Below are 137714 nucleotides of genomic sequence, written 5' to 3'. Positions count from 1 at the left end.
TGCCCTGCATAGATATGCTTGTTTTTTGTTAATATCCAGGAGCTGAAAGAACGGCACCAATCAGGATTTTGTTTTTTTTGACTCTATATGATGTCAAACTTGCCTAACAAAATCATGTCTGCAATACTGACTGGAAACTGTGTCTGTCAGATTTAACTAGATGATGTGATTTGCCTGGAGCAGCTTAACGTCCCAACAGGTTTGGTGTTTGAGGAAGGTGGTGAGGCTTCATGAGGGCTGACACTTATTTGCTGAAGTAAATCCAACAGAACAGATGGGTGTGGTGATGGCAGTTTGACTAAATAATCAATCCCTTTTCCCGACCTCACATTGCTTATAGTTAATCCCGCTGCCCTGTTGGAGACAGGGCACTGTAGGAGCCAAGCAGCACTACGGGATGTAACCAAGGGGTGTGTGGCTAAAATTCATCATAGCCTGCCTGACAGTTGGAGGAGGGCTTATGCAGTTTGTGCAATTCTGATTTTACTGAGATTATAGAGTTTCTATTTTGCTTTTATCTTAAGAATGACCAAACTGTAACATAAGACACTAAAAGGTCTAAATTATCAGTGGGAGCGATAAAACAAGTTGTAAATGAATCATCTCTAAATGTCTTCCTGTAACTTTCCTTGACAAACCATTTATCTGGTTTAGAAGTGACTCTCAGATATGAATAGGTCTTTGGCCCTGTATTTGCATGGTGTTCCAGGTATATATTTGAATGCAGGATTACTCCAGTGCACACTATCTCTGGTCCTACAAGAGATTTCAACCTGAGGCTACAGAGTCAGTTAGTTATGCTACATCCTGCTCTGTCAGGAAACCGGCACAGAAAAACACACAGAAAGAAGTGAACGGCAGCTCATCTCACTAAACAAACACCGTGCGTGACATTTTACCTCATACTTAAGACACTGAGGGCTGCACTGTAACTATAGGCTCCTGTATCACTGATACCTCTGTGTCTTTACTGGGACTTTTAGATTAGGGAGGGGAAAACAACAAAAAAAAAAACCAATAACATTTCCTTCTCCTCATTTTGAACTTTATTTAGGAAGCATTTATTAACTCACACATAATCCAGGCAAATACATTTACACCTCTGAACCATAAAAGGTTTTAAATAAATTATACAAAACAAACAAACAAAAAAAGTTTTCTTGTGTTTAATATCATTCCTTCTTTCGCTTTATAGATCACATGATGCCAGCGCACAACAACTCATGTAAAAACATTTCATAAGGAACTGACTTCCAGAACATCAACTTAATACGCTGGTGGAAGTAACTACATTTAAACTAGGGCTGCCACAAACAATTATTCTGATAATCGACACGACACCGATTATTTTTGCGATTCCTCAATTAATCGGATCATACGTAAATTGCAGATTATTGCGTCAGCATGCAGCTTCTATTGTTTTACCATGATTCGCTTCCTTCCATCTTGAAGTGTTTAAGTTATGTCCTAACTAAAAATAAAGGCAATTAAGATGGTAATTCAATTGAACTTTTAATGAACTTTGCAATAATAACATTAAATAAAAAAAAATTGGGGCTTGACTCCAATAATTTAACAATATGTTAAGTTATTAATTTAATATAACAATAATTTAACAATTATTAATTTAACAATATGTTAAATTATTATTATTTTAAAAATGTAAATTACTTCTCAAACAGACCTAACAATTCAGCTACCAATGAATGAGCAGTAGTATGCATGCGATAACAAAGATTGCAAAATAAGCCAAAGTGATACCTCTTCTCTGAATAGACAAGCTAAGCCAGTGTGCTGCTGGTAGCCAGTGACAATAGAGCGGAGTGGCAACTCTTCGCTTTGTTACACAATCCATGTCAGTGTGCTGCCGTAGTCTGGAAATCTTTGCCTTTGCCAGACATACGTTCATATTCCACACAAAACAGCATTTTATTCAAATTATGTAAAATTCCGCGATATTCCACATTAAAAACAGATTCCGTTTTATCTGGCTAACTCCGCGATTCCGTCCGCAGTTCCATGATCGTGGAAATTATCGGTCCCTACCACTGTCATGAAAAATAGCGGCGCAACTTGGTGGGCGTTATCCTGGTAATTTCTCTGTGTTAGAAATACAAAGTGTAGCGTGTGAACGGGTTGAAATGCGTGTGTCTCACGCCCAATGTGTGAGACCTGAGAGCCCTGAAAATGCTCCCAAACTGTGGAGCGCCGCTGACTCCGATGAGCTGTGCTGCGCATGTGCGTCAAGGACAGAAGGCAAACATGACAGCAGAAGGTTCAGCGGCAGATTCGAGCGAAAAACAAATCTTAAAAAAAAAAAAAAAAAGATTAAGTCGATTACTAAATTAGTCGCCGACTATTTTGATTGTTGACGTCGTCGCGATTAATCGATTAATCGTGGCAGCCCTAATTTAAACCAACTTTAAAAAAAAAAAAAAAAAAAAAAATTAATTGCTTTGAATTAGCTTTTTGCTGGGGTTAAATTGCCTTCTCTCAAAATTTCACAGTTTATTTTATTCATTACAATCACCTCAAAAGATCCTGTACAGCCAATAACAATATCAATATCAGTGAATCACTTTGGCACAGTTTCGGCTCTTGTAATAAATATCCTCTTTTAAGGTTGTTTTTGGTTTCTGCTGCTGGTGTCACGCTGTCATCTTCACTTCAGTCCATGCTGGCTCTCATGGTGCCTGCGGAGATCCACCTTGCGTTGGAAGCCCTTGGAACAAATCTCACAGCCAAAGGGTTTGAAACCTGTGTGTTTCCTGCTGTGGGTAATGAGGTTGGAGCTCTGACTGAAGGCTTTACCACACACTTGGCATTTGTGGGGCTTTTCACCTACAAAATAAAACACACACACACACACACACACACACAAAAAACACAATGAAGTTATTTTACACCATGATTTAACTTTTTGATGCCTTTGCTTGCTCCTATAAAATCTGCCTATGCCTCAGCTGTACCAAATATGGTGCATGGAGCGTCTTCACCATAAAGATAAAGATAGAATTGATGTCCAGGGGCAAAGAATCAAGCCATTGTTCAGATTCATTGACAACAAACGCAGACTGCATAGAGTTCCTATTACAGAGGGCTCCGCAAAGCAGGAAAACCAGGTATGCAAATCCACAGAACATTTGTTTAAGTTTCTTTTTCTGATTTATCAGCAGTTATATTACTCTTCGAAACCTGGCACACCTGGAAAGCCGGTGAGCACAGCAAGAGACGCTGAACGACACAGACATCTTTAGGTATCTTGCGCCCTGATCTTTAGGTTAGTTGGTTACTTTTAACACGTATTTGCTCGCTATAGTTCCTTCAGTGTCGTGAAATATGCCAGCCCACTGGGTCTGTGTGTGCTGTGACTCACCGGTGTGAATGTATGTGTGTTTCTTCATGTCAGATTTCTGGTGGAACCTCTTGCCGCAGTACTGGCAGGGGTAAGGCCTCGTGTCTGAGTGGATGAGCAGGTGGGTGGAGAGAGTGGAGGAGCGCTTGAATGTTTTCCCGCACATCTTGCACTCGAAACTTTTTTCCTGATCAGAGACAAAGTGCAAAATCAGTATCACTTACTGTTCATGAAAAAGTTACAGTTCATTCATTTATTGAGTTATTATGTATTCAGTTATTAATAGATTAGTTGCCGTACCTGAGAGTGGACGTTCATGTGTTGTTCCAGACTGACTGCGTGGCCGAATGTTTTCCGACAGATGCTGCACCCAAAGGGTCTAGTCCCGCTGTGGGACCTCCTGACGTGCACCTCAAGTCCATGAGGGGTGGAGAACACCTACAGTAGAATCACAGTCAATCGATGGAGTCCACACAATAAGCAACAGCTGAAGGCCTACCATTTCAGAGCTGGGAAAACCTCACACCTCCAAAATGTCTCTGTAACTTTTTGACCACTGTGCATTTTCTGATTTTGTCCAAAGAGGTTTTGAAAGGGTTTAAAAAAAAACCCTGAGGAATGTAAAATCCCTTTAACCCATCGAGGAACGTCTTATCCTTCAACTAGACTACAGTTACAAAATGAAAATCAACAAAATCGGAGTTATGAAGTCTATAACAGCAGCACGACGCAATTTGTTGGATGCTCTTGGTATCATCAGTGGCCTGAGAAAGCCCTATTAAAATCAGAATCCAAACACCCGCCAGGCAAGGTGGTATAAGACTAGGAATCTGGTTTAATGAGTTGCAAAAGAGAGAGGAAGAGAAAGAGGAGAGCACACAGACGTGCAGACATTATGTACAAACAGCTGGAGGAAACAACCTGCACAACATGCAATATACAAAACACAAGGTTCAGACATTTTCCCAGTAGGTGGGGAGGATTGATGTGGTTCAGTCAAAAACCAACATGACGCCCACCTTATCGCAGGTGATGCAGTGGTAGGTGTTGGACGAGGGCGAGTAGTGCGTGCTGCAGTCCAGAGGCTGCTGGGTTTGCGGGCCGCGACTGATGCGAGCTCCGTACAGATTGCTGGCGTGCTGCAGGACAGTCGGGCTGAAACTCATCTGGCGGAGCTCGTAGGAGGAAGGCACGGGCTCCCAGGCGTACGTGGGCTTGTAGTAGGGGGGGAATTCTCCAACGTGAGGATCTGATGGTTCACACAAACACACAGGATTTTAAATTAACCTCAGCTACTACGAGTTAAATGCCCAGTGGAGAAAGGTGAAGATTGTAGGGCCTGAAGACTGTGATATATATTCAAGTGGGCGCTCACCAGATAAGTAATATGGCTGTGTTGGGGCCACCGGGGGTCTGGTCGGCTCTGGGTGGACAGGTAAGGGGCATTTGAGCTCCTCCTCCTCCTTGTCAAAGGTGAAGGAGTCCGGGTTGGAGGGCTGCCCCACAGACTCAGGACTCTGTGGAGAGTCTGCACTCTGAACCTCTGATGGGACTTCTGCAAAAAAAAAAAAAAAAAAAAAAAAAAAGGTTTGATTAGCAGTATAACAACACAAAGTATCTAAAAAAAAACAAAAACAAAAGAAAACAAAAGAAATAATTTTCCTTGGAAACCATGCTTTACAAATAAGAAATAAACATTAAAGTACCAGATTAGGGCTGAATTAGCTGGTTTTGAGCCTAAAATCAATTAGGTAGGCCATCAAGTATGTAATATTATAAAACATTAAACATTTCAGTCTGTCAGATTAGTTAATGCGCTACAAATAATGCTCGCTGACAGGCCTAATTTAACTGTCCCAGCCGGCGCTGTAACTTCTCCTCACACAGCTGAGGTCATTTTTAAAGATTTTTTTTTGTGGTTGTTTTTAGGTTTTTTAGTTTAGTTTAGTTTTGCTTTTTGTTTTGTCTTACCTGCATGTATCGGGGCCTTCGGTTCGTCGTCATATGCTCGGTGCACGTTATAAGATGCGCACCGTTTGTTTTTCACCAGAAATGACCGTGGCATGGCAGGCCTACAGACAAAAAAATAAATAAATAATAATAATAATAATAATAATAAATAATAATAATAAGTTAAATTAGTAACTGTAACTAACATTCAGAGGTAATTACAAAATCTGTCAGCGACCTAAAACTGGTAAATTTAGTTTTAGTGAGAAGTCAGGTATGATACTAGACTAATTAAAACTTTTTCATTTCATATTCATAACTCCTTAAGATTTGCGAAAAGCACCTTGGGTTTTTAAGCGCTATAGGCTACTGGTAACGCAGTTTATTTAGCTGACAGGCCACTTCTATCCAAAAGTTTCACCCCGGTTAAAAGTGACAGGCAACAGCAGGACGCACGATGTGACACTCACCGGTAATTTGACGAGCTGTAGTCTTAATTAAAACGCGTGACAAACTCCAAAATCTGCCCGAGAGGTGACTGAGCCCACTCGATGGAAATGTGTGACAAAATCCTTTCCCACAAGTCAAAAAACCAAACCACTGTAAACCATCACACTTGTTGCTCTGTCTTTTTTTCTCCCCTCCCTGATTTTCAATCAGATAATTTCGCGTTGGAATCTGACTGTGGTTTCAGCCAATGAGAAGGCCAACTAGCAGGTGGAAATTTGCATAGAAAAACACACGGCTTTTGCTGCCTGCGGAGCAGTTAGAGAAGATGTAGCCTAATCTTCTGGTGGAAAAAAAGTAAAGAAAAAAGTTTAAAGTCATAGGCTACGTCAGCATTTAAGTTGAGGCAGAAGCCAGGCCTGCTTATTTTTGACAATATGTTGGCCATTTTATTTGAGCGTTTAATCTTTCCATTAACTTTGCTGTCGATAAACTGTGGGGAAAATATTGATTTAAAAAAATAATAAGCAAGCAAGCGACCAAAAAATAAATAAATAAATAAAAAAGTCAGAGACAGTTTGAATTAGTTTTCCAACTTGCAATGTTTGATTTACAGGATTGACTGTAGTCCAGACGCTGCGTAAGACTGTGATGTGTGGGGGAATTAAATAACTATAGGAGCATATAGACTTCACCACCTCCATAGATACACACACCGAACCAGTCTTGGAGATTAACAGTGTTGACTCACTGCGTCTGCAGGCCTTATTTAACACAGACTATTAATATTCATTAGTTCAAGACAGATTTCCTCCGAGGCTGTTCACGGTGAAAAACTGTGTTCCTGCTGCGGACGGAGACAGTCGTGATGTGAAAGTGACTCTTCAGCTCTAACATCTGATTTCACTGAGCTCTTTAAAAAGTTTAACATAAAAAAAAAAAAACATCCCTGACATGCAGCATCAGAAGTATCTGTCGTCTTGTCAAACTCTGCAGAGCAAACCGAGCCACAGCGCTGCAGCCAGAGGAGATCCAACAGCGACACCTTGTGGCCGCTGGCAGATCCTGCAGGGGCGAAATTCTTCGGCCACTATCAATCCTCAAAGAAAAGATTAAATCCTAATCCTAATCCCGGTTCCCAATCAAGATTGAGTTGTCAGTAAGGGAAACTTTTGCTGGATATTGACAATGAATAGGACACTAACTTCGTGCCTTGATGATGATGATGATGATGATGATGATGATGATACTACTAAGCCTACTACTATACTACTAGCCTATTACTACTACTAATAATAATAATAATAACAATAATAATACTAACAACAACAACAACAACAACAACAACAACAATAATGATAATAATAATAATAATATTGTTGCATCTGTGGAGCCAAAGACACGACTAGTGTCTGCATTATGGGGAACATAAGTTTGGATTTCATCCCCAGATGAATGAATGAATGAATGAATGAATGAATCAACTTTATGTTAGGTGGAACTTCAGGGCGACCTTTATTGACATAAAAAGGAATTATTTTTTATCCACTGACCCTTGTTCATTCATTCATTCGTTCATTCATTCATTCAGAAATGTCGGCCTTGAGCGTCTAAATGACAGCTGTACTCCACCAATTGTTTGATGAGTGACGATTTGCATAACCTAAAATAAAAAAGTATTCATTCGTCTGATACAGTCAAAGAAGAATTTGTCTTAGGCTATATCGGCTTTCAGGCGCACAATCAAACTATTAAAGTTGATTTTACAAACCACAGTCCTCTTTAATCCATTACACAGGGTGAAGATGTGAGTTTTGACCCAGCAGTTCAAACAAGAACAGATGATTTACCTTAACAAATGGACACCAAAAGACCAAAAGAAGGTCCGGCGACAGAAATGTGGTTGTGGATTATGAACCATGTCTGCAGCATAGCCTATATGAAACAAAAACTCTGACATCCAGGAATAGAATAGAATAGAATAGAATAGAGTAGAATGGCGGTTGAGTTTGTCCAACTAACTGAGAAAATCAGAGCCATATATAAGGGTTAATATCAGCCGCAATCAGTTTAGACTTATGATAATGGGAGTCAAAATGAATAAAATAAATAAAACCTAATATTTCAGCAGGCTAATTGTATTTCTAATGAGACTTTCCTCATTAAGCAAAAATGGTTAGTATAGCCTATAATTTCACCTGGACTATGAGATAAAATGATTTGGCTATGTTATGTTTAATGTTTAAAAAAGCAACTCACTGTAAATAATATATAGACCTACATAATCTATCTGCAGTATATCACTGCATGATAAATAAACCTGGAAGCAGCGCTGTTATAAATGGTCAGTGTTTTGATGAGCTTTTTTCCTCCAAGTATGCTATGGGATAAACTTTGATTTTTATGAATATGCATTTTTTTTTTCCTCATGGACTGTTGGCTTATTTTAGGCTATTTTACTCCTCAGTGTTTTTATATTTTTAAATGTTTATTGATGTTTTACAGCTTTGGTAATAGGCTATATTCTGTTAGGGATGGGGTTCTCAGCATTAAAATCTAAATAACTATAGAAAAAAAAAACATGCAAATCTGTGTCAGTCAGACTTGATAATCAGTCAACTTTGCTAAACGATGCGGTGGAAATACTCATTATTCTCCGCTAATGTTATATTAACTCATTATCTCCAAAACGAGGCGGGACCTCTGACCGGTTGGTTGAGTTTTGGCCGCTAGAGGGCGACACGATCCGCTCCCTGCGTGTCTCCATCAGTTTACAGCGGCTCCTGTTCAGCATGGGTTTGCACAGTTTCAGTGAAAATACGTAAAAATATGTAAAATATGAGTTAATTGTTAAAGCACTCTCACAGACATTAGTCCTTACTGTAATGTTGTAGCCTACTTCGATATATCTGGATGCCCCCCCCCCCCCCCCCCCCCCCCTTTCTTTCTTTCTTTCTTTTTCTTTTCTTTTTTTTAAAACAAAACAAAACAAAACAAAACAAAACAAAAACAAAACAAAAACAAATAGATATCATTTATTCCTTGTACTTATTTTTTTACTCTTTACTTGACATAGCATCATATCTGTTTACTTAGCCTACCTGCTTACTACTACTACAACTACTACTACTAATAATAATAATATTAATAATAATATTGAGGACGATTTAAACTGAAGATGACACACACTATATATCAGTATTTTAATTGTATAATATATTATATGTGTACATCTTCCTCTCTCTGCTCTCTCTATATATGTATTGGATAGACAGATAGACAGACAGACAAATTCATAGATATGTACATGTATATAAAATATTATTATATTATTATTATAAAATGTGAAAAAAAAACACAAGGATCATCAGATATTTTCAGAACATCATAGACTCGAAGAAGATACCCTGCTTGTTATCCTTTCACAACAACAACAACAACAACAACAACAATAATAATAATAATAATAATAATAATGTCGCCATTGTAGTCATTGTAGCCAATTATTATTATTATTATTATTATTATTATTATTATTATTATTATTATTATATCCGTAGTAGGAGTAGTACATGGATGTATAAAGATAGGGATAGTAATTGTTTATTTCAGGATATTGACGCATGACTGTCGGTCGCCTGATGATGACGACTAGCTGAGGGCGGAAGTTGTGAGTGTGGCGGAAGGCGGGTCAGTTCAGTTGTCTCGGAGACTCATCATGTCGGCGGACTGTTGAAGCTCTTTACTGTCAGGAAGGATCGAGCTGTGTGTGTGTGTTTGTGTGTGTGTTGGCTCCGCAGCGGTAACACGGTGTCAGTGGGTCAGTGTGTGTGTGTGTGAGGCTGAGTGTGTGAACGAGTCGAGAGCACAGGCAGTCCGGACGGTGTGTGTGTATGTTTGTGTGTGAGTGTGTGTGTGTGAGGCGGCGACATGACACAACAAGGAGCAGCGCTGCAGACCTACAACAACGAGCTGGTCAAATGTGAGCCTCTCTTTGATTATCACACATTCATGCCTCTTGTGTGCGCGTGTGTGCGTGCGCGTGCTTTATTCAGCTTTTAACCTCTTAGCTCCTGTGGTGCCTGGGCAGCATGACACTGCACAATCTGATTAACACAGAGATTATGTCTATTCCCTGCCTGGAAATCAGTCTGTCATCCCTCCTCACACAGCAGCAGAGAGCGAGATTTTTCCCCCTAGGATGACAGAGGATAGATAGATGGGGAATTATGGAAATATTCCAAGTTGGAAACCATCCCTGGGAATTAACAGGAATATATGGTAATCAGCAGGAATTAACTGGAGTTTTGGGGTCATTTATACAAACTACAAACATAAGTGTAAACATTTTGTTTAGATAAAAATATCTGTACCCCAGTAATATCATAAACACTTAGTTGCAGGGGGCGCGGTGTCAGTAGCCCTGCAGTAACTAGTGTGCTGTGTGCATGGGATTAAGGAATGCACAGTGCAGATTAAAAAATCAACTGAATTGGCATTCAGTCTGTTGTTTTAACCAAGATCATGCTGCAAGATGTTTTTTTTTTTCCAACTACGTTTAAGTTCCCTGTTACAGGCTATCCTGCAATCTTGCAAATTTCAAGTTTAATCCCATATATTCCTGGTAATTCCAATGGAAAGTTTTCAACTTTGAAAATTCGTGAAATTTTGCAACCCGACTTGATAGCGATACGATATATGATGTGATAGTGGGTTCACACTTATTTGAAGTTTTGACAGTGAAAATTGAGCATTCTTCAAAAAACAGCATATCAGTACCAACTGGATGTAAAAAAATGTAGTTACTTCACCAAGTATTGTACTGATCAGAACAGACCAATCACTTTTCTGAGGCTAACCCTAACCTTAAATTTGATATCGCCCTTATGATTTCCTTCTGAGATATCAGTATCATGCATTTTCATATCTTGATCACGATATGATAATGATATAATGTTCAGCCCTAATAGGTTGATAAATGTTTTCTTGTGTTGCAGCAGGAAGTTTTCCAGATGTTGCACAGAAACAATAGTACACTACACCAAATCAACACTAGGAGAGAGAAATATATATTTTTAGAAAAATTGTTTAACACAAGTAGCAAAATAAATTAAAGTGCATCAAGGAGGGCACCGTTTAGAAGTGCAGCACACGTTTTGCAGGTACACAGTGTGATGCTGCACAGTCTTATCAAGTCTGGATTGGGATATAAATGTTGTCATTTTAATCTCCCTGTTCTCATAAAGCAGTGCAGGTGGATCATGGATGTGTGTGTGTGTCTGCAGATGTAAAATATCCCATTTCAAAATATCTCATTTTTGGGCAGCCGTAGTAAACTCAGAGCTTATCAGATCAATAAATTACCGCTGTAGTTTTGGTTGTATCTCCTTTCGTATCTCCTCTGGCTTTTATCTTTCATCTCTTGTTTGTAAATTTCTCTTCATCCCACCGGCTTAACAAACCCTGACTTCAGATTTGACCGCCTCATCTCAAGAGCAATGGAAGAGGATCTTTGAAACATGATAGTTTAAGTTATTATTAGCACAGATTAAGCTAAAACATAAAAACGAAAAAACATACAATATTAACGAATATCTGTGCAGGAGAGGTTGAAGAAACCCAGCCGGGCTTATTATAGTCATGAGGAGTACTAAGACTATTTTTGACCGAGCGCAGTGATTAAGTGTTTAAGAAGGCTGTCTGATCAGTGAGGTGACAGAAGAAGGTGGTAATGCTCATGAAAGGAAAAAAAATGCATAAAAGTAGAATATACAAATGATATACAGTGTGTTTAAAACATACAGGCTATTAATAAGTGAGCTTTAAAGGTCCACACCAGTGATTTTGCATGTTTAGCCTAATATCTACTAAATGTATGTACTTGTTGTTTTTCTGCTTTTCTCAAAGCAAGCAGTCATATCTTATCTTTTTCTTGTCTTATCTTATCTCTTATCAATGTCAAAATTAGCCTTCAAACGTTCTTCACACCAGTATTTCATCACCGTAATAAAGTCCTCTGCATCAGTTTTCCTAAAAGCACTGTTGTGTTTTGATGGCTTGATTTTGGGTGGAGTGATACGCTCCCTCCGCCAGGGAAAATAGTCCCCAGAGAAACGTTTGCTTTCCACAGCCGGGCATCGGTTCTGTGGCTTATGCCTGTTGAGGACTTTGTTAGTCTCAGAGGCAGAACATTATAAAGTGGGTGTTTCAACCTAAAATTCAAATTTGAAAATGGAGGGATTTTAATTATTATCTGTGTAAAATCATCATGTTGCCCTGCTCTAGTTCAGACGGTGTGTAGTCCCCGGGTGTGGGAGTTAATCAGTGTCTCTCTCTCTTACACACACACACACACACACACTCCTCCATTTCTGTGCAAAATGATCTGATTCAGCAAATTCTGAGGGAGGAGACCTCCGTGTAAGAACAAACACACGCAAACACACACTTATGCAAAATGAGTGCAGCAGTAGAATAAATTGAAATTCCTCAGTAATCAGTAGTGAGCAGAGCCTGAGTGTGTACAGAAGCAATAAAAATTCCAGTGATGCTGCAGTATAAAAAAGCACTTGATGGAGTAATAAACAGAAAAAACAACAATGTGAGCATATACTGTCTTTATTTACATAGATTTGACTGCTGTCGGCTGTCAGTCTAAATCAGTTTTACCAGTGAAACAAGCAGCAGCGTCTGAGATGTAGTGGCTGTGCTCTGTCTGCCAGGCATTGAGGAGCTGTGCTCGAAGCGTGAGGAGCTGAACCGTCAGATCCAGCAGGAGGAGCAGGAGAAGGCTCGCCTGCAGCACGACATCGCCGTCCTGACGGAGAAACTGAGCCGGGTCAACGAGAGCCTGGCTCAGAGGCTCACGGCACGCGACACGTTCGACCGCACCATCGCCGAGACAGAGGCTGCCTACATGAAGGTTTTTACTCTCACTTTCTTGAGTCATGTTTTTATAGACAACAGCGATTCTGTAAAAAAAAACAAAAACAAACAAACCTAACTTTTCTTGGGTTTTCTCACCTCAAATTTCACTGGTTTTCTCACTGGGTGACAGCTCCCAACTTGGATGAATGATGGCCTAGAAATTTATAATGTTTGACACTTGACGACTCAATTTATAACAACTAAATGTATAAACATGGGACCTTTTACACAGAGGTGTCGCAGGAGGATAAATGCCAGTTTACGTCATAAAATTATCATCGTTATTCCCCCACCTGCTATGACTCCGTGGAATAATTAATTGCTGTAATTAATTGCTGTAAATGCAGTTAAAATGGGGTTTGTTGCAGTGCAGTGTTAACATTTTTGGGACAGAAGTGAATGAAATGATGCCTTTTTGTGGCCCTCGGGCTGCAGATGCAGAGTGGTGAGCAGTTCAATTAAAGAATGATTTTTTTAAAAAAAAAAAATCGAACTAATTATAAGTGGAGGCCTAGAAAGGCCCTGGAAGCTTTGCAGTGTTTCACAGAAGAAGAGAGGTTGTTCACCATGTACTCATAACAGAGACGTTTTGTTTCATCAGTGGTTTGTACTCAAGTAGATGACGTGCCGCCGCCATGTCCATCAGGTTCATCCTGTGTGTTGACACTGAACTCCGACTCATCGCCTAATTATTGTCAACAACCACCCCAAAGCTTAATTTATTAAAAACAACAAAGAAGTGCTCAGACCCTCTTTTTTTTTTTTTTTTTTTTTTTTTTTAAATCCTCCTCTCCATATGATCAAGTAGAGGTGTATATAGTCTGGTATTGTTCTTCATGTCCTTGTTTGTTATCTTTTCTGCTGCCTTTCGGGATTCACCCTCTTCCTTTGCATTTTTGAAACTTTTTTTTTTTTTTTTTGAGTCCGTGACTGATGGGACCCTATTCCACATGCACACACAGCAAATTTTCTGTCCATAGACCCATGAGTTGACATGTCTCTCAGGCCGTTTGATGTATTGACACTGAACTTTTCCAGAGGATGCATCGCATTGAGATGGGCGATTTTGCCTCTTGGACCAACAGCGTGAGCGTCAGGGTCCAGCTGCAGGATAAGCCTCTGACATGCTTGACGTTAATGCTTTAAACCCTAACCCTTCTGGATTTAGATGTTTTCTTATGTTACTGTTTTAACGTTTAGAGGTTAAGTGTCTTCGATTTGTTTCCTTCTCTCACAGATTCTGGAGAGTTCACAGACCCTTTTGAGTGTCCTGAAGAAGGAGGCAGGGAACCTCAGCAAAGCCACAGAGCCCAGAGCAAAGGACCACAGACCTTGAAGAAATGTTGAGCTCCATCTGAACCATTTGACCACCAAACACACCAGCGTTGACTCTGCACTTTTAATGCTGTTTATACCCCACTCTGGATTATCTGTAAGGTGTCCAATTTTGCATTTTACTGTCACATAGTTTCTCTTTTGTCTAAAGTTTGTTATTTCAATAAAGGTGTCTCTAAAGATTTCCTTGGCTCTTCACTCATTTGAATGACAATAGAGGCAGAATGCCAGATTAAATTACAATGCAGGCTATAATACATTTACCAGGCTGCAGCAATGCGTATTTCTCTGCTGATTTATCACTGGGTCTCTTGGAGCTATCCGTTTTAATGCTGTCATCTTTGATATGCAAATTGTGGGGAAAATGTAGGACAGTTCAGGTTTAGGTGGAAGCACACCGGTTAGAGGCAAATCCTCTGTACAAACACAAGCTTTTGTCTATTAGATAGCAGATTTCTGAGGGTTTTTAGTCACCATTTTCAACTGCGGGGCATTTTATTTATTGCTCATGCAGTGAGTTAACCCTATAAAGCCATTTGTATCATATATGATACACATTTTCAATTCTGTTTTTCGTTTTCAGTTTAATCAATACTTGACTAAAATACTGTTTTATACCTTTGAACACTTCCCCTGGTCACCCTGGACCATACCATTGGCACTTCAAGTACATATCATATATCATACACCAGAAAGGTCGTGTAATAACATATTTTTTGAATTTTTTTATATATATTTTGTTATAGGACTAAATAAAGGGTTCAATTTCAAAAAATTGGAATTTTCTGCCAATTATTTCATAGTTCAGGCTTTATAGGGTTAAGACTCATTTATCACCAAATCCCAAACACTGTTAGATGTCAACATTGGCCAAATAGTCCAGTAATTTTAGGCCAAAATTGGGGTCAACCTAGGACAAATTGCAAGAGAAGCAAACTCAACTGATTTTGTATCCTCAGTTTGTCCTGAGTGAGGGAAAAAAAAGTCCCAAGGAATCCCATTGGTGGAAAGTTTTGAAAATCACCTATATATGACCATATAATACCAAAAAACACCCTTTTTAACACACAGGGAAAGGGGTTAAAAAATAGACTTTCAGATATCTCTATAAAAATTCACAAGTTGATTACACACACAAAGACAAGAAAAAAAGTCTATTACAAGTTCTTTGAATTATTCTGTTTACACATGCATATCAAACATCTGATTTGATATGCGCTAATAAGGAATATAAGGAATAAATGACAGAAGAGACATTTAAACAGTGAATTAAAAGGTTACTATATATATAGTAACCTTGAATTAAAAGGTTACTATATAACAGTGAATTAAAAGGTTATTATGTATATAGTAACCTTGAATTACAAGGTTACTATATAACAGTGAATTAAAAGGTTACTGTATATATAGTAACCTTTTAATTCATTGTTTAAATGTCTCTTCTGGCATTTATTCCTTATATTCCTTATTAGCGCATATCAAATCAGATAATGTGTGATATGCATGTGTAAACAGAATAATTCCAAGAACTTGTAATTGACTTTTTTTCTTGTCTTTGTGTGTGTAATCAACTTGTGAATTTTTATAGTGATATCTGAAAGTAAAATTTTGAACCCCTTTCCCCTGTGTGTTAAAAACAGTGTTTTCTGGTAATATGTGGTCATAAATAGGTGATTTTCAAAACTTTCCACCAATGGGATTTCTTGGGACTTTTTTGCCTCACTCAGGACAAACTGAGGATACAAAATCAGTTGAGTTTTTTTCTCTTGCAATTTGTCCTAGGTTTTTTCATAAAATGACTGGACTAAAAGCCTTTGCCTGGATGGACATTACAGATGCATAGTATTCACGCATATTCAAGTCTTTATTTACTTATTGAACCTTTATTTGTACAAGTGTGACATCACTTTTTTTGCCCAAATCATTGACAATAACTTTACAGTAAGCACATCTCTTGTGATGTAGATTTACAGACGAGGAAGAAAAAAAGAGTACAAGATGGAGCCTCTACCACAGTTGCTACAGTATGACATACACAGACTGCTCACTTTTCAACAGGAATAGACAGGAAAATACTGCGATCCAAGGCAGAGAGTGAGGGCGGCCGCTTCTGACCTCCCTGTGTACACTTCAGAAGCAATCATTCAAGTGTGTCTCTACTCCCAAAAAGTAATGGCCGTCGTTAAAAGTTCTTGCTGGTACAAAGTAAAAACGATCGCTGGCACGTCCCAACCGCCGAACTCTGGCCCTTTTTGATCCCTCGGGAAAGACAGACGGCGATTTTCCCGCTGACATCTGCCCCCTTCAAAGGTCGTTTGGCTGGTTCACTTACAGCGGCTGCCACGAAAAAGTTTGAAAACGCCCAACAGGAGTCAATTTGGGCACACGCGAGTCAACACGTGACAGCTGATGTGTTACCGTGGCGACCGCATCACTAAGAGGAGCATCCCAGTCCCCATTGCAATGGATGTTCTAACATTGTGAGTCTGGTTCTGTTCATTTACAGCGTTATTCAAACTTGTGGCAGCCGTCTGGGCGAACCATGACACAGTAGGGAGTTTTCCTTTAAATCCATTCAACTGATTTTGCTGAGACCATCGGAAGCCAAAGAGTTGGGTTAGGGGGTTACGAATCACCTCAAAAGGCAAAAAGAACTTGGAGAAATCATCTTCCGTGACAAAGAAGATGCTCGGGGCTAAACCCAGCTTGGATCTGTGTTGAAAACTACAGGAGGCTACAGTTATGGTCACAGCAACAAGGCCAACAATCGCTGAGATTTTCAAAGCAAGGCTGTGGCAAAAAAAAAAAAAAAAAAACTTAAAAAGTGGACATGGCATTCATCAGCAGTGCATTCGTGATCTACAGTTGAAGAATTATATTCCAAAATGCTATTCCTTCATTGATAAAAATTAAAAAATAAAAACAATGACATTTCAATATTCAATGTCTCTCCAGTCTCCAGAGAGTCAAGTCCAGTTTGAAAGATGTTACTTTGTCAACCAAAGATTTGAATCCCAATTTACCTGGTAGCTACCTGATTTTGTACAATCAGTCGTATCACAACGCCGGCTGTCGTGCGTTTGTAACAGTGGATATCTGACTTTGGAACAAAATTCTTCAACCGGACATCTCGCTCTTTCAAGTGCACATTTTCGTCTATCGCCGACTCTCTTCCTCCTCATGAGGTGCAAAACAAAGCTAAAACAATGACAGTGCAAGTGAAATCAAAAGAACCTCGACACAGAAGACTCCCAAGGAAACGTGTATTTCTAATTCCTTCTGATATAGACAAAGTGTATCATTTCCTAATAGCATCCTTCATGACTCAACCCAAACCAATTTCATTTGATTGGAGAAAAATAAAAAATGAATGATAGACATAAGCAATAAATAATTTTTTATGAAAATATCATGGTTGGATATTGAAACTGTACATCAATACTGGCCAAAGAGTAAATCTGGGAGTGATAAGAATGAATATGAGCAGTGGCCGTGACAACAACACTTTATTCAATTGGCATTATGAGTAAAAAAAAAAAAAAAAAAAAAAAAAAAAAAAAAGCTTTTCTTGGAAACTTGGTGCAATCCGGTATACAAAAAAGTCTTACAAATTAAAAAAAAAAAAACAAACAATGTTTTTTTTTTTTTTTTTTTTTGATTACATAATCTTAAATCTTTCAAAACACACACAATCTTGCATTCGCGCACACAAACATGCCATATGATGAATGATCATGATCGACGTTGCCTTCATTACTCGATGGACCAGGTTTACTCTGTGGAATGTGAAAGTACATGAGGTCCGACTGGAAAAAAAACCGCCCTTCCGGTTCCTTCCATACAAGCAATTTATCCGTACAAAAAAGTTTTTACATTAGCTGATCTCGGACATGCAAACTTCAACTTTTTACGCAGAAATAAATACAATAACCTTTAATGAGAGGCCAGAGAAAGGCGTCGGGAGGCCCAATACCTTTCGTGAAACAGCCCAATAATGCGATATGGATACCTTGATTGTTTCAAGAGGAATAACAAGGATATACAGAAACATTCTACAGTGTACATTTGATATTTTGCTGTACGTACATATGTATATTTTTATTTTTTTTTTACCAGTAATATTGACATACAGACATTATTGGCCAAGGTCACTTTTCAAGCATTTAATCAGAAATAATCCTTTGCTGATGACTCGTGTAAATCTATCCCGTGCCCCTGGTTTTATTCACCCCGATCGCACGGTAAACGGTGTTGAAGTTTGCTTGTCATTAGACTAAATTTTGCTAGCTTCTAACAAAGTCCAGCAGCTTGAATACAGCATAGATCGCCAGAAAACATACAAAAACTAAAAGGCATAGAAGCATTACAGTAAAAGAACCAACTGAGTTGCTGGTTGAAATCAGAACATGCAGGTACAAAAACAAGACAAAGAACTACAATTGTGGCACCCTTTCACCATTAAGTCTTTTGTGTGTGTGTGTGTGTGTGTGTGTGTGTGTGTGTGTGTCTGCTATCTTCTTGAGCAGACGCGTCCTCCAGGGCCGACGTTTGGACGACGTCCGAATGACATGTTTCCATGCTAACACTGAGCTCCGTCACCATGGCGTTACCTACTGATGGGCACTGGTGGCTTCCTGTTCTTTAAGGAATTTGGTCACTCACTTTCACGAGTCGGTCTCCGCCAACTCTGCATCTCCTGAACCTGAATGAAACACGGAGACACAAACTGGCGGAGGGAGATGCAAAAAAAAAGACATCAAGACAGTCGAGGCTCTCCGCAGCCAGAGTCCGTCAAGCCTCGAGAAGGACACGATTTCGGACGCGGGAGTCTCCACTCCGGATTTTGACAATCAATTTGATCCTGACAGGTATCTTGTTCAGACTCCACTAACAATGAGCGAGTCAGTGAAGGGGTTGAGCTGAATTAGTAGGGAGATTGACAGATCAACTGTCCAGGGTGGCGGGAAAAAAAGACAGTCCTGCTGCTTTCGGAGTCACAATAGCTGGATTTGTAATCGCTGACTGATGTCTTGGTGTCGACCAAAAAGGAGCGTGTCAAGAGCAGAGTGGGAAATTAGCACTAGCCATCAGCCACATGCCGAGATATTTTCCCTCGTGACTGGCAAGTGGCATGTGGTGACATGGTGGCAGGTCGTCAGCCATCATTCAGAGGTCCCTCCTATTTTAAAAATGCATAAGACTGGTGAAACAACAAAAAAACGCCTGGCGGATTTTGGAATCCGTCAGCCACCGTGTCCGACGGATGAATAAAAACCTGTTTGTTTCCCGCCCGATTTGAGGAAAGTGAGCCGGTCGGAGTGTTGAGGTGAAGCACTGTAGGCTCAAGTCTGGCAGCAGTCTGGTCCCGTCGCTGTGCTACTGGCTGGTTGTACGGAGCAGCTGTTTGGTCCCGACGAATCAGAAGTAAAGAGCAGGCTCGCTGCTGAAGTCAGAGAGAGAGGAGCTGTCTGCTGGTGTGAGCTGTGGAGGAGAGACACAAGCTTTAAAAACTGAGGCAAATCATCAGATTCACTTAAAGTTAAGTGTTTTTGATGCTCCATTATGCTGCATGATCACTTATGTATGTATTTCTACTTATCGGTTAATGTTAGGGTTCACTGCAAAAACTCAAAATCTTACCAAGATTATTTGTCTTATTCCAAGTCAAAATATCTCATTACACTTAAAATAAGACATGATCACCTCAGAAGTAACTGGTCTCTGGTAATTGTCTCTTGTTTCAAGTGAAAATTTGCTTGAAACAAGTGAAAATTTGCTTGTTTCATTGGCAAAATTTATTTCTTGTTTCTAGCTAATTTTCACTTATTTCAAGTGAATTTTCACTTTTTTCACTGGCAAATTTTGCCAATGAAACAAGCAAATTTTCACTTGTTTCAAGTGGATTTTCACTTGAAACAAGTGAAAATTGTCTAAAAACAATTTACTTCTGAGGTGATCATGTCTTACTTTAAGTGTAATGAGATATTTTGACTAGTAATAAGACATTTTTGACTTGAAATAAGACAAATAATCTTGGTAAGATTTTGCGTTTTTGCAGTGTTAAAGTTAGGGTTAAGTTACAGTTAGGGGCATAAGTTGGTTATGGCCAAGATTAGGGAAAGCAGAAAATGAAGTCAGTTAAGGTCACGACTTCGGGCGCCCCGGTGGCTCGCCGCGCAGAGCCCGTGCCACATGGTGTTGATGCTGGGCCTCGGCGGCGTGGGTTTGGGTCCGGCCCAGACCCTTTGCTCTCTGGCTTTTCTTTCCTGGCTCTCTCAACTGTGACTGTCAAGTAGAGGCGCAAATGGCCCAAAAATAAAGTCCTGGTGAAGTCCTGACCTTAGAAAAAAAAATAGGTCAGGACTTCACCATCCTAGAGAAAAAAAAATATCCAACACTGCATTAACCAATACGTTGTCAAAATCATCACGTTAAGCCATGAAATGAGTGATTAAAGACTAATGTGTATTTTCTGCTGATTCCAATGTTGTAATCAGATTTCTGATATGTTGCTGAGAAAGAAAAACATGTTAACCCTTTATAGGGAACTCGTTGAAATACTTTGAAATTAAAAAAAAAAACAACCCTAGACTGTTATTAGTGAACATGACAGGACTTTATTACTTTTATAAAATTTTTCTAAAATTTTCATTTTCCCATAGAAAATCAAAGCCAATGAGATTGGTCAAATGCCACAATCATGTGACCTGGGATGTAGAGCGATCTTTGCTGATTGGCTGGGTGAAGACCAAATGATTATTGAACTAACTGAGACAGGGGATGGGCCTGATATGTAAAATTTCTGAAATTACCAAAAATAGTCACTTGCCTGATAAAGGGTTAATTGTGCGACATTAGCAAGCTATTAAGATTTGACTTGCTAATGCAAAATGTAACCAACATGTTGCACTGTAACTGCAAGCGTGTGAACGTGGGGAGAAGGTGCAAACTCTACCACATAAAAACGCCGGGGAACAAAACCAGGACCCTTCCAAATGTGCTTACCACTCTGCCACCCTTATGGAAAATGTCAGCTTTCCGATTAGAAGACATTGAGGCAAATTTACGATGTTTGTCAGATTCTTCTTAATTCTGCTGAAGGAGGGAACAATCTCTCACCATAACTTCCTCCGACATCTGTGTGTGCTGGGAATTGGCTTCGCTCTGGTAAACTGGGTCATCAAGTTTGTGTTCCTGCCAGGCGTTGAAATCCACCGAGTGCTTGGGAATGTAGCTTGATAGATCTAAGAGGAAGCAAAAATAATGTGTCACATGCATGCTAATGGGACAAAGCATTCATGTCTCTCGCATTAATATGCAAGAGCGTGTACATGTAGGTAATGTGTGTTAGATACTGGATTTAATGTGCCACTAATATTGACCATTAAGAAAAAAAAAAAAAAAACCTATGCAGCTTCTCATCCCAGCTGGCACAGAGCCTTTCATTCCCCCAGAGAGTCTCACATGTAGTTCACAATTTGACCTGTAGAGGTCTCCCAAGATTACCAAAAGGTCAAACTGGGCCTGTTTACACACCTTTCCTGGTTTGACTGTCAGCTGCACATCAGAGATGCTGGACTGGGCATGTCAGAGCATAAAATCTCAAAACCCATTTGTTTATGAAGTTTTACTGAGAAGGCACCGGGCAAATTCAATGTTTACCTCCCCTCCTCATCATGAGAAAACCTCTTTTGGCCTGTTGAGTTCACTTCCCTCCGAGCCCTTCATGCACATTTTCTCTCCTTCTAAAACAATCCCGTCTCTCTTCCTCGCATTTTGCCCATTTTCTGCAAACCTTGTGTTCTTTAGACCAGGCGCGACGCCTTTAAGTCTGGAATTGTTCACAGACTCAGTGGATCAGCGCGGTGTTTGTCTGTATTTCCCTCCACAGCTGCAACCACACTGTTTCAACATGCACATATAAAACGACTTTAGCCACAAAATAACCAAATCACAATCACAAATGCAGCTACAGATGTGAACCATGTTAATATGAATGCCAATTAGCAGTAGGTCATCCTTAAAAAGCAAGAGACCTGAAAATCCTTTGCGTTCGCGTGTGCATTTTCAAAGCAATATGAGAAAAATCAACTGGTCGCTCCCATTGCGAGTGGATGAGTCACAAAAACTGCAAAATTAATGAAGTAAAGGGAACCGTGATGAAAATTATATGCAGTTCGTCCATGCTTGGCATATGACAACATATGCCCAACATGTGCCACGGCAAACAGGAACGGTTCCAGCTGGTTGATAAACATCCAAAACTGATGGCCTCCAAAACTGTCGCAGGATTGAATCGACGCCTCTGTGACAGTCTGAGCAGAAACTGTATGTTCTCAGCCTCAGAAAGCTGGTTTTTCTGGCAGGGCTGTCAACTGGAAAATGCTCGTATGCAAGCTGATAATTTTGCAGATTTTATTCACGCTTTACAAGCTGGTATTTGCAGCTGATCATCAGTTATCAACAGTTACTTTAATAGTGTTCACCTCCTGATCTTGTCCTTGTCTCTTTTTACAATTTATTCCATCAAATGTATCTGTATTCTCTTCTATGTTTTATGTATTTTACAAGTTGCTGTGCAACAAGTTTCCCTTCAAGGGATAGTAAAATAAAGTGAAGCTCAATGCTTGCAGAGACACACGTCATGTTAAAGAGCGTGAAACCTGGACTCCTGAGCAAAAATAAAGGCAAATAAATAATATGGTCTTATGAGTCGTCCACTAAACATTTTTCTCCTAATTCCAGAGAGGTTTATGTTTGGAGAAAACCAAAGCATGCCTTCAATTAAAATGTCTCTTTGAATTGAACTGAACTGTTAAAATACAGATCTGAAATGGTTTTGGCAGCCGGCTAATGGGAGTCATTAGGTCTGATCATTGCTCCATTGATCGTATCAGATAAATGATAAGACATATCCGTTTCACAGACTAATTGTTCACTAGGCGCCACACAAACACTGTGGCCTCATTATGTCCAGATATTCCAGGATGATTATGCATCCATTCACACCGGAACGGTTTCACCGCACACCGTGATGGAGTCAAACGCCCTCCACCGCCGCCTCACCACATCTGAACATCACTGAACCTTCATAGGAAGTTATGGAGCGCAGAGCACAAAACGCCAACTCCTTCTTCCTCCCTCTAAGAACCTGATGCTTTCCTCCAGGATTTGTCCGACGTCACCACACACAGTTCAAGACGTGCACGACGACAGGAACACGGATGAAAGCAAAGGGTGGCTCAGCTTGTTCATATACTGTTGGGTGTTTGCATTATCGTCTTCACTGCTGTATAACTGAAGAGTTGTATATACACATACTACACACACTAGGGCTGGGCAATAGAACCAAAAAAAAAAAAAAAAAATCTCAATTTCCACATATAATCTTTATTTGGGCATTTCTGCTTTATGTGACAGTGACAGTGATTTTTTTCAAACTTTTCACGACTCATGATTTTAATCTAGATTTTTCCTGATGGGAACCTTTACGGGTGTGATCATGTGACTTCTGTCTGGCGAATGCAGGTTCTATGTGGATGAGTGAATTGGTGCTTTTTTGACAGAGTGCTCAGTCAGTTTAAAACATGAATTTCCATTAAACGACTTAATCAATTTATCGCCCAGCCCTAGTATACACACACAGTGTCACACTGTCCATGTGAAAATGCTAAAATGTCACCAAGTAAAATTCCTGTTTGTTTATTGTGTCAGGTGATTAAAGTGGTGCTGATTCTGAACTGGAGTAAGCTTACCTGATAGTACCACAGATTGTAACATCCAAATTCATTAGCACATGATTACTTAACACCACTGATCGAGTGTGTGAATATAAAGAGAATAACGGTTTCAGTTAAAAATAACACACACCTACCCTGCACCAGTGTCACCACAACAAATTCCAGTAAATTTTATTTTCTCACAAGTAAACACTGCAAAAACTCAAAATCTTACCAAGAATATTTGTCTTCTTTCTAGTCAAAATATCTCATTACACTTAAACTAAGACATGATCACCTAAGAAATAACTTGTTTTTAGACAATTTTCACTTGTTACAAGCAAAATTTCACTTGTTTCTAGTGAATTTTCACTTTTTCCACTGGCAAATTTTGCCAATGAAACAAGCAAATTTTCAAGTGAAAATTCACTTGTAATTCACTCACATATTTTGACTAGAAATAAGACAAATATTCTCGGTAAGATTTTGAGTTTTTGCAGTGAAGTAATAGGATTTTGACCCCCCCCCCCCCTCCTCCACCATCGCTTCACCCTTTGTGCAATCTCACCAGTGCTGTTGGTCGTGTGAGTGGGTGAACTGGTGAAACTGGGATGAGGGATGTGGATGCGCCCCACCATACTGGGCTGTTCGTCGGCCGCCGTCTCCTCTCGCTTGCCGCTCTCCTCTTCGTCCTCCTCCCCGCTGTCCCACACGCTGCTCTCCGACGGGTACTCATAGGTGCTTTGGAGGCTCGACTCATTAAACGAGATCTTGAGCTGAAAAAGAGAGAAAAACACCTGATTATTCTATCCATTTTGCTTTAATATATCATTCAACAGCTTTCCCTAAACAGTTTTGTCAATTATTTTCGAATACACACAGTGTCACAGATACAAAGGACGACTCTTAATTCGCATTTATGTTCTGCCAGAGTTAATACTTCGATTTTTTTTAATTAAATTTGCATTTATTTACATTTGTTACATTTACCACTCTCCCAAATTTACTTTACACACACACACAAAGGTCATATGCAGCCTCCAATACACCAACATTCATTTACAACACACCCTCCCACCTCCTTTTCCCTCTTATTTTATCTCAGTAAAAATTGCATCTCCGAAATAATGAAACAGAGAGGAAAAAAAAAAAAAAAGAATCGATGAACAAGACAAATACTACCAGAGCGTAAAATGACAACCTCTCCCGTTCATGTAAACGCACGCCGAAGCCAAGTCACGGCTTGGGATTTCCCCAGGCTCACCATTTTATTTTTAATGTGTTCGGTCTACATTCACTGCGCTGGCACCAGGGAGGGGAAAATAACACCAGCGCTCAGCCAAACGCTGGTTTAAGTTTGGCTGTGGCTGGTAAAAAATGGCGGGTAGCCACCGAGATCTGTGTTTATTTGATTCTAAAAATGAGTTTCTGGGGAAAAAATATTTAAAGTCGCTGAATTCTGAGAGAGAGAGAAAGAGAGAGAGAGAGAGAGAGAGAGAGAGAGAGAGAGAGAGAGAGACTCCAGCCTCTGTGGACACTTTCCTACCCTAAGAGACATTACATTTTCACAAAATCAACTTTTCTACAACAATCGCCATTTACACCTTAAAATTTCACCAGCCATTTTGCAAGCATTATATATATATATTTTTTAATTAAAGCCAATAAAGAAGCCAAACATACCAGCCACAGCCAACATTTTTATTTAACAGTCTTTCGTCTTCAGCTTATATGTTTTTGACAGAGGAATGATGCCCAGCACATCACTGCCCTTCATGACCATTTTATGACCGTAGCAAACATTAACACTGATTATAGCTTCCTTATTGCTCTGAATTCCAACAGTGCACCTGCATGACCCGAGTTTCAAATTTCAGTTTATTTAAAGCCCCAAGAATCACTGTTTACAGTCTTTAAAGGGCTTTACAGGCCCACAAGTGTACAACAAATAAAACAGGACGGCATCTTCATAACGGGCGAGAAAATACTCCCCAAAAACCTGACATGGACGAGGGAGAAAAATGGAAGAAATCTTGAGAACGACCAGAGAGAGAGGAGGAGACCCCTCCACAGACACACAGGTGTGTAGGCTAATCGGTGTTATATCACAAAAGGAAACTCACCAGCAGACCAAAAAAAAAAAAAAAAAGAAAGACAGCAACCCTGTAGCTGTTATGCCGATCTAGCCCCAAATGAACTCACTGCTTCATAACTTATTTATCTTAGCATTTAATTGAATTTTTCTGAGAGCCAGCTGCACTTTCTTCAGGCGTGTGGACTGCATGCGGTCTGTATGTATTTTTTTTTTTTTTGTGAACAGAGCGGGACAGGTGGCAGCCTCGCAGGAGCTGCTGGCATTGTGATTGATCGTCTCAGACCTCGCTGTAAGACACGTCCATTTGGCAACGCTTCAGTGGCCTACAAACACGGATCCACGGGGCGAGACAAGCCCCGGCCCTCTGCCGCACCGTGTAATCCAACATGACTGGCAACTCTGCAGCCACAGCCCTCAGCGGTTCTGATCAGCGAGGACGTTAACGGAGAACAGACGAGTTTTCCTCAAAGGGAGGAGACACTGATCTTTCGGAAAACGTCATGGAAACTTATTGCTGGAACAAAATTCATAGGTTATCATTTAAGTTATTAAGATTATTTGCTGACAAAATAGTGACATTTAAGAGAATGCAATCACATGCATATTTGAAATACTTAAAAAATACTAATTTATCAAACTTCATATCATATTTTGAGCTGAGGGACCATAAAACATGTTGAGGAGCCCAAGCAAGACCACTGTCAAAATTTAAAACAAACAAACAAACAAAACAAAGCCTTTATCTGATGGCTATTTGCAACATGAGATATGTGTAGGCGGGTAAAAAGGTACAATGTTTGAAGAGCCAAGAAACGAGAAAGAAAGAAAGCAACCGAGAAAAAAATATCATGGAACTGTAATGCCACTCTGACATCGCTCACGAGATTCCTGCGAATTGTAAAATACTAAAAGCTTCAGAGTGTTGCGGCCTTGTACAGACCTTTGAAACAATAAAATCAGACATATGCAATCTTTAGACTCCTCACCTGATTCAACATTGTATAAGGAGAGTGGCTGCACTCACGAATGGTATGCTTTTAATCACTTTATGGCTTTTAAACTGCACAAAAGCCCAAAATATGGAGCATATAAAGTATATATATATATAATGCTGCAAACAATGTCACTCATCAACAACACTGAACTAGTTTTTCAGCTTCCTGTTGAGTGGCAATGCGGCCAGCAGGAGTTCACCGACATAAGTTAACACTCAGCACATGCCTATGTCTTCCCAGAGGAGGTCAGCTGACTGCAGGATCGGGGCTCTGGTGTACCTGCCTCCATCTCTGCACTATAGGCTGTGCTCTTAATCTGCCCCTAATCTCCATCACAAGGCCACAAGCCACTGCAGCGCCGTCTCGGGGTCCGACATTCAGGGCTCGCGCCTCATTTGCATTTCACAAATTCCAGTTTTACCCGACTTTAATGACTGGAATATTGACCTTAATGATGCGTGTTGATAGCAGGAAGTCATAAGCCTTTATAGCTGCAGCTGTACACTCAGTAGCCACTTTATTATTTATTAGGTGCACCCATATAATCTAATACTTTCCTTTTCTGCTTCCTATCATGCTCAGGTTTTCTAATAGAGGTGTTCATTCACTTCTGTGTTTGGCATTGAGCTCATAGTTCATGCTGCTGTTGGACTGGACTGCATTTTACTGAGGTGTTTCCACTATTTTGTCCCCCCTCATGTATTTAAATAGGAAGGACAATAAATTAGAAACACCTCAATATATGAACTGCATTGTGATAAAGTCTATCTCTGCCTTAGTAGATCTGCACTCTGTCTGCAGTGGAATTATTTTAAATGTATAAAAATGTCTCAGTTAAATATATTTACAGGTAATCGGAGGTATGAGGACAGGATGTTTGGAACGGCTGTTCGATTTTAAGAGTCTCGATCTGTTGTGCGACTCATTCAAGACCGCTGCCACATCCTTCATGCTGTATTCTACCTCGACACATCTGGTGTGACGGAGCAGAGCTTTCGAAACTGCTCAGGACGAGGGTCTACAGGCCGCCGCCCCCAGAGGAACAGGCATTAACACACACACACACACACACACACAGAGCACCACGTCAGCTCGGTCACACATTTCTCTTCTTCAGTCGGCTGGAACAGGCCGACGATTGAGGCTGTTTCCATTTGGTTTGACAGACCAGGTTTGAAGTTTGACAGCATCTCGGGGAAGAAAAAGTTTTCCCCCACGACTCCACTTGATGCTTTCAGCCGTTCTGATGACATTTAACGAACGCCGGTTAGGGCTCTCATGCATTCATAAGATATTTCCATCCAAAAACTTCGGCTAAACAATCATTGGTGATGCAGATATGACAGCCGAGCAGAAAGAAGGAAAACACAGGAGAGCTTCAATAGTCAAATAAGCTCATAAACCGCTTCTCCTCACTGTGATGCAACCTTTAAAACCAGGAAAAGACAACACTTAACCATATCACCATAATAATAAAGACATCCAAAATTGATATGATATCTAGTCTGATGTCATGGTTTCAGTATAATTATCAATATATTCCCAGCCCTAATGCCACTCTATCTGATTTGTGCTGATAAAAGTCAATAAAAGAATTGCACTTATTGAGGTCATCGCAGTATTTAGCTGCCAAGCACATTAGCATTCAGGACGCGCGCCGGTGTGAAGGAGAAGTAAGGCGCACAGACTGATAAAGCAGCTGAAACACTGGATTCACAGAGACGCCCTACAACTCCAGCATTTCATCCACTTACAATGATAGGAATGAATAATAAAGCGGTTCTGTGTTTGCTTTAATGTCCAGCTGCATATGATTTTATTGTCTGTTTAATTTTCTCAATAATTGATCGTGCAATGTGAGCTGCAAAATAAGATGATTGAGGAAAGGTATGCTTCTTTTATGCAACCTCGCTGTAGCTTTTGCTTTTGAGACAAGATATATATAGGCGTCATGTTAAAAAAAAAAAAAGAGCAAAACACAGAGCAAGCAGCTGTTTTTTTTTTTTTTTTTTTTTTTTTGCATAGCACCTTTAATGTTCAAAGAAAATACCTGCCACCTTCCAATATCCAAACCTGAGCATGCAACAACGCTGCTACTTCATGCCAGAAATATCAAATAAAGTTTCAGCAAAAACATCTGCATCTCACTCATTCTCCTTTTTCTCTGATGGCTAATGATAGCACATCAAATCCTCTGTACTGCGAGCGGGTTGCAACGCTATTTTGCAAACTCCACAAAGGCCCTCAGTTTCAGCCATCGTCTATTTTTAGACCTGAAACCTCCTTTTTTTAGTTCCTGTGCTAAACTTTACACCCACAAAGCATTTCCCCGCTAAGTCGGCATCCTGTCTTAGAGGAAGCCACTCCATGCCAAATGAGAGTTTATCAATAAATCAGACTAGCTGCTGGGCTCGCTTCCTCTTTGGCCGTCTTTCGCTTTTCCTTTTTGTCTGGTTGAGGCTTCCAATGGACTTCTCTGTTTCTCGGATGAGACTCCAGGGCAGCATCAGCCTTTCGTTTCTCTCTCTCTCTCTCTCTCTCTCTCTCTCTCTCTCTCTCTCTCTCTCTCTCTCTCTCTCTCTCTCTCTCTCTCTCTCTCTCTCTCTCTCTCTCTCTCTCTCTCTCTCTCTCTCTCTTCTCTCTCTCTCTCTCTCTCTCTCTCTCTCTCTCTCTCTCTCCCTTTTACATTTTAGGTATTCAGCTGATGTGCTTCTCCCACTTACAATGAGTGCATGAATGAGTAGGTAAGGGCACATTGTCTTGCTCAAGGGGCAGGAGTATTGATGGATGCCCATCATTTGCTGCTGGGCGGACCAGACTGTGATCTTCATATGGGCTGAAACTAACCATTATTTTCATGGTTGATTTTTTTTTTTTAAACCACTGTAACGATCAAATGTTAAAAATAATGACAAATGCCCATCAGAGCTCAAAAAACATATTAAAAATGCTTACTGTAACAAAAGAAAACAAGGGTTTCATTTTATTTCATCACCAAAATTGTAGCCAATTTGATTTCTGTCGGTCGACCAGGCGATTAACCGGCTAATCGTTTCAGCACTAATTTCTTCTTAGTGCAGGATGGCTGGTATTTAGGCTGCAGGGCGTCCCCCTCTCAGCCCCTGTTCCCCTGCAGGCGGTGGAGGCGACAGAGGCCGGAGTTACTGAGGCGAAAGTGATTCCTCTGCTGTCCTCGGGCTGTGGGACGGATTCAGGCCTGAGCTTCTGCCCATTCAGGACGCGGCTGCACCACGGGGCTACACATGATCGATGAGAGACTGATTTGGTTTTTTACTTTTTTAACTAATGGCTGCATGCAGGGCTGGGCGATTGATGGAATTTTATTTTCAATAACGATTTTGGCTTCCCACGATTATGAAAACAAGCTAATGGAGATAAAATGACCATTGTGCCACATTCCATTTTGCAATGGTGCTCCTGTTTTGTCTTGTGTTGTAAATCCAGCGCACCCCTTTCCTTTGGCCCCTCTCTAAAAGCCCAAACTCACTCTCAGCCAAAGTTCAAGGAAATCCACTGTAAAAAGCCAAGTTTTTTTTTTAAGTTCAATAAGTGCATGTTTCAAAGTGATGAATGAGTAATCCTCACTATAAAATATCTGTGAATATGATTTCTGCCGTAACATAGCAGTGGAGCTCCATGCACGAGGTGATGCTGATGCTTCACGTGAGCTCACTCCGAAATAAAACGTGAAAATGTTTTCTCTGATGTGGCAAGAAAATGGCTAATCTCTTGGCTGTTTGTGCTTCAGTAAAAACAAATCTGTCAGAGCTATATTTTACTGCTGTTCCCAAAAAATATTCATCAAAATCTTTCATTTCATTCATCTTAAGCCATTTAAATGTTGTATTCATTCTAAGGTCAAAAGTGGATCCCACGGGTTTAGATAGTTTAGTTTCAATTGAATCGTTTCAGTGCAGTTTCACATTTTGTTTGGTAGCCACATGACAATAACTTGAAATAAGACAGTTAACATGTTTGATATTTAGTTTTTATCTACCACATCCATTAAGTCCTTGAAAGAAGTTGATTTGTTCTTGAACCTGAGATATATAGTGTATATATTGGTATTAAAAAGGTTTTTGAGGCTGAACACAAAATGAAAGGAGATGTCAGTAGCAGCTACAGCTGGATTGAAACATCAGCGCGAGGAAAAGACAGAGATGACAAGGGGATGAGGATATAATAATAATATTTCTGCAAGTTTCTTTCACCAAGTTTCACCAGATCTTTTTCTTTTTCTTTCTTTTTTTTTTTTTACAAGCATGACACGAGACAGACACAAAAGGAGATGGCGAGGACAGTGAAAAGGAGAAGGAGAGAGAGAGAGAGAGAGAGAGAGAGAGAGAGAGAGAGAGAGAGAAGGAGAGGGTTAGAAAAAGAGATTATGTCTTCATGAATGTGCCTTGGCCAATAGGCGACATGGGAGCTGTGCCGGGAATTTTTTCCAGGCCACCCAGCATGGTGTGTCCTCATTTGGTGAGAAATGATTCCTATTGAAAAGACATGCACGTACACACACACACACACACACACACACACACACACACACACACACTGGGTGCGTCTCCTGGCAGAGTCCATCACGTTGAACTCGCCGCTCCGCTCTAACTTTGGAGTTACAGCGGAGCTACAATACAGTTTTGCGCCGCCTGGGTGTGTCCGGCTGTGCATCTATTCAAACGCGCTTCTATATTGGTTCCAGCAGTGGCAGGTGGCGTGGGGCGTGGTGTGTGCACACGCGTCTGGTCCAGGTGTACATCAACACACGTGTGTGTGCTAGTGCTTGTGTTAGTGTGTCAGTGATTGGCCTGTGACCCATCCTGTGATTTTTTTTAATGAACCTTGACTGAACCAGGAAATCCCCGTTGAGATTAAATCTCTTTTACAAGGGAGACACAAGCCAAGACGGATGGTATCAGAAATAAAAGCAGTTACACCATAAGGAAAAACAAATTCTAACATATTTTTGATCATAATAATACAGCATGAACTACATAGATAATGGTAATAAAATGAATTCTCTCTCTCACTAAGGAGCGTAGCTGCTTGGAGCAGACCGCCCAGGTGCCTGATTAGAGATAATCTGCAGCCAGGTAGATAATATTAGAACACAGCCGCACTGAACTGCCAAGGAGTTTAGCTCCAGCTGCATTAGCACCTGGGGAGCAGGGATAACAGAGTGTACCGGCCTCTTGTTTACCCATACACGTTATATGATGTAGCTCTCCGTTGTGCAATTAAAGCAGGATAACTAGAGTCAACCAGAGCGCCTGTGGAGGCGCCGCGGATCAAGCAGCCACTTTCCATCATTTGCATTTTAGGAATTTAGCTGACACCAGTAGTTGCACCGGCAAAATGAGTTTCCATTCTTGCATCACCAGCATCGACATTATAAATAAAACAGCATCGATAAAACATCCACCAAAATAAGAGTCGAGTTCTTCTGAGAGGAACGGGAGGCGAGCTTTGATGAGCGTTTGCTGACATTCTTTACGGTGATTATGTGCATCTCAGAGACGCCGGCTGCAGACAGAACGGCCACAAAAAGGACACGCCTCATGAGCGACCGGTTGGAAATGCCACTCTAAGCTTTGAATGAGCACACAAAAGAGCCAGCAAACAAACAAACAAACAAAAAAAATCAGATGACACCTAAAAGGGTTTGGCTGGAGGATTCAGTCCTGCAGCGTGCTGAGATGACAAGGCAGTTGAAACACGCTTTTAACTGGAGAGCAACTTTCTTTGAACTGTCTTTTATTGGTTTTCATACTCAAAACTGTTTTTTTTTTAAACATGCTGACTCCATGGTTTGTGTTATGTATTTATTTTTTGCTGCCTGAGCGAGGCACTTGGTGGGTTTTGAAAAGTCCTCTACACATAAAGATTAGTATTAGTAGTAGTGGTAGTAGTAGTGAACCAAAAGACTGGCTCAAACCAAATCATTATGCCGGAGCACACCTGCTGAGACCCCCTGCTGTGTCCTGCCCTGTGGCCTCAGGAGTCAACGCCTCTTAAAATTTATTACCATTAACACCAAGTCCGAACGAGCGAGTCCCTCTGAGAAGCGCAAGTGTTTGGAGCGCTACAAGCCATTAGCAATCAAGTGTCGCCACACTGGGTAACTGTGAAAAAAACAAACACATTCACACATGTAGGTGGGAGGCTTCTGCCTGCAGTTGAGGCTGGAAGTGTGGGCAAGCAAATGCGAAGTGTGGAATCGGTGTGTTTGCACGGCGTGCCTGCAGACTGCGTGAGTCACTGCTCTCGTAGTGTGCCCTTTGTAGCCGCGTGCACATGTGCATGTAAAAGAATAAAGCCTCTCCATGCTATCAGGGTGGGATTATCTGAGAGCTATGAAACTTATGAGAGAGAGAGAGAAGGAGAGAGAGAGTGTATGTGCATTGAGGAAATGCTGCTGTTTGTGCTGCAACTATCTCTCATAGCCAAACAATGAGTAACATCCTATTAGACCTTCAGCCCCGCCCTAATTGACACCTTTCAACAGGCTAATTTAAAAAGAATGCCTATGAACTATCTGGCTGCAGTGCAAAAAAATAATAAAAAAAAATCATTATGTAATACTTAAAAAGTAGTACAGTCCACTGTCTTGGAGGTAATGATTATATTATGATTAAAGCATTTTAGCATGAGAATCTCCCTTAAATAATCACAATTCAAACAGCGACAGATATGGGACAAATGCAGACCTGTCACTCAAAAGCACCACAGCTGGAAAGAAAATAGCAAAATAACAAAAAAAAAAATAAGCCAAGAAGAGACAAGAGGAGTGACACTGGTGTTGCTCTGGAAGGTACAAAAGCCTTGTTTAACACAAACCAGTGCACTCTTAAATCATCGGAGGGCCTGCTGGGAACGGGCCAGGTAGGATCCACACCCAGACAAACACCGATCCAAGGACTGCCAAACAGAGGAACTGCACCACGGGAGCCCCACTGGTGCCTCTTTACTAACAGGGCTGGGCACTGGCGAGCACCTGAGACAATACGTGTCCCAATATCGGAATCACAAAACACTGGATTACCATACAGAGCTGACTGAAAATGTATAAATGGGACTTGAAATGAGATCTGACAATAAATTATAGAACATATTATATGACAAAACTGACTGAAAAACCATTTAATTCAAACTTCCCTCATTTCATAAAGCAGGATAAGCACGATGCACGTATTTGATACAGAACGTCATCATTAGCCTATAACTTCATGAAAAACAGGTGCATAAATAATACATACCTATACATCGTGCTAGAGATATGATGTAGCATTTTTTATTTTATTTTATTTTATTTTTTTACACAGCTCTGATTAATGTTTCGATGACACACATATTATGAATGGAGCTGCTACTCTCACCACGCATTAATCACGTGTATATCTACTACTTATCCATCAATTACAGATACTACAATGTCAACACTGTCGCAGGGGAGTGTGTGTGTGTGTGTGTGTGTGTGTGTGTGTGTGTGTGTGTGTGAGTCCCTCTTCCTTATCCTGGAATCCTAATGACGGGATAGAATGGCCGTGGCTTGTGTTGCCCTGGCGACAGGCACCATGGATATGTGACAGAGAGAAACGGGAGAGTGGAGGTGGAGTGACAGAGAGAGAGTGTGTGTGTGTGTGTGAGAAAGAGAGAGAGAGGGAGAGAGAGAGAGAAGGATGGAGGCAGTGAGACCAAAAGCTCTCTGCGAGGTAAACAGGAAGACAAATTATTATTATTCGAAGATGAATGATTCACATGAGAACCACATGTACACACACACACACACACACACACACACACACACACACACACGCAGCCCACCAAACCAGTACAACAACCTGACAAAAAAAAACAAAAAAAAAAAAACAGTACATACATGTCAGGAAAGAAAAACAACTTGTTAAGCCTGAATTCATTTGTGAACCGTGCATGATTTTAATTGTGTGACTGTTACACTCTGGTTGCTTGAAGGCCATTTGAATGTCATTTGCATTGTGCATGAAAGCACCCAAACAAAAAAGCAAACACTCTGGTTGACGGGTGGGTTTTCCTCTTCTTTTTTTTTTTTTTTTAAACTGCTTGTTGCACAATTTTACACGACAAACTGATTAATACCTCCTCCAGATGATGTTAGTTTCCCGTCAAAGCAGTTGGTAGGAAATGCATGTTTAGCCTAACGCCTTCTGGTTATTTTCCAGCCTCGTTGGAAGTCACAGAGAGAAAATGTCAGAACAGTACGACGGATATCGATAGTTAGTGGTTTTCTACCTGCTAACAGATGCTCCCACCACTCGCCCACCCTTGTTCTTTTTATAAACTTTTCAAAACCCCCCTCACTTAGCGTCCTCTCCTCTCAGATAAGTCTCTTATCTCTTCATCTTCTCGTCTTTTTTTCATGCACTCTAAAGACACACACACACACACACTGAATTAAACATGACTATGATAGTAGGGCTTTGCTGGCTGAATTCTAATTACATGGACTTCGCACGGGTTGTATGTGCTTTGGGCTGTGTGGGAAACACAGGGGTGTGTGTGGAAATTTTACATTTTGTGCATGTGTGTATGTACACATGTTTGTCTATCTCCATCCGCTGGTCAGCAACTGCGGAAGATTTGGTTGAATTGACAAGACCGTGCAAATGAAAGCAGGTTGCTGAAGCTTTAGTCGTCATAAAACAAACATGCACACTGCCAGTAACACCAACAAAGCCACAACACACACATGTCCTGGATAAAAAGAAGAAATCTGTGACAACGAAACGAGGTCGTGCTGAGAGACAAAGTTGCCGGTGAGGCTGTGGTTCAAAGTACACCTTCATCAAAACACCAAACTCCTGCATGCAATCAATGGCAAGTAAGAGACCTTTACTGCTCCTCATAGTCGTGTCATTTTATGAAAAAACCCAGGACAAATTGCAAGAGAAGCAAACTCAACTGATTTTGTGTCCTCAGTTTGTCCTGAGTGAGGGGGAAAAAAGTCCCAAGGAATCCCATTGGTGGAAAGTTTTGAAAATCACCTATATATGACCATATAATACCAAAAAACACCCTTTTTAACACACATGTGAATGGGGTTCCAAATTTTACTTTCAGATATCACTATAAAAATTCATAAGTTGATTACACACACAAAGACAAGAAAAAAAGTCAGTTACAAGTTCTTTGAATTATTCTGTTTACACATGCATATCACACATTATCTGATTTGATATGCGCTAATTGGAATAAATGCCAGAACAGATATTTAAACAGTGAATTAAAAGGTTAATATATATATAGTAACCTTGAATTAAAAAGTTACTATATAACAGTGAATTAAAAGTAAAAATTTGAACCCCTTTCCCCTGTGTGTTAAAAAGGGTGTTTTTTGGTATTATATGGTCATACATAGGTGATTTTCAAAACTTTCCACCAATGGGATTCCTTGGGACTTTTTTTCCCTCACTCAGGACAAACTGAGGATACAAAATCAGATGAGTTTGCTTCTCTTGCAATTTGTCCTAGGTTGACTTCAATTTTGTCCTAAAATTACTGGACTATGATGGGAAACTCTTCTTGCAGGAAGACATCCGACAATAAACGCAATCACAATAAACACAACATGGGGAAACACCGCGCACATTAAAGTCCAACAACGGGAGGAGCTGTAGACCTCCATAAATAAGGTATGTTAAAGGAATTATCCATCATTTTGGGAAAAATACCCTTTCCAATTTTTTTTCCCGGACTGAGACAAGATGTTCAACACCATTTTCACCTCTGTATGTCCAGTGGTTCAGTTCCTATGGGTAGCATTTCGTGTTAGCTTAGCATAAAGACTTGGAGTCTATGAGAGTTGTTAGCCTAGCTCTATCAATGTGGAAAAATACACCTTACAAAGCTGTCTTATTTACATATTGTACCATGTGTATTTCAAATATGCATCTTGGAATTTAAAAAAAAAATAAATAAATAAAAAAAAAAGAAGTTAGTTTGTGCCAGATCTTCCTATACCCTCAGCAGTGTGTGGATCACTGCAAAAAGATGGAAGGATAAACGTGTTCAGTGGTTATATTTCCACCATCAAACTTCTAAAATGACTAATTTTTTTTTAAAAGAAAGAAAAATAGACATGTATTTCAAATAAACATGCTGCATTGTGTAAATAAGACAGCTGCAGAGTTCCTGTGACGTTTATTTTTTCACTTTGACAGAGCTAGGCTAATGACTCCCATAGACCTCAAGTCTTTATGCTAAGCTAACATGAAATGCTACCCATATGAACTGAACCACTGGACGTACAGAGGTGAAAATAGAATCTAACATCTTGTCTCCGTCAATAAGATTTCATTTAAATAACTAATTTTGCTAGTGAATGCCAATTACAATAAAGTCATGTAACTGACTTTCTGACATGCCTAAAACAGTAGAGAGCAGATGTAAACACATGCAACTGGCAGCTTTAATAACTGTATATATGTCAAAGTTTTTGCAGGCCATGCAGCAACTCAGAGGAGGATGAGAGGAAATGATGTAAGGGAAGTAAGTGGTCAGACATGGTGCTGCAATGCCTCATGTCGTGTGAAAGCATGCCAACTCCTGACTGATGCTTGATGATATTCATGTTTTCAGCTCATGTGAAGGATTAACATGCTCCTTTGCTGCAAGAGAAACCTCTGCAACCTCTGAATCCGCAGCTGAATCCACCAAAAAAATGCATCATCAGTCGGCTGAAAACAAGGCTCTCTTAGTTAATTAAGTATCAACATTTGATCCTGATGGCGACGATACGTATGTACACTATCCTCAGGTCACATCCCGACCACTAATCCCACGCCACTCCCTCTCAGCCGCCGCACTGTTTCAATTACGCAGAAATACTTGGAGGACTGGATGCCACTCTACTCTTAAAAGGGAAAAAAAAAAAAAAAAAGAAAAACTCGGGGGAGGGGTGTGGTAGGTTTCAGGAAGTGTAAGGGAGGAGAGATGGCGAATGGCTGCTGGGTGGTAAATAATTAAACACAATGGACTTTCATACCTGTAGCACAAGCTCACAATGTAAATGTAGGAGTGTGCCCTTTCATTGGCCTTCCTGTGTTAGAGAAAGCTTTCAGCCATCCAAGTGGGGGTATTTTTAACCTGCCGTGCGCCGGGCATGACATTTTGCCATCAATAACAGAAAGGGGGGGGGGTTCTCTAAACATCAGTGCAGGGAAACGTCCTTCACTTCCACACACAGAGCTGCAGGAATGTGCCGACGGCTGTAAGACACGACCCTGCTGGGCCTGAATGGGCAAAGTAGCCACAGCAAGTGACCGGGTTTTTGAGATACTATCTACTATCTTACTATCTAACATCTTCCCACACACATGGATCAATATAGATTTGTATTTTTGTAAGAATTGTAGTACAAATGCACACCCACACTGAGACAAGATGCTGGATACCATTTCCACCTCTGTACGTGGGTAGCATTTTGTGTTAGCTTAGCATAAAGACTTGGAGTCTATGGGAGTCGTTAGCCTGGCTCCATCAAAGTGGATAAAAATAAACATTACAGCAGCTCCAGTGTTTTTTTGTTTTTTTTTTGGCCAAAATGTTGGAGTATTCCTTTAGGTACATTTTTCAAGTATCTGTACTTTACTTGAATAATTATTTTTTGGAAAGTTAAGACTTTTTACTCTAATACATTTCAAAGACTAATAAAAAAAGCTTTGATGTCAGCTGTTGATTTTTTTTTTTTTTCTTTCCTAAAATGTGATTGGCCAGACGCTGAGCTCCTCACAGGAGAAAAAACCAAAACACAGTGCTCGCTCTCAGCCGGGTTTGATGTAAAAGCTGCAGTGCATCATCCAGCTCTGTCAAACAAAAAGTGCAAGAAAGACATCCGCTTTCAAAGTAAAAGACATGCGCTCCATTTTGTGAGCAAAGCGCCAACGACTAAACCGGCGGTGGTCAGGTCTGCAAACGAGTCAGGTGTTTTCAGAGTGATACGAGGTTCTGTAAATGCATCATCAAAACATTACAACAAGAAAAAGTACTTTTGAATACTTTTATTTTCAAAGGACGTACTCCAGTGTTTTGACTCAAGTAAGAATTTGACTGAGCAACTATCACTTGTGGTGGAGTAATATTTGACCAGGAGGATCTACACTGTGGTTGTGCATTTTGTCCACGAGTGCAAATGCAGATGCAAAACTTCTTTAATATGTCTATCTTAAAGTCACAAGACATTTTTGGCGTTTTTCCTACGGTGATTCGGATGAAATGATAAGCCACCGCTCTCATTCCAATGAATCCAATGTAACCATAATACTAAAACATCTAGGGCAATGGCTTGCCTTGCTACTGTGCAATGAGCATCCTGCATCTTCAACACCGAGTCCATTAAGTGATATGTCTTGTGTATTTATTTATGAGTAAAAATGAAAATCTAAAAATCTGCACATACACTCTGGACTCTCTTTAGCGACTCCCTGATCCATCTACTGGGCGCTTTGATTTTAACGTGCAGCTTTCCTTCAGACGCAAGTCACGGGTTGCCGGTTTGTTATCAGAAGGCAGTAACACGGCCGTGAGATCTCAGTCAGTCAACAGCCATGGTCAACATGCTGGGCTGTCGATACACGCGGCACTGAGGGTAAACAAACAGCAGAGAGAGGGCAGCCACGGGTTGTAGATGGAAGTACTCGAGACAACAAGAGAAAACAGGGTCTTGTCACAGGTTAATGTTTCATAAACTTCCTCTCTCTGGTCCAGATCCACTGAAAAATTATGGCCGGGTTGTTGTAAACACGTCATCTGTGCACGTAGTCACACAAAATGAGATATATAACTATATAAATAACTTGTAGTGCCGGGCAATATGGCCAAAAATGGTATCAGGATGAAATTAATCATCAGCCGATATCAATAATAATTTCAATATACATCCAATGACTATTATGTCACAATTAAAAGTTAGCCTACTTTTTGCTTCTGAGTGAAATAGGAAGAAACCAGAATGCTAATCAGTATCATTATGTAAAGCTCCTGTAGCAAAATAATATGACATTTGACAATGACATTTTATTGAACAATTTTTAGATTGATATATTGAGGAAAAATATACTGCGGTAATTACTGCTTATAACTGATCTAAAGGAAAGCTGCATATCTAATAGTCAATGCGCCCAGTGTATGGATAAATGGTCATAGATAGTTTAGAGTGAATCTGCTGAAAGAGCAACTCATATCTTAAATAAAAAGTTTCTGGATGAATATTTTACTCGTCATAAATATGTAAGTTGTGCTATTTAAATGACTTTAGTTTTGGAGACTCTGGAAGGTGCATTTCTAACTTTCCACACAGAAAAATCCTGGTACTGTGCTGAGCCTGTTAGCATGAGCTGGAACACTCTCTCAAGTCCATCGCCTCTAAATCACATTAAGAAAACACAAAAAGCTCACTTCCCAAAAAATCAGCAGGTTCCTGTAAAATGAGGAAGTGTTTAGGAAGTTAGTTTGACTCTGTTCCTGATCTGGCAGTTACATTAAGTCACACAATCGTGGAAAAAAAATGAGCGCAAAAGGGGCAAGGGGCAAGTAAAAACATCGGATCAAAACCAATATAGCCTTTTAAAGCTGATATTAGCTGCTGGCTGATATTCATAGCCTGCTGATATATCAGTGCATCCCTGCAAATACATTTATGAAGCTCTTTTAACGACAAATCGTGTTAAGACATTCTTTACAAAGCATCAGGTGATGAATACAGACACAATAAGACCTGACAAACAAATCACCGTCTGCACTCTCGTATGAATGAAGTTTTAAAGAGTGTGCATATCTGTCCTGCTGTATGCATACTGTACTGAACACACACACACACAACATATGTAAGGCGCTCAGCTGATAAACCAAAATACCCACAGCCTGGTCGAGAGTAGAGCTGGGTAACCTAATCAATATCATATCAATATCTTGATGAGATCTGGATGTTGTTACCTTGTGATAACTTTTGCATTTCCTGGTTGTAAAAGGTGAATTACAGTAAAGAGGCGTGATTTGGTGAACTTTATTACACTGCTGTAGCTGTTTTGCTATTTGCCTCTACCTGCCTTGGTCTTCATATCCACATTAGTGTGACTGTTTATCAAAAATCTTGCGTGTAAATATCTTATGATCATTATATCGATATCAAGGTTCAATCAAAGATACCGTCTAACTCCGGAAGAGTGTGCAGTGAACAGACTGTAGATACCGAAGGGAATTCTGGGTAACTGTGGCGTGCACTGGTGACTGACTCTGTGTTTGCACGCCGCTGGAAAGACCCTTCGCCATTTTCCAAGCCTGTGGACAAAGATGATGTCAAAATGTGGTGAAGTTGCGTGATGACTGGGAAACAGAGTGCACCATACGACTGAATCCACCCCTCCTTCTCTCTCTCTCTCTCTCTCTCTTTCTCTTTCACACACACACACTTTAACCTGCGAGGCGACTGATGAGTCAACTTTCTATTAGCGAGAAAGAAAACACCAGGGATAGGAACGAGTGAACCACTAACAGATTAATTACTGGGTGACGTGCGAGTCAACAACATTAATGCTGCTCTATTATACAAAAATGTGTCCCTCTCCAGTCATGTCCTCTACACTAGAAAACAACATGGTTGTGGTGGTGGTGGTACACGTACACGTACCACCAATCAGTACAAATCTCCCCTGCCTTTCCTGTCTGTTTCTACTGTCTCTATCAAATAAACAGCAAAAAAAAAAAGAAAAAAGAAAAAAGATAGAAAACAACATGGTGTGCCCTTCCCTTTTAAATTGCACAATCTGCCTGTAACACGGGGGTAAATAAAGTCATTCAGTGTCCATTCCCACGGGTTGTATGTTTTTGCACATATTCTAAAAAAAAAAAAAGCTGTCAACTGCATCACTTTTTTAGTCATTTTGAGATTTGTAAACCACTTGGTGGCTTACATCTCTGCAGAATAACTGTCAGTGGATTAAAATGAAAAATCCCGCCCCGGGTGATACGCATTAAAACACAAAACGAAGGGGCTCGGTTCACGCATTTAAAGCTGCGTTCAAGCTTGGAAAAGGGCAGACATATGGCGTGGTTACGATTTGAGAAAGCACACACTGTTCGTGGAGGTGCAGCTGACATGAGTGTAATGCGGTTCTGTAAGGGCTCACGAGAACTAAGCAGATTAACATACTCGGCCCGCTCCCACTGGAATAAACAGCCATACTTCTCAATGCTTATCGCCCCCGAGTATGAAGACGTGAGTCCCTCCATCACAGCTAATCATTAACTAACCACAAGAGTCATAATTGAAAAACAATTTGAGGTAGCAATTTGAAAATTAGTCATCTGAGTGGGGACTGGGCTCCCCTGTGTGAACACACAGAAACAACAAATGGGAAAAGGCAGGATGCTTCATAACAGCTCTCTCTCTCTGTGTGTGTGTGTGTGTGTGTGTGTGTCTCACTGTCTCGTTCCCTTTCCGTCTGCGAGGGCTCTGCTCACAAACACATGGGTACGTCTGCCTTTTCCCATAATAACCGGTCACAGAGAGGAGAGACTTCAAAAACAAACCACTCCACCCCCTCCCATGTCTCTTTGCCAGCTGCATCTCGACTCAACAAAGAGCGACATCGTCTACCACAGGAGAAAATACGCCAGTTCTGCCCGCTCCAAAAATCGAGGGAGAGAGAGAGAGAGACCAATCCAATCAAACTACAAATGAAAACTGAGTCAAGCCTAGCCTATATATTTCACTGGAAGCCTGACTAGATTTTATGCAAATGCAAAAAAAGTGATGCAGTACAAGAAGCTGCACTTGACCTACATAGCACTTCAACAATTCCTTCCCCAGTAGAGAGAAGGAGATCACAGGGAGAGGCAAGAAGCAAAAGGGGGGGACAGGCCTTATTAACCACCACAACACAGGGATGGAGGAGAGCGCTTGCAGGAAAGAGAGAGAGAGAGAGAGAAAAAAAAAGAAAAAAGAACGTGTGCTTGTGGAATGATAACGAGAGTACAGGAGAGAGCGGACTGGAAAGGGTCCAGTATTCGACACGACAATCTCCTCCTTGCACGTTCAAGGTTGAAATCTGCAGCTTTCAGAGGGCTCAAAAAAATCAGAGCCGGCCGCGAGGAGAAGAAGAATGAAGGAGAGGGGGGGAAAGTATTTTTGGAAATGTAATGTTCAAGGGGTTGATGATCCGTATATACGGTCAAGTTCTCAAGTTCTGCTCTCCCGATGTGCGTAAGAAACACCACGTCCAGAACATTCTTTTTCAGCCGAGTTCCTCGTAAAAAAGAAAGAAAGAAAAAAGAAAAAAAAAAAAAAAAGGTTTGGGGTGGAAAAAGAGCGCTCACAAACCACCCAAACCAAAACGCTGAGTGAAGGCCATTCTGGGCTCTCGCTCTCACAGAGAAGCGGCACTGAACAAAATTCCACACAAATTATACAGGCCGGGCCCGAGCCGCGATGCTTTTGTAATTGCTTGCACAGCCCTGCCCAGAAAAAAAAAAAATCTTGGCCCGTGTGAAGCCTTGATGATGACCGAGAAGAAAGGCACACACAGACAACAAGCTGAGAGGAAATTTGGTGGAGGCCAAACATATCACAGATGATGAGCTACAGACAATGAGGACCTAAACAGTGACTGTGTTGTTTTAAAAAAAGGCCCCAGCCGTGCTCATGTCTCACGGCCAGTCTCCCTCTGAAGATCTGTGGACACATGTGCACGCCAGGCCTGGACAAATACACCTACATTTGATCGATATCATGATACGAGACTGGATATCATCTGGGGTTTTTAGAGATTGTCGTGATCTGGCATAAATGATGCCTCTTCCTGGTTTTAAACGCTGCATCACAGGAAAGACATGCAATTTTCTCAATTTATTAGAATGTTCTAGTGGTTTTATGATTTGCCTCTCTCTGCTTGGTCAGCATTACTAATGAGTGTAAATACCTTATGACACCAGCTCTCCCTACAATATCGTTACAATATCGATATCGGGGTTGGGGCCGGACTTTATGGACAAAACCAAATGTCATGACTTAATACCCCAATATCGATATTGTGACCGTATTCTAGGGGTGACTATTGGTGCTTTTATAAGATAGCCACACACAGGTCATTAGTAATGAGCATATAATGACCAAGCAGGGAGATGAAAGTAATAGAGGAGCTAGAAAAAGTCAAATAAGTTCAGCAAATGGCAACACTTTGCAAAATCCCAGACGATATCTAGTTTCATATCATGATATCGATGCCTATATCGGCTGGCCATAATTGCAGTATTCAAGTAAACAACAGACACTCAACACATCCAGGTAGTACACAGGGTGGGTATATTCACGAGTCACCCCCCTCATGTATTTAAAATTGGATTTCAGCTGGCTGATCTACCACACTGGGCTTTTTGACAGCTAACCAGCCGTCACATGTGGGCCCGAGGCGACTGTAAAAACCTAAGCGGCTGGAGATTTCAGGGCATTTACTAAGTTGTCACAGTCACCAACAGATAAAATCATTAGCGGGTTTCCTGCCCGGGAAGGAAGCAAGAGACAGTGGCATTATTGCTAATTGGAGCAGCAGCTGAGGATTATGGCACGTCTTGCTGGACAAAGTCTGTGAGACGCCGGAGACGCCGGGGCCAGGCTGCAGGGCCGTGCCAACAGGCTGGGCATTTACAGCGTCAGAAAAAGGTGTGCACCTGTACGGCTTAGTCAGTCGAGAACAGCACTGATACTGACCTGCTTACGGGCGTAATAATGTTTGGACTTTTATGGGACAGCGGAGACAGGAAACGAAAGACTGGGAGGGGAGAGAGGGTGACGGCATGTGACAAAAGGTCCCAGGTTGGATTCAAACTCGGATTGCTGTGGTTACAGGACACATGCCAACTGAGCAACCAGGAAATGTTTTATGTTAAGCAAAGTTCAAGTCATAGGCTGAAATCAATGCCTGTCTCTTGATGATTAATGACTTGCAGTAAAAAAAAAAAGAAAAAAGAAAGTATAAGCGATACCAGAGAAAACAAACATCACAATGCTGAGAGTGATGGTAATAATTTGAGGGCATCCTGCAGCAACACTGAGGCCACTCCTCAAAATTACTGTGGAAGATTTTCTGGTATTTTTTAAGATGGACTTTTATAGCAAGATAAACACTTGTGATACCCAAACACACACTTTAAGAGACCGTATTAGCAGTGAAGCAACGTCTAAATCAACTGATGTCTCCTTCATCGATGATAGCGGAAATGTGTGGGACGGCCCAGACCAGACCGCCCAGTCAAATCCTGAGAACTGAATACAAGCTTGATGAGATTGCTCAGTCAATAGCCTCGGGAGGGCCACCTAACCCAATAAAGCGCTCTGCAACAAATAACATGCTTTTGTAGGACAGAGATGCACACGAAAGCACAGCATGTCATCTAAGTGGCTGCGCAAACACACACTTTAATCCACTTATGCATCATAGCCCGAGAGCAGGTCAAGTGATGGGGCCTGGAAATTTAAAGCAGCAGGCCCACTCACGCTTAGACACACATTAAACTGAAAATGAAGATTAACGGTAAGGTGGAAAAACTGCGTGAGTCACTGAAATGAGAGTATGATGGCTTCGATGTAGTGTAGCGTGCTGTTAATTTACGCACATGAGGACATACAAACAGCATCTTAACTTTTGTGAATCACACTCAACCATCAGATTGAGATTAGAGGACATTTTTAATTATCCCCCAAGGAAATCTGGCACATATTAAGCATTAGATTTCAGGGCCATGGTAATATCACTTAAATCTGCTGTCTGGGTGCTGCAGCTTTGACATGGCTGTGTTCACTGATTATCCAGGAATTGCATTTACAGCACAGTGTCAGTGAAATCCTTGAAACACAAATGCAAAGTGTCATAAACCACTGAGCCGGGTTAACCGTTACATCTCTCACCTTCTTGCCAGTGGAGCCCGTCTTGGTGAGGCATGACTTTCCAAGAGAGAGGTACCCGCCGATGACCTCGATCTCCTCGGCAGCAGGGTAACGTTTCTTCAGCAGGGAGCCCAGCTGAGCGTATGGAGCCTGTGGGGGAGTCGTGCCAGGCTGGGCCTCACCTGAGGCATCCTGGGGCGGCTCGACTGAGTCTGGCTTCGCCTGGTGCTCGGCTGTGCGTTTAGGTACCACGGTGAAGGTGTTGCCCTTTCTCTTCTGCATCAAAGGGCTGGGAGCTGGAACGGGACGGGGCGGCTCCACTTCAAAATCATCTATGTTGGTGATTGGCAGCTGTTCCGCAGGAGGTTCCTCTGGAGCGGGGGAAGCAGGGACAGGGGATGGAGATGGGGCAGGAGAGGCAGAGCGGATGGGAGACGGGGCAGGTGGAGTGGAGACTGCTGGGGTGAGGCAGGCGGAGAGGAAGGGGCTTGGGTCAGAGTTGGAGAGGGGGGTGAAGGTGTGGGGGTGGACGGTGGTGTAGGAGTTGCGGTGACAGAAGGAGGCAGGTCAGGCTTGGCGAGCGGCCTCGCTGGCTTCTCCTCCTCCCGCACTTTCTCTTGGTTCATCTTTGACGACGCTGAAGTGGGTGTAGGGGTGTGGGAGGTTGGCACTCCTGGCATGGGCACCTCTGCTGCTCTGTGGGACGGGGGGGACATGACAGTGACAGAGGGGGCTGAGCTGCCCGGAGTAGCTGGGGCAGCGGAGTGGCGTCTGGGAATTACAGTGAAGGAGTTGCGGGACTGCAGGCGCAGGTTAGCGAGGGCCCGGGCCTGGGTGTCCCCTTCAGGGATCCGAGAGAGGTCAGGCTTGGGGGAGGGGCGGATCTCAAACTCAGGGGAGGGGTGTGACGCCTTGGAGGAGATGAAGTTTGTGGGGGACTCGGCACGGGCACGGCTGGTCTCTGGAGAGCATGGCACCTTGGGTTTCGGGGGCACCTCAGTGCTTTCCCAGTCTCTCTCCCTGGGGGACCTGGGCTGCCCCCTGTCTGCTTCATCTCGGGAAATGACAACTACACCACGGCCACCGCCCCCCTCAAAACGCTGGCGGAAGGAAGACACTGACTGAGGCGGCCCAGCAGGGCGGTGGGGGCCGTCTGTCTCAGAGGCAGCTGGCTGTGGCTTTGGTTTGGAAGACTGGGTGCTCTGGAAGACGGGTGATGGCTGGGTGCTGCCCAGGTTGCGCACCGGTGAGCCCGGCTGAGGGTGCAACACGTGCTTTGGCACCAGATCTGGCTGTGGTTTGGGCCGGAGCCTCGGCCTGCTGCTGGAGCTGCTCTCCAAATCCAGCAGGTTCTCTGTGCTGCGAGATTTCTTCTGCAGCTTTCCATAGTTGCTGTCAAACTTCTGCAGTATCTGACTCACCCTGCCTTGACCCGCACCTGTCGCATATGATGGGCCCTCATCAGGGCGACCCAGGGTGCTCAAGTTCTCCTCGCTCTTACTTAACGTGGTGTCATAAATTACCACCTCCTTGGCTCTTATCTCGGTCACTGCGCTGCCTCTCCGGTCCAAGAGGTCGTTCAGAGAGCTATAACTACTCACACCATTTTGCTGCAGTTTGGACCCGGCTTTCAAACCGCTGGCTTCCGTAAAGTAGTCCGGATCAGACTCAATGATAATAATATTCTCCGCGCGGATAGTCCGTATCCCGGGGACGCTGCCGTACAGCTCCAGTATGTGCGGCACCGGACGAGCGGCGTTTTCTCGGTCCTGTCGTCTCTTCCGCTCCTTCTCCAGTTTAATGAAAGGGTTTTCCTGCAGCGGGCCTAAACTGTCCTGCAGAACCAAACTCTCCTGCCCGTCGCCATCCCTCCCGGTCCTCTCTGCGGGGTCGTGCGCCTCGGCGGCGGTCCACGGCTCTTTGTTGTTCGTTCTCACCGGCGACAGATCCGGGGAGGCGAGGCTGCCGCGTTTGCTTGCAAAGTGCTGGCTGGCCGTGGTGATGGTGTAGTTCCGCGATGCGCTGGACCCGCTGCTCGTCCCAGCGTCTCTCCTGACACCGCCGCCGCCGCCGGTCGCCGTTACCTCGCCGTTAACCCGTTGCGCTCCCGCACCGGGACAAACCTCCGCGGCACCTGCTGCCGCTCCTCCTCCAGACCCGCCGCCCTTCGCTTTCCTCCTCTCGAGGATCTCTCGCTTCCAGGCCGGCATCCTCGGGCTCTCCTGCCCGGCCTCCTGGCGGAGGACACGGACCTCTCCGCCGGACATCACGGGAGGGGAGAGGCTGTCTCTGGGGCGACGGGGAGGTGGTCTTCCCGTGGACTGGGGCGGCTTGGGAAAGCTGGATCCGGCTCTAACTGTACCCGCAGCGCCGATTACCGCACACACACATACACATCCCCGCCGTCTTTTTTTCTCTCTCTCTGCTTTCTCGCTTTTTTCCTCCCTCTATCCTCGCTGACTGTAACCCCGCCCTCCGCAGCGCCACCAGCACCTGTAAACCCACGTCGTCATGCTCCAGGCGGCCCGACCATGCTCCTCATTGGCCCGGCGGAGTGAAGCAGCCGCCCCCTTTCCCAGCGCCGGACGCCGCCCGTCGACGCAAACCACGCCCGTTTCTATTGTTGTCTAGGCCGGGAGGATCTGTCGCTCAACCGTGTGGCGTTCAGGTTCAACCCCCACCTCCCCGTTTGACCGTAATTAACCCTTTCAGTGAAAGTAGATCGTACGCTGTGTGATTAATTATGGTAAAAGCTTGATTGGTTTTTCAATTAGCTTACACTTTCACGTAATTGGTGCTTTAGTGTTACTCTTTTTTTCCCCCCCAATAATTATGTTAATGATTTCAAAAATAACACGCATATAAAAAGCCCGCAACCTCATCTGCTCCATCTGCCCCATTTATGAATCAGTTATTATTTTTTAATTACAGGGTTTTCTAGTGTTTGTGGTACTGAATAGTGTTATTCAGGTACTTAATGGCAATATATTTATCTCCTATGTTATGACCATAATATTTCAGTGTACATTTTGATGATTTTGCAGATGTTCGCCTCACAAGAAGATTGCAAGTTTTTCTTTTAATCTGACCAATTAAAAAAATCACTATAGTATTAATCCTTAATCCTGCTGGAACATATAGTACACCTGAGGTTCACAATCGTGGCATTTTGTTAATTAATATCTGTTATCTCCTGTCATTGTTATATCCCAATTTATAGTTTTGCTGTGATAATAATATTTTTTATTATTATTATTTAGAATATGTCATAGAGGTCTCATATATGCATGTGTCTGTTTTGTGTGTGACTTAAGCGTGCCATGAAAACTAATATATTCAAGCGCCGTCGTGTATTCTCGCTCAGCAAATGCGTGGATGATGCCACCTGTCGATAATCCTGTTGAAGTAAATACATTAACATGTAAATGAATCGGCATTAAGAGGGCTATTCTTGGGTACTAAGAGATTACTGTACCTCATCAAACATTTACCAGCATGCTGTCACTGAGAACAGCGAGGCCCAAAGAGCACTGAACGGAAAAAAAGGAATACTTCAGATGTCCCAGTTTGACAAGGTCTCCAATGAAACTTAATCATGACAGGCAAAGCTGGATAAAGTTCAGAGCTATTAGAATAAGGAGGAGGGCAGTTGTCTCCATCCTGATTTCTCCTCATTTTTTAATGTGAATTACACATTAAGAAAGTTGTATTTTGTGCTATAGTCACTGCTTTAATTATAGCTATGCTCATATTCCTCCCTGGTAGGATGTGCCTTTTTCTTTCCTAAAAAACAAGCAAAAAAAGTTGGCTTTAAAGCTGGAAATTAAGCTGTGGTCCACCACGCCCATATGCACTAATTGCGCCTCCCTGTGGCAGAGTTTTCTCCTCACAGCAGATAATTGCTGGTTGCAGCCTGTGCATTTCCTCTGAGGGCAATCCACCAACTCACTGAATATTCCTAAAAATGTCCAGAACCAGATTTATATTTTCTTGAGTACACATTAGTTAAATGTTGATCATTTATTTACACATATATACACATCAAACAAGTAGGGTACCAAAACAAAATAATAATAATAATAATTAAAAAAAAATGTATTACACAGAATTTCACATTGGGAATGAGGCCTTAAAACCATGCGGTACATACATGTGTAGGATCATAACAGCTCAAATACATTAAATACTGTACAAATAAAAACAGCAGTATTCAGAAAAGACGTGTGCACACCATTAACTGCTCGTGGAAAAGAGATTCAGTTAAGTCATTCTGTGATACAGTGAGAAGATAACTGCAAAAAAAAAAAAAAAAAAAAAAGGGCATCAGAGCTGAAACGCTGTCGTCCACCCAAACTCTGGGGGATGATAGAGCTAGGCATTTGGGCGACAACATGGGCAATACTTATAGCGACAGGCAACAAAGTGAGACACGTGATGAGACTTCTCTTGACAGCAAAGTGTTCCTATGCAAATACAGCAACGACGCTGAGGCAACTCCCCGGGGCCACTGCTGCCCATCAGCTGCCCCCGAGAGGCTGCCTGGTGCATCCCTCCTTTAAGGCAGTACCCGTTCATTCACTTCCGCTCAGTGAGTGTGTCTGTGGGTGTCGAGTGTGCACGTGCACATTCAACTTCATAACACTTGTATTGCTTTGCTCACGGCTCGCTCTCTACAACGACTTAAACCAGTAGAGAGGCACTGCTGAGTTCCACGTACATGCTTACATTTAATGCTTGCAGATCACCACCGACTCTCGTTTTTGTACTCCTAAAAAGCACCAAAACAAATTACAGTCATGCTGTTTACGCGACACGTGTAACCAAAAAAAAAAAAAGAAAGAAAGAAAAAAAAAGGGCAAAGAGGAAATGAGTCCAACAAGTTTTACATGGCCAATTATTGTCTCAAGTTTCATTTTGCTTACAGCATGAAGTGCACTGTTGAACATAATATCAGTATATAAAAAAAAAAAGGATTGTCTGCTCCTTTTTTGCAGTGATGGATAACAACTCAAGCAAGCCGTGAGCATCCTTAAACAGAGTTTGATGCGGTAGGAGATAAAAACGTCAGCGACTCGGATGTGCCGGATGTGTGTACGGAGTGAACACGTGTTAGAAATGAGCCGAAAGCAACAATATGCCAGTGTTACGCTTTAAATCTCTTGTGGCTGATGAAGTACACACTCTGCTCCTAACCGTTTGGTGACGTGAACGTGACAATTATTAGCTGCCTGCCCTCAGTTGACACGGCACGCTCGTATCATCAGCAGCTGCAGCAGGATGAACAGCGGCGAGACGATGAGGCCAAACCAGAGGTCTCTGGCTTGCTCCTGCTCCGCCAGCTTCTGGCACAGCAGCACCTCGCACACCAGCTTCAGGCTGAGCACCGTCAGCACCCAGAGCAGCCGCAGCACCGCCAGCCGCTTCTCGTTCTCCTGGTACAGCCGGATGGACACGATGGCTGTGAAGTAGGTGCTGAGGCCGTCCGCGGCGAACAGCGGGACGAACACCAGCCACCAGCTCAGCGTCGGGGTGAACATGTCGGCCCGCAGAGCAACCAGCATACTGAAGACCAGCAGAGCCGCCAGGTGGAGGAACAGCTCGAAGGTGGCGAAGCCCAGCCACTGGACCAGCTCCCTCAGGGAAAACAACATGGCCGAGGAGGGCGGACACACACACAGAGAGAGAGAGAGCGGCAGAGAGAGAGGTGTGTGTCGGGTCTTCCACCTGGGACGGACTGACTTAAGGCCAAGTCACACGCCGGCCCAGGTTAGGAGGCGTGACGCTCCAGACTCCAGAGGTGGGAGAAGCACTGATGTAGATGCTGAAGTGCTGCAATTTTCTATAATTGAACACAGAAAAAAATAGAGATAACAGTCAATAACTGTGTTTAAGCTTAGGGTTAGCCTAAGACAGACACTGTTCTGATAAAATACTTGGTTCAGCAACTACATTTTCTACATCCAGTTGATGTGTTTATGCTGTTTTTCTTATGAAGCTTTGTCTATATGGTGCAGTCCTACCTTGCAGAGACCACCAGGGCTGCTTTTGGTTACATCTTTGGCTTCACCGTGTGAGGAGGTGCACAGCACAGCCGGTCTGAGGCTCTGTGGACCCTCTGCTTTTGGTGTGAGGGGAGAAATAATAATAATAAAAAAAAAAAAAACAGATTTAACACCCAGATTTAACTCCAGCTTTCAACACAGGGCAGAAACCTTTGCAACGCACAGTCACTGACAAGAAACACCACGACAGGACATTACACCCACACAATGTCACCCGGAGAAAGCAGGAAAACACATACATCTCATTAAATTGTGAAAATAGTTCGGCTAAATACTGCAGTTGTCGCCGAAGTGCTTGTTTTTATTCACAATTCAAGCGAGCTACAACACAGCTCGTTTTTAGCCAGCACTGTAAGCTAACATTAGCGACATAACAGCGGGAACACAGTCATTATCAGAGCCGCGAATCACGGAAACACGTGTTTATATTTAAATATACACGACTGAGTGTTTTAAATGTGGCGTTACATCGTTTTTCCTTACCAACAATTCGGGTTTTTTTCCTCCATCTAGCTAGCTGCTATCAAAAATGTCAGCACAGGGCTAGGTCTTCTTCTTCCTCCTCTCTATTACGTGCAGGTGGCAGCCGCCTGATGCGCTTTACCGCCACCTACAGCTCCGGAGTGTGACATCACACCCAACAGACTTTGATTAATAAGAAAATCAATTAAAAAAAAAAAAATCTGCACAGTTCAGAAGATGAACATGGACCAGCTGTTTCCATTGCTAATAGAATTATTTCATCCCATAATCTCTGTCTTTTTGATTCTCTTTCTTGTTCATATTTTCCAAAGTTTGTTATCAGATGTTTTACATACAAACATACATCAACTCAACTCAGATTTTGTTATGCAGCAGCTTTCATGCAAACATGCAGCCCAAAGTGTTTCACAATGCAAGATTAAAAGAACACAGACTTAAAAATAAAATCAATAGACGACAATAAAATTATGCAAGACTAAAAATTGCAACAATAAAAACTATAAAATGCTAGAACAAGTAAAAAAAAATACAAATAAAATAACCACAAGGATAAAAAATAAATATGAAAAATTAAGGCAATGTTGGTAATCTGAAACACTGATATTGTTGTTTCCTCTCAGCCCTACATGAGCGGGTATCCTCATGAATTTAATGTGATGCTGGATAATTGGAGGGCGAGAAGAAAAAAAAATTAAAACTAAAAACATTTTTCTGAATCATTTTTATTTTATTTTGTTAGTTTTATTAGTACACAATATTGCTTGAGTTAGTTATCTTTTTTTTTTTTTTTTTTTTTTTTTTTAATTCCAGTCAGCTAAAATGTTTCCTCACAGTTTTGGTTGCTGTAAGCCCCGCTCCACTTCAGTAGGTGGCGGTAGAGAGCCTCAAACGCCCAACCTCAGTAAAAGGTGAGGAAGAAGAGGAAGCAGGACTAGTTGGCTGAAGTGCGGACAGGAGGGACGCGGCCGCCTACTTCCAAGGGTATGACTGCACACTTTATTCATTTATCAGTGTTGTTGGCTGCTAAAAGTACAAATGAATGAATTTGTGTGTTCGCGTGTTCGTCTAATCCCGTTTCCGACAGCAGATAATCCCAAACGGCCCTCCAAACTGTTTAAATATGTCGTCAGCTCGCTGCAGGAAGAGCACACGAGTTGGCCGGCAGCTCAAAATGTCAAATCTGCTCCTGTGCATCAAAGTGCACGCCATAAAATAAAAAATAATCTGGAAACCAGCCTGTCAGATTAACGATAATGTCATTTCTTGCTCTCTGGTATCTGTAAAAAAAATCCCTCTCCCGCCTCCAGCTCCCCCCACTCCCACTTTTTAAAATTTTGTTGTCATCTCTGGGTTTGAGTGTGTTCTGCCTTTATTGTAAAGCACCTTTTAATTGCGTTTTAGGCCTATAAATAAAGTTTAGTCTATTACTTTACTTTCTTCTCTTTCCTATTCATACAGAAGAGGCATACCTAAGATAGGCTTTGTGGAAATGCAGAAAGTGTGAGACCAGATCATGTAAACACTAGTAGATGGAGATAATATGTGTGTTCATATTTCATAATGCAAAGAAACTGTGTTTGTTCCAGCTGTAAAAAAAAAAAAAAAAAAAAAAAAAAAAAAAAAAGTGCCAGTGTGTCATTGTGCTCTGAAGTCTCTGATGTCTCTGTGTTATTGCAGATGCATAAAAAAAGAAAGTCAAAGGTGTATTTCGGGCACTGGTTTTGCCAAATTACCCAATTCGTTCACATAAAACAACATAAAAAAACAGATATTTCAGCTCATGCTTTCTTCTTAGGATGCAAACACATGTTGAGTGTGTGTGTGTGTGTGTGTGTGGCGAGGCCCAGAGGAAAGCTGCTGTTTGGAGAAGCGGCGTCACGCGTGCTTGGTCACTGTTGATGAGTTTGCTGAGGCAGAAGGAGCCTGCGTGAGAAAAGTATTTAGCTCTGCTCGGTGCCTGATTTGTCGCCTCTCTCACTTTGTTCTCTCTTTCTTTCTTTCTTTCTTTCTTTCTTTCTTTCTTTCTTTGTTCTTTCTCAGGGAAAAAAGATGCAGACGCCAGCTCAGTCGCTCCTCCACAGTGGCTACTTCCACCCAACGCTGCGATGCTGGCAGACCTGCGCCGCCGATTTGAGACCTGACAACCTCATCTACCCAATCTTCATCACGTAAAAATCTCTAGTCCTTACTTTTAAAAAAAGAAAAAAAAAAAGAAGTGATCGTAGTCGAAATGACTTAAAGTGACCAGTAAAGTGAATTGCCATTAGTTGAATTTCACATCACATGCTGACACGTGCAACCAGGGATTTATAGTAGGACTGGGCTTAATCAAATTTTCAATGACCGACGATTATGAAAACAATAATTGATAAAACCATAATTGTGCTTCATTCTGCTTCACAATCATCCAGCACAGCCCTTTCCTTTGCAGCGGTGCCCCTTACTAAAAGCCCAAATTCAGTTTTTACCCAGTCTGTGGCATGGTTATACTGGAAGTTAAAGGAAATCCACTGTTTAAAAACAACATTTTTTAAAGTTATATCAATGCAGGATGTTTCTAAAGTCAATGAGTAATCATGTTGAATAACTGTGATCTTCCATGATTTTGATTTATTGCTACGATGGAACAGCCCTGCCTCAGTTTGGCTGCAGCTGCAGAGGGGAAAACGACCAGTAATGCACTAATCCAGTCAGGACAGCATGAGGAAGTTATTCTGAGATGCATGAATCTTGATCACGGTCCATAATCTGTCGTTCTACCCCACAGAGACAGTGCAGATGCAGTGGAGCCCATCGGCAGCCTGCCGGGACAGGCCAGGTAAGAAGCATGACCAATAAGCAGCATGTTGCTCATTTTTAGTGGCCTGGTTGTCAGAGACCATCCCATAATTTGAAGCCCATAGGATTTAAATGTGTTCATACCTGCGAGTCTGAGCACCTGCATGCCTCCAAAATGTATCAGCCAATATGATATTTTTTTTGTTTTTATCCCCTCCCTTTTATTTATCCAGTGTAGGTTTGCTGAGCACAGACTCACTAAATTACACATTAATGCAAAAGAAATGCGTTCTTAATCATATTGTATGTAATGTGGTGTGTGGGAGACATTTTTTGTTTCTGTAAAAGCAGCACAGGGAGTTGTAGTTTGAATTTAAAAGATGCAATTTCCTTGTGTGACATTGGGATGCTGAGGAAAAAAACTGCTTTTCTACCCCTCACATCGCAAGATATGATCAAGGAGTAACTTTGCCTTACTTTAGTTTTGATTTTTAATCGAGTTTGGGCTGTTTTGAATCGTTTGAAATCTGTATACTGCGAGTTTGACACACAGTAAGGTTATATTTTTTATTTGCTACAAGCATAACATGGTTCACACTCGCATGCCTTTTCACTTATTCACCCTGCTGGTACCTAACTCCACCTAGACCTCCATTCAAACCAGTTCATCAAGTAATACAGATAATTGTGCCTCAGTGAACTCCGTCCCCTATAGGCGTCCTTAACCACTCATTTGAAAGCCATGACACGGTGACTGAGGTGTTGTTAAAAATCACACAACACACGCTGACAATGGACAGGACTGTATTATCTGCAGTGCAGCTCTGAGCCCCTGAGAGCCGAGGGTGTTTCCCCCAGATAACTGCAGTGAGACAGGGTGGGCCCGGAGCCGAGCGCCCGACCTGCACACAGATAACCAGAGAATCCGTTAGTCCTGAATCCCTCACAAAACCAGCCTCTGTTCACACCTCAGGTCACTCTGATTCTGTCTTAAAGAAACAGCACCAGGAAATCACAGGGGCTCAACGTCACAGAAACCAGGAAATTCCTGTTTGGGATGTGAAATTATTGCATCATTATTTTAATTTCTTATTAATTTCTTTTTTTTTTCATCTTCAACTTTTTCCTCGAATAAAAGCAGGCAAGGATGATCATATTTATTTCTTTTGGAAGTATTACAGGAAACATTCATGTGGCATTTCTGTCCGCAGATATGGGGTGAACAAGATTGAGGGAATGTTGCGCCCTCTTGTGGAGAAAGGCTTGAAGTGCGTGCTGATTTTTGGTGTGCCTGCAAAAGTAGCAAAGGTATGTAATCTACAAAATGCTGCAACAGGGAGACTCAATCTCCTAAAATTGGTTTCTGTATAATATTGATGCTGCTGGGCATTTTTTTTTTTTTTTTTTTGTCTAACACCATTGTCTTCCTTATATCATTGTTATTTTTAGGAACAGGTCAAAGAAAAAAGCAATTTTACTTGTCTAGTAAACAGACGAATATAATTACTCAGTTCACACATTTTGCATGCCAGAGGGGAACACTTGGATACTGCTTGATACCTTTTCCATAAGCATATTTTTCATAAAATGATAATAAATTTAATGCAGTATTCCTAGTGTGTTTATTCGTTGTGTGTTGTGGATTTACAAGGCCGTGCCAAAGAAAATAATTCCCTTGTGATGGATTATGACTCTGATTATACCTCCACTATTTACTTTCATTTTCTTTTGTTTGTCTTTATGAAAACTGTCTGCTAGTGTAGGAGGCACTCAGCCGAAGGAAAAACAAAAAAAAAAACGGTGTAAATTCAGCTCACGAAAACGTTACCAGAGAGTGATTTTACCACAGAACAGAGGTTTTTAAAGTTAGAGCTCAAACATTTTCTAATCAATGCTTTTGGAGCTAGATCTTTTTATGTGTTTGCTGTAGTCTTAAATCATGTTTGCTCAATATTTTAGTGTCTATGTGCTCAAATAGCAGCCATGTGATCCTATAGACATGCAGAAATTCAGTTAAACTTAAAGGATGTCCCACAGTCAGACTTTGCTGTCGAGAATGAAACTTCACTGAGCGGCCGTGCATTTTTATTTTTTTTTTTGGATATTTGTTCATATGTGTTTGCAAACAAACCTCAGCGGCAGCAAGCCATATTCATCCCCTGTGTTTTTGCCGTCAGGATGACCGGGGCTCTGGTGCAGACACAGCTGACACTCCAGCTGTAGTGGCAGTGAAGAAGATCAGATCTGCGTTCCCGGAGCTGCTGGTGGCGTGTGACGTCTGCCTGTGTCCTTACACAGCACACGGACACTGCGGTCTGTATCCCCACGAATGACCCGCCTCTTTTCATTATGAATCTGAAAAAAAAAAAAAAAAAAAAAAATAGGGCTGCATCGGCCTTAAATGAAAAATCCTGCTGATATGAGAAATAGGTCAGATGTGCCCTGGCTGTGGCTGTTGTCAGGATTGTCTCAGGGAGAGCCTCATCCAAGCCTGTTTAAATCTCGTTTGGGAGAAAACGTTACGTAAAAATGAATATGGCACATTTTACATAAACCAAAGTAGTTTTTCTCATTTTGTCCAGTGATTGTGTAGTTTTTCAAAAGCATTGCAGGCCATGTTTGCATCTGCCAGTGAGCTGAGAGTAGGCATAATAATATGTTAATCCCACTACAGGGGAGACTTGACGCTCTCTGCAATGAGGTGGAAAAAATATTTGCATATACAGTGGTGGAAAAAAGTTTTCGGACACCCCATTCATTGTGAAATATTGCATTAAGAATCACTCTTAGGTCTTCAAGTGCAATTTCTTTTAGTACAGTCACAGCCAAAATACTAAACTAATCCTAAAAAAAAGCCATTAAAAACTTAAAATTGATTGGTTACATAAAAATACATAAGAAATTTTGAGTATTGGATCATTTTGGTACCAGTGATGAAGGTCGTTCTTTTTATTAAAAGACACAATTTTTGTTGCCAAGCTTGGTGTCTATATAAAGCCAGCACATTTGAAAGTTCTTCAGACACAAAAATGGCTAAAACAAGGAGCCTAATGCAGGAAACACGCCTGAAGATAAAGATTCTCAGTCAGGAAGGGTACAGCTGCCGCCAGATAGCCAGGAAGTGCAGATGCAGTCCTTCAGCAGTTGGATCCACTCTGCAGAAATACAGACGAACCAACAGCTTGGAAGACAAACCAAGATCTGGGCGTCCAAGGGTTTCTTCAGCAAGAAATGGCCGCATCCTGATCCGCATGTGCAGGCAAAACCACCCAATGACATCACAGGAGCTTCAGCAGCAGTGGTCAAATCAAACTGGTGTCCAGTGTTCCACCTGCACTGCATGTGGCCGACTTTTAGATCATGGCTTAAGGTCCTACAAGGCCATCAAGAAGCCCCTGATCAATGAGAGACAGAGGCTAGCCTGGCGTCGTCGAGCCCAGGCACACAAGAACTGGACAGCCAGGAACTGGAAGAAGATTCTGTGGTCAGGAGAATTTAGTTTTGTTAGTTTTTCTTATAAACAATAAACAAAAAAATATAATTTGTATTTGTTTGTATCTGTCTAATCCAGCTACACCTTTTGAAACACAAAGAAGAGTTTTCCACAAATATTTCATGATAATATTTGAGATTGTGTAAAATTTTAAGGGTGTCCGAAAACTTGTTTCCACCACTGTATCAGTATCAGCATAGGCAATTGACCAAAAAAAAAAAAATCAGCCAGATATCGACATATTGGATATTAGCAAAAATCCAATATGGTGCATCCCCGCCAAAAATCAAACAAAACAAGGAGAAACACATGTTTTGTTTTTTGGTTATTGATCATGAGTTGCATCAGAATGTTGCTGGGTGTCTGTCTTTCAGGCATCCTAAACGAGGACGGCACCCTGGACAACGCTGCCAGCTGCCTTCGCCTGGCAGAAGTGGCAGTGGCGTACGCCCAGGCGGGTCAGTCTTCGGCTCTCCTTATTAACATTTAGTCCAACTGCAGAGCTTGATAATTCACAAAATGCCACTCTGCCCTCTCCTAAGTTGGTTTCACTTTCTCTTTTTTTATGACCTAATTAATTAAAATGACCAAGCGTATGACAAGGACACATTGTTGACTAAATTTTCTGTCGTCCGCCAGGCTGTCACATCATCGCCCCGTCTGACATGATGGATGGGAGAGTGGCGGCCATAAAACAGGCACTGATAGCCAATGGCATGGGCAACAAGGTAAAGGGCTGAGGACGCTGCTGTTTTAAAGGGACAGTTCAACTTTACTGACTCACTGCGGTGAACATGGTGAAATAATCACATTGCAGTTATTTTGACAGATACTGTGATTGCAGTATGATTCACAATTTTATAGATAGATGCAATAGATTTAGAGCGTTCGATCAGGGCATAGGGTTAGCACGTAAACTCCACCACTATACAGGAAGTTTCCCAGAACAGACAGTAGGTCCATCATTTTTTGGGCCCCCGTCAAGACCCAACAGGACCCAACTGGCCCGGGTCGGTATTCACACTCTATTTCAGGCTATAAAAATAAAGGGATTTCAAAATGACCGCAATGCAAAAATGTTTTTACTCAGGCAATTGCACACACAATAACAGTGATTTGCAAAAATGTGCCACAACTTCAACCAGATGATCCTCCAGGCACAAATAAATCCTGCAGTGTGAGTCGTCTTCAGGCCGTGTGGGAGAAGAAAAAAAAAATCAAAATTTGACAAAATCTTCTTTTAAAAAGGAGTTTGCCTGTGTTTTTTGTCTCTCCAGGTTTCAGTGCTGAGCTACAGTGCCAAGTTTGCCTCCTGTTATTACGGTCCCTTCAGGTAAGCGTGTGCTCCAAGATCAGGCGTGGTCTTGTAAGTCACACACAGCTTTGAAGTGAAAACGGACTCTGTGTTTGTTTGTAGAGATGCTGCACAGTCCAAGCCTGCGTTTGGGGATAGACGCTGCTATCAGCTGCCGCCTGGGGCAAGGGGACTAGCCATCCGAGCTGTGGTGAGCTTGTGTGTGTGTGTGTGTCTGTGTGTGTGCATGTATTTTGACTACAGATGTTACACTGAAGTTATATCAGTGCGAAGAGTTTGAGTTTATTTACATTCATGCTCACAGTTGACAACTGAATAGAAGCAGAATTTACTTTAATGACAAATGGAAAAACATGTATACATGATTGTACTTCATAAAAATATAAAACTATACACTCAGTGTCCAGTGTCCAAGTTAATTCTGTGTTTATTATTGAGGTTGTAGTTTGCAGAGGTCTTGTACTGAACTACATTAAATTGAGAGGTGTTTCTAATTTTTTGGCCTCCCCTATTTATATACATGAGGGGGGACAGAATAGTGGAAACACCTCTCAATAAAATGCAGTCCAGTACAACAGCAGCACTAACTATGAGCTCAGTGCCAAACACAGAAGTGAATGAACACCTCTATTACTGTGACAAACAGAAAACCTGAGCATTATAGGCAACAGAGAAGGAAACTTTACAGCAAAACATTGGATTCGATCGTATTAGGTTGTACTGGTGGACCTAATAAAGTGGCCACTGAGTGTACAAATATCTACCACGTACACACATGCACCCATAGATTCATGTTCATACATACTTACAATCAGAAATACGACCACACACTTCCATTGAACCGTGCACGAGCGTCACTGCTGTTGTGTGCTGCAGGACCGCGACGTGAGAGAAGGAGCGGACATGCTGATGGTGAAACCGGGGCTGCCGTACCTGGACATCGTGAGAGAGGTCAAGGACAAGGTTTGGAGCTATTTCACTCTTTGACTCAACTGAATAAAAAATTCTGTCCATCTTAGCACAACTCCAACAAGAAACCCTGCTGTGGTCTTTGCATTGCTGCGCCTCCATCTCACTTATCCATCCCTGACAGCCCATCTTGGCCAATTTTATTTCATTGCATAATTGATTGTCTCTCTTTTAGTGTCATTGTCTGTCGGTCTCTGTTTCCCACATGGATATGTTGTATTCTTACTCTAAATTTTATGTCTCCTGTGTCCCTGTTTTTATGTATTACGATCCTTGTGTCCCTTTTTGTATATTTTAATGGTTCTTTAACATCATGCCGGAGGACTGCGGTTGTAAACTAGCCTCTGGCTAACACTGGCACATTTACAGCAATGTTAATTAATGTGCACTGTCCTCTCTAAATAAATAAATAAATAAACAAACAAACAGAGAGGGGATGACATGCGGCAAAGGGTCCAGGCCAGATTCAAACCAAAATTTCTCCTTATCTTGATTATCTTTTCTTTTTTCTTTTTTCTTGTGACCAGAATTGTGTTGTCTTTTTCCCATTTGCTTTCATTATAGAAGCAATTTCACATAAAAAAAATCAAATAACTGAAATATTGTGTTGCCATTCCATAACACAATTACTACTATTTGTTCTCCAATCACATATGCATTATAAATGTACATGCGTTTGCAAACCGGGGTTGGAGTGAAATACCAAAATAAATGATGTGAATAATACAAAAAAAAGGGATGTGTACCCAGAAGATAAGCACATTAATGTGTTTGGCCAAACATTCAAAAAACGAAAAAAAAAAAAAAATGATGGGAGATAATTACAAATAATTTTCCAACTTCCATTTAAACTGCTTGTGATCCAAATTATAACTTTACCTGCACCTCCCATCCATCTTTTGACCCCGGCCTAGCCCTCCCTTGCAACCTGAGTTGTAAATTCTTTCAAACTATAAATATGTAATTAAATCTTATATAGTTATTATTTCACCTATCTTTTTGTACTCTTTCTTCCTTTCTTCTTTGCTCTTCTTTTCCTCTTTCTCCTCTCCTTTAGATATTAATACAGGAGATGCAGGAATGAAGATATTGTGTCATTATTAACAAAATGACATATCTTTCGTCACTGGACTTGTTCCACTGTTCGGCCAGCGCTGACAACTGTTTCAAATTGTTTTTATCCTTTATTTGTTTTAGCACCCCACCCACCCGCTGGCCGTGTACAATGTGTCAGGGGAGTTCGCCATGATGTGGCACGGAGCTCAGGCGGGAGCATTCGACCTGCGGGCCGCCGTCATGGAGGCGATGACCGCTTTCCGCAGGGCAGGTGAGGCGAGGGAGGGAGAGAGAGAGAGAGGGAGGGAGGGAGGAGGGCTGTAGTCATGTGGAATGATGTGCTCATCTTTGTCCGATACATACACCACCTGTACCCGAGTGTGCGCCCTGTGCACCGAGCACATCTGCTGCCCGCTCTGCTCTAGATATATAATCCTGTGATCATTTACAACGTGACTTACCGCATGACAAACTACATCACCAGTCCAGCATTTCGTGTTTTATTTCAGGAACATATGCGTTTCATTTAAGCAAAACAAAGAAAAAACGAGAAATATGCTGTAGAGGTTGACTGCCGACTGCGATATAATCTTCACATTACAGATAAATAAATGTTAGGAAAAATTGAGAATCTTCGAAAATTATGCATGCTGCATTACATGCAAAAAAGTAAGTAAGTAAGTAAAGCTTATTCCTATAGCACCTTTAGATTAATTTAAAAATGCCATATAAAATGCAATTGTAAAAACAGCAATGACAGTTAAATCACAGCAACAAGAAACAAATGAGGACAGAGACGCGCAAATAAGACAAAAAATCCAAAACACAGACAAGGAAATAAATCAAACAAAGCAGTAAATAATAAAAATGGGGCAGCTACACAGACAGGCTAACCAAATAAATCTGAATAAAAGTGTTTTCAGCTGTAAAGGTGTGTCTTGATTTGACTGCAAGTATGAACACAAAGTTTCAAAAAGGTTCACAGCCGACATAAAGCTTCATTTCACCATCTTTGGACCTAACGCTGTTTAAAAATATCTTCCTCGCTGTGTTTCAGGCGCCGACATCATCATCACGTACTACGCTCCTCAGCTGCTCGACTGGCTCAAAGAGTAGAGCACAAGGAGCGAGCCAGACGACAAGCAGACGGAAAGACAGGTGGACCAAAGGCTCATTTTTTTAACGTACAATCTGTTGCGGCAACATTATGGGGGCTGCTGGAAATCAAATGTATGAGAACAGGCGATACGTGCACCCTAGTTCATGGCACTTGTATATTTTGAGTTCGTATGAAACCAGTTTGTGTCCGAGTTATGATGATGGAGTGATTTGCAGCAGAAATCTAAAAAGGGGATCTGGATCCAAATAATCTTAAAGCTTTGAAGGGCTGCTAATTAGCTCAACAGTAAGAATGTAAAATACTCCTGTCCGTTTATTTTTTTGTGTCCAATCTGTTTCAACTGCAACATGTAATGGAATAATCAGCCATTTTCCCCCTTTAATGTCAGAATAATACAATGTGTGTGTTTACGTGGACCTTACAGATGTGTAATATGTGATCAATGCCCCGATTAGAGCACTGTCGTCCCTGACAAACTCTCTTGACCAGACTAAATAAATATTTGGGAGGTTTGAGCTGCTTTAAAAGTGAGTGTTGTGTTGTTTTTTTTTTTTTTGAGTCTTGGAGTGTATTAAAAACCTTTTGGTAACAGCATCTCTTGACTGTTTTGCTACCCATACGCAAATAAGCCGGACCTTCCTATTTTATTGGAGTTAACTGGATCACGATACTTATACAGAGCTTTAAAGGAATACTTTTGGGCGAAATACTCTGACCCAGAGTGAGACGGGATGTTTGGTACCACTTTCACCTCTGTACGTCCAGAGCTTCAGTTTGTATTGGTAGCATTTTGTGTTAGCTTAGCATAAACACTTGAAGTCTATGGGAGTCGTTAGCCTAGCTCTGTCAAAGTGGAAAAAACCCTTACAGCAACTCCGAAGCTCAGTCTCGGTCTTGATAAGTTGGAAAAGGGAACTTTGCCCGAAATGTTGGCATACTCCTTCAAGACTGATGTAAATGTCTTTGCTGCTGGGGCCCTGTGAGTTTCTCCACGGTTCAATAAGAAAGTGAACGTCTAAAGAACAGAGTGGCACTCTTGGCACTGGAGCGTGAAATGATTGAATCCAACTCTCTGTGTAGGAAACTTGAGGGAATAAAGCCTTCTTACTAACCCTCCCCGACTGCAGTTACCCCAAATGTCAAACAATATCCTCACTGTCTTTTATCGAAATCTTTCGCATCAGGACAGGAACATCCAAGAATTTCTTAAAACTGAATATTTTCACCTCTAAACTGCATCCAGGATGAGGAGTTTACTCTTCTGTATTGACCCAGACTGGATCACTAACACAGACACACACACTCTGCACACATGCAAACATGTATTAAGCCTTTATTTGAACAGGGAGGCATACTGCCATGTCTCTTTCACAGATGAACCCTGTGTTGTAACAGGTTCAGAGAAAATATCCATAAATTAAATCCACATAATGATTATAATTCCTTCTACCTTACAAAGCATGATGTGGCCTTGTGTCTCGATACACTTTGGATTTATTTGCTGATTTATTTTGTTTTCAGTATCTGTTTTATTAACTTGTTTTTATGGTAAGTCTGACACTGTGTGTCAATTTTATTGATTTATTTTTTGGTTAGAGGTTTCTATCTAATTAACTTTGCCTGTCCTTGAACTTGTGTAAACCAGAGGTGGAAACAGTACTACAGATTGCTTCTCAAGCAGAAGTACTGTTACTTTGCTAATATTTTTCTACAGTAGAAATAGAAGTACTGCTGTAAAAATCAAGTGAAGTAAATAGAATAGAATAGAATAAAAGTTTAAAAGTAGCTCATTTAAATTGTGTTCAGAATATAAGGGACTGAGTTCCTTTTTCAAAACAGTGACTGTGCCAGATGTGATGTTTTCCATGCAGTTAGGAAAGGAGGAGAGAACACGCTGCAAACTACAGTCTTTTAAAGGGACATTACACTAAATCGAAGTGAGGACCCTGTAGGCTCAACTGACAAACCAGGCCAACCCACACCTTTTATTGTAAATTTGGAAATGACCAAAAAGTAGAGCCAACAAAGTAGACGCAGATTCCTCTTCTCATCTTTGCTGACTGAGCTTTTATTGTGAAAGGTTCCACAATCTGTCACTGATCATTTGCTCTGTGTAATGGATCTGATTTAAAATGTAGTGAAGGACAATACTGAAGCAAGAAGGTACTTAAGTAAAAGTAAAATTACTTACTTAAAAAAAAATACTTGAAAAAGTACCCTACAAGTATACAAAACAGCTACTCAGGAACAGTAATGTGAGTACATGTAATTAGTTACTTCCACCTCTGGAGTCGAACCCTGTCTGGCCAGATGGAGGTTAATGGACGGGAGGGCGCCAGCCAAAGTCCACTGATGGATGAGTCAAACAAACAAAACAAGGATAAATTACAGAGGCGTGATATCAAAGGATTACTCAGCTGACTGCTTCGCGGAAAACAGGCATTTTCATTTCTTAACATTTTATCTCATAAATTTCATGTTATGAAGCTCTGTGCGTCACAGCTGTCAGTGTCCGATTTGGATTCATCCTCAATTTGGGATTCAAAGTGAATGTTGCCCTTTGGTTTGACATCATATTCCCTCTAAAGTGACTCTGACACTGATGGGATTTGATAAAAACCTGCATGCTGCAGGATCTGGAGAGCTGTATATATCACTGGTTTTCTTTTTGACTAAGACTTTATAGAAACAGACCAGGTTTATGATGTTTATGATGTCATACTTTTACCATTTGTACGTCTCAAATGGAAAGGAAACTCATAAAATTAATCTGTCTCCTGTGCTCTCTAGTGGGTGATTATTATGGAGTAAAACTCTTTCCACTGTTCAAATGTATTTCAAACTTCATAAGGCTGTGGTGTCCTGGCAAATGTAGATACAAATGCAAGTGGTCCGTGACGTTTTTGGTAGATTTATCTGGATTAAAGTTATAAGCTCGGGCACTGGCACAGCTGGAGCTTAAAAACGATGCCACATTCAAAAATCAACCATTGCAACCTTAATAAGTACTAATCCACTGGAGCGTTGAGTGTTAAGACAGTCTGGGAATGATAATAATAAGATCGCATGTTGGATGGGTTTTCCATTTGTTTCTGAAGCAAATCGTCTGTCAAATATTTTCTTCCAGAGGTGCAGTGTCTTGGGAGTGATCTGAAAATCAACGCCACTGGAGAATTGGTGGCATTTACTTCACTCATCTGGTGGAATTTTTTTTAGTTTGTTGTAATGATAACAAGATTTTAAGACCAAGGACTGAACTAAATTATGATGTGTGCTTTTTTGCAGTATGTAAGACGTTTGACCGATGGCTTCTTAAATTTGAAAAGTTCAAAGATTATGCATCCTGAAATCCCAATTCAAGGTCTTGCTGGGTGGGTGTACGCACTTTAAATTGAGATCATGAAAAAAAAATCCTAATTTCTCAGCAATTACACAGTGGGGACGGCAGGTGGCGCCTCAGACCCGTTTTGATAGAGTCTGTTGGCACACTGCAAAAGATGCCTTTTTTTAACTCATAAGTCTCATTTTCAGTCTTAAAATCCCATTCATTTCATTAATATCATGATTATCATGTTAACTGACCGTGCATAAATTTGCATCGGCACTTTGGCACTTCAATGCCACTTCAGCTGTTCCCAGTGCGCTTGTATTTATTCCAGAAATTTTCTCATGCTTATATCCTGAATGTATGAGTATGACAAAGCAAAGTGAGACAAATCAAATAACTGGTGCAAAAGTAGCACCAGAAGCAAGCGAAATGAAATAGGCTACTATCACCCTGGTGGCGAGCCGGCTACTGGTCATTTGCTTTTAAACAAACGAGAAATACGACGTACATTTTATTGTTCGCGTTTTTTTTTTCTCTGCTCTTCTATGTGTGTGTCCTGAGGTAGGTGGGATGGGGGGCTCTGCTGTATGGTGTTTAAAATGGAAATATTACTTTATCACTGTAACACTGGATTGTGCGCTTGTCAACATTTCCAAATTAAAAAAAAAAAAAAAAAAGAAGTAAGACTTAAGATGCGCAGGTTTGGATCATTTGCAGAGGTGGGTGTGTTTCTTGCAGTGTGTGACGTGCGGGGGGCTGAGCAGGAGGCTTCCACTGATTCAACTTGCAGTCGCTCTGGATGAACGTTATCACTCTCGGAGAGACTTCGGCATCACCGGAGTGTGAGGACCGCGCGCGGTGAGAAGGAGCTCCGGGAAGCGCCACAACTTTCACCGCAACGCCGAGTTACCGCGCCGAGGCAGATGACGCAGACGTGCCGGCACAGCAGGTCGCTGCGCACCCACTTTGTCTGAGTTTGAAGACAGAGAGGAGGGGGAGACATATGGTTTGGGCTCGGGGCAGCACAGCCGGTCGTCTTTCCACTCCAGAAGGTGAGCTCGCGGTGGCCGTATACTTTCCTCGCGCGGCTCGGAAACTAACCGGGAGAAATGGGACGCCGGTGCGCGCTGGCGTGCTCCCTCCTCGCGGTGCTCTCCTGCTGCCTCGTGCCCAGGTGCGGCGGAGGTAACATCACCGTGGCGGTGATGCTGCCGGACAACCACGTCAAGTACCCGTGGGCTCTGCCGCGGGTTTTCCCGGCCATCCTCATGGCGCACGAGGACCTCAGTCGCAAACACGGGCTCCTCGTTGGCCGCTCCATGAGGATTTTGAACTACAGCACCGAGGACCCGGTCGCCGGATCGTGCGCAGAGAGCAAAGCCCAGGTTGTGGCCGTGGACGCCAAACTTTACTTAGCGCCGGACGCCTTCTTCGGGCCGGGGTGCGTGTACCCGCTGGCCTCGGTCGGGAGGTTCGCGTCCCACTGGAAGCTCCCGCTGTTCACCGCAGGAGGTCCCGCGTATGGATTTGACAAGCGGGAGGAGTACAGGACGATTGTGCGCACCGGACCGTCCACCACCAAACTGGGGGACTTCGTGAACGTCCTGCACACGCACTTTAACTGGACGTCCCGGGCCGTGGTGGTCTTCCACGACCTGCGGCAGGACGACCGGCCGCACTACTTCCTGTCGGAGGGAATTTACCTGAACCTGAAGTCCGAGATGAACATGACGGTGGAGGCCCTGCCGTACGAGAGCGACTACAAGGAGTACAAGGAACTCATTACTTTCATGAAAGAGCTCGGGAGAAGTAAGTTCATTCAAAACAAAAATATATAGGCTATATATAGCCTCCATCGTCCCATGAGGTCAATCTTATAGGCCTACCTGACACAGAGGTTTAATTTGCTTCCCATTAAAACAAGTGAAAAACGTTCATTTCTCTTGTTTCCATCTGCGCCAGGTTTGATAATTTCCCCTGAAACCAGTCAGCGTCTTTCTAAATCGGCCCAAAGCAGACCACTAAAGATAAAAGCTGTCACTCAAATGATTGAAGGAAAGTTTTCTATCAAATTGTTTTGCATTGGAGACAAGTGAAATTATTTCGTGCCAGTCGTCGGTGGCAGATTTTTTTTTTAATCCATTATTGAATGAGAAAATAAGCCGGTAAGACTTAAGAGCCAGAATTCGAAAATAGTAGAGGATGCACACCCGTGTCCAACACAAGCTGCCTGGTTGGAACAAACCGTGCTTTAAACGAAAGAAACATCCTTTTACTGAACATATAGGAAAATGGAAAATGTGGCGATTCTGTTTTTGCTGCTTTAGGCTGTAGAAGATTTTTTTTACCTCCTCATCTTAAAATGCAAGAATAGGGGAAAATCAGCTTTTGCGCAGTTATTGCATTTTCCGCAGATATAAACAGAGGTAGACTGGAATAGGCGCAGAAAATAGCCTGTTTATTTCAGAGTTATTACACAGGAATGTTTAGGCTGAGGCCAGTCTCCTGGTTTATTGCTGGAGGAGGACCACCTGCGTTTTTTAGGAGGAGAGTGAGAGAGAGAGAGAGCGCGCATGTGTTTGTATTCATATGGAGAGGCGGGGGGGTTAAATACACGTGCCTCCTCAGCCACACATGCCTGGCATTCTCGCTTGCAAGGCCACACTTCACATAGAGTCTTGAATTGAACCACGCACCTTGCTCACTATAAATTCAGAGCTTTTTTTTTTTTGCACGTGTAGGCCTACTAATGAAAAAAAAAAAAAAATCTAATTAGAAATGCGTTTTCAGTTATGTTGGCGTTTGTAAACAGAAATTATTCAGTGGGCTTTTGACAAATTGAAATTGCAGTTTGGCCCGCAGTGCTGGAAGTGTGTTTGAAGAACTGCGCTACAAATCTTGCAACAGTCGTTAAATCAGTCGTCGCCTGTCTCGTTTTAATCTCACTTAATCAAATGGATTATGGGGTTGATTTAGTCATTACTATTGTTGTGGAAGTGAAGCGTGAGATCATGACAGTGTCTGGGTTGGGGTTATAGATTTGTGCGTGCCTGCGCCGGCGTAGCCTACGCGCAGCTGCATGTGCGTTTGTGTCCGTCTGCATGTGTTACGTGCGTGGGGAGAGAGAGAGAGAGAGAGCAATGCAACAACACGTGGAAAACATTTGACCTAACATCAACCAAGCCGATGATGTCCAACCTGCAAATCTAGAATTTGCCAAAATGACAGAAATTGTGCGCAAAGTTTTGTTTTGTTCTTTGCAGAAATAGGGTCATTGCACGGTTTCACATCAGTTGACACATTACATGCTTCAGTCAGTGTGCTTCCAGAGATTTGAATCCCTGTTTTGCTCAGAGTGGTGGTAGGAAATGAAAAGCTGAGTTATCAGTCTAATGCATGGATGTGCTACAGTATCTTTTTTTTTTATTTCCTGTATTCCTGGTTCTTTAGGAATTAGTTTTGCAGCATTGATGCACATTGGAGATCCAGCTTGATATGTAAAAAGCAAAAGAAGTAGGCTACAACACACACACACACACACACACACACACACACACACACACAAACACACACTGTATGAAACCAGGAAAGTGAGTGTTCATGTTTCCCATTTGGATTGAGCCATTACGGCCAAGCAGCAGCTCCAGAATGTGAATTCGGTATAAACAAAAACAACTGTTGTTGAGGGTATAACCTTTTGGATGTGTGGTGCGCTACTCTCCCTGTAGCCTATGGTTGCAAAACAAACCGAGTTACGTACGTTTCAAACATCTCAAGCTGTTGTTACAGTAACAGCAGCAACAAATAATGGAATAAACATGGCGTAGGTAATTAGTGGGTGTTATAGCAGGAAAAGAGGTATGGTGTGAGCTGCCAGACGTCTTCCCAAAACCCCTGGAGTGGAGTTATGAGCTCGGGGTCACGGCAGATAATGGTTTTGTCAGGGCTTGTCCCGGCCTGACATTCCACCTACTTTTATCTCGACAGATCACCTCCAGGCTATCAACACTTAACGTCGCCCCGTTTACAACATTCAGATGGTCAAATCGGTGTGTCTGTGAGTCTGAGCGGAGATGGGGGAAGTGGGGCTTTTGATGTTTAGCCACGCATCATTATAGATCTTTGTCCAAGCTGACCAAGTGATTGCATGCTCCTGCAGGATTAGTCCCACCAGCTCCCCAGGTTCCCAGTTTTCTGGCAAAATGCGAGAGCCAGTACAATAAATATTGTGAGTATTAGTGTGTATTCCAGCTCCCATTACCTTGCCGAGTGCTTTTCAGTCCATTAATAGCACACAGGAGGGAAAATTTCATGTGGTCGAGTGGAAGAATACATCAAGCTGTGCTGGTTTTTTTTTTTTTTTTTTTTTTTTTTGGAGTACATGTGTCGGTGTGTTTCCAACTTGAAAAGCTCCAGTTGAGAGTTGAAAAGAACATCTTACATGGTGGAGCCCAGGATAAAGGTGTTTAATTGATGAACCTGTATTTGGAGGACAGACGTGTAGCGACTGTTTTCACATTGTTGTATCCATCTTGTCATTTTCTTTATGATGGAGAGCTCGAGAGCTAAACCTAGAAGCCTTTTTATTTTATTTTATTATCATTTTTTTTTTTCAATTATTTATGCAAGAGTCGTTAAAGCCCACCCCAGACAGATTAGGGCATAAAAACCCAAAGGACTGGAGGATAATCTTCTCTGAAAGGCATTCAGCTATAAAACAAACATGACACTGAGTATACATGTCATAAAAACCCAGCATAATCCCACTGGGGGAAAAACAACAACATGGTGAGCACAGTAATTGGTTCACTTCCATTGGTGTGCTCGCATGTGATTATCTATGGAGCCACCCAAAACAATATGTCTCTGTGCTTGTAACCTAAACCCAGAGTAATTAAGAAGCAGAACCACCTTAATCACCATAAATGCTATACTATAAACGCTTGTGTTTCTCAGTGCGTGCTGATGCACAAGTGCAGCTACTGCAGGCCTTAACGGGGGGAGCAGAGGGACGGTGCAAGACGCGCCGCAGATGGTAGACTGAGCAGTATCGCTCTGCATAATGGCCACGCAATCTAATCCAACCTTGTGCTCTGTAAACTGAAAAGTCAGGATGGAGAGAGGAGTGAGGAGGAGGGTTGATTACCGTCCTGGAGCCTGTGAGGTGGAACAAATTGTACCAAACAATTTCATGTGCTTTTGTATTAAGTTAAGCCGCGGCAGATCCATATGATTACTACAACACAGGAGGACTTTTTTCCCTGGCTGTTTCGTGCATTTGTTTTGGGCGCGGTCCAGGAGACAGCAGGACGACTTGGCGTGGCTCTCGGTGAACTATGTTGGAAGAGATGAGAGTTGGGGTCTAGGCAGCAGTTGTTGCCGACTTTGGTCTCACACATGAGGAAATGTCTGTTAACTGGGAGAGCTGCCCTGGGCCTGGCAGCAGTCACTCTGACATAGGCTGCAAATGGAAATAAAGCTAAGGCTATATTCATGACTCAACACCCAGCAGGGTGACCTAGTGGTTAGACTGACTGTCTTTTGACAGGAAGGTCTCAGGTTTGAGTCCTGCAGCAGCTGCCTGCACTGTTGAGGTGGCCTTGAGCAAGACGCTGAATCCCCTCTGGGTCAGTCATTTTATGTTTCCCGGAGAAGAGCGTCAGCTAAATACCTGATTAAATGTGACCGACTGTGGGTTAGGATTGGATATTGGGGAAAGGTGAAAATGAAATGAATGTGATGACTGAGAGACATGCGCTTGAGGTATCAAAATGACAGAGTTGAAACGATTTTATAAGCGGCAAACAGTTCATTCCCAAAATAATATTTATCCATTTTTGAGAAAAATAATGTCCTTAGTCCAAGCTCATCATTCGGTATCTGAAAACTGAAATTTTTGCTGTTTGTGCATTTTCATTCACCCACAAATGAATGAAGATGTACCCTCCTGTAAAAAGTGCTGTAACTCCCATTTGATTTTGTCTTTTTGTTGGGCGTCACTTCTTTATAATGGTGGATATGACATTTTGACAGAAACTAAATTTACTACCAGTCCCTTAGGGTGATACTCTAAAACAAACTGATGTCATATACACCCTGGAAATTATGTCCATTGTAAAAAAAAAAACAAAACAACAACAACAACAACAACTAAACAGGTAAAAAGATCTACCTATGGAATGAGAAAATTTCCTGAATCAAGTGACTTCATGTTGGATGAAAGGAATACTTGAACGTTTTGAGCAAAATACCCTTTTTTCTGACTCATCGGAAGATTTTTGTTACCATTTTCACGTCTGTACGTCCACTGGTTTGTTTCCTCTGTGTAGCATTTCGAGTTAGCTTAGCATAAAGACTCGGAATCTATGGGAGTCATTAGCCTAGCTCGGTGAAAATGAGCAAATAAACCTTACAGCAACTTCAAAGATGTCTTATTCAGACAATTTAACGCAAAATGCTACCCATAGGAACCAAACCACTGGACTTAGAGATGAAAATGGTATCTAACATCTTGTCTCAGTCTGTGTAAGTCGAAAAAGGGTATTTTGTCTAGAATGTTGGAGTATTGCTTTAAGATGCTCAGTTCAGGAACGCTCTCAAAACAAATTGCACTGGGAACAAGTGCATTTGTATCCGTTGTTTAAAGGCAAGAAAGATCTTAAGGCTGTTCCCAGTCGCAAGTGAGCGAGTAAGATAGACTTTATCTCTTCTCCCTGTTGTTGTCTTTATAGTTGTTTATATCTGCGGCCCCCTGGAGACTTTCCTGAGCATCATGAAGCTGTTTCAGAGCGAGATCCCCGACCCTGAGAACTACGTCATCTTCTACCTGGACGTGTTCGCCGAGAGCCTCACGGAGCGCAAACCGTGGCAGAACTCGGACTCCGACTGGGTCGACCCCATCAAGGTGTTCAAGGTACAGCATGCACGGCACACACACACACACACACACATACATATGCGCCCACACACATGCACAGCCACACACATGAACTCGCACACACATGGAAAGAGACACAAAGGCTCTTGTAATCAAGCTACCAATCCATTTTCATCATCCGTTTTCATTCACAGAGTTTAATGTAGAGGACGTTTTGAGCGATTGTGTTCAGATGGTTTGTAGATTTATTGGTCGTGGACTGTCAGTGTTTCACCCTGCTTTGTAATTGGAAGCAGGCAGAGGTACGAGACAGAAACCACCACTTGGCTGGAGCAATGGACGTCTCTGACTAAAGATATGCAATTCACAGTCTCTCTTCATCATGTGTGCACAGCGCCGGGCCAAAACCTCAGGGCCTCGCTGCTGTCAGAGTCATGTTCTACTTTTTATTGAGTTACAGAGAACCGCTGAATCTCAAAAATGTTCTTCAAACAAGTGACAGTATCTGTGCAATCAAGCCCGCCGCTGTGTGTTCGCAACTGTGTTAGCATCGAGACTGTCACTCGGTTCAAAAAGAATTCTTTCGACATTTGCACTTTGGTGTACGTGAAGGAAGATTTTAAGGCCTGATGTTATATTAAATGACATGTCATGGTTGCTGTTTTTTTTTGGCGAGATGAATAGTTTCAGGGATATTAGGTATGTATGCCTGCAGAAAGATAGAATCGTCTATTCAGCTTGAATTTTGCTCTCTGAACCCTAAACCACACAAGCCACTTGGTTTGCTCCAAGGTTACTGACTGAAATGCATCCAGCTCCCTCCATCGGATCTCAGCTTTACCCCCAATAAACCTCGTTTGAAGTGAGGCGCTCTTTGAGAATGATAATAATAATACAGCCAAACATAGAATGGCCAAGCACAAGCGGATAAAACTTTTATGGAAATCATAAGCGTGCACAAGAAAAGCGTCTGTGCACTCGGATGAGCAGGAAGCGCCATCGTTTTTGCTGCTGGACGGCCAAACGTCTCCCAAAAAAGCCCGCCTGTCCAACCTCTTTGAACCCCTCTGAAGAGTCAAATTCTTGCTTGACATTAATGAACGAGAGGATGTTTTTTTTTCACAGGAAGCCATTTAGCCCGACAAATTAGTGCACGAGTGAGGACAGATGTGCTCCTCACCTAATTTATCTTCCTGAATGTCACAGGCTTCGCAAAACACCCGGCTACTTACCCAGTACTCACAAAATTCTGAAAGAAAATGGCTTCTTTATAATTTAGATGTATGAAATATCAGATTGATTATGGCAAATTTATGTAATGGAACAATATATTGGCTGTCCAGTATTGGCACATGCTGTATGTTTGCCAATTTGCAAAAAAGAAAAAAAGTGGATGCTGCAGTAAAAATGGCTTGAGTTCATGTAAAATCTGTGTTTTTAAATACCTTGTCCAGCAGACTTGTTTGTTTACAATACTTAATTTAGTAGGTGAGCCGTGAAGCAGGGAATCACAGCTGAGCAGATGGTGGTGCAGATTGTGTGAAGAAAATCATTGTACAACTGTAAAATATGTTTATTATAACTATTTGATTACCAAATTTGATCATTCATTGCTTCTTATGTGTGTTTGAATGTACTTAAAAGTATCTGTTAAGTATTTTTTTTTTTTTACTCTTATTGATCTGGTATCTGCCCCAAAGACCCAGAATCAGGCCTTTCTATCGTGGCCAGAGTTCTTCTATTAGTTTGTTGGTGCAACACAGCGTGACATTAAGTTTCAGAGTTTAACAGCTTCATAGATATTCTGAAAATGTAAGTCTCGCTCTGTACTAATTGATCATAGCTCCGGAGTGCGTAATTCCTCCCACGTCTCCACCTTTTATCTCCTCAGAATTGGAAATGCACGCGTATGTTCAGCCTTGTGTTCCTCTGAAATGTTTAATTAAGGCGGTAATGCAAGAGCATCATTTCATTGCAGAGTAATCTTCACCGACTTAGCATTCAGCCTCAGTATTGAGTATTTAGTATTCATTTAGTATTCACTGGTATTCAGTCCTATTTCGCATGCAGTCAAAGCAGTGTTTTATTTTTTTTTAATCAAGTGGTTTTGTCTTGAAATGAGGGGAGTGATCCATTCATATTAATCTGACTTCATATTGTCATTTTTGTTCCATGAAACAAATGAAACGGTGCTGAAAAGACGGGAAATTACCTGACTGAGAGTGGGTAAAGCCTGTGGTTAGCCTGTGTTAGGGTTAAAAATGTGTTAAAACTATTTTTATAGTGAACGTAAGATTAAAACACTCATTAAGACACACATATGTTTGAAACCATGCATTTGCACACCTTCGCCGCCAGCAAATCGTGTCTAATGCCTGCTCATCCGTCGGTGAACTCCTCTTAACCCCCGGCTGAAGAATGAGGTTTTGGCTCCTCGTTTGCTGATTATGCAAGATGTTAATTTTTCTGCAGGCCATAAGGTGCTTCATTATGGCAACGCGCCGCCTTCACAGCAACGACTGCTTGTGGAGGTTTGGCGGCGGGTTTCATATCTCTGTTGTCACATGAAAAACTTGTATCGTAGAAGAGCACAGCTTTCCAAGAATGGAAAAAGCTGCTGCTGCTGATTTTTTTTTTTTTTTTTTTTTTTTTTTTCCGTAGACATCAGTGCAGGTTTTGTAGAACTCCCTAAATCTGGAGTTTTTGGTGACAGTAGCAACATACGAGCTTTTGCCAGGGGGGAGAAAATATCATCAGAATCAAAGGTCAGTGGAAGATTACTGCGGATTGAAGTTTCTGGCTCAAACCGTATTTTTCCGTCCAAATGGTTAATCAAACGTTAAGCCTCCAAGTCAGCACCACTAACGATTTGTAACCGTGTTCCAAATACAAAACCGGGAGAAAAAAAATGGATTGAACAGATTTACGGCACACATCTTCCTCCAACGCTGTGTTCATCTCTTTTTTTTTTTAATATCTCAGCCGCACATTGTTTAGTTTGGCATTTTGTCCAGACATGATTTCCTTTTTAATAATCCAATAAAATCATGTGAAAGCTTGATGACTTGATTCTTGTTTGGATCTTACTATTGTTGCTTAAATCTTAAATTATTTGAAGTCTAATATCAGAAATATACACTGTTTAATCTTGATTGTACATTGGGCTGGGAAATATATCGAAATCTTATCAATACCGTGATACGAAACTAGATATCATCTGGGATTTCAGATATTGTAATATCGAGATATAGAATAAGTTTTGTCTTTTCCTGGTTGTTAAGGCTGCATGACAGTAAAGAAATGCGATTCTCTGGACTTATTAGACTGTTAAAGCTGTTTATCTCCACCTGCTTGGTCATCATATTCACATTGCTGATGATTGTTTAGTAAAAATCTCTTGTGTGTAAATATGTCACGAAAGCACAAACAGTCAGCACTACAATATTATCACAATATCGATATCACGATATTTGATTTTGTCCATATTGCCCAGCCCTAATGCAGTATCTGGTAATTTAGCATGTATTTTCTTTGACTGTCTGGATGCAGGATGCAAGGGGTCAGCCTGTAGGGGCAGTCAGGAGCAGGACGGCGTTCAGTGCCTTGCTCAAGGACACTTTGACGAGAACGGACACGTTTTCAAATGTATAAATCAGTCCTTAACCGCTTGCGTCAAGATCCAGTCTCTGATCGCTGTCTCCCTGTGTTTTCTGTGCCTCTTCCAGTCGGTGTTTGTCATAACATACCGGCCGCCTGATAATCCAGAGTACAAAGAGTTTCAGAGGGAGCTGCATGCCAGAGCTCAGAGGGATTTCGGTGTGAATCTGGAGCCATCGCTGGTGAGTGAAATGAAACGCTCCTGCATTCTCCGCAGCATGAAAACCATCACACAGCGCTTGTGTGGTCCAAGTCTTAACATCTTTAATGGGATTTTCTTTGAAACGAAATCCTCAGCATGCTTTGTATGTGGCCCAGACACTAAAGTCAGTAATTAATGAAGAATGTTGCCGTGACATTGATGTTAACAATTAATTCCCGTCTTTTGTCACTGCTTGTATCTGGCCAACAAGCATGCAGTAAAATGTGTTTTTATTTCATTTATCACAGAGTGTGTTTGTTGGAATTTGCCACATTCTCTGGCCAATCTCCTACCCTGAAATGAAGAGTTCATCCAAAAACCGGGGGATAAAAAGATCATTATCCTCCCACCTGCACGCCAGTTGAAACACTGGTGAAGTTTGAGTATCGGCGTAACACACAGAGAGTTAGCTGGCGCAGCCTGTTTTCAGCCTTTTTCAAAACAGCTGCAGTGAATGGAGCTGTCTCTTCAGAGGTCCAGAAACCCAATATTTTACCTGGTCATCGCTGCTGACCCACAGTGCAATTGTTTGGCTTCAAAATTGGCCTTGATTGTGTAGTTTGGAGCAAATTCATTATCATTTTTTTGCCCTTAAATAGAGGCAGCCCGTGTTCACTCCACTTGTTTTGGAGAAGGCAGATAAGGAGGGGGGCTTTATTGAGGGTGTTTTATTGACTATAGAAACTCTATCAGTGCTGGTGACATCAGAGTGAGAGGATAATGAGAAGAAAATTCATTTTTGGGTGAACTCCTCCTGTAAATACAAGCAGATTCTTGAATCATGTTTACTGGGAGACTTTTCTCATCGTTCTATTGTTCAATAAATTATTCTGTCAAATTGTCAAACATCTCTCAAATTGTACAAATTTGATTCTTTATGTCCATTGAAACGTCCATTTCTCCTCGTTCAGATGGACTACATCGCCGGCAGCTTCTATGACGGTTTCGTGCTTTACGCCACCGCCTTGGAGGAGACTCTGGCCGAGGGCGGAGCCAAAAACGACGGCATCAACATCACAACGAGGACACAGAACCGACGATTCTGGGGTGAGAAAATTTTCAGTAATTTGTCTTAAATTAGCTTTCCAGAATGCTGTGTTCCGCCTGTTTTTACAATGCAGATCCATGCACAATAAAAAAACAAGAAGGAATAAAAGCCAGTTGGTGTTCATTGCAGGCAATTGTGCCTTCCTGTGTCAACCTTTTTGTCTTCAGAAGTCTCTCAAGACGTACAGGATGATTGGCAGACAGCCAAGGAATTATGTTTTTTTTTTTTTATTATGCAAGCCATAAAAGTAGAGTACTACACATTGTTTAGTGCTACTGTGTGTGTCTCTGTTCCTTTCTGAGTAGATTTTAGGACCGTTTTGGGGGTTGGAAATGACATTACACAGGAATAAACAGATTTTTAAACAGATTTTGCATTTACCTTGACTTAAATGACATGCACTCAGTTTTTTACATGTGCACCACACTGCTCTGTTTGCCTGAGTGTGGATTTGTGGCCTCCTGCAGGATGATCACTTGAGATCATGTCTACAATATGCAGACTCTGAGACATGAGTGTGTTGCTGTCTTAGATATGTTAATTTAATCAGTGTCAGCAAGTTCAAGGTCTTAGAATTCATTCTAGAAATTTTGCAAAATTTTGCAAAAATACAAAAAATACTACACACCAACCTCAGCACTATAGTCCAAGGTATTAGAAATCAAAATTATGTGCTATATTCACTCTAATGCAATCAGCTGTACTTATGGAAAATGAACAATGTCTTCTGTACTTTGTTACCAATTTACCAATGCATAAGAAATGCACTGGTATCTATCAATGCATAAGAAAACTCACAATAAGCAAAATAAACAGTTAAGTGTATGAGCAAATGAAATGCTCTGTCATAGTAGTTCAATCAAAGATGTGCGTATCAGCATTGTGAGTTTTTCCTATGCTAAAAGGACTTGTTTTAATTACTCATTTGGGGTTTTAATGAGTTTGATTGACCAATGCTCCCTGCAAACTGGGAAACCTGGGAAATTTTGACTAGAATCAGTTCGCTCAATAGCAAACATTAGGAGAATAAAGCACAGATTGCAAATATCCAGTCAGTATCCTTTAAGGGATTACCTAAAGCAACAGTTTCTGAGTATATGGATGTTGCAGAGAAATCAATTCACTTTACTTGTGCACGCTGAGTCGTCTAAATTTGCATAGTAGGAGCCCAAACGTGAATGTCTCAGCTGGCAGAAGATAAACATGACTTTGCACAGCCACTAATGGGTGGATGTTGTCTGTGTTTTTAGGAGTTACAGGTCTTGTTACCACAGACCACAAAAACGCCAGGGATATAGATGTCAACGTGTGGGCGATGACCAACCAGGAGACAGGAGAGTACGGGGTACGTGACGTTTTGAATTGATTCAACATTTTGAAACTACCTCTCTTGATTTCCCTCTTCACCGTCTGCACTGCTGGCTCCTTGTAATACTTGTTGGCAGCCTTTAACAGTTTTACAGCGGCAGCTAAAGGTCTGAAATGTTAATGTTAATCTCAGATTGTTTCTGCAATATTACCCTCAGCGCCACAGCATTAAAAAAAAAAAAAAAAAAAAATGTCAGTCAGTGACCTCTCTTAGAAAAAACATGACTTGCTATTTTGTTCTCTGAGCTTTTGGCTTCTGGCAAATCAGCATTACAGTCACATCATTAGACCATAATCACTATAATTACTCCAATTGGGCCAATAGTCCCTGAATGCTGCACAGTATAGAGCAAATAGCATATAGACCCTTGAAACTCAGAGCATTTAAAATGATTGGCTAAAGAGATCCTGCATAGTGGAGTAATAGTCACCACTACTCTGCGCTGAAAGACGAATATTTTCATTAACCAAACCAAACAAACCATTTAACCAAACACACAGCGATTAAGTCCCCATAGCTCCCTCTCTCTCTTCAGCCTCCCTCCAGAAAAAAAAAAACTCAACTGGGCTGTTAGAAAATGGCATGAAATGTTCATCAAGTTTCTCTAAACTGCCGGTGCAGCATACATAAAGTATTTTGTCACCGTATAATGGCACTGTGACCAAATAGGCTTTAATTTAGCTCATTATGTGGCATTATTTATAAGTAGAGGAAACAGAAAATTCCTCTTGCTGCGTTTTGTGGAAACTGAAACGAGGAAACTGTGTTTACAACCTGTCAGCCAATAGAAAGATCTTTGTGCTTCAGATCACCGGCCCCCATTTTCTGTGCTGGCTGGCGATTTGGAAACCAGATTGGCACTTTTTTTTTTTTTTTTTTTTTTTTGTCAGTCACCACACAAGAAGAAGTTATCAGGTCCTTTAAGTGTAATAGCACCGATTAATGAGGTGAGCAAAGTGCATTTGTTTGGCTGCAGAATGTCTCAGACGGTTATTTCTGTCGTCCTCTCAAGTTGTTCTGGAGAAAGCTGCGATGAATCTGCGAACGCTACCTCACAGCTAATAATTGAATTTTCATTCTGAGGTGAACCGTACACTCAGTTTTCGGTGCTGGAGGATTTGCCGATGGTGCCGTCTGCCATTGACAGCTGTGAAGGATTATTCGCTGACTTGCTTGGCTTGCACGAGTGTCATTTTGTCGGTAATGGGCCAGGTTAATAAGCAAACGAGGACTGAATTAACACACCTTTTTTCTTTAAATAGCAAAATGTTCCTCCTGTTTTTCGGGGGGTTGTGCATGTGGAGAGTTTAGTGTGAACCATCATTAGAGTAAATTTGTTTTTTCCAGGTTAACATATTTTCAGACTTGTTTTGCTCTTGTTTGTGCTGGGAGTGTCCCACAGAGAGAAATAATATGGATGACTGAAGCATGGCAATGCCCACAGTATGACTATTTATAGTCTTAATATGTAAATTTTAATGATCATAACAACAACACATGACCACCACCACTACTTCTACTTCTACTGCTACTACTAATAATAATTACAATCATAATAATGATGATGATAATGACTGAGAGCCATTCTTTCCAAGCAGCAGGCCAATTCCTTCCATATGTCTTTGTTACTGTAATTACCGTAAGAGAAACTGTTTTCCTCAAAAACTGCGAGTTAAGCGTTGTTTGAAACCCCCGTTACTTTGCTCCTTCATCGCCATTAATGCAGTTAAAAGCAAATGTCCAGCATCGTGCAGGGGTTACGGGACATCTCTGGGGTCCCGACTCCTCTAATGATAAGATGCATAAAACCTCAAATTTCCCTCGCCGTCAGATGAAAATATTTGTGCGTCTCGTGCTCGGCAAACACTCCTGCGAGCCGCCGCTGGGTTTTCCTCCGAGGGGGCAGGAGAAGTGGGTTAGCTCCGTTTGACTTCAGTTAGAATTTCATAGTGACCCTCCGAGACTGTCAACACAACTTCATGGTCTCATTTCTCCCCGGCTTTTAATTGGCCGATTCATGCGGCTGATTGACTGGAGCGCCCGGTGGCCTCGTTGAAATCCTCTCAGGTCAGCTTGAGAGCAAAACCCTCTCTCTGTGTGCTTTGTCTGGTTCACGGTTAACGATAGAGGAATTTTCTCCCCCCCTCCAAAAAAAATGATTAGCGTTGCGAAATAATATCGATAGTTGATACTCTCCCAGAATGGATGTGTATCGTTTTGGAAGTGGAACTCTTTCGGTAGGAGTTTCTGAATCAGCACTTCCTCTCGGGAGACTTGTAACACAGTAAGGCCTTGAACACATCAGCCATTTTAGAGAAGCGTTTAATCTGCGCCCCTCTCACACACCGTGTCCGGGCTTGATAAATGCGCTTCTCAACAAGTCTTTTCGGGTTCCGTTCGGCCTGCAAATGTTATTTTGGCAAAGTCGAGGGGGTGAAAATCCACCGATGGAGAGATACTTTCACTCGGTTCCAGTGTAGCCGCTCTCGGTCCAAGACACAGTCACAACAAGTTAAGCTGCACTGGGAACAAGCAAAACTGTCTGTCTGCACCGGCGGTAAAGACTTTTTGAGTGCGAACAGAAGATTAAATATATCTCCGGACTCTGGAGCCGAAATGCTGCAGCTGTTTCAGATGCTGTTCGTTCTGCAACCCCCCTGATCCCCCACCGGTTTTTATACTGCATTGTTTTGATGACCCTCCCAGTGGGATGACTGCCCTCCGAGGTTTTTCAGCAGGGAGGACCCAGCGTGTCTGTGTGGTCCTGCACGAGGGAGCAAGGGTAAAAAATACTCCACAGCAGTTTGTTGGAGACACGGGAGTCGTGTTTCACAGCAGGACGGCGCTTCACAAAGCTCGCAAACACCACGCTGGCAAATTCACACACACACACGCTCTTCTGCGTGATACACTGTGCACTAAATGACCGGTTAGCTTTCACTTGTGTTCATCAAAAATGTGGTGATCATTCCCCGAAACATCTCTTGATCAGTCCCCGTTTGGCTCAAATGTTTTAAAGTCACTGCACAAAAAAAATCATCAGGATGCAAACTCTATTATAATATCGTGCAGATTGAATTTAAAGTATTGCCTCTTTGCAGCTCGTTGCCTACTACAACGGGACAAACAAAGAGATCATATGGTCCCAAACAGAGAAGATCCACTGGCCCAGTGGCGGCCCACCGCTGGATAACCCGCCTTGTGTCTTTTCCACCGATGACCCCTCCTGCAATGACGGTATGAGCTAAAAAAAATATATATATATACCCATTTTAAGTCACTGAATCATGTATTGAGCATTAAACTTGCCAATTTGGGGAGATCATTCCAAGTTTTCAATGCTAATTTTTGAAAATGAACGATGTACGGGTTTGGCGGGCGGGCGGACCGATTTCACAACATTATAAGGAAAATATTAGAAGGAAGGTCTTGCACAGCATTGAAAACAAGTGAAATTATCTCACCCTATTGGCAGATTTTCTTTCACTTGACTCAGTGTAAGGTCAAATTGCTTTTCTAAGTGGATTTTGCAGTGGACTAATGCTTTATGGTATCACTATCATCTCAACAGGGGCCCGCATTTATGTATTTATTTTATTTTTTTTGTCTCATTTTGATGCAGTAATGAAAATGTTGTTTTTCCACCTACACTTAAAATTGATCCCAGTTGTTTCATTGACTCAGCGCAAGGACAAAAGTGCTGTAATATGTGCCCGAATAACAAGCAGTGTGAGAAAGAAGTCCTGAAAATGATCTTCGTTGCGCGACCAAAGCGGCGTTCTGAGCCGCCGCCGATCAGCGCAGATGATCAACTGATAGAGCCTCTAACCCAGAAACGCCTCGTTAGGAACACCACTGCAATTATGTGTTTTGGTGTGAAGGGGATAACGCGGAGAGGAGCAATAAATTGGACTCTCTCTCTCCCATAATCTGAGGCCATCTGCAAATTATTTTCTGCGTTGAGAGCCTGGATGTCGCCTTCCTTGGAGTCAGTGTCAGAATCACTGTCATCACCACAGACAATGAACAAACAGGAATTTGTGTTTGTGACTTTGGTGCAGAAACATATTGACAACGTTAACTGTTTCACACACACACACACATACACACACACACACGGCACGAAGACACCAGGACTTCATTTACAGTGTACAAGAGCAATGCAAGACACATTGAGAAGGGACACATGCCACTTTTTTGCAGCAAACTATATCTGCGTGCAGGATAGTTGAAGCTCTCAAGAGAAAAGTGTGGAGTTGAATCGACTGAGATGCATGAAATTTGTTCTAAGTTTCGGTTAATCTAATTTTCGGTGGCTGTGTCTCAAGTCTCGTGTGCCAGGTTTAGTTTGTATAAAATGGCAAAAACACATGAAATAACTCGAAGAGCGCACCATGTCGAGTCCAGATCTTCCCCTTTTCCGGACGATAATCTACCTATGTACTGAGGAAATCCTTTTAATTGTATTGTCAAACACTTTTCAAATCACAAATTAAATGAAATACAGTACAGTGCGGACAATCTACCGTAAAACTCCCAGAGCCTCTCGATTCGCTGTTTCTTGTTCTCTTTGTATCTGTTTCGGTTTATTACACACCTTTTATCAGTGGTCGGGAACTTCATAAAGCTTTTGAGAGAAACCTGTTTCAAAAATTCACTACTAAGGTCTGACTCTCGCTTTCTCTCTCTCTCTCTCCCTCTCTCTCTCACACACACACACACACACACAAACACACACACACACACACACTAAAGACCCGAGACAAATTGTCCGCTGACATACGAAACAGTGACAGCTGTTTTACTTGTCATTTTTTACAGTCGTCAAGCACTTTTTACAGTGTTGTTTTCCTGTGTGTCCGCTCTGTATTGTCTTCTTTTCAGCAGTGTGTGTAAATTCGCCCCCAAAAAATGCAACACTCCTCTTGGATTTTTTTCACCCGCAATTGGGCCACAACAGGATGAAAAAACATGAGCGAGCTAGTAAATGAAGTGAGAGACCACCGTTTAAAGCGAAGAGAGAGAGAAAGAGACAGCAGCAGTGGTCGAGAGAGCCAGGTAGTGAACGAAGTGAGGGAGAGAGACTGCAGCGGTGGTCGAGCGAGGTAGACGGTGAATGAAAAGAGAGAGCGGAAGTTGCAAAAATAATGTTTTTTAATCATCGCAACCACAAGAGGTTCCTCATCATGCAGTCATAGCTGTGCACGAAAAATATTAGACCCAGCGGATTGTGAGATTAGGTGTGAACACACACACACACACACACACATGGACACACACACAGGACCAAACATGCATTCATTCATTCATTCATTCATTCAAGATTCATTCAAGATTTATTCGTCACATGCATGAATGTACAGGTACAGCAGCAGTGAAATGTAATTGCAACAACTCCAGCACTGTGCAAGTAAAAAATTAAAATAAAAAATACAAATAATAATAATAATAATAACGATAATAATAATAAAAAAAAATAAATAAAATAAAATAAAAATAAAGATAAAATAGAAAGAATATATGACATTCCTATATACAATGAACGACCTATATACAATATACAATATACAAAAAGTACAAATAAGTAGAGGGTAAGTACAAATGAGTAGAAGATATACATATAATATATTATATATTATATAATATAATACATATAATCTGTAGTGAATGGTATGCAAATAGTTACTTCTGAAAAACACTCCTGTCGGGTGTAAAGATTCACCAATAAGTTAAGAATCTAAATGAAATGAATTTTTTTCCTGGTGCTTTGCGTGAAGCCATGGTAACCGTGCTTTGTTGCTCCTTGCAGCAAAGTCAAGGTCAGTCCTCTTTCAGTGCAGCTGCCAACTTTTTTTTATTTCACAGGATATTCAGAAAAGCAAAACTTGTTGCACACTCAGTTCGAGTAACAATATATGGTTGTTTTTGCATGTTTGTATATATCTGTCTATCTGTCTTGGTGTTTATAACAATCTGCTTTCAGAGGTGCATTATTCAGACAGCAAACAAACATAAAATAGTTCTCTCACTTAATCTGTTCAACATGACTGTTCACCACCTTGCAGGATTAGACTGTTATGTTTGCTGATTTATGATTTTAATGAGTTAAAAATCTCCTGAGCTGCCATCGCGATGCCACGAGCACGGGCCTAATGGCGGTAATTAACAGTGCCGTAAATCATTTTTCATATCAGGAGTGTCAGCACTGTGAGGTTTGTTTGCGGCGGATGGATTATTAGAGCAGCGCGGCTATATTTCAAGAAGTCACAGCTGAGGATACGGTAGTGCAGGTTTTTTTTTCTTTTTTTTTTTTTTTTTTTTTTTCAAGGACACCACTGTGGACATCTGTTGAACATATGAGAGACAGCTGAATGTGGATTCCTGTTTCCCTGTTTCCAGGTCAGCTGCCAGTTCTGGGCATCGTGGCGGTGGGATCCGGCTTAGCGCTCATCATTTTCGGGATCTCCAGTTTCCTCATTTACAGGTGAGTTTGGATCGAACGAAGGCCTGTGCTGCTTTTTGTCTCGCCGCAGAGCTGGTGAGCTGCGCGTCTTTTATCTGGGAAAGACAGAGGAAGAGACACTGCAGAGAGAGAGAGAGAGTCATGATGTGTTTCAAATGGGATTTAAGGGTCTGTGCAGCTATAGGTGCCCGTGTGGACTTTGCATGATTGTTGCCGGAGCAACAGCTCAGCAGGTGGCGGGTTTAAAGCAGAAAAGTGTGCGAGTTGCCAAGTAAAAACTCAGATACGGGCCCAAACTATTCAGAGCCCTTACGTTTGTTCTCACGACTGTGTGCCTTTTGTTCATTTTGCCTTATGTTAATTTCTGTGCTCTGGATTTGGAGGGAATTGAAGGAATGCCGTCCATTTAAAAAAAAAAAAAAAAAAAAAAAAATCACATTTCACTGCTGTCATGTGAAAACCTCATAACTCCAGTTTGGGTGATTCTCATGTTTTAACTCCACTGGAAGGACTGCATGCGCCTCTGCGGGCTGAGGAAACTCTGTGACCCCTGGGTTTTGACAAAAACCTTTGCGGAAACCCCATCGGAGAAATTCAAAATAACACGATGGCCGAGCTAAAAACAGAATTTGTTTCCTCAGTCTCCAAGACGCTGACGCGCGGGAGATACAGGATTTTCACCCGACAGCGATGACATGCTCTTTCCATTCCAGGAAAGTTCATCCAGTGCTCCTGCGCTGGCACAAGTTTTTCCTAAAGCGGGGAGTCGGAGAAAATTTGTGATGTCACTGCGATGTAAAATCAGGGGCTGCTCCCATAGACAGTGAACAGGAGCCATAAGATACTACATTGAATTTTCACCAATCTCTTATAGTTTTATGATATATGAACCAGATTTTAAACTCATTTGAATGCAAGAACTCACACCAAATCTTTCTGGCACCTCATTCATCGTCTAGCAAGTTAAAAGTCTCAGTAACATCACAAATTCAACAGTTTGCTCTGCAGTTTCTGGTTTCGGGAAAGAGTGATGCACGTTCACAAGAACGGCCTGAACCACGGGTGCGGGGCGAAAGGCTGGCGTTCATTTTTCAATCTTTCACTGAAGCCTTAATAGATCTGAGTGTGAACATTGAGGAGCTGAACCTTTTAATATTCCAATATGTAACCGGATGATTAAATGCTGAGTTTGGTTAAGTGGTGTGCCCCCCTGTGCATTTGCGTTGTTTTCTATAAAAAAAGATGATGCATATTTATGATGATTATAGCCGGCAGACCTGTTACACAAACATTGCTTTGCATTCGTCTCTGAAAAGCATATTCAAATGACATTACGGTGGGGCCCAAAGTGGCACGGAGAGGCTACATGTGAAAATTACTCCCGAGTATCAGATTGGGCTTCATTTAATTATGCAAATACTGAATCATGCATGCCCTAAGCAATTAAGCTGCTGGAAGGATTGCGAAATTCGGGTTAATGTCACGGATAAATCTGCATGTAAAACAGGGGGAAATTGATGTTTCTGTTTTTTCCTTATTTTTTTTAAATCATTCTTTAAGGCGGCACATTTAGCCTCAAATATGACATCTGGCTTCACACAGCAAACTCACCACTTCTAGACATTTCCGGAAAGACTAAACCTACGCCTGCAGCAGCACACATTACCAATAAACATCATAATTTTGAAGCAAAGAGGAGGTGTTTCGTGTTATGTGTTACTAACAAATACCGGTAATCTGATTAATTCTGTAATACTGACCATTAACACAAACGAGTGTTAATCACCAGCCAATCAGAATGGATTTTGATGAGAGGAATAGTTGAAGAGAGACGGAGGAGCGGCTGCCCACCTGAGGTAAATTTATGCATGCAGATGATTATAATCAATACCAAATAAGTGTCAGCCACATAGACACAGTGTCGGTGCTGAACTCTGAAACCAGTTGACATCGTCCGTTTTGTTTCACAGATCGTGGGCCAGGAAGCGCAAGACGGACACGCGTGTTTCCTAACGAGCTAGGTGGTTCTCCTGATCTTGGATGGTGAGTTTTGTGAGATACATTCGTCTTTTTTTCCGTCTTTTTCAGTCTGAAACATTTACTCATGACACCCAGCGTCTATTTCTGTTATGGGAACCCACCAGACAAAATCCCTGTGATGGATTTTGGGTCCTGACCCTTTGGTTTCGCAAACCGTGCTCTCGTCCTATCCTCATCTCTCCACTCTATGTTTAGACTCATCGTTTACACAAATGATAAATATCAAAAGTTATTTTTAACCGCTTAATGCACCCAAAATCTCAGCTTTTCAAATATTTACAGAAACAGCTTCGCAGATTATTGAACCTGCATTTATTTTATCTTTTTTTTTTTTTTTATGGGTGGATTTTATGGTTTGGTCAGTCTGTAAAGGAAGATGTAAACCTGCTCAGGTGAAGGCAAGAAATGCATGATTGAAAGTTTGATATTTTTTGTTGGTTTTTTTTGTGATAACTAACAAAAGCTAACAAAATCCTTTCTGTCTCACCAGAACTAAATGGAGAGTTGCTGATGGACACCAGTGGACAGCAGAGAGCTAAACCAGTCATCTTAAAGACCCAGCAGCCTCCCTGTTTTGCTATATTAAAAAAAAAGGATAATTTTTGACGCTCTCAATACTTTTTCTCAACTGATCGATCGCCGACAGCTTGCGTGTGGCAAAATAAATCATTTGGTGATGGGTTGAGGTGGTCCTGTGCGATTTCTATTGGTGTAAGACATCTTAGGATAGTTGGATAATTTGGTGCTGGGTTATATGGTGATATGGTAAATATAACAGGTGATATGAGGGGGGACTTGCTTATGAAAAATGAATACAATAGTAAAATTTGGTGTGGGAGAACTTCAATAAAAAGCCACATGTGCTGCATGTCGACATGTCTGTTTCTCTGTGTTTTTTTTGACACGTTGGAATATTCTGCCTTAAACGCTGATGGTGTCGAAACGGAATAATAGCGGTTTTCACAATTCACCGGGTGACTTTCTCTCATATCTTAACCACAGCACTCAATTGATTTAACCTATTGGACGGTCGGATTTTCTCAGTTGACTTTGGAGTCCGCTCTGCAGCGTGTGAGGGGATGTTGAGCAGAGCAGTGGCTCTGTTGTTTTAATGGAGGGGCTGGTCCAGCAGAGGTATTCACATATGGGATTTATGAAACAATAGACCCAGTGTGGAGCCCCACACTTTACTCCTCTGGCTGCCAGAGCTCTCTAAACGAGGGTCTTTAAATAGAAAAATACCTTTTTTTTCTTTCTTTTTTTTTTCTCGTTTTGGTGGGGCGGGCGAGGGCTTGGGGGGGTTGGAGGGCACCGGTGGTTTAATGGTGTTTCCTGCCCTCAAAATGGTTGTGCTGTGCTCCTCCAGCCATGATGTGACATTCCCGTGCGTGCACATAGGTAAAGTCTAGAGTCTAGAGTATTTGCAGACACAAACAAGTGTTGAAGATCCTGCAGAAGGTTTTTTGGGACTACACAATCTGTCCTGCTGAGGAAAAAAAAAAAAAAATGAACCACCATTGCTGGGGCCAACCGGGGTGGTTCAGTGAAAGGGTAAAACACGGTAATATGCAAACGCTGCAATAATTTCCTGCAGCCATCTGGAAGAGCTTTACACCTTGTAGATTGTGTTGGAATGTGTGGGCTCTGCTCTTTTTTTTCCATTTTAAAAGCATTTCAAACTAAAAATGAATTTCCTCTCTCTCTCTCTCAAAAAAAGAAAAACTCCCGTGTTCAAAAACTTGAGAAAATCATTTTATTTTTTTAAAATAAAAAAAAGCCTTTTTTTATTCTGTAAACCAGCGAATGTTCAGAAACATGGGTTCCTCTGAGATCTGCACCAGATGTGTTGATTCACTGGAATGCCTCTTTCCCCCTCGGTGCTCAGGGTTTGCCAGATAGACTGGTGTTTAAAAATAACACTCAAAACATGTCAAAAATATCACAGCATGATAATTTCTGAATAGATTTATTATTTGGGTTACGCTATTTAGACGTTTAGGGGCTGTAACTATGGGGCGACCGCTCTCCATACATTCGTTTGTTGCCACTGGCTGGTGAAATGATGCATCTCACCACTGTTACGCCATATTCAAAATTTAAATGTCACCAACCGGGCCGAGGCGGGAATCATGTTTACTATTGTCTTACTATTGAAAAGTACCTTCTCATCAATATTATATCAATATTCACCCACCAAATTGGCTTATTTTCCTTCCATTTGGTAAGTATGTAGGAGGCATATGGACGCCTGAAGTAAGAATCAGATAAAACACCCGCACTCACACACACACACACGCATGCACAGACAGTCACACGTGTGCTAATCCTGAAAGGAAAGCATTTCATAATCAGATGTGAGACCATTATCTCAGGAAATACCACCGGGAAAATTACGATCAAACGCGATTGTGCAAGAAAGGAATGTGTAGCTATTTTGTTTTATGCAGGCTAACTGGTCCGATGAATTAACAGATTATAGATCTATTAATTGCAATAAATGAGTCACTGCTCATGCTTATCTGACACCCGCAATCTGTTCACATTATTTAGATGATTTTTTTTTTTTTTTTTTTACCCGCATAAATTTTTGCAGGTACAGATGAGAATAACGTGAGAAAGAAATGATTGCATAGGGTGCCCCGGTGGGTCAGCTAGTAGAGCACGTACCAAATATCGAGGTTAAGTCGATATTTGGTAGCGGCCCGGGTTCGAGTGCGAGCCGAGCCATTTGCTGCATGTTTCTCTCCTCTGCCTTTCCTGTCTCTTTCTGCTGTTGCTGTAAAATACAGCAAAAATTAAAAAAAAAAAAATCTTCTTCAAACATTGCATATTGTGATTTTGGGGGTTGAGACTCTTCCATCACACCTTTGTTTGATAACAATCCATACATTTTGTATGTCATTTTTACTGGCTGTTCTTTTTTTTGCTGCTCTCCTTGTTGATTTCACCACCTGCTTTTCCCTTTTGAAGGAAACTGAAGCTGGAGAAAGAGCTGGCTGGAATGCTGTGGAGGATTCGGTGGGAGGACCTTCAGTTCGAGAGCCCCAACAAATACCACAAACGAGCCGGCAGTCGGCTCACCCTGTCGCAGGTACGGCTCTCCGAAACAACCAGGTTCAAGCTATTTGTAGAGCCTTTCGTCATGCATTTGTCTCGGACGACCGTGCAAAACAAAAATGTGGCCCGCGCAGAACCAACAAGTCAACACCGAGTCAAAACAGAGACAGGAGGGAACCAAACCAAGCATAGGAGCAAAGGATTAAACAGGCCTGACTATCCTTGCAGAGCAAACATGGAAAAATCCCCCCCCTTTCCAAAAAATTTACAAGAAAAATCCTGCCAAGTTTACTGTGAATGTACTGTTAATGCACAGTGATGGTAAATAAATAGAAGGCAAACAATAATGCAGTTTGTGCAGGTGAGATAAAACATAAAAAATACAAAATAAAAAGTTCCCAAGGCGCCTCTGAGAGTTAAAAAAAAAAAAAGAACAACAAAACTAAAAGTAACACCTACCTTTTATTGGTCATTCAGAATGATCTCATGTTATGCTGGCAGCCCCGTGCATTTCTTAATAATTCTGAGCTTTATAATCGTCTTTTATTCCGTCAGTGGTGCTGGCACGGCCTCCAGCGTGTGATTAAGAAGTTGTTGTTTTTCTGGCAGGTTGCAGTGCCATCTCTGCCAGCGGGAAAGACTCAAACGCAGCGCAGGTCTGCAGCACCATGGCTTTCATTCATGCTCGAGCAGCACGGGCGATTATCAGTCTCTCTCCCTGGTGCGGCTCCGCGCTGCTGATGTCACCGCTGTAAAACACGGCCCACCGGGAGTCAAAAATGACTAATTTTAAATCTCTGGTGTCCCTGGTGTCCGCACACTGCGCTGTGATGTTACGTTCAAAAACTCAGCGCCTGATTTTTTTACACCGAGAAAGCAAAGATGAAGCAGCGAAGGAAAGAGCGAGAGTATGTCCAAATCCTTTGTTAGTTTACACATTCTTGAAAGCCTTCCCAGTGGTTTATTGAAGGTGGCTGGGTTTGCGGTGGCAGACGCATATTAAATGATTGTTAAAATAAGCCCGAGTCTGGCCCTCGTCCCTACATATAATACCTCATCACGCTCTCCAAGTATCAGGTTCTGTTGTCTGAGGGCTAATGCGTCTCCTTTCGGATTGCATTTCAGCGCACATACTGTACGCGCGCACACACACACACACACGTGCGAGCGTTCATGCAAGCGCAACACACGTGTGAGCCTTCATGAGAGCACACACACACACACACCTTTTTCATTACTGGTTTTCAGCCCAATTCCAGGGATAATACTGTGGAAAACACAGTAATTTTCCAGACCAATGTATTTTCCAGTGTGCCATGTGTTGCCAATATTTGCGTTCTATACAAATGTGTAGTCACTCGCTGCTGACTGTCTGTATGCAGAGCGCCCACTTGCTTTTTTTTTTTTTATATTCAGTTTCTGTGCACTGCAGACACTTGCCCAAGGACTCTAGTTGGTATTATGAAAACCGAGGTGAAAGGCAAATCCACTGCACACTGACAAAGCACTTAATGGATGTTTTATTTTATTCATTTTTTTTTTAAGAAATAGGAGTGGATGCACCATTTGCATCCGTGCATTTAATGGTTTCTGTTCCGCAAAGGAGGTGAAATGAACAAAAAAAATGAACTTAGTGTCTGTTACCGCTGACCAGGATTTAGTCCCTTCTGTTCATCTCTCACAGCTCTCAGCTACTCATCACTAACTGACATTTTTTTTTCTTTCTTTCTTTCTTTCTTTCTTACTACTCCTTCCACCTTTCCAGAGAGGTTCCAGCTACGGCTCCTTGATAACTGCCCATGGAAAATATCAGCTATTTGCAAAAACGGGCTATTTTAAGGTAAGGCTTAGTGAGTTCTGACATTTTCAACTCCTGCGCACTCCTTTTCCACCCACACATGTGCACACTCGCAGAGAAAGCCGAGGAGCTGGAGAGGAGAGAGAGAGAGAGAGAAAGAGAGAGAGAGAGTGTGGGCGAATTCAGCTAGTTGGTTTTAATGTGAGCCGCAGAGTGCGTCATTTTTTATTTTTTTAATGTATTTTTTTTTTTTTTTTTACACTCCCACCTTGCAGTCTGGACATGGCCATCAACTTGTTGCTGTTGTTAATTTACCTATTAAATAAGATGCAGAGGTGTGAGGCAATGTGGCGAAGGAAGCTCCTGAGTAATGAGATGCCTCGCTTGGCTGTGTTTGTTCGCAGCGTGATGCAGTTTTTATATAAAATCCTGATGTCACCGCGGAGCTTGAACGCCTCGCGGAGCATCTGAGGTGGCATTTACACCCCGACCTTTTGCTTTGTTGCGTTCGGTACAAGCCAGAGGTGCTTTAAACAAGCTAAAAAAAAAAAAAAAAAAAAAAAAAAAAAAAAAAGGAGAGTGAGAGTCAAGAGCCTCAAGAAACCAAGCCCAAAAAATTGGAAAAGAGCCCAGCATTCTCTGAGAGCGAGTGAACCGTGGCTTCATTCAGCAGCCACAGTGAAAATATTTATGCCTTCATCAGCATCTGGCCGCCCTCATCTGTTGCTAACAAGGGCCGTATATCCACGCACATGCTCGTCGTGTTCAATAAAGAGAAATAAAGACACGGCTCCCACGTGGAGTCGCACACCAACTCGGCGCTGGCTTGCACAAGTTTTACAGTTGCAGCTACAGTGAATCGCACCAATCAGTCTTTCATGTCTGCGGTTGTGTGGAGCTCACCTCGCCTCTCTCTCTCTCTCTCTCTCTCTCTCGCTCTCTCTCTCTCTTGTGCAGATTTACCGATCCTCACGTATCAAAGTGACAGATTCAATTCTTCATCTGCAGCAGCCTGAAATAGGCCCCAAACGTACCTGTAGGCTGCACTGCGAGCTTTGTTGTTTCGCACTTCACCCCCCCTCTTCGTGCTCTTTCATGAAATATGACTCAGATTACTCAGATTAACCAATTTTTTTTTTTTTTTTTTTTTTTTTGTACTTTATTTTCATTTAGTCTCCGGGGGGTTCTCATTATATTCTCATTTTGTGTAATGAAAAGCCTCGTTTATGCTTTGAACTGTAAATCAACGCTGCCACTCAGACTGGAGTCATCTCTCTCTCTCTCTCTCTCTCTCTCGCTCTCTCGTTTTCCTCACAGGGGAACTTGGTGGCCATCAAGCACGTCAACAAGAAGAGGATAGAGCTGACCAGACAAGTTTTGTTTGAACTCAAACATGTAAGTGTTCATTGTTATATCCGGTATTTTAACTTTTAACCATTTCAATTCATTTATGTCTCAGTTTGACTCAAGACTGAACGCTAAGCTAATGAAAAGTCATATTGAAGTTACTTTGACAGATATTGCTGTCACACGATCAATCACAGTTTTGGTGGAAATGATCTTTTTCATTTTCACCGAAAAAAAATTAAAACGATGTATTTTTTGCTGCGGTCTGTACCAAACAATCATGAATTCTTACATCTGAATAATAATATTTGAAGGCCAGGGCGTCTCTATGGCACCACAATAGCTGATTTATAATGATATTTGCTCCCATTTCACCTTCATCAAAAAAACTCCTGTGATTTAGATGTTGCACTTGGCCATTTACTGTAGAGATTTCGATATTGTTTCAGTTAATTTTTCAGCCCTTTAACCCTCAGTCTGCTTTTTTCTAAGTCATTCCAATCTATTTCTTAATGTCCAGCATTTTTTTATTGATTTGCTGAAGACAGTACATGTTGCTAGAAATGGTCTTTTGGCACCGATGCAGACACTGAACTGTATCAGCAACACAGTTCACATGGTTGTTTCTAACAGTCGGCGGAAGGACAGCACTAAAACTAAAAACTAAAAAAAGCAGCTCAAGAAATAGTCGAGGTTGTACGCTGTGTGTATCAGTCAGAAAAGGCACGTAAACGTATGTGCTCTGTGAAGTACTGGAGAAGTTCACCACGTACGGTAAAATTGGATAGTTGGAGAGCTCATCTTCCTCCCATCAGAAGAAGCCATTCACCGCTACTCATACCAGGATGCAGCGTGAAAAACAACTTCCACAGACGTGACAGTTCTCCAAACTGGATAATCCATCAGCGTGCATGTGAAGCCCTCATTTTCGGGTTCCTCGGGGTCGCCGTTTGATTTGTACCGTTTGATTTCGCCCAGGCTTAGCGTTTTCGTGTCAGCGCCGCAGTACGCCGCTCTCTGTTTACAGTGAATCACCTGAAGTCTCAGCCAGGAAATAATGTGCAATACACGCTGTTTATATAATGCATAATTTACTGGCACGTTCATTTCTTCCTGTGTGGAGCATCTTGGTTTTTCTGGGACGGCAGTCGATGTTGAGATATGTTTGACACCATAACCATGAAAAACATGTAGCGTGCACTGCAAAATGATTGGGAGATAATTCAAATACATGCAGAGAGCAGGGCTGGGCAATATATCAAAATATTAGCAATATGGTGATATTGACATAAGTGTTGTCTTTCTCTGATTTTGAAATGTCTTCCATGTAAATATCTCAAGAAAGCTTCAATACTCATCCCCACTGTATCACCACAATACTGATATCGAGGTATCCAGGATATCAGGATATCAGGATATTGCAATATTTGATTTTGTCCATATGGCAAATTCTTAGTAGACAGAAGTAAATGAGCTTTATCACTGATTTCTGCTTATAAAAACCACCCAACTTATACGACATATCCTCGCCTGAAGATCTGACATGAAACAGACTCACTGATAGCCAAATGCACAGGAAGCTTTTTTCTGGTGTAAACGGTGCAGAAACATATTTACAGCTCGGAGATTTTTTTTCAATACACACAAACACACACGGAGCGAGGTGTAAGAGGGCGTTTCGGACGGTGTCGGCTCACAGCTCAGGAACACGTGCAGCATTTTATGGCTGTGGATTCATGTTGGTTGGATACCTGCACAAAAACAAAAAAAACCAAAATAGACCATGGACCCCCATCTGAGAAAACCGTAGCTAGCGTCTCGCCTGAAGGCAGCATACCTTTGTTTATGGCCCCATTCAGCGTGGAGAGAGCCACTGTTGGCCTTGAGGCTGAATTGTAAAAAAAAAAAAAAAAACTCCATCTTAACAAGTGAAGTGATGTTTGTTAAATAATGCATTCCCTGTTAAAGTCATATTTTTGTTAAAAACATGGGGAGAAATTGCCAACACGCTGACATAATCTCACTCGTTCTCCGTGTTTCAAGAAAATTCTTCAAAGTGAGCTACACTTCACTGGAAGAACATTTTGCTTTTAAAAGGAAGGTTTTTTGTTCTCTGGCGGAATAGAAAAGTAAAAGGCTTTTTTTTTTTTTTTTTCAATGGACCTCATTCGCAGGATGTGGGGAACCGGCTCATTATCAGCGCAGTTCAAAGGAGAGCAGGATATCGCTTATTACTTCAAACATGTGCTCGCAGCAAAGAGTTAACTTCCTCGAACGCGGTCCCTTCAACATTTCGCAGCAACAGCTGTCGATGAAAAGGTCCCTCTCGGCTGGGAAATTGGTCTTTACGAGCGAGTGATAAGGAAGCAGGAGGGAAAATTTCACACAGTGTTTGTGGCTTCGTGATGGAAACACAGTGTGGCACCGGGAAGCCCGTAACTCAGATATTACATCAAGGCTCATGGACAAGATGGATGCTCATGGAGAGGACTTACTTTCTTTCTTTTTTTTTTTTTTTTTTTTTTTTTTTTTTTTTAATAGAGAGCGGGGCGGCAGTGGTAACATTTCTTTGCTTCGCTGCACTTTGCTCTCTAAATCTCTCTCTCACAGTTTATCTTCCTGTCTCCTTCACTCTTTCTCTTCCTCACGCACCAAACTCACGCTCTCCTCCTCCCTCCGCTTTGCTCCTTTTTTTCTGTGAGCCGCGGCCCAGAGGAGGGGAGCAGGCAGTCGAAGGCCTGGATGCCTCTGTGGCCTCTCGGTCGGTCGGCACAGGAGAGAGGCAGCCGTCTGAGCTGGCAGCTCGTCAGACGCCCCGGGGGCCTGATCGGCTGTCAGGCCACAGCTCATGAAAAACCCAACCAGATGGGGAAGAGTCGGGCCTGCCAATGGAAACTTAACCACTTATCTTCCAGCGGTCCCTCCTCCTCCTCCTCCTCGCCTTGCCCCTTCCCCTTTCTCGTACTCCACCTCCCCCCGGTGCTCCTCCTCCCCTCTCTGGTGTTCAGCAGGGGAAATTATATAGGCCAAAGGGTAGGCCAACTTCTCCCGAGCCGTGAAACAGGAGCGAGTAACTCCCTGGTTTTGGTGAGAGGAGCTGTCACTCACCTCCACCTCTCCATGAAATGTGCACAAAAGCCAAAAAAAAAAAAAAAAAAAAAAAAATGGACTGGATGAAATTATGAACACTGCTTTGCAGGTTTCATGCTGGCCATGGGGAATTTTATTTATTTATTTTTATTTATTTATTTATTTATTGTCATTCCTCATATAGATTGAAAAGAAAAGCGTGTGGAAGAGATCCATATAGCTTCTGTTAGAATAAATGATAATACTTTTTTTTTTTTTTTTTCATCTTAAATAGATCGTGTCAGTAAACACCCGCCAGGTTGTTTCCTCCAAAAATAAGCTCAAGGATCTCTGTTTTCGTGCATTTATATTTGATATGATTCATTTTTCTTTTTGGAGGGGGGAGATATCCACAGTATTATAATAAATAGAGAGCATGGGATTGGTGATTATTTTCCTATGCGCTGCTTTTTTACCCGTTTCGCTCTCTGCTCTGATATTGCTGCTAGTACATCCTCTCAACACCTCAAGGTTTTTTTTCATCGTCTGTCGCTCCTCAGCACAACTAGCTCATTCATAACCTCCAAGGGCAATTTATTCACATGCACATGTTTCAACGAGGTGCCCTGTGCAGGAATGCTTCTCAACACGTAGAAAAGACACTGTGCCAACTGGCCTTACTGTAAATAGACTATTCTGATGAACTGCTGGCAGCGTATTTTGAAAAACTTTTTTTATATAAATGAACCGTCAGTCCTCTCCTTCTTCTATTTCCACGGGGTCTGAGGGGGATGCAGTGTTGGGAAACGTTTGCACTCACGGCCGTGTTGTGTTTGTGTGGTTATTTTCAGATGAGGGACGTCCAGTTCAACCATCTAACCAGGTTCATCGGGGCCTGCATCGACCCTCCCAACATCTGCATCGTAACAGAATATTGTCCCAGGGGCAGCCTGCAGGTAACGCCCTCCGCTGTTTCAACACGTTAAGATTTTTTTTCTGGTATTTTTCTTTGCTTTATGTCACAGCCGCAGCGGAGGGAGAGACAGGATGGAGGGGGATGACATGCAGCGGGGGGTACGGGTCAAAATCGAACCCGGATTGCTGCAAAACAGCCGGAGCCGCCCCGTGCTCTCTGAACTTCTGCCTGTTTGACATCTTACATTCTCTCGTAGCTTTGCAGTTGTTCAGTTTCCCTGCGGGTTCCCAGACATGATAAGACTGGAGGGTGAAAAACGCTTTCAGGGTTTTTTGTTTTGTTTCTCAGGATGGCTTAATGTCTGAATGAAAAATATCCAGCGTATGCCATTTGGGGACGTTTTGCGCCTCTGATTGTCAGGGGCATTTTGGTTAGAGGCATTTTTCAGAGGCGTTTTTTTACCGAACAATAAAATAAATACATTTGCATTACAAATTCGCAAATAAACACTGAATTTGTGCCACTAAGATTTCTATTGGACTGCTGCAAAGTGCTTCACAGAACAAGATGGTGTTGTTTTTCCTTCTCCGTCTTAAACCTGTCCATCTTCCACCCGCCATTGATTGTTGCGGGTATTTTTTTTTTTTTTTTTACACCCTATCGACTGTTTTATTTCTTATTGATGCACTTGTTTGTGTGGGTCAGCATTTTCTTCTCCTGCCGGCGGTGCGGTGTCAACATCGCTGCTTCAGGCTGCGTGCTCAAGCTGTTTTCAGGTCAAAATCCGGCCCATTTTTCTCACCGAGAACGCGCTGGAAAGAATTGGTCGCAGACGCCCTTTGGATCACCTGCAGCTCGATGACCCACATGGGACACCGGTGCCTCTGACTCCTGAATGTTTGACAAAATGAACAGGGCGAATTCCTAAATATTCCTAAATATCAGGGTCATTTCTTGCCCCTCATTTATCATTTTCCAGACATTTCATGAACTTTCCGGGGCATTTTTTTTTTTTTTTTTAACCTCAAGCCGCCTTTTTAATTTGTGATCCTGCACGAGGGTAAACATGTTCGTCTGAAAGGCCCCAGTGGGGATCAAACTACTATTCCTGGCAGGATTTTGTACCAACCTCTGCCCACTGAGCTACACAGGACCAACTGAAATCCCCTTATTTAGTTTCCAAGAAGCCCGCCGTATGCCATGACCTGGCCTTTCAAGATATTTTGGTGTTTGTTTGACGTTTTCGGACCGCTTGACCCATAACACGCAGCCTCTCTGATTTTCTCTCTGCTGTAAGAAGTGACACCGAGCAAACGTGTTCCTGTCCTTTACAGCGACTTCTCGACGCGCCGGCAGCTGGGAAACGCGGGGGAGCTCGGTCACGGCGTTTATCAAGTCACACTTGCAGAACAGTGTTTTTGTGATGATGACAAATAGTGGCACTCGACGTGACGGTTGGCCGGATGACGACTGGGATTCGGATTCCAGTAACTGGCTCACTGCCGGCCTTTTTGGGTCATTCGTTTTCCATCTTCGATACTAGCCTGCAGTGTTGGGTTACGCGGGCCTGTTTAACCCCCGAGGATGATTAAGAATGTAGGATATGTGGCCTGAAGGTGGTAATTAATCTAAAATGGGTCTCGTACGCTGGTGCTGCCGTTTGCTGAGAGGAAGTCGAAGCGGTGTTTGACAGAAACGGCCAATGGAGCCGTTTCTTTAATCTTTTCAGCACAGTTCAATCCTTTATGTTTGAGCTGTTTCTTCTTTATGTATGTGTGTGTGTGTGTGTGTGTGTGTTTTCCAGGACATTTTGGAGAATGAGAGCATCAACCTGGACTGGATGTTCCGCTACTCGCTGATCAATGACATAGTGAAGGTATGTGTGGGTCAAACAACACAGGGAAAAAAAAAAAAAAACCTGTGTCTTGACGATGGTTTTCGTATCAATGTGGGTCAAAAAAGCTCAATTCCCAACCTTATTTTGGATCCTTTCTGTGCCTTAGACACATGAAATTCAGGCTGCGTTCAGTTTGCACGCACGGTTTGCGGGCAAGTGTGTGAGTCGAAGAGAGCGAGAAGGACTAACATGCAGAAAAATGTATTTTTGGCATCGAATGTTGTGTAAATTGGTGTATTGGCATCATATGTAAAGTATGGCCCGAATGTAGGACAGAAGCATATTCATAAACTTACCAGAAATTTCCTACCGTCTCATCCAAAGTAATCATGGGTTTATTTCAGGAAATTGTTTTTAAGCCATCCCTAACAAAAGGGCCTTTTGTCTGGAGATTGTTTTCCTGGATTGATGCTATATTTAACAACATACATGACAAAGCACTCCACCGAAATTCCTCCACACAGATATCAACGTGGAGGCAGGCAGGCAGCCGTGGTGAAGCTGTGAGGGATATCTGACTCACCGTTTCCACAAAATATTGAACATGAGTACATTCAGTACCCGGCGCCCTCCCTCCCCCCCAAAGGAATTAAAAATAATTTCGCAGGAATTCCCCCATGAATGCTCCGTCCTTGAAACACGGCCCCTTTCAAAATATTCAGCATACATCCACTTATCAAACCGTATTATTTCCATATGGCTGGATTTTGTATGTTTTCATGTGTGATTTGCTGTAGGAGAAAAAAGAAAAATGAACACACCGTAATTCCTCATTTCATGCTCCCTTTTCCACCAGGGGATGAATTATCTCCACAACAGCTACATCGGCTGCCACGGAAACCTGAAGTCATCGAACTGCGTGGTGGACAGTCGATTCGTTCTGAAAATCACGGACTACGGCTTGGCCAGCTTCCGTTCGTCCTGCGAGAACGACGACTCGCACGCGCTCTACGCAAGTGAGTCCGCTTCATCTGGTTGGCGTGGAGATCCGTCAAAATCTCCTCTCTGATAGACATTCAGAAACTGTGGCATTTAACACCAGGGAGGACGTGTTTCTCAGCGTGTCTGTCTGGCTTGTTGCTCATTTTTCAGAGAAGCTTTGGACGGCCCCGGAGCTGCTGATATACGACCGGCACCCCCCTCAAGGGACGCAGAAGGGTGATGTGTACAGTTTTGGGATAATCCTGCAGGAAATAGCCCTGAGGAATGGACCTTTCTTCGTGGAAGGCATGGACCTCAGCCCCAAAGGTAAACACAACTGTCTTTTATGGACTTCAGGAGAGCTGACTGACTGCTAAAGACGTCAGCTGATGGGAATTCTTTAGGTTGGCAAACTACCAACAGGCCCTTTATATTAAAAAATGTACTTTTGGAGACAAAAGCCTATGAAGTTAAAAGAAAGCAGACACAAATTGTGTTAATTCACTAATTCACAACCAAAACCCTTATTTATGGCATGGTTATCTGTAAAATTCTGTAACTTTGATGCTTAATTTCATATTTTTTGTCCTTTCTACTATGCAGAACACAGGTGAAAATGTTCATATTGTTTTTAATTGACTGCAGAAAATAGTGCAGCCCACACTTTTTGATGTGCAACACTTCGAGGTGGATCTTTGTACGACCGAAATACGGTGTTTTTGGCCCACGGCCCGTGTAGATATATATGAAAAACACATGTCTCCCAGATGTCCATGCTAGGTGGAGTCACATGGTTGACAAAAAAAAAAAAATCAACATCAGACATCCGGGTTTCAATAAATCACAAGGACATGAAGGCCTCATGGCTAAGGAGGAATCACAGGGTCCAAATGAGGCAGAAAAGAGAATAAAATGTAAAAGTCAGCGAGTGAATAAGCATGTGTTCTTTTATATCTATGGATACTTAATCCAAGGAACATCGTAAAAATATACGGCCATGTCTAAGCTTTATTAGTTGAAGCTGCTGCAAGTACATTTACATCGTTTATGTATTATTTTGAAATCAGTTCCTGAAATTCGAAGGTTCCCACTGTAAAAAAAAAAAAAAGGGAATAGTGTCATACTTTTATGTGCTCTTGGACCGAATTCGTCCAGATTAGTAAATTGTGCCTCAAAAGCCGCAACAATGGAAACAACAGAGTCATAGAAAGCAGCTCATAATTGCTTAAGGACACAGTGCCAACAGCGTTACCACACAACTGTTGTGACAATATTTTTAGACAAAAAAAAAAAAAAAACCTCCATGAATCATGTAGAAAAAATCTCTTGGTGTAATCTTTCCCTCACTCCTGGAAGACATTGGTTGTTACCCTCTTAAGTTTTGTGATGAACTAAACAGCGAAGAATCCCGAGCTTGAGTCACCACCGATGCTCTGTCCGCTCCTGTGTTTTTGCTCATTTGCCCGTTCCTTTGCCTTTATCTCCCAGATGACCATCACCGCTCCAGCTGAGAGACAAGAGCGAGAAAACCATGCAGAGCAATTAAGCATCAGAGCTGAACTCCAGTGGTAAAAGTGGAGGGGCAAAAGCCTCCACGGGTGTCGCTCCGCTCGGCGCCACGTGATGACTTTAATTAGCCTTTTATTAACAGCCACGCTCAGGAGTGATTGTACAAGTGGCTGCTGCTTCTCCACAGCCTCTCGCGGGCCGAGTCCAATCAAGGCCCGCACTCGTTCTCCTGTCACTTAATTACCAAGAAAATCAAGGCTGTGATTAGAAGGTTCTGGCTCCAGATGATGTTAGCCTCCTCTTATCGCTGGCGTTTAGGTGCCATTTGATTATTGTAATAACATGAAGAGAAGAAAGAAACAGAAAGGCCGTGATTAATCAATCAAACAGCAGCAATCGGCCGCAACTTGAGGTCGACTCACGCCGCCGACCCCGATAAGGTTCAGCCAGGCAAATAGCACAAGAAGAAGTACCAACAAATCTGTTAAAGCAATACTAGTATGCATACACAAGAACGCTGTACTTTGGTAACGCTACAGGTGTTTAAGTTCACTCGGTAATTCAACGATTAAGCTCTCCATCTTACTCAAAACAGAAGAACAAAAAAAAAAAAAAATCTCCATCCTAAAAAGTCATTTAGTCTCTTATTCAGTCTTTAAACCAAGGTAAAAAAAAAAAAAAAAAAAAAAAATCAGCCAGTGGGATGAGATAATCCCACTTGTTTCCGGTGCTAATCAACATTTCCAGGATTTTCTTTAATCAAGTTTCATTTTCTTGATACTAGTCAGCTAGTCAGCCAACATATTTATACTAAAATACTGAGATTATAACACTGAATATATAAGCAAGATTGTAACTCTGAATATGAGACTAAATGACTAGTTTAGGTGGAGATCTTTTTCTTTTTTTTTTTTTTTTGCAGTGTGCTTATTATCGTTGGCCCAGCTGAATTCAGAAACCACACAAAAGTCCCTGCAGAGTAATTAGCAATGCTGCTTTAAGTATAATGACAGCAATTACAAGTTATTAGTGAAATACAAGTCCAGTAAAGTTATTTTCTTGGTATCATAAGTGGTGTAAATGTAGGATACGGATTAAATGCACATTCACAAGCCCAGATCAAGGCAAATCGACACTAACAGACGGGGCTTAACACACAGTATCTACCAGGCGATAATGTTAGGGGCCCACAAAGCCAAAGTGGCAGGCTCCACTCACACTTTATGAATTGTTTAGATCCTGCCAAACGAAATTTTAAAACATTTATCAGTGACAGAGGTGATTTTCCTGGTAAAGATAAATGAGGCCATGTCTGCCATGGATGGTAGGCTGTTTAGTTTCAAGCACAGAGAAGCACAGGGCATTGCATCAGGCGAGAGGAAGTTGACGACGTGAATGAAATGACTGAGTGTGGTTGTTACAGTAGCTTGCAGGACCAGATACACACACACACACACACACACAGAAAGGCATACACACCACCTCAGGCTCTGTCTCCACCTGGCATCAACATGCATCTTTGGCGATCCGTTCGCAAGCGGACAGCTGTCAGTCCGTCCGCTCACACCTGGCGGTAAAACGCGCCTCCACATGCGCCTCGCCTGCCCACTTGTGAATGCATCTCACCTTCCCGCTCTGTATGCAAATAAACATGCATCATTTCCATTTGCAAAGACCAAATGTTGTTGTTTTGAGTCGAGAGAGAGAGAGAGAGAGGAGTTTTATCGACATATGCACAAGAAAACACACGCAGTTACACACTGCACAGTGAAACTCTTACTTTCCTAGTCCTCTTTCCATGCAGTAAATAAATAAGTAAAATAAAAAAAAATGCAGTTAACAGGGTGTAGGTATTCAACAAAATGAGACATTCTTGCTCCCTACAGGCTCATTTTAATCCACTGACAATTACCTATGACGTGCTTCATATCTGTAAGTTATTACAGGCTCGACCCGATCACGTTCAGGCTCAGATTATTTAATTATTCCGGCGGGTTTGAGAGGGTCGGTGGAAAAATCAACCTGAACCGGACGCTGAACTGGAATGATTGAATGTGCAGGTGGGTGGGGACTGGGGAAGAAATTACAGATGAGATTTAAAAAAAAAAAAAAAAAAAAACTAAACCCGTCTTGGTGAAAGAAACGTCAGGTCAGTAGTGTTTTTATTCATGAATAATAATTAAAAAAATAATAAAACTTTATTTGTATAGCACCTTTCATACAAGAATTGCAGCTCAAAGTGCTTCACAATAAAAAGAACATTTGAACACATTAAAATAAAACATTAAAAACAGCACAGGGTGGAATGAAAAAGAAAAGGCTAAAAACGAGAACTTTGAAGTAAAACAAAAGACGCAAATAAAACAATAAAAGACAACAGTGTGGAATAAAATAGGAGCTAGTTAAAGGCTAGAGTGAAAAGGTAGGTTTTTAGTCTTCTTTTAAAGATGTCTAGTGAGCTGGCTGCTTAGGGGCGTAAGGAACAAAGGCAGCATCCCCAATTTTCCTTCGACTGTTGTATGGAACCAATAAGCCAGCAGCAGACGATCACAGTGCTCTTTGGGGTGCATAGCCAATAAGGGAGTTGGCAATGTAGCTCGGTCCTAGCCCATGAAGTGCTTTATATACAAGTAGGAGAACCTTAAAGTCAACTCTAAATGTTACAGGGAGCCGGTGTAGGGCAGCTAAGACCGGACTAATGTGCTCTCTCTTCCTGGTTCTGGTTAATAAGCGAGCAGCAGAGTTTTGGATGAGCTGAAGTCTGTCAGTGGTTTTCTTTTGGGAGGCCAGTAAAAAGTACATTACAGTAGTCAAGTCTGCTTGAGATAAAAGCATGTATTAGTTTTTCAGCATCTTTTCGATTTATAAATGGTCGCTCTGAGTTAAATCACTGAGTCAGGCAGGAGATTTTTTCTCTTGGAAAAGTGACGGTCTGTCCGGTGTCAGGGATGCTGCGCTCAACCAGAACTTAAGACAGAGGACGTTTACACCTTTACCCAGTGCTGTTTGCTTGTAGTCGCATCAGATCTTAATAGAAACAGGGCCTCTGACGCACACGCTCCGCATCGCTGTGTCCTCTCCACCGCAGAGATCGTGCAGAAGGTGCGTAACGGACAGAGGCCCTACTTCCGACCTACAACAGACAACAGCTGCCACTGTGAGGAGCTGACCTTCCTGATGGAGGGCTGCTGGGAGGAGGACCCCGTCGACAGGCCCGACTTCGGCTACATCAAGATCTACATCACCAAGCTCAACAAGTGAGTGCACGCAGACTCGTTGGAAACAGGGATATCGGCCTTAAAATGAAATTTCTGCTGATATGACATGCCGATACGGGAAATAGGTCAAATTTTCCCTGGTTGTTTCCCTGTTGTCAGGACTGTCTAGGGGAGAGTGTCATCCAATCCTCCTTCAGTAGGATGAATCCTAAAGTTTGGTTTGACAGAAAATGTTATATAAAAATGAATATGGCTTGTTTTACGTTAACAAAGTTGAAGCAGTTTTATTATCTTGGCCAGCGAATGTGTACATTTTGAAAAAAAATCTATACTTTATGTCTGCATCTGCCAGTTGGCCATCACAAGAGTGGGCATAATAATATTTTAACTCCACTACAGGAGAGACTTGATGTTCTCTGCAATAAGGTGAAAAAAAATGTGCATATATTCGTATTGGCATCAACAATCAGACAAAAGAGTGGGAAAATCCTGGCATATTTTATATCAGCAAAAAATTCAGTATTGTGCATCCCTAATTGTAAATGTGGGCATCTGCATCATAAGATAATATTATCTCAGAGGATGTTTGCAGTTTTTTTTTTTTTTTTTTTTTGTCTCTAAGGATTGCTTAATAACTGAATGGAAAAATACCGAATAATACTGCTATTTGCTGGACACTTGTTGTATTCAAAGGGTGTTGTAGTACAATGACAGCTGAGTAAAAAACACTTTTCCAGAAGGCATTTTTTGGGCCCTTGATGTGATTTTAATGGGCATTTTTGAACCCATCATAAATTTCACATACCTTATTGCATTACTCTATTATTCAGTATGAAAGCCAGTTTGTAAATCATGCAAAGCTTGATGGCACCGGACACTCAGCACAGTCGCAGGGTCCTCTAATAGCCGCTAACTCAGCCGGCGAGCAATATCAGTTCATTAGTGCTCGATCCTTCCCTGCGCTTCACCGCTCGCCCTGGAAATCCCAACCCCGCGCTCCGATCGCGCCGTCAGCCGACTGTTAGTATCTTCATCGGCAATCTCAACAAGTGAACACGGTGTCAGAGGCCCCCGCTGTTCGTACGACTGTCACGAACCTGATACGTGTAAGGGATTCAAAAAGGGGAAACAGGGAACAGAAGCATGATCTGGAAATCACGGAGACAATTTTAGATAAAAGGCTGTTTGCCATTCCCGACAGGCAAGCTCTCGACAGGAAGTGGTCTTTGTTGCCTTTGCATCAGCGCGTGTGTGTGTGTGAGAGAGAGAGAAAGAGCGAGAGAGACGGGTGGGTGTGTGTGTGTGTGTGAGTCCATGTTTCTGGTATTGTTTTCAATGAACCCATGAATCATTCATATGCATATTTTGGTCCTGAGTTCTATGTCGACGCATGAAGGCAGGCATGTGTGTTTTCCTCTGAGTCGGGGAGCCCTGTCAAAAAGAGTTACTGTATGTGGCATCCCTGCTGATGTGAAATGACACACTCTCGCACATACACACATATATCCCCCCCCCCCGCACACACACATAAATAATTTATAGTGCTCACCACAGAAATAGTGGCTTCTATTAACTGTTTGGTAGAATGTAGGTGACCGGTATGAATATGTGCGATGTGATATAACGAAGCGAAAAAACACACAACACTGAGAGAATTAAACAGCCTGCTCTCTGCGCAGGAAGTGGCCAAACATTTTCCTTTAACGCAGTACGGATATTCCTCCAACAAAAGTGATAAAAGGTTAAAAATTCGACTCCAAGTACGAGCATCTGAGTGTTAGCAGTCGAAGAAAAAAAGTGTAATCATTAATTCTTGTGGACCGCCTCCCGTTTGTGTGTGAAATGTTCTCTGCACGTTATTTTAAAGTATCCGGTGGTTCACATGTGCTACAGCTACCTGTTCCCTTTTTCAGTTGCTTGTCTTGAACACTGATAATATATCAGACATATGTTAAAGGCTTTTCATCCTCATGAGGAGTTTTCTTGTGTTTATTTTTTTCTAATTGACATTTGAATGCCCCTTTTTTGCAAAGAACACCATTGCCGTTGTCGTGTTTTTCGCATCTCCACTTTATGAAGAATACTATAGGCCTTCTCTGTATCACAGTACTCACATTATGTACGCAGAAGCTTTTTTTCTGCATTATATCTCAAAGGTAGAATGAGTAGGATTTGTCACACTGCAAAAACGCAAAATCTTACCAAGATTATTTGTCTTATTTCAAGTCAAAACTGTCTTATTACTAGTCAAAATATCTCATTACACTTAAAATAAGACATGATCACCTCAGAAGTAAATTGTTTTTAGACAATTTTCAAGTGTTTCAAGTGAAAATTCACTTGAAACGAGTGAAAATTTGCTTGTTTCATTGGCAAAATTTGCCAGTGGAAAAAGTGAAAATTCACTTGAAATAAGTGAAAATTAGCTTGAAACAAGAAACAAATTTTGCCAATGAAACAAGCAAATTTTCACTTGTTTCAAGCAAATTTTCACTTGAAACGAGACAGTTGACTAAAAACAAGTTACTTCTGAGGTGATCATGTCTTATTTACGTCTCATTTTAAGTGTAATGAGATATTTTAACTAGTAATAAGACATTTTTGACTTGAAATAAGACAAATAATCTTGGTAAGATTTTGAGTTTTGCAGTGCAGGTGCAGTTTGTAAACACAACATTTAAGCTGATCCTCCTCCCTGGCTCCTCCTAGTTTTTGTTTCCTAGGATGGCGACAGAATGAAACGACCATCCAAAATACAATGTTGCCATCCTAGGGAAAAAAAAAATTGGCCCGCCGGCACCGACCTGAACAGGCCAAGGCGGCGTCAGCTTCATCCTCATCCTCTCGTTGTGGAACGGGTTTTGTCCGTTTGGCATTTCACCTCACCTCACCTCGATTTCCTTTTTTTTCCGCGGCCGGCATCTGCGATTTTTGTAGCTTCCTATTGGACGCAGTGCAATCGATCTGTCACTGTGCTGTGCTGTGATTGGCTGGCAGCTGCACACCCTCTGCCCAAAGCCTGACGCCGAGAAGAGTCCCGAGCTGACACACACTAACACACACTTCTAGTGGCTCAGAGGTGATAACTGCGAGGGATTATTTTTGTACGAGTCTACGCTCCTTCTCATTCCGCCTTTAAGGAAATTACTTTCACAGACTCGTGCACACACACACACACACACACACACAGTCAGTATACACACAGTGACCGTTCCCTGTTCAAAACCCTCACAGACGTTTGCTCCCGCCCAGCAGCGACCCGACATGTGGCCGAGTTTCTCTCAAATCAGGTCGGCTCGGGCTGTTTTCCGCGTCTCAGAGGTTGCAGTGTTTCTGCGGGCCAGCGGCGCTCAGGGCTTCTGTCCTGAGAGTGGTGACATGAAGCTCAAAACACAAGCTGTGCTTCATTACACTGACTGGCAACTTGGCGCTCATGTATTCCCACCATGATCACGCTGTGTGGTGGATCTGTCTCGCTTTAGCTGAAGGTTAGTGCTGGAGTGATAAGTAGATTGACTATTTTGTATTTTTTATAATTTATTCATGTTTTTTTTTAGTTGTTTATTAACCCATAAACAGGCAGGAGTGGGAAATGAGTTGTAAAAAAAATAATTTAATTTTACTACTTATGCCATTTGCACCTAAGTAAAACCTTTCCACACTTATTTTTTCTTTTTTAAATATATTGTATATTTTTGATTTTATGAGTTGTATCTCCTGAGGTGCATTGTTCAAGTTCAAGTTCAAGATTTATTCGTCACATGCATGAATGTACAGGTACAGCAGCAGTGAAATGTAATTGCAACAACTCCGGCACTGTGCAAGTAAAAATAGATAGAATGAAATAGTTAAAAAGATAAAAATAAAAATAAAATAAAGATAAAATAGAAAATATATATAAAATTCCTATATACAATCTACAACCTATATACAATATACAACAATATACAAAATTTATTAAGGTGTAAAAAGAGTCAAAATTTTATTTGATGAAGAGAAGTGAAGTTTCCTCTGGTCATTTACATCACACATACAGGTTTTAAATCGATTTTTATCATTTTTATCGATGTATAGTCCTATTATAACCTTCAGTTCCATCAGTCCAGTTCTAGCAAGTGACTAGCAACTGCATAAAAAGTAACTGAAAATAAAACTAAAAGCATAATTTAAAACATTTTTATCGCTTTTCTCCGTTTCATATCATTATAAGACGTTTACTTCTGGTTTGTTTGGCTGCAAGTCAGACGACCCAGGCAATTTGAAGCATCCCTTTAGGTTCTGATGGCTTGTAATGGGACGATTTCTCATTACTGTTAATGTTTTACAGCCTTAACGATCGCCGAATTCATCAACAAAAATAAGCAACAGGCGAATCTGTGACGGCGTAATCGTGAGTTGCTGATCCTAGAGGTGATTTGGAGATACAGCAGACCGTGTAGTGGTGTTCCCGGGCTCTCCTCGTGCCTTTTTGGACACACGCGGGTATTAATTCTCACCATTTCACAGGAGAATTCGCCGCGCTGACAGCCACGAATCCCAAAAAAACAGAGTGACTAGCAGGCGGAGAACAGGTGGTTCAGATGGGAATCTATAAACAGAAAACAAGTGTGCGCCGCAGTAATGTGTTTTTTCCTCCCAGCTTGACCTCTCCTTGTGTATCTTCTCTCTCGCTCGGCAGTAGCAAAGTCAATTTAGGATGGGCCCCGGTGATGTATAGCTTTCCATTTGTGCAGGCTCAAAGTAGAGAGCTCTGTATGATTGATAACCTCAGATGCACTCAAGGATGCTCTGACGCAAAGTTCCTCCTCTGCCGCGCGGAGCCCTTCACCTCCGAGGCCTCCGTGTTAATGCACTCTTTGCCCCGTTATTTTCATTAGGTAAATGTATGTTGTTGACGCGACATGACGGATGTGCTGTTATTTTTGGTGCGTGCGCGAGCCGGGGCTGAAGGGCGCGCCGACAAGAGGGGTCTTCAGCAGTAAATGGTGAGGTTTAACCCAACACGAGGAGCTGACAGTCACCGCTCACCGTGAATAGCCGACCTCTTAGCGAGCGAATGAAGCCTCTCACAGTTTCACACTGCGCAACAAAAATAAAAATCATCCTAGCGAGTCATTCAAATTTGTACTTAAGCGAGGCACTCCACACATACACCCATATTTCTACATAATGCACGTACTTTTTCAACACATTTCTAATGCCTGTGTTTTTATATTTCTTACTTCCTTGTCTATTTTTTATAATTTCACTTCTGCTTGTATGTGTTTTTCTCTTGAGGATTTGAGCAACTGCAGCTGACCCAGTTTCCCCGCAGGGATCAATTAATTATGTCTGATTCTGGTTCTGATATCAGGGAATGTGACAGCAAGGAGGGAAATATTAAAAAGAGCCTGTATTGTAGCGGGTAAATCATTAAAAAGGCAACATGTTTCCACCACTGTAGGTCTTTGTCGGTTCCTAAAGCCCTGACTAAGACCTACGGTGTTCAAAATATGTTCCTTTTTAATGTTTTACCATACAATCATGGATTTTTAATATTTCCTTCCTCGTTGTCACGTTTCCTGTTTCCATGTTCGCCCAACACATTCTCGATCTATGTTTGATCATATGGAGCAGTCGGTCATCTTTTTTTTCCCTGTTCTTTCAAATTTGTACTCTTTAAAATGTTTTTCAGACAAGCTAAATGATATTTTCACCTGTTTTCTCAGTGCATTTTCATTTGAGACTTTTGAAAACATCCTAACATATGACACGTGACTTACTGGAGGATAATTCAAGAAGAAAAAGTCATGGAACGTGTTGAGTTGCACTGTAATCAAATGAGTTATGTAATAATTTTGGTGCAAATCTTCATTTAAATGCCATGTTGGCAAATGAGTTATGTAATAATTTTGTAAGAAGTTTCTGTTTGTTAGGATGTAGACTAAAGGAAATGTAACGTCACCATCCTAGGAAAAAAATATTTGGCCTCCAACTCTTTTTTCTCTTTTTTCTGTGGTCTCCATCTGCGATTCTCATAGCTTTCTATCGGATGTTGTGTTATCAATCTGGCGTCGTGCGCTGTGATTGGCTGGGAGTTACACACCCACTGCCCAAAGGCCGACGCCCAGAGGAGTCTCAAACTCAGCAGAACAAGTAAATCCAGGACGAGGGCAAAGTCTCTGCAGACACACACACACCAACACACACTGCTAGTGGCTGAGAAGTGATGACTGAGAGAGATTATTCTTGTATGAGTCTATAAATTGTGATTTTCTTTAAAGGAAAATCCAGCTCATTCTTCCTTTAAATCTTTTGTTGAAATCAGCGTCTTTTTGGCCTCTTACCATAAAAAAGGAGCCTCTGTTCTTCGTCCCGTTCACCGTCACGCCCGTCCTCGGCTCGTGCGATCACCATCGGGTCGAACAGACGGCGGGAAAATATCCATGATGCACGGCGCGGTAAACGGCGCGCGGGCCCTGTGCGATTACACCCAGAGATACTCATCACTCTCCTTCACGTCTCCCTCTGATGTTTTGTTCTTTTTAACTTAAACAACATGTGGGTGTGTGTAGGATCCGTGACCCAGAAGAGGTATGGCAAGATGCCGAGCATTGATGCGTTTAGCCACTATGGTGGTGGATGACTCACTTTTTCTTGCCTCATCGGTGTTATTATGTGTGTGTGTGTGTGTGCGCTTGCATGTGCAGGCTTGCAGAATATGAATAATGAAATCTCCTGACACGCACACACACACATTATACAATATATTACATAATGTTAAAAATAGGAATTGCTAGAATTGAGTCGGTTTGGACTGTAATTGCTAATCAGGTTGAGCACCAGTGGACTGACTGTAATAATTATTGGTTTTTAACTGATAATTAAAGCAGTAGGCACCAGAATTAGACTACTAGGCAGAAGAATAACATTTAATTATTATATTTCTGATATTATTCATTAAAAAAATTAAAGATTTGCTATTCTTTTTAATTGCAGTGGTGTCAGAGTGATGTTTTTTTTTGCTCTGTAGTCACTTTGAAGTTTGGCCTTGTGCGGCTCATTGCTGTTTTCCTTCTGCCTTGGTGGGATTTCAACAGGGAGGGCAGCACCAGTATCCTCAACAACCTGCTGTCCAGGATGGAGCAGTACGCCAACAACCTGGAGAACCTGGTGGAGGAGCGAACACAGGCCTACCTGGAGGAGAAGAGGAAAGCCGAGAATCTGCTCTACCAAATTTTGCCCCAGTAAGACAAATTATAAATATATATATATATTGTTTTGTTTCGTTTCACACTTTCTTTGTCATTTTTGATGAAAGCTCCAAAGTCTGATGATCAAAACCAGCAATTAGGGCGAGCGTCAGCAGCGCAGTTCAATTACACGTTGTCGTTTATGTTAAATTCCTGAATTAATGAACGACGGAAAAATCCCTCCCCGTATCGCACGTTTGAACGGATGAACATATCCCCGCCGTGCGATCTCCGTTTAGATGAAAAGCCGAGGAGACGCAGAGCTGACAGGCAAACTTCTCATTAAGGAGAGCCAGGAGAGCAGACAAAGATATGGGGTTTTAAGCGTTTTGATAATAACGACAGTGGCAAATAGCGGGGAGCCTCCCTCGGCTTCTTAAGCTGCCTTTCTCGCCAATTTGTCCGTGAAAGATCCCTCCTCACCCAGAGCCCTCCTGACTGACAGAGAAAGGCCTGAGAGAAAGGATAAATTGCATTTCTCACCACAATTACGAATTAAGCTACCTAGCTCCTGTTTGATTTTTTTTTTTTTTTTTTTTTTTTTGCCTTTGGTCATTTTAATGAATAGATAATTAATCTGAGCAGAACTTGGAATGATAAACGCAAACATATCATTAATTTAACCTGCGAGGCATGCCACCGTTATGTTCGTGAAAGAAAAAACTTAAGATGTTTCAAGGTAGAGTTAGAAACAAGCTCAGCCAAACTTTTAAGAACCCCTTTCAGGAATAATTACGCAAGATTTACCCAAATTTAAAAACAACTTTGCATTAAAATCAGAATGATATGAAAGCTTCTAGTCGCCTCTTATGATTTTTTCCATCAGCTGCAGCGTGTCATCCTGTGTTTCTTGGCATGAATTTTCCGAGTGCACTCTCACAGATTCCCAGCAGAATCGATTCCCGGTGAATGCCTTGACCTTTTTTGCGTCTGTCTTTGTGTGCAGCTCAGTGGCGGAGCAGCTAAAGCGAGGGGAGACGGTGCAAGCGGAGGCATTCGACAGCGTCACCATTTACTTCAGTGACATCGTGGGCTTCACGTCCCTGTCCGCCGAGAGCACGCCGTTACAGGTACGCAGCCCGCAATCACCGCCCACTGCAGTCCTGAGAGGATCTGCCCTTCCACGAAACGATCCCCCTCTCTGCAGGTAGACGTATCTGTCTGTGTCTGCAGCTGCAACAAACCATTATTTTCACTTGCAATGAATCTGACGGTTGTTTCCTCAATTAATCAATTAGTTGTTTGATCCAGAAAATGTCAGAAAATGGTGAAATGCAACTTCAGATTCCCACAGTCCAAAGTGACAACCTCAAATGTCTTGTTTTGTCCCACAACCCAAAGATATTTAGTTTACTGTCACAGAAACCAGAAAATATTCACATTTTAGAAGCAGGAATCAGTGAATTTGTAAAATTTCCTCTTAAAAATCAGTCAAAATGATTAATCAATTATCAAAGTAGCTGACAGTTAATTTAATAGTTGCCAGCTAATGCACCTGAAACGTCTTGTGGGGGATTTGAGGCAGCAGGTTCTGTAATAAAACCTCCCTCTCCATTAGGGGGGCTGCTTTCCTCACCATGTGGCTGGATTATTTTTTTGTTAGTGCCAGTATGAATTGACATATTGATATTTTAGGCTCTGATTTATTATTTTAAATCAATTTGTTGCCTACAAATCAACGAGAAACTGCAATAAAACTTAATGTAGAATTACATAAAGCAGAAGAGAGACATTCAGCAAATATATAGCACACAGGTTTGCTTTTTACCTCCCAGAGGAGAATACTGCTCTTTTAATCTTCTATATTCTTCTATGTTCCATGTCAGCTTTCGCTTTTTTGATCACATATTTGCTAAACTAACATAACACATTACCTCTGGCCGATGGGTAGTTTGTTGTGCCGGGTCTAATGAGTGTTTCAATTAAAAAAAAAATACATTTTGATGTTTGTTTTTTGGCCCTTTCCCTGTAAAAACATCTTGTGGGCCAGATGAGACGCGCTAATGGGCCGTATCTCTGACTTCTCCGGTCTGGATAATTTGATGAGGAGGAAAAGCTCTCAAATCACCGGTCGCGTGTTTCTCGCTCTTGATGCAAAGGGGAACGCAAACCGCGGTGATTTTACTCGCTCTATTCATGCAGAGAAGAACTCACCAGCATCAAGTCTCTACCTACGGTGTGTCTCACAGTTCCCACAGTGAGTGTTCCCACACACGGGCTCCAACTCAAAATAGTCCGGTTGTTCGAGAGGGAGAGTTTGTTGACGCAGAGTTGAGTCACATAATGCTATGCTATATCTCCTTCTCGCTTGAATCCCATAGGGGAGATTTCAAGGCTGTGGCCCATTATGGAGATGGCGTGTCACATTCAGGTGCGGTTTCCGAGGCGACGGCGAGCGATCAAACCGCCGCTGAGGGAGGAGGACGGTCCCGTAAGAGCGGCCGTTGTCTCTTCTCGCAGATTCATCCCCGGTCTTTTGAAGTTTTACGGGAGAAGCAAGCACGCTTCATGGGGAAGAAATCCACAAACTTCGAAAAAATATCCACTGTTATATCCTCCGATGGAGTCCTTAAATTTTGTTTTTTGCTTTAAAACCGTGGCCTACTTTCCAGAAGACAATGCGTCGTCTTACCTCGCAAATGATGCAGAAATGTGTCACCAGATAACCAGCCTCCGCAGCTGCTTAAATTTCAGTGTCACTACAAACTCAGAGTTGTCTTTTAAAGAAAAAAAAAAAAAAAAACTTATTCTAGGCTCCCTGCACTTTAAATCTCAGTCCCTCACCAGTTCAGTGTCCTAATTTGCTCAGAAATGTTCACTCGCTTCCCTTGTAAACATTCGCGGGTGGAAATTTCGGCGCTCAGACATTGTTTTCTCTGTGTAAACGAACATGACAGACTTCACACCTTCTCCGAATAAATTGCAGACCGCTTATGTAACCGTTACTTCACACTGCTTTGTAAATTCGGTACATATTGTGTGTCAGATGTGTCTGCAATATTCCATCTGCTGGGTTGATTTATGGCCGTGCAAACGGGTTTGTCACTAAGCCACGGCGGGCATCGGTCCAGCGAGGGACTGAGATATGCGAGGAGTCTTGACGGAGAGAAGACGGAGAGTGTTTTGCGGACACGCCGGCCATCCAATCCCTCTCAGACCTGCGAAACACAGCCCGAAATGTCAGATTAGCAGACTGTGGAAATTGTTTTTGCATTTTCATGAAAAAAAAAAAAAAAAAAAAAAACTGGCAGTCGCTGTGCGTTCGGTTAACTTAATTTCAAAGTCCAGAGGCTCAGTCTATTTTTTGGTGCTTACTGTTGCTTCACTTGAGTAAGTTTTTCATAACACTTTTCTCTCTCTCTCTCTCTCTCTCTCTCTCTCTCTCTCTCTCTTTCTTTCTCTACAGGTGGTGACATTGCTCAACGATCTATACACCTGTTTTGATGCCATTATTGATAACTTTGATGTATACAAGGTAAGTCAAATTGATTATTGTCCATGCATGTTGCTCACTAAATTACAGTGATCAAGTTTATCCAAAGACTTTTTTTTTTTTTTTACCAGTTTTATCATACTTTCCTATTAAAACACAGTAAGCAATTTAAGGGTTTCACAGTTGAATGCATACAGTTTTAGTATGGAGGGTCCCAGTAGGAAACAAACCTGCAGTGCAGTGACTTGCACATTGATCCATACATGAATACAACAGACACAAATAGTACGGCTGCATTTTTTTTTTTTTTTTTTTGGTTGCAAAATAGTAATATGTTAGTAATTTACACAGTATTTGTAGTCATTTTAATTCTGCACAATCTAAACGGCCATCCTACATGTCAAAACTGTGTTTGCCGCGATTCCCTCTCCCCTCTACTTTCTCTAACCGTCCAGTTTTTATCATGTTTCTGTCAGGTGGAGACGATTGGCGATGCGTACATGGTGGTGTCCGGCCTCCCGGTGCGGAACGGGAAGCTTCACGCCCGAGAGATCGCCGGGATGTCGCTGGCCTTGTTAGAGCAGGTCAAAACATTCAAGATCCGACACAGACCCAACGACCAGCTGCGACTCAGGATAGGAATACACACAGGTACGTCTTTGCTCTCTGCTCTCTGCTTCTGCGATGTGCCGCGGGTTGAAGAGACATTTCATGTAGCCGTTTGGCGTCCGCACTGCTGAAGTGTCCTTGAGCAAAACAGAGAGTAGCTGCCTCCTACACATCGTTCATGAAAAGCCTGGTTAAGTCAGAGAATTTAAAAATACAGTTTCTAGTCTCTGGAAAAGCTGTGGAAATTGTAATTTTATAAAAGTTTTGGAGAAAAAAAACATTGAAATAAGCACCAATTGACTGAAAAAAACAGTGAGTTGAACTATTGTCTTGGTGCTTCAGCATATTTTTTGTATGTGTCAGTTTGTCTCCGTCTGGTGAAGAAAGTTGAAAATAGCTTATTATACCTCTGCAAGTAAAGAGTGTCCACATTTTTGGTGGAAAAATTGCAAACTGTGTTGTTTCTGCTTGGTGTGAAATGACAAAAAGAGGAGAAAAAAACATATCTAGTTGTATTTTACCCATTTGTTATAACGTTAAAACACATCTTTTCTCAGGCAACTCTGTGGTCATGGAAATTAAACTACTGGCGTGATCTCTTATTGATTCCTATTTGCCTCCATAGACCGATGGACAAACTCCACGAAACACCAAGCAGCAAGCAAACAGTCTCACCTGCATGCACTCTCTAAGAGAAACTAGCAACTTCCTGCACAGGTCACTTGAAATTTAGCTTGAAATTCAGCTCATTTTTATGCAAAATCGAGAGCCGGCCCTTTTGGCTGGGGTGAGAACGCTCACTGCACAGCCATTCTGCTGACATTCACACACTTTCTCTTTACCGAGACGTAACGCCGGCTGTCCAAGCATGTCTTTTGTAGAGAAATTGACTCAAGCGGCGTCGTAAATTCCTGAGTTGCATGACCCCGCTCACCCCTCCTGGTGACACCGGTGGAAGAAATGCTGCCTGGAGGAAAGAGACAGATATTATCAGTGCCTCGGTCGGTCTGCACAGGCTATTAAGATGGATTTACAAGTGAACCCCGCGTCTGTTAATGATATTTTTTTTTCCTAGCAGTAGCAGTGTCTCATTTTTAATATTTAGTAAATGTTTCTGGATGCTTGTCGCCGTGACAAATAACACAATAATGTTTCAAATGATAAATATTTGGCAAGTCAGGGAGCCTCTATGAGATCTGTGTGTTGATGCATCCAGTGCAAAGCGTTACTCCGATGTATTATCGTAAACTGTGGTGAACGTGGTCGATGACAGCGTCTGCTGGTGACAACAGTGTAGTCAGATCTGCAGCAGCTCATCCCAGTGGTTACCAACAAAAGAAGAAATAAAACTGGAGACAAAAAAAACAATAAAAAGTACGGCTGAGGTTTACCCAAGTCAGAGTAATGATCTAGAAAATGGGTCATGAAAAAGTAAATAACGAGCTAAAGAAACAGTCAACTACTGCTGCTAAAAAATGAAGAAGTTAAAATTTGGGGCGTTGCTCTCTTCAGAAATGTTTTGGGGAAAAAAAAACACCTGATTTTACTGTTTCTTGCAAATAATCTGATAACTGAGTTTGTTATTTTTACCTCAAGGTTTGAGGACGGACCCTATTTGATCATGCTAATAAAACTAAGATCTGGTACTGGGCGTATAATCAAGCAGTATCACAGGAGAGGGAGTGCTGTTGCATCAGCACATGGTGATATTCGGTATAACAGCACGACCTCGAGGATACAGCCGTTGTACAAATATAGCTGCTGTGCATGTGCAACCGAAATCAGATCTGATCAAACCCTCAATGAAACTGTGAAAACCTAAGCCTGTTAGTTAAAATGACATTGCTTTCATTGTACTTAGAAAACCAGACACAGGTTGCTGTTAGTTTAATAGGCTAATTTGCCTAATAAGCTCATAAAAACAAGACTAGCTTTAACCAGCAAAGCTAACTGCAGCTAACAAAGTTTGGTTTTACATTGTTTTATTGACACAATCATAAAATGCGGGACTAAATGTCTTTATTTATTTATTTATTTACATTTTTAGCTGTGGCTCACTGAGGTGCAAAAATGCAGTATCTTAAGCGTGGGGGCAAACAATGTCCTCTTCCACGACGTTCTCTGACCACCGCTCACAAATTAGCTCCATTTATTTTTCAAAACGTGTTTTTAGAAGACGTACCACTAGATCTTGTTCATGCAATTATCAGTTATTACTGAACACCAGTAAAGCAGAGTGACAGCAGAGTACATCATAGTAAAACGCCAGCGTGCTGTTATACTGAATATCAACACACCTGGAACTCCTCCCGTCCAATCAGATCACGCCACCTTAACTAACTGTTACTACTCTGCTCTGATTGGCCGGCAGGTGTGCGTTGAAACCGTGTATTGCACAAGTAGTCCGGCTCAACTTTAATCACCCAACTTGTTACCATAGCAACATGAAAAAGCTGTCAAAGCTTGCTAGTTATCTGCTGCAGCAGCACAGCTAAGTTATCGACTTGATGACCTAACACCCAGTCACATTTTCAATATTGTTTCCTCCTTTTTTCCCTTTATATTATTGGCAGATGACCATGAATATTAAAAAAAAAAAAAAAAAAAAAAAAGCTGGATATTTAACAAGTAGGTGTGCGTTAAACGGTTTTAAGGCACTTTAGGTGGTTCTTTGTCTCGACGTCGTGCCTTAAAACCGTTTAACGCACACCTACTCGTTGATAATCCCTTACTTAACCACTCAGGTAAAATATTTACCCCACAGAAAAGGAAGAGTGCAGGCTTTTAAGCTACTCAGAAAAGAAATAAATGTATATTTACAGCAACCAGAGCACTTGTAATTAGTTACTTTCCATGTCTGGGTACCCGTGTTGAGACTGGACATATAAATACAGGATGCTCTGCCTTGTTCTGTCTGTGACATTTATTCTGAAGTAATTCATAAGAGGCTTTTACCATAGTATTTAGACCGCATCAGCTCATGGCGGCGGTGTTTATATTCTTTTTCAAGCACTTGACATGCACCACAGATGGACCTTTGAATGGTGTGCGTAGGCTGGTACTTAGCATTGTCGGTGTAAGCAAAGTACATCGTGTGCGTCGCTTCCACTCCCCATCGAAAACCTAAAAATCACTCTCACCGATGATGCGGTCGTGTTGATGTTGTCGGATGACGTCGTTTCCAGACATGCGGCGTATTAACCGTTTTTATGGCTTTCTCCCAGTGTATTTTATCTGTTTTTGTGTTAATATGTTATAGGGCCTGTCTGTGCGGGGGTGGTTGGACTGAAAATGCCCAGATACTGTTTATTCGGAGATACTGTCAACACGGCATCTCGGATGGAGTCGAACGGAGAGGGTGAGTGTCAGCTTCAGATTTAGCTCTCTCTCTCTCTCTCTCTCTCTCTCTCCTGTTTTTTTCTCCTTGGTGCCTGCCGGCTTGTCACATGTTGCATCTCAAACCTGAATATTAAAATCTGCTATCTAATGGGCAAAAAAAAACCCAAAAAACATGAAATTTAACAGTGGTAGGAATGTGCTCTTTATTTGTTATTACTCACTATTTGCATGGACTTCACTGTTTTTCCCTGTTATAGCAAAATATGCTGTGAATGATTTGTTGACTGAAATTTTTGCACTAAGACTAATGAAATCATTTGGAAGGTGTGTGAGTTTCAAAATAACAAGCACCAAAGGATAGTCAAACTACTTACAAAAGCATTGAAGGAGACAAAAAAACTGGTGTGTTGCACAAAGATTAGGCATAAAGCTGATTTCGAAGCACATGCCTTTATTAATTACACTGTAAAAACAGCTTAATTTAATTTGATTTAATCAGCCAGCCCAGTATATCTGCCGGTGTCATTTGTTTAATATCACCTGTCTCAGCCGTCTCATCTCAACTTCCTTGAAACATGACAGCACCTTGAAACGCTCCTTAAGTAAAAATCTTGTTTTCGAGGCTGAATGTGAGACGCGTTAACCTGCTGAGGCCGACAGGTTGTGCGCTGACATTATTGCTCTTAACTGGCAGCGACAGGAACTCGTGTTATGATATGGCGGTTTGATATTTTTGCGAGCGTATTGATTAACTACCGAGTCTCTTCCTGTGTTGTGCCTCCACTGGTAAATAATTGATAGCACTTACAGCTCAGGGCCCTTACCAGGCGATAACCCGTGCAGCATCAAGCATCAGAGGCAGGAGTCACGTCGCACATCTCTGCTTTGTGTGCATTGATTGGACCCAACAATGGAGATTTGCACCGCTATTAGCATTTCAGCGCTGACGTCTGCCGGCCTTGGGATGCGCTGCCACATCCGAGCTCTGCTTTTCCTCGTCTATTGTCGCTCTCACGTGCCTGCGAGTGAGGGAGGGCTGCGGCACTGGAGATATTTTGAAAAACCGCCGCTCGCTATTCACAGTATTAACACTCACAGTTTTGTCTAGTCTCGTCGATACAGCTGCATGCCATCTTGTCTCACTGTGCTCTCGCTGTGCTTTGCAGCCTTGAAGATCCACGTGTCCTCAGCCACCAAAGAGGTGCTAGACGAGTTTGGCTACTTTGATCTCCAGTTACGAGGAGACGTAGAAATGAAGGTAAGGCCGCGGAAACTCATGGAGCTCGTTCTTTATCCTAATGTGGGAATTTGTTTTTGATGAACCTTAAATATAGAGACCGAAGGAGCTCAGGACGCTTGACAGACAGATTTGCAGAAAAATAGTCCAAGGTGGCCGATGGCTCTTTAAAATTTCTCTAAAGCAAGAGTTTTCAAACTTTTTTTTCATGTTCTGTACCCCCTAAATTGACCTTCATGAAGCTGTGGACCCCCATTTGAAATGGACTGGCCCTTAAGGGACCTTTATATGAAAAGATATTTTGGTTTGTGTCAGGTTTTATATTGTTTAGATCTCATAACTAAACACCAAGAAATAAATTCAAAATGGTAAGACTAAAATATAATGTTCAATAATCACTCATACATTTTTAAATATATTTCAAAATATTTTTCTACATCATTAATGGACTTATTTACCTATTTATTTATTTATGCAACAATAGCAGTTCCTAATAATGAACTAAACTACTATTCCAGGCTTTGTCCAGGTTTTTATGTGCACTTCCATGACATTACATAATGATATATTTACGGTTTGTTTATCTAGCTGGATTGGAAGAATTTCAAATGATAAATATGATATGCACGTTTTTGTTGTGATTATGGACTTTACGACTGTCGGGGTCGCCCTTAAAGGAGGCGCAGCCCAGACCCCCCCCGCCCCACCTTCGTCTCCATTGATAAACCTATTGATTTCTGTGTTTTTCCAGGGCAAAGGCAAAATGAGAACCTATTGGCTTCTTGGGGAGAAGACTGATGTGTATGTTATCTGAGAGGCTGCTGATCATGTGGCAGCAGCAGAGAGGAGACAGCAGCAGAGGCTCCAGTGGCCAAGCCACCACTTTATTTGTTCTAGAATAAGTCCCTATCGGTGATTCCCTACACAGAGAAAAAAAAAAAAAAAAAAAAAAAAGAAGTGAACAACAATATACCTTAAAACAGAAATAGAGGGAATTTCAGGTATATTTATTACCTGCATACTGTAACTGCAAAAAATTGTACAAGTTGTTTTTTGTATGAAGAACCTTTCTGTCCTGAGAGTGAGTACTTTTCACTGATAAATTCTTATTTTTTGTGATTTCTATATTAAGATTTGTATAATGTGTTTTGGAGTCAACGATGTATTAATATTTCCTGGAAACATTCTTTGAAGAAGGGGGGGGGTGGGGCGGGGGGGGTAGCGTTACGATCGATGTCAATGCAGAGGTCAACGTTCAACAGTGGCGTTCAACAGTATAAGATAGTATGTATATATGTATATCCAAGATACTGTAAGATATTTTGTTCAATAAACTGAGTAAAACGCTCATTTTTTGTTTTCTCATTCACTAACCAGGTGCTATTTTTATCTTTTTTTTTTTGTTTGTTTGTTTCTGTGTTTGTTTTCAGAGTGCGGTTACTTATTGACTTTGCCTTCCCCAAAGCGATAGAGTGTCATGGAGGAGAGCGGGCGGAGAAGTGAGGGAGCCGTAATATAAGGCCTTTCTACAGGAATTACGCTTTACTTAATGCCTTGCTGTGCACAAAGCTAATATTTCCACTAGTCATGTGGACTCTCCGAATGTATCTGGGCCATATCCCCCTGACAACACTTACCCAAATGTGTTCATCTAAATTTAACCCAGAAAGAATTTATAATCGCCCTTGTGCCGTCCCCCAAAAATATTTGATATCCCGCTAGAGTCACATATTGAAATGGCAGGAAGTGCAACAGTCAGTTCACCAGGAGGACAAGGCGTCTCACTCTATAACCTTAACGGGAGCGTCTTTGCTGAAATTGCAGCTGTGCTTTGAAGATTTTATTGTCTATTTTTATCATCTATTAGATATTAGAACAACGCTTTCATCTCGTCGTTGCCGTTGGTTTAGGCTTATCCAGCTCAAGCTGACTCGAAACATAACATCCTGGTTGCTTTGCTTTTCACAACACATTGCTGCCAGACGCGTTTTTTTCTTCTTCTTCTTCTTCTAATCTAATCAACAGTGTGCTCAGGAAAACTGAGCATCAAGCACCTGTAATTAACTACATGCAGGTGTGGACAGATAGGGAAAACACAGAGAGAGAGAGAGAGAGCAAAGCGAGATGGTATCAGAACGGTAGCAGGCAGCTGTGTGTTGCTGTAATGACATCACGTCTCATTAGACACCCATTATCAGTTGTGGAATGGGGCATGGGCTCTGTGTGTGTGTGTGTGTGTGTGTGTGTGTGTGTATAAGAGAGAGAAAGCGTGTGTGTGCTTCTTCATCTCTGCAGGAGAACATCTTTCCCTCCTGCATGACTGTAATTACCGCCCACTCCCTCACGCTGACATGCCACCGGTGCCTGTGCTATAGCTGCCACACACACACACACACACACACACACATGCACACACACACATTCGCCCAGAACATCGGTGAGTCCACAGGCATATGCTGAATGATTCACACCACACAACAATGACCTATTAACTTATCAGAGCTGACCGGGCCTTCTGTCACACTGTCCTCCAAAGGTGGGGGTGGAGTGTGTGTGTGTATGTGTGTGTTTGTGGGTCAGTCAGTGCACAAAATCATCTGAAATTTTCTTTCACAGAATCGAGCACTTTGAGTACAGAGCTCGCATAAAAGAAACCAAATCAATGCCTCTATGCATACCGGAAAAAAAACAAAAAAAACATGCAGAAAGTCAAGGAGAGAGAATAACTTTCAAAGCCACTTGAGGCACAAGTCTAAAAAATAAACCTTAAATTGTTGTATAGTTTCTTGTTTCTCGTTGCTGAAAGCTGCTTTGAGATGCTGCCAACATGCAGAATTAAGAAAATGAACAGCTGAAAATTTGAATTTTACTCAAACATGGGCTAAAAATGAGTTTTGTGCCATTATGTGAATGACTATAATAAATTAGTCACATAATAAAACATGACATTTGAAAAATTCAGAATAAACTCAATCAAAGGCCTGGGTATGTGTTTCAGAGGCAAATTGTTTTCTTGTATGCTCAGATAATGAAATGTTTGGTGCGAAAAACTGGAAACTGTGAGAAAAACCTAAAATTACATGTCGCCATAGCTACCTCCTACTAATCCCTGCTGAAAGCTCCGGGAGGATCAGCAGAGCCTTGAATTGTCCTGTGATTGACAGAGCACATATCTGAATCTGCGCCATGCACTGTGTGATGCTGCTAATGCACATTCCCAGCTCCGTATGTGACGTGCGGAAGGCGAGCGCTTGTGAACGCGGCTCTCTGCAGAAACACTCGCCCTCCTGTTCTCTGAGCCCGAGCAGGTCTTCTTGTCATTTGTCCAGGGACAATAGCAAGATATTTACACAGTGTAGGAAGAAAATGTGGCCTTTTGTTGTTCAACACCATTCAATTGCAGCAATTAGAGGTAAAAGCAATAGTCAAATGGTAGAAGAAAAATGCAGGGAGCCAGCAAACAATAGCAGCTCCACTGCCGAGCAATAGCAGCGTGAAAAATTAGGACAAATATATTCCAAAATAAAATACAAAATGTGCATTTACTTCTAAAGAAAGGTGGAAGCTTTGCAGTGTTAAATCCTACATTATTACAACAAAAAGTAAATTAGGCATAATGAGATTACAGCTGGTGAATGCAAAATGTTGAACAATATAGTCTGACACTGATGTGTAACAGGAGGGACTTTCCTTAACAAACTGTGCTAAAACCACATTTAAAGGTACAATCAGCAACTTTTTCACATAAATCAACATATTGTGCTGCTCTCTATCAGCAATCAATAGCATACAATGGCCAGTTCATGCAAGCTTTTCATATTTTCAGTTCTGAACACCTGAAAGGAAAAAAAAAAAAAAACAGAAGAAGAAACGCTCAGAGAGTTTTTGCTCAGCAAGCAAATAGCAGAGTGAATATTTGCCTCGCCTTTCCAAAATGAAAAGCGCTCAGGGATGATGAGGGACGATGAGGAGAGATGCAGATGTGCCTCCTTTTCTTTTTCGACAGGGAAGTTCCAGCTGTGATTTGTTAACCGCACTCTACAGTACATCCAGTTTCATTGTTATTGCACAAGGCCATCGCTGACATTCAATTGCAAGTTGCATCTCGGCCAGATTTTGAAAGAAAAAACTGGCAATTTTTCCTGATTGCCAAACAGGTTATATCTTCCACCGCTAATCCAAATAATGCCAAAAGTTCCCATTCAGCTCTTTGTAAGCTGCATGATAACTCAGCGAGGTAAAAGTACTAAATGCATGCAGTCACAGTTACTGTTGCTTGTGGCTATCAGCTGCAGCAGACGCCATCAGGCCGGGTTCACACACAGCGTTTTTTTTTTTTCTTCTCAGCTGCCAAAATCTTTTTGTACACAGAATCCTATGGGAAGTGGCCTTTAAACACTGAAAAAAATGAAATAAAAAATCTACAGAAAGCACTGCCACCCACATTTTGTCCCAGTTATGTTAAACTCCTATAAAAAGTGGTTCGAAAAGTGACATCAATTGTTTTTTGTTTTTTTTTTAAACAGCCAGCCAGCGACAATGAGCAGAACAGGCTGATATTTGTTTTTTAAATATAAATGTATTCCAAAAAAATCACTCGTCAGCATGTTTTTCACTGAAGAAAGGATGCTGACAGGCTGGCATGTGTGAAGACAACCTTACACTGTCACTAAGCAGTTATTAGATTATTTTGTAAAACATGTATGATATATTTACATGATAACGATCCTTTAAGGTGGCGCGGTGGCTCAGTGTCATCCTGGTCCTGTCTGCGTACACTCTGCATGTTCTCAATGAGTTTCCACTGGTTTCCTCCCACAGTCCAAAGACATGCAATCAGGTGAGCTGATTACTCTAACTGTGGATGCGTGACAGTGTGCCCAGTGCATGCTGGGAGAGACTCCAGCCTGTGACATTGATTAGAAATAGCCTGAGCAGGTAGAGAAAATGGATGGATGGAAGACACTTGGCTGTCTTCAGATATAATCACTGTATGATTTCTCAGTCGAGTCGAGAGATCACTAGAATCGAGAAATCAAGCAAATCATGTCTTTAATATAATGCCTCCATAAAGCTGTGAAACGCAGCCGTAGTGGCTCAGCTCTCAGGTGGGAGCGCAGGCTCGTCCAGCCGCTGGGCGACAGGTGTGCTGAACAGCGTCGACTTTTTGAAGGGGCTGCCCGGGCTCGGCACAGCAGTCACACCCTGTGACACAAAACAGACGAAGAATCATATCCAGTACTTTGTCTTAGCTTGTTCTGTCACTGCTGATCAGAAAAAAAAGGTGTTGACTCTGAAAAAGACTGCAACAGTGATCAATTACTCATTCAAGCTTGTACACCAGGTGCCGGATCAGTGTGTTTGTGGCTGAAAAAAATGAGACGTCTTGTTTCAAGTTAATAAACGCAGACATATTTCACAAGATAGAAACTGAGGACTGAATCAAAACTTTGAATACACAATACATAATCCTCCTTTGGCGACCTTGCAGGATGAGCTGCTGCATTTTCCTCTGACACACTATTGTGAAATATGGAACTATTAGTGATTATATGTTTATTTTTTTACAAGGATGAGTGAAGGGACAGCAAGGCTGCATGTACAGAGTCCAAACCCAGCTGTTCATATGGTAGAGAAAATTAATCTATTATACATAATTTATTTCCCTCTGGCCCACACATGAACCAATTTAAAATGAATTAAATCAATGCATTTATATAGCGCTGACTCACTGAATAATAAGATTTTGATAAAGACATGAAACAATGGGACCGACCTGTATCCGCTGGTGATTCTCACTCCAAAATGTAATGGCCTGATCGGATTTGTAGTCATGAACCTGAGAGTCAGAGAACAACAATACAGTGAGAACTGAGTTACACCGAAAACACACAGCACTGTGGACTGTTCTCTATCTTTAGATACTTATCTTAGGCTGGTTTTCCACATTCTTTAAGAAGACTTGTGATTATAATGTACATAAATGAGCGTATGAACAGTCAATCGCCTGCTTCAGTGTCCCAGGGCAGTAACACAGAAATCATAACAACTGGCACATACATACTAAGGACATGTTTGGCCGAGATAATTCTGTTCGCTACCAGTGCAGCTCCACCGTACTAGAAACTAGGGGTGTCATGACTGCCCAGATCTATGATTCATTTTCACTTTCATTTTTAAGCGTCACCATTTGATTTGATGTCAGCTTTTTGATTTAAACACTGTCTTGAGTCTTGATTCGTAAAGATCAACAGATCATTGGTTCTCTGCCCTGACAAACGTGGTATCAAGGTTGTATCAAGTGTAATAAACTGCAACATTTTTTTTTTTTTTGAATGTACCACACTTACTGCCCTGAGAGTCAATGTTACTCCCACTGGGTACCAGTTGACACACTGGAGAGAGGAAGAAGGGGAGAAGGGGAGGCAGTGTCTACATATTTTCTCTTCTCCCAGTAGCCAAAAAAAGTTGTGGAAAGGAAACAAAACTACTGGGAGAATCACAAACCTGCTTATCATTTCGAAGGTCAAACTCAAAAGCTCATTTCAATCGATTTTATATTTAGAACCGAAATTGTGACACCCCCGCTTGTATGAAAAAAATAATGCCTCTTCAAGTAAATTCCTGGAAGAAGATGATTTGAAGTAGAAGCAGGTGACACTATCACACTGCACTGTCGGATGTTTTTCACTTGTTTTGAGAAAAATAATACATTAAGACAGGATGACTTGCACAGACAGATATATTTTGCAGGTGGGGATGATTCCCCAAGAGATCCAATGCCGACAGTTGACTGTTCATGAACTTTTAATGGAAGTTTGTCGAGTAAAATGTGAGAATGTAGATACTTTTATGCATACAAATACGTACGTTTGTTGTTTCAAGGGTAAGAGGCACAAATCCCTCGACGGTGAAATCCTTCCTGGTGGTGGAGCAGAAGTCTGTTTTGGGAGGTGCTGGATTGAATTCGGCATGTACCTGCTCTCTGTAAAGTAATACACAGATGTCAATATCTGGTCTGACAATCTACTGAGTTTTTCCACTGCAAATACTGCAAGTAGCAGCATGTACTCAGCCTACTATAATGGGTATTGTACAGTATTTGCGGTGCAGAGCAGACCCAGCCCCGTCTGGCTCTTTGAAAATAGTCCTTCATGAATTTCATTTGAGCACCTTACCAGCAAGCCTCAACCAAAACTAAACTGAAAGAAACTAAAGACAAAATAAGGCTTAAAATGATTTTATACTTAAAAAAAAAAAAAAAGGCAGGGAGCATTGGATTGATGCAGCGGTAAAAGCAACTTTAAAATCATCATATTTCCCTGTGACTAAGACATCAATATTAAAAATCAATGTGCTGCATAAACTGAAATTCATAGGTGTTACACATAAAATGATTGTGCAGGTTCATATACAATGCTGCAAAAGAAGGCAGTTAACAGACCAGCTAGTTGTGTAAAAATGTAATTATCCTTCCACATATCCTTTTGTATCACTCTACAAATTTACTGTAATCATTGTAAAACTTTTTGACATGGAGAAAGAGATCGGTGTTGTCTTTAAACAGAGTGATGCAAATTCCAAGGCTCATGACTGCCACAAAAAAAACAAAACCCTCACACTCCTCAAATCTCTAGTGTGGCTCGTCCAGTTAAAGGTGGCAATGCCATGTTTTTGACAAACAGCAGACAGCCTTGAAAAAACCCTCTGAGCCCTTTGGTCAGGAAGCTTGAATGAATCAAGCAGCTTCGGTGTGTTGCTTTTACAGCCCAGGAAATTTCTGTACAGCACAAGACTGAGGGATGACACACCGTCTACTGCAGCACTAACACTTTTGACTGAAAACTTGACACTTTGTATTCTTCGTGTGCACTTAAATTGAAGGGGGTGTTGGCAACCACATGTGTGGGAATATAATCCATTAACCATATTATGATGAGGAACCCACTTGTAAAATCCCATCATAAAATCAGATTAAAAATGTATCACAGGTGCGACTGAAGTGTAAAACAAGCCCACATTTGTAAATATTACATCACTCCTCCCACTGGTTTCCTTCCAGACGTGGTCAAGCACTGCCGTCCAGTTCCACAAATAAACCACCTCCAGCACAAACTCATTTAGGATCAGAAGACTTATTTCAAAGTCAGTTTACCTTATCTTCTGGGTGATATGTTTTTCCATGAGCTCGCCTCTGATGCCTGAAGGGTGGAAACGTCAGAGGAGAGATAAACTGAGAGTAAACAGAGAATTGACTGACAAACATTTATTAAAAGGTAAAAATAAGAAAAGAAACTTGATAAAAATAATAATAATAACAATAATAATAAAGGTCACTGTGGCCTTCAGTGTGCAATGTGCAAGCTGTAATATGCCGTTCTTCGAAAAACACTTGTACCTTCTCAGAGCTTCTCAAGTGCACGGCTTCATGCACGTCACAAGTGATAATGGTGTGAGATAAAGCAGTAGACGGAGAGAGACAAAGACACGTACCCCGCAGCCTCACCCCTGCGGTCCTGGGACTGACATAGGCAGCTTTCATTGTGCTGACATCTTCTATTTTGGATGCCGGGTCCATCGTGAGGATGTCTCTGTGTCCGAGTCTCTGGATTTGCTCTCTGGACCCTTCAGTGTCAAGAGCTGCAGCAGCACTCTGAATAACATGGACAAACATAACCACACTATCTATAAATGCATTGTGTGTATGTGTATGTGCATATATGTACCATGGTATTATGCTGATGCTCAGTAGAAATATGAGTGAAGGCTGCCTGGTAATGGTATTGCCCAATGCAACTTCCATGCAATTAGCTACAGGTTGCAAATGCAAATGAAAATGCAAAAACAAACAAACAAACAAACAAACAAACACAAAAAAAAAACAGTTAGAACTTTGATACTTTTATGAGACGGACTGAGTTGCTTCAATACTTTAGAGTATGGAAAGATGCCATGGTACCGAAATTTAGTATCTAAGGAGTGAATCCCATCAGTGTCAGTCGGCCAATGAGCATGCACCATGCTTGAACCAAGATCTAATAATGCTGGTGATTGGCTGTCTAACTTTACACATCATATGCAGGAAAAACACTCTGTCACACCTAAAGACCTAATAAAATTGATTTTATGAAACTGGTCTGGAAAAAAGTATCATTCAGGACTAGGTATCAAAGTCGCAGTATCGGCACCAGTACCTGTATCGCAAACTCTTGCACGAAACCAACTTATGATGGGCATTTGTCATTAATTTTATAATGATTGATGCATTAATTAACTAATTAAGTGCCAATGTAAATATTTGTTAGTTGCAAGCCCAGGTACAGTTTCAGTGCAACCTGCAGCTAAGGCAATGTGACAACCCATCCGTCCATGTCACCAAAGTTATAAGAAACAATGCAAATGATTATGTAAACCCAATGCCTGTTTTTTTTTTTTTTGTTTGTTTGTTTGTTTGTTTGTTTTTTTTGGTTTTTTGGTTTTTTGGGTTTTTTTTTCAATTGGATGTTTTTTTTTTTTTTTTTTTTTTTTTTTTTTTTTTTTTTTTTTTTAATGGACCTCCACCTGAAGCTGCATTTATGGTTCTGTATAATCTTCTATTTTCCTTTTTCCTGAGTTTAGCTGCTAGCTAGTTAGCACTGGTACCTCCTCGGTGCTTTTCTCCAACAGACATTTTCCGTCGTTTCCGTCCCCGCAGGCCGCCTGGGTGGACATGAGTGAGGCCGCACACTTCAGGAGAAGACTGGCTGGACGTATCGGTGAACAAAAAGTGTCCCCTCGCCTAAAAAAAAAAAAAATAAATAAAAAATACTCATCCGCTGTCACCTTACACACCTGAGTTTGTCCTGAGCTAAGAGCGACTCTGTTGGCGGAAGTGTCGCCATGACAACGCCGAGATGTTGTGCCATAAAGTTTCCTTTTTCTGTTGCCTATTATGCTCAGGTTTTCTTTTTGTCACAGTAACAGAGGTGCTCATTCACTCCTATGTTTGGCATTGAGCTCATAGTTAGTGCTGCTGTTGCACTGGACTGCGTTTTATTGAGAGGTGTTTCCACTATTTTGTCCCTGTCGTTGTATATAAATTAGGGAGGACAAAAAATTAGAAACACCTCTCAGCATAATGTTGTCCAGTACAAGACCTCTGCAAACTACAACCTCAGTAATAAACACAGAATTAAACTGACACATTTTCCACAATGTGAACACAAACTGAACATTATAAACTTTGTTAAAATGTAGAATTTATGGCAGAGCTGTTGACCTGAACTGCGTTAGACTGTACAGGTGGACCTAATAAAGTGGACAGTGAGTGTATATGTATGTAAAATATATCCATTAGAAATTTGTAAAACAAACAGTGTATGTGCATTATGTATAAATATGTGCAAGAAATCCACATAAATATATTTCCTTTAATCTTTAATGCATTTAATACATTCAGGTTAATTGTCCTCTTGGGAAAATTTGTTTGGGAAAACTGTCAGGGGTTTAACTTTTGGTTAAATAAAACAACGAGACATGATGGGCCTAAGTGCAAGTAGTGAAAAACATAGAAAACACATGCATACACACACACACACACACACACACACACACACACACACACACACACACACACACACACACACACACACACACACACACACACACACACACAAGCAACAGTAAACGAAGGCACCTGATGAAATGAAGCAAAAATCATCATAAGTCCTTGTCAAAATATTTATCACCACCTTCACCACTATCATACGTATTTTCAGTTTCTGCTTATTTTCACACCAACCAGGAACACACCATCGTTACATAACCTCCTCATCAATGTTACCAAGTGACAGACCTTCTGTAAACCAGCATCATATCGCTCCAGGCGGCTCTGGTTCTCATCATGCTTGTCCTCACCACCGGGAGTAAATCTAAACACTGAGCCGAACCCCGTAGCATCGACTCCAAGTTTAAATATGACATTGATTCATCACCAGGTCTGCACCCTGAAATGATGCTGATTCAACATGAATGCTCAGTTTATTCTGAACCCGCAAATAATGATGAGCCAGTATGGCTTTCAGCTGACAAATCTTTCTCTAACTCTCTCTCACACACACACACAAGGAAAGGAAAATGTCTACTAACATTGATATCAAACTTGCATGAAAAAAACACTACTGAACACCAGATTATACAGGAGATATAGAGTGAATTTTAGAGTATTTGTCTAATTTGCATAGCCTAAATATCACTTGAGTGTCCCCCTATTGTCATAGTTATTTCTATAACACCAGTTTACAAGCAAAATTATGTTTGTAAAGAAGCCAATTCATGTCCAAAATGCCAATTCATGTCCTAAAACTATTCAAGTGTTAGACAAGCCTTTTTTTTTTCCTGGTCTACCCCGCTCTCTTTCACATCACCCACAGTTTGTGGAGTCCACACACCCTTATTTGCAATATCACACATGCTCTAACAGGATGGAGCGGTCCTCAGATGTGCCTGCTGTAATTGCACATTTACCCAGAAACCCTGAGGACTTTCACTACACCTGGTGAGACAAAGCAACAATTTTTCATGTTGCTGCTAAAAATGTAAGTATGTGCCATATGAGGGTTGGAAGAAAAATACTCTAAGTAGATCATTCCTGAAACACAAAACGATGGAAAACGTGTCTCTATCAGCATCCGTGGTAGCAAGTAGGATGAATTATTATAAATCGAGTCAAATCAAGTTAATTTTATTGTCATTCATCCACATACAAAGCATAACGGGCTGTTCCTCATGGATCAAGATGCTAAAAAAAACAATGCAACATAACAAAACAACAGGTCAAACCAGAGCTGTGAAGGCGAGTGTGTTGCTGCTGGAGATTAAGGTGCTCTGGTGCACACCCAAATTTAATCTTAATAAAAGATTAGCCGTGATTGACATGATAAGAGAATAGATAATAAGGAGATTTAAAACAGCAGGGGTGGCATAAAACAGTGATTAATAATGTAGTTATTTGATATCATTATTGTGAATACTTATTAAATGATGTATACCAATGCATTGTCACTGTGACTGTCACTGTAACTATAAAAACTGCAAGAATACAACAAGCAAAGTCATAGTAACATATTATAGTATATTATCAGTTTGTATAGTAGTGATAATAGTGTATAATAGTGTAAGAGAGTAATAATTCTATAATAATAATAATAGTAGTAGTAAAATGCTCCTAACCCAAAACTGCAGGTCAAGCAGCCAACAGTAAAATGCGGTTGTACTATCATAGTTGTGTATCCAGTACCAAGTCAAAACAGAACAAATCATTAAATCATACACATAAAACAGCAAATACTTGTGATGCATGCCATACTGTGGTTGTGTGTGTGTGTGTAGGAAGGGGGGATCAGGCACAAAGTCCAGTATTATGTCTTCTTTATCTGTTCTGCAGCACTGCTCCCCTGCCATAGCGTGCAGCAGAGAGACTGTGACCTGTTCCTTTTTAATTGGTACAATGTGGAGCTGAAAAGGTGTGTTATGAAATGAAATCAGAATCACTCTAAGCTGCAGCGTACAATCAATGTGCAGGATCCAGTCTTGGTAATACTGCGGCAGAAACACACATGGAAAACTTCTAGAGAATAGGGTAACACGCATAGGACCTCACGTGTTTCATGTCAGTGTTTTCTCAATTAATGAAAGCAAATCAGACGTAAATGGCTCTTTGTGTGAAAGCTTTGATTCATGCGGTGGATGGTAGATTTCTTAATAGGGGGCAGGATGGAGGAATGAATCATCTCCCTGAGATTTAAGTCCTATTGAACACAGAAACGCGTCACTTGGTCTCCAGGAGACATGTCGTGAAAATAACGTCCCCTGAGGTGCAATTAGAGAGAACAAAAATCACCCGGCTGTCATTTGAAGGCAAAGTGAAAATGTCGTTCCACCATCTATCCATTCATCCATCCTTTTTTTTTTTTTTTTTTTTTTTTGCTGTCGTGGTGGCAACAGGGCGAGCTGAGCAGCTGAGCAGCTTTTTCTCTATAAACCTGACCCAGCTCCTCCTGGAATTCACAGGCACCCCAAGGTCTGCTGGGAGATGTAGTCCCTCCTGTCAGTATGTCTTGAGTCCATGCCAGGTGCATCTTCAAAGAGAGGCGCCCAGTAACCCTAATTTATGTATTTGCATGTGAAAAAGTTTTTAGAACTTCTGCTAAAAACAAGAAAAACATCATGCCATGCAGGAATATGTATTTTGTCTGTTTGTTATTCCATACAGATTTGCAGGATCATGATAATAAGGTGTTTTGGCAGGAGGAGACAAGACTGCAAATGAGCAAGAGGCTCAGGCAGCGTGAGCTTGTTGAACACACAGAAAGCAGGATCCGATCACAGGAGCCAGCTTCCCTGAGAGAAGAGGTGTAGGATACAAATTTGCATCAAGAGGAGCAACTACTTTTTATATAAAAACAACTTTTTACTTCTTAGGTCTGGATCAGAGGGAAGCCAGCAATATTTCAAGTACAGAAATGCAACCTTGTCCTTGAGGTATGTGCTCCTAAATCATTTAATCTCAATTATAAGAGATTTTTTTCTTCCTTTCGGTTTGACATCAAGACACTGAAAAAGGGTCATACATGGAGGCACAGATGCAAACAGGTGGAAGCCAGAATGATGTGGGGAACCATCCTGGGGTTAGTGATCTTACTCAAGAACATTTTTCAGCTGATTAGGGAAACGTAAAGTACGTGGCCTCCCAAAAACAAATATGCGTTAGGCCTATTTTTCAGAGACACTGCAAAACCAGCAAAAAATAGTCGCAGCTGTGCGTTTTTGTTTTGTAGACATGTATGATAAATGACAGTGCAGCGTTTCTTGCATTGCTCAGCATTCAAAACGCTTCATCCTGTGTGATGGGATCCATGGGAATGGTCTTCTTAATCCTGCTGCCACTGCAACAGACCACATATTAATGCTTTTTTTCAGTTTTGCAGGAAAAAATGATTGATGGCATCACTGCATGTAATCCTAAGGTCTGATTCTCTGAGTGTCTAAAATAAAAAATGCACACCTGTGACTGAACTTTTAATTTTATAGTTATTGCATTAATCAAAAGTTATTATTGTTGCTTAAATGATCAAAAAGGGTTTATATTGAACATTTGCATTCTTTCTTCTGAGATACAATGGTGTGTTTTAGGCAGAACTCCAGCATAAGTATACTTCTTAACCCTTAGAATTTAGCTTATTGTTTTACTGTAAAATCTTGAGATTAAATCTGAAAGATGCTGCAGTATGTAAAATGTTCTTTTGTTGGTCTTCTTTCGAAAATTCAATGTTGCTGATTTGTCCTCTCTTGGATGAATTGTTGTTGATTCCTTTTTCGACTGTTCCTTCAGCAAACAGCCACATGCCTAGCAGCCGCAACGTCTGCAGAAGCTCATGATAAACCGTATTTTCACCACATACACTATATATAGCTGTATTCACCATGGTGTCAGGCACAACAAAAGCGCATGTTCTGCTATCATCCTCTGAAGCTGAACATTGTTTCCTGCAAAAAAACTGAGGATCAAATGGCTGCTACATCTCTGTGGAAGGGAAAAATCAAACAAAAAAAAAAACAACAATAACAACCGCACAAGTTAACATTTCATCAATTTTGCACTGATTCAGTAACTTGTTCATTGAGAGTCGTATACCATTTATTCATATTGATGGCAAAGCCTGCTAAATTTAACATCGGGCGCTTGTTACCGTGGATATGAGACATAGACACAAACCACTGAGTCTGTTGCTGAGGAACAGCAGAGGAGTTCCACTGTCAGACAGCCAATATGTCTGGAATAGTCTTCCTCCACAGCATGATGCACAGTCAGAAATCTAATCAATGTTTTATAGAAGCAGGACTGTCAAACTGCGCTTGGTCATGCCGCGCAAAAACAAATACTGGAGGTATCCACCCGTTAATTTTATAGCGACCTGTGATTATTTAGGTGCATTTAAATGCGGCGTGTAGCAAGCGGCGCGAGCATAGATCAAAAGTTTCATACGTCAGGGACGGGGTCAGGTAGCCCTCCAGAGCCTTCACTCTTTTCTAAAAAACACAAAATGCAATTTATCTCTTTAACTTGAAGCAATGAGCATTTTTGCGATGTAGTATCAACACACGGGACAAACCCACTACTATTTTTTAGGGCCAAAAATAGCCAGAGTTTTAGTCCCAGAGTGCATGTGTAAGGGGCCTTTCAAGCTAAGCATTTCTAATGCTCGCACTCCTGAGGCTTGCAACAACATTCCCCCACCCAGTATTAACATTGTGGCTTATGTGTGGTCAGTGAGGCGAGTATGATTTGGAAAAGGATCAGATTCCCCCAAGCATGTCCATATAATTAATTCTTCCGTCCCTTCATCAAAAAACATGTCTCTCCAAGAACTTCTTCACAGGGCTTCCTCTCTCCTTCCAACTAACACACAGGGCACTGATGTTGCTATTTCTGTCGCACATTGTGATTACATGTTGACTGACCATCTCCATGGCTACCAGTATCTCTGCAGATCTATTGATGAGATATGAATGTGTTGGGCTTTTTTTTTTTTTTCCCTCTCCTTTTCAGAGGCACTCTGAGCTGAAAACCCCCGTCTTTGCTTCCACTTTGTCACATTTCACGGCTCTGATGAGCACCTGTTTTGGGGGTTTTAGCCTCTGTGGGAATTGGGCGAGCTCTTTGAACCGAGTCACCCAATCAGGAAGATGCGGCGACCTGATCCACGATCCGCTTTCATCTGTTTACTGTCATCATCCCCATACAGTCACATCCTAACACGACAGATCGGCTTGCACCTCTAATAAAGAAATGTTTGGGCTTTCATCTTGAGGCCATTTAAGGTATTTGGAGCTGTACTGTGTGACATAAATATCATCTTCCGGGTATAGATACAAAGTGCAAGGTCATTTTTACGATCATTAGTGACGGAAAACCACAGTGGATTTCTGGAGTTATGATTTTAGGCTCTCCTTTGACTGATCGGAGAAAATGATGGGAAGGAATTCGCTGCTTCTTTGAGAACATCCTTCGCAGTATAACCAGAGTGTTCTGCCTCGGAAATAGAAGTCCTTTGTGTGTGACCTGGTAT

At 41.7% G+C, this 137714-nt stretch overlaps 7 protein-coding genes across 9 annotated transcripts; 3 read left to right on the top strand and 4 right to left on the bottom strand.

Moving 5' to 3' along the window:
• Positions 1-2212: 2212 nt before the first annotated feature.
• On the bottom strand, positions 2213-5931 carry gfi1b (growth factor independent 1B transcription repressor). Its single transcript, XM_030065514.1, has 7 exons — positions 5776-5931; positions 5327-5427; positions 4731-4910; positions 4375-4604; positions 3656-3793; positions 3377-3542; positions 2213-2841 (listed from the first exon to the last, which is right to left on the bottom strand). Exons 2-7 carry the CDS (start codon positions 5418-5420, stop codon positions 2663-2665), a joined length of 987 nt encoding a protein of 328 aa, XP_029921374.1. The 5' UTR covers positions 5421-5427; positions 5776-5931; the 3' UTR covers positions 2213-2662.
• Positions 5932-9408: 3477 nt separating this feature from the next.
• Positions 9409-14199, top strand: ssna1 (Sjogren syndrome nuclear autoantigen 1). Its single transcript, XM_030064644.1, has 3 exons — positions 9409-9734; positions 12475-12674; positions 13917-14199. The coding sequence occupies exons 1-3, from the start codon at positions 9683-9685 to the stop codon at positions 14013-14015; spliced, it is 351 nt and encodes a 116-aa protein (XP_029920504.1). The 5' UTR covers positions 9409-9682; the 3' UTR covers positions 14016-14199.
• Positions 14200-15854: 1655 nt separating this feature from the next.
• Positions 15855-48280, bottom strand: tprn (taperin). The gene is given in 5 exon segments (XM_030064702.1): positions 15855-19495; positions 21134-21258; positions 24302-24509; positions 45785-46222; positions 46225-48280. Coding segments are annotated over 5 exon segments (2640 nt in total). The 5' UTR covers positions 48031-48280; the 3' UTR covers positions 15855-19432.
• Positions 48281-49715: 1435 nt separating this feature from the next.
• tmem203 (transmembrane protein 203) lies at positions 49716-52439 on the bottom strand. Of its 2 annotated transcripts, none has more exons than XM_030064705.1 (3): positions 52309-52439; positions 51784-51881; positions 49716-51602 (listed from the first exon to the last, which is right to left on the bottom strand). In XM_030064705.1, exon 3 carries the CDS (start codon positions 51412-51414, stop codon positions 50998-51000), a length of 417 nt encoding a protein of 138 aa, XP_029920565.1. In that variant the 5' UTR covers positions 51415-51602; positions 51784-51881; positions 52309-52439; the 3' UTR covers positions 49716-50997. The 2 variants fall into 2 exon arrangements, with proteins under 2 accessions (XP_029920565.1, XP_029920566.1); XM_030064706.1 differs by having other exon boundaries at positions 51784-51878.
• Positions 52440-53159: 720 nt separating this feature from the next.
• alad (aminolevulinate dehydratase) lies at positions 53160-63567 on the top strand. 2 transcript variants are annotated; one of them, XM_030064703.1, is made up of 12 exons: positions 53160-53289; positions 54349-54476; positions 55076-55126; positions 56298-56394; positions 57264-57399; positions 58954-59037; positions 59219-59307; positions 59857-59912; positions 59997-60084; positions 60771-60857; positions 62061-62190; positions 62977-63567. In XM_030064703.1, exons 2-12 carry the CDS (start codon positions 54358-54360, stop codon positions 63033-63035), a joined length of 996 nt encoding a protein of 331 aa, XP_029920563.1. In that variant the 5' UTR covers positions 53160-53289; positions 54349-54357; the 3' UTR covers positions 63036-63567. The 2 variants fall into 2 exon arrangements, with proteins under 2 accessions (XP_029920563.1, XP_029920564.1); XM_030064704.1 differs by lacking the exon at positions 53160-53289 and having other exon boundaries at positions 54330-54476.
• A 3633-nt stretch (positions 63568-67200) lies between these two features.
• On the top strand, positions 67201-122955 carry npr2 (natriuretic peptide receptor 2). Its single transcript, XM_030066040.1, has 22 exons — positions 67201-68176; positions 73099-73280; positions 76970-77083; positions 78015-78150; positions 79402-79496; positions 82622-82757; positions 85920-86004; positions 90994-91114; positions 92846-92920; positions 94196-94273; positions 98146-98250; positions 100015-100086; positions 100904-101063; positions 101200-101355; positions 105626-105794; positions 112835-112981; positions 113934-114057; positions 116394-116462; positions 116897-117071; positions 120289-120387; positions 121535-121626; positions 122357-122955. Exons 1-22 carry the CDS (start codon positions 67477-67479, stop codon positions 122417-122419), a joined length of 3153 nt encoding a protein of 1050 aa, XP_029921900.1. The 5' UTR covers positions 67201-67476; the 3' UTR covers positions 122420-122955.
• Positions 122956-125559: 2604 nt separating this feature from the next.
• spag8 (sperm associated antigen 8) lies at positions 125560-131373 on the bottom strand. Its single transcript, XM_030065836.1, has 6 exons — positions 131248-131373; positions 130099-130258; positions 129761-129806; positions 128476-128590; positions 127382-127444; positions 125560-126810 (listed from the first exon to the last, which is right to left on the bottom strand). Exons 1-6 carry the CDS (start codon positions 131314-131316, stop codon positions 126703-126705), a joined length of 561 nt encoding a protein of 186 aa, XP_029921696.1. The 5' UTR covers positions 131317-131373; the 3' UTR covers positions 125560-126702.
• Positions 131374-137714: the final 6341 nt, after the last annotated feature.

The sequence above is a fragment of the Myripristis murdjan genome, chromosome 12 (assembly GCF_902150065.1).
Source record: "Myripristis murdjan chromosome 12, fMyrMur1.1, whole genome shotgun sequence".
Taxonomy (NCBI): Eukaryota; Metazoa; Chordata; class Actinopteri; order Holocentriformes; family Holocentridae; genus Myripristis; species Myripristis murdjan.
This window is presented reverse-complemented; position numbering and strand designations above follow the sequence as displayed.

What these genes read in the sequence shown, in the direction of transcription:
- gfi1b (XM_030065514.1), bottom strand. Translation starts at nt 5,420, where the DNA reads ATGCCACGGTCATTTCTGGTGAAAAACAAACGGTGCGCATCTTATAAC. An exon ending in GAAGGCCCCGATACATGCAG is followed by an intron (nt 4,911 to 5,326) that starts GTAAGACAAAAC and finishes TTTTTTTTGCAG; the next exon opens with AAGTCCCATCAGAGGTTCAG. An exon ending in ACATGAACGTCCACTCTCAG is followed by an intron (nt 3,543 to 3,655) that starts GTACGGCAACTA and finishes GTCTCTGATCAG; the next exon opens with GAAAAAAGTTTCGAGTGCAA.
- ssna1 (XM_030064644.1), top strand. Translation starts at nt 9,683, where the DNA reads ATGACACAACAAGGAGCAGCGCTGCAGACCTACAACAACGAGCTGGTC. An exon ending in CAACAACGAGCTGGTCAAAT is followed by an intron (nt 9,735 to 12,474) that starts GTGAGCCTCTCT and finishes TCTGTCTGCCAG; the next exon opens with GCATTGAGGAGCTGTGCTCG. An exon ending in CAGAGGCTGCCTACATGAAG is followed by an intron (nt 12,675 to 13,916) that starts GTTTTTACTCTC and finishes CTTCTCTCACAG; the next exon opens with ATTCTGGAGAGTTCACAGAC.
- tmem203 (XM_030064705.1), bottom strand. Translation starts at nt 51,414, where the DNA reads ATGTTGTTTTCCCTGAGGGAGCTGGTCCAGTGGCTGGGCTTCGCCACC.
- alad (XM_030064703.1), top strand. Translation starts at nt 54,358, where the DNA reads ATGCAGACGCCAGCTCAGTCGCTCCTCCACAGTGGCTACTTCCACCCA. An exon ending in ATCTACCCAATCTTCATCAC is followed by an intron (nt 54,477 to 55,075) that starts GTAAAAATCTCT and finishes TCTACCCCACAG; the next exon opens with AGACAGTGCAGATGCAGTGG. An exon ending in CACAGCACACGGACACTGCG is followed by an intron (nt 57,400 to 58,953) that starts GTCTGTATCCCC and finishes TCTGTCTTTCAG; the next exon opens with GCATCCTAAACGAGGACGGC.
- npr2 (XM_030066040.1), top strand. Translation starts at nt 67,477, where the DNA reads ATGGGACGCCGGTGCGCGCTGGCGTGCTCCCTCCTCGCGGTGCTCTCC. An exon ending in TTTTGTTTGAACTCAAACAT is followed by an intron (nt 94,274 to 98,145) that starts GTAAGTGTTCAT and finishes GGTTATTTTCAG; the next exon opens with ATGAGGGACGTCCAGTTCAA. An exon ending in CATGGACCTCAGCCCCAAAG is followed by an intron (nt 101,356 to 105,625) that starts GTAAACACAACT and finishes TCTCCACCGCAG; the next exon opens with AGATCGTGCAGAAGGTGCGT.
- spag8 (XM_030065836.1), bottom strand. Translation starts at nt 131,316, where the DNA reads ATGTCCACCCAGGCGGCCTGCGGGGACGGAAACGACGGAAAATGTCTG. An exon ending in CATATCACCCAGAAGATAAG is followed by an intron (nt 128,591 to 129,760) that starts GTAAACTGACTT and finishes ATTACTTTACAG; the next exon opens with AGAGCAGGTACATGCCGAAT. An exon ending in AGAATCACCAGCGGATACAG is followed by an intron (nt 126,811 to 127,381) that starts GTCGGTCCCATT and finishes TTTGTGTCACAG; the next exon opens with GGTGTGACTGCTGTGCCGAG.